This window comes from Manacus vitellinus, unplaced genomic scaffold (genome assembly GCF_001715985.3).
Source record: "Manacus vitellinus isolate BGI_N305 unplaced genomic scaffold, ASM171598v3 scaffold_7_pilon, whole genome shotgun sequence".
Lineage (NCBI taxonomy): Eukaryota > Metazoa > Chordata > Aves > Passeriformes > Pipridae > Manacus > Manacus vitellinus.
This window is the reverse complement of record NW_021940813.1, coordinates 28,617,696-28,761,874: the sequence shown is the minus strand read 5'-3', so window position 1 is coordinate 28,761,874 and position 144,179 is coordinate 28,617,696. Positions and strand designations below refer to the sequence as shown.

General features: G+C 39.7%; 1 protein-coding gene across 1 annotated transcript; it reads left to right on the top strand.

The window, feature by feature from the left end:
• The first annotated feature begins 22,581 nt into the window (after nucleotides 1-22,581).
• On the top strand, nucleotides 22,582-138,778 carry ATP10A (ATPase phospholipid transporting 10A (putative)). The gene is made up of 23 exons (XM_029964774.1): nucleotides 22,582-22,729; nucleotides 26,995-27,265; nucleotides 27,853-28,350; nucleotides 71,797-72,001; nucleotides 88,244-88,329; nucleotides 94,771-94,877; nucleotides 94,980-95,111; nucleotides 97,508-97,641; nucleotides 99,302-99,554; nucleotides 110,011-110,228; nucleotides 111,756-111,950; nucleotides 113,393-113,954; nucleotides 118,742-118,845; nucleotides 119,015-119,141; nucleotides 121,547-121,731; nucleotides 123,083-123,404; nucleotides 125,335-125,411; nucleotides 129,179-129,304; nucleotides 133,569-133,769; nucleotides 135,977-136,057; nucleotides 136,148-136,252; nucleotides 136,594-136,781; nucleotides 137,467-138,778. Exons 1-23 carry the CDS (start codon nucleotides 22,582-22,584, stop codon nucleotides 138,170-138,172), a joined length of 5,031 nt encoding a protein of 1,676 aa, XP_029820634.1. The 3' UTR covers nucleotides 138,173-138,778.
• The last annotated feature ends 5,401 nt before the right edge of the window (nucleotides 138,779-144,179 follow it).

Genomic DNA, 144,179 nt, shown 5'->3' with positions numbered 1-144,179 from the left:
CACATGAAAGTAGAAGGAGAGTTGCCGGAAGGCCCTCAGAGATTGCTTGAGTGACTATGCAGCCTTTCCTGAGAGAACAGGGAGAAACTAATGCAGAAAGATTTTCCCAGCAGATAACAAAGGAAATCTGGCCATAAAAAGGTCCGGTTCCTACACATTAAAAGCAGTTTACAATTGTAGGTAGTTTCACCAGACTTCCACAGATGCAAGAAGTTTCTCATGTACACGAACGTGTTCCGAATCAGAGCCCTACTCCTGCCCAAAAACCAAACCATAAGCCGGCTGGCATACACTTCTTTTGTCAGGGCTTGCAAGAATTTGGCCAGTACCAAGAAACACTTGGCAGAAAATTCACTTGTCTTCTGTGAATTGGGTCCCAGTTTCGCTTTAAGATTCTTCTTGCCTTTTTCATGCAGCACTGTTCTTAATTTAAGCAAAGAGCTTTTATAAGGAAAGAGAAGCTTTATCTGGAAATCTGAATAAAATCAGTGAAGAAGGGAAAGTGATGGGGCAGGAAGGTGGGGCAGGAAGGCAGGGCAGTTCCTCACTCCTGCAGAGGTGCAGTAGTGAGGTGCGGGGAGGATTGGGCAGTGCTACTTAAAAGATCTGTTGCTCCATCCACTTTTGCCATTCAGAATAAGACTTCTTCATTTCCATGAGTGACTGGGAGAAGCATTCTTCTGGGCAGGAACTCTGGGTCAAAATGCAAAATTCACCAAAAGACTGTTGTCAGTAGGAGATCTACCAGTGTTGCTCTGAAAGGGGCAAGACAAGAGAAACTGCTCAGCCACCACATTCACTCCTGAGCGCTCTCTGCTTCCCATTCGTGTTAAATGCAGGTCTCAGGCTGTTTCCATGCACTAAGGTGCACCATGGCAAAGCAGAGGGCACAGGCAAGCTGGAGTCTGCCAAGAGAGCTGAGGGCACCAGTTAGCACTGAAGCCGCACCGACCTACTGTAAAAAATAACAATAGCATCCCTTAGCAATGGTCCTGGATCTGGCTTCCCCAAAAAGCAAACCCCTGCTTGGCCAAGCCCTCCCTTATGCAGGGAATAAGGGAGCAGTAAGGAACCTTCTAGTAACTCTTCAACTTTTATTTTAATACAGGGAGGCTTTTCACATGTGCTTTTAAATTAAACGTCTATGGCTGTATATAAGCAATGTATTATCAGGTGCCTGGTAGGCCAGGACACCTCTTCTGTTGCTTTTTAAAAATATATTAAAAGCAGAAGCTCTAGTGAAGCTGATTATTGCAAATGCTCAGGCCCTAAAATTCTAACTAAACCACTTGACAATTAAGCAGTTCACACTGAATGATTCTATGGTCTAACTATTTTATTAGGGTTTTATTTCATTTCTACTGAAAATGTTCTTTGAACTATAAATAATTTTATCTAATCTGTTATTTACTGCAAATGCAATCTTTAGACATGGATAAAGTCAACATGACACTTATTACTGATTTCATTTGCACTTGTATATCAATATGTTGGGGACCCACTTGATTTTTTTTTTAATAGGATATTTGCACTGATACTGTTAAGCTTAAAGCTTAACAAGTGATTAAACAACCTGCCTTTTGAACAGTTCCCCTGGAATAAAGTTTTAAAGTCCTTAACAAGACTGTGACATGGTAAAAAGGTCGTAAAATAATCTATTCACAGGTTACAGATGGAGACTACTACCAAATCACAGTCTCTGTAATTAAAGCCAACAGCTGTGCCTTGTGTTTGCATACTGACTTAAGACAAATAAATATTTCTGTGGAGAATGACTCTTGTTCTATTTTCCTGTGCCACTCTTCCAGATGCCAGCTCCTTCTCTCTCCTTTCAGTCAGCCTTGCACTTCCCTTTCTTGCTCTCAGCTGGATGATTTTTCAAGCAGTCACCCAGAGTGAGGAAAGTCTTTGAACAACCACTGAAAAAGAGTAGGACTATGTGCTCTTTAGCCTTCAGAGAGGGGAACAGGACATTACTAAAACATAAAGACCAGACAACAGCTATGAGAGCTTATTCTCTCAGGAGGGGATTGGCTTCATCTAAATTTATCCTTTCAGAAGTTGCTGCCTTCTCTAAGAAGGCAGCTGGCATCCGTCTGCAGCCAACAGAGAGTAACAAGGCATAGCTGGTGAAGGACTCCTCCGCAATCAACGTCTAAGACTGGTGGGAAGATCCCCCACTCCCAAGTGTGTTTCTCTCTCCCCACTGATTTAGAAGCAGCCTTGTTTTAGAAAGCCCAGGATATGACTGGACACAAAGCTGGGAGCATTTTTATCATCATGCTGGGTGAGGTTCCCTTTCAGTTTCTCTGATGTATGAGGTTGTGGCACAGGTCCAACCATCCTTCTTAGAGGGTAGTAAAAGAATGGAGGCAGTAGGAAGGGTGGACATGGAACAGTAGGCAGCAGCACTGCACTTTGTACCCATGCAGATGGTGAAAATCACATTGCCTATAGTCTACTCCAAGACCTACTTCAAGGACGCCAATGAGCATGCAGCCATTCTGTTGTGGTCTTCTCATGCACCCCGTCTCCTGTAGAACAAGTGGAGGTCACCTGTCAGAGGTGATCACCTCCACCTCGCTCACTGGGGCGTGGGCCTGGCAACATTCTGTCAACACTACATTCTCTGCCCATGCGCTGGCGGACTGTCCAGCTGCAGCTCAGCCCCAAAACATTCCCTTAGCAAGGAACGTAGTCCCTCTGCTTGCTGGGCAACTGGCTGCAAGGCTCCCGCCAAAGCTGCCCCTACTTAACCCCACAGGCTAGACCCCAACAGCCTGAGGAGTGGACTGGCACACCCAGCAGGGTCTTCCCTGCCATTGAGAAATGTTATCAGCCCAATCCAGGTGTAAACAAACACAGGCCAGGCTGAGCACTGGGAAGGGAAGGCCATGGTTGCTGCCAGCATTTCTTCTGGAGCACTTTTAACAGGCTGGCAATCCTGGCAAAACCCCATGGCTGCACATGCCAGCAAGTGTTTTGGGCACTTCCTTAGTGGAGCACAAAACCCTTGTCTCAGTGTTCTGCTAACTGCCAGCAGAGCACACAGACGACTCAAGGTACAGGACATTTAAAGCCACCCTGAGCCATCCTTACCATGGTGCCTGATTGCTTCCGCAGCTCCTTCTCCAGAAGGACATCAGATGTTGTGCAGCTCTTTACATTAATACGGGCAGAAGAAAAAACCTGAAATTTCTCTACAAACTGCTCAAAGGCTGAAAAGGAGTTACACTTTGCCATCTAACCATTTGGGAGCTGGAAGGTTGGCAGGCAGAGATATCTCCTCCTATCCAGTTGTTGTCGTGGGGCTGCAGAGGAAGAGTGTTGTGCGACATCCTGACCTATTGTCCCACAAAAGCAAAGTTCTCCTCAAATTAACCCCCTGCTCCTCCATGAAAAGTCAGTGTCATCACTGTAAACAAAGAAGAAATGTGGTCTGATTTTCTCAGCATCAAGCTAACTTAGAAAATAACCTGAGAAAATACCAAGGCTTTTAATCAGTCATCCTGACAGGCCATCAAGATCAAAACAAGAGTGTAAAACATCTTCTCCATTGAAACTCTTCTGTGAAGGAGCTATTTATTCATAAGATGTTGCAGCTCATAAACATTTGAAGGAAGAAAAGATGTGGTGCCTAACAACCAAGTTGTTGTAAATGTTAAGGATCCCAGAGACCCAGGGACACCAATGATTTGAAAGGGAGGGTGAGTGCAAAAATAACCCCCGGTGACTAGGCCAAATCACAGCCTTCCTGCACGTCTATGGCATCATAACTGGTGCTTCATTTCCCAGGGAATTATTAAGACTTAAGGAGTTGCATTCTACTTTCCTGCACCAGCAGAGATGCTTTTTCCCAGTGAATTGCAGTGTGAATTTCCTCTCTTCCTCAGAAAGACTAGATATGCTCCAAGGGCTGCCTTTGTCCTCACCACAGAGCAAATCATCCAAGCGTAAGTAGTGCTTGGACTTATGCCTGCACTCCCAGAACAAGCCACAGTTTGGCCAAAATAAATGATGATACTTAGCTGCAGGTAAGTATGTGTGGATGGTGCTGCGGGCATACCAGGGACAGCTGGCAGTTCTGTGCATGCTTATGTTGCATGGCGAAGTTCAGCACAGAGATCCTTAGGCATAACACAGCCAGAGTGAAATGAGTAAGATTTTTGCATGGTGCTGTGCTATGTCAGAGAGATTTCACTTGGGGTAATCTTGGCTGCTCTTCTCCATGTGGCACTATACAGAGTGTACACTTGCTGTCAGGCATGCCTTCACATTTCTGCCTACCCCAGATGCTCACACTACAGGCTTGAACAGATTTTTTTTATACATTTCTAGGCTGTATAAAGCTCCTTCTCTCAGCTCTTTCACCACCCAGAATCCAAAGAGGCTGAAGAAACACAGAGGGTCATAAAGTAAAAATTCATATAATATCAGCTACAGTACTTACCCTACAGAACTGGTTTAGGAGACCACTGTGGAGACCATTTGCTGTTATGTTTTTTCAGGAGCAGAAAAATCAGAAAAATGCATGTGTTTTCCAGTATAACCAGTTCCTCAGTGCCCAGAGTGGACCATTGCTTCATGGAGACAGTGGAGTCTTCAGGGAGTGAAGCACCAGTTTTGGTCTTGAAGGGAGGGGTCTTAGTTCTGTCCTTGGTTTTATCAGCCTATGTAACACATAGGTCAAGTCAAGTGCTAGCTTCTCTCTGACTCAGTACCTTCTGTCAGTGAAACATGGATGGTCATGGTTTTTAGGAAAACTCTTACATACTTGTGAACAGCTTTCTCCAAGACCAAGATGTTAATGTGCTAGCTCCGTTCTGGGAGAGAGATCACTCTGGTGATCTCAAAAAAGTGTCTGTTTTTGGGGAAAGATTGCTGAGTTTGGGTTTTGTGTGCCCTGTGTAAGGCAGTACGCAGAGAAGAGCAGTGTTTCTTGAGATAGCTCAACCAGAACCACTTCCTCCTTTGGGGCAGTGCCACTGCAGCACTGAACAAAGATGATAGAGAGGGCTTCAGTCCACTGCAGTCTGCTGCTGCTGAATGATGAGTGATAGACAAGCTAGGACTGCTACCAGAAGTACCTGAACATAGAGGTGGAGAGAATGAAGACATCAGTTCCTTTTTTTCCCCTCCTCTCTCCTCATTCTGCCTGCCATTACTCTGTGCCTGGATGTTGAGGTTCTGAATCTGGTGGGATTTTATTTTTTTAAAGAAATCCAGTTTTTGGACTTCTGCCTCCTTGTTGGCTGATGAAGGCGGATGAAGAGGTTTGGGATTCTTTGCAGAACATCAGACAGTGCTGCAAGCCTTTGCTTGGACAGCTGTCACCTGAGGTTGACAATCTGGCAAAGACAGACTTGCATAAACTTACATATTGTGGTTAAGGCTGTGATGTATTAGAAAAGCTAGATGTTCTCATTTAGTTGGCTTCAGCTTTGCTTACATCCCTGAGATTACACAGATGGCTCTGGCTTGCAATCTGCTCCAGGCTGTATCTGTGAATGAACTCCCAAAGTGGTATCTGTAGAGCTCCCTGATGATTTTGGCATCTTTGATCACCAGGTGCCATCACCTGTCTACCTTCCCCTGAGCAGGGATGCCTTGCAAGGACAGTTGGGTTTGTTCCTTGGAGAACTCAAAAGGCCATGAGGGATACAACCAGATTTAAAATTTTAAGAGCTGACTAAGATGCTCAGCCAAGCAAACACCATTCATTTCAGCTGGGAGCTGCTATTAAATCCCCAGGTCACACTGAACTGTGAGGGCTTTTTAAGTAATGAATTAGTCAGAAATATACTTTAACTGACTAGGCTCCTAAAATGTGATGTAGCTGGGTTTTTTTACTATAACAGGTCCCTGCATCTTCACATAATTGTGTTGGAAGAAATACACAGAAAGAAATCCATACTTGCAGTGCTCAGGTTTTACTTCCACTCTTGGAAACTAACAGCTCTGTTTTAAATACACTAGTGTGCAAATGCAAACACACACAAACAAATAATACATAAATATGTATGTGTGTGTGTGTGTGCGCGTATACTGTGTAAAATTGGTTCACCCTCAATTGTAACCAACTATAAAATGCTGCACCATAGAAAAGCAATTGCCAAGCAGATAGAATATAGAAAAAAACCATACAGACACTTAGGGATCAGGTGGCACCAACATGCACAAGTTAAAACTTTATGTACTCTGCAGCATTAGGAGAATAGTGGGAATAAAAACACAAGTGACATCTGCAGTTTAAAGATAATGGCGTGTTATTCTTTGATTTTTAACAAAGCAAAGAAGCAATGCCCACATTGGCAAAATGGCAAACAGATGCACCAACTTTTTGTTTCAGAAATAATTGTTTTCTTAAATAGGGTTAAAGATGCAGATACATGAGTTCTGGTAATATATGTGTGTATGTATTAGTGGGCATTGTTTTTACCATGTGCATGATTAGAATTTCTATGGCAATTCTTGCCAAAACAAAAGAAAAAAATCCCAGTAATTTGGAGTGGGTTTGCTGTTTTGATACTTCTAAAGAGAAGGAAAAGAGCATGAATTGAAAGCTGGGGCTCAACACAGTTTAAACCATTCTGACCCTTTTCTCCAGAGCCCCACTGGGCAGCTCAGTAATCTCCCTCTAGGGCCCTGTGAAACAGCATTGGCTCTTTCACCCAGAAGTTGACACTTGAATCCTTGTAGGGATTCAAGAGAGCTGAAAAAAACCCAGAGAAGGAGCTGCTTATTGCCTGACTTTAAGAGGTACCTCATTTCATATGGTAGTTGTTTCAGTGCCCAAGATTCTGGCACACTTCTGTAGGGAACACACCTACCCAACACAAGGAAACAGCCCACATTACTTTGGCACTTTTCTGGATTCCCCTCTTCCCATGCAGTCACAGTAATAATTATCAGAGAGCCACATGTACCCAGTTTGTAGGAGCAGCGCTGCTACATGCCGTAAGTAACAAGCATCCTTTCCATTACTTTTTCAAAGATGTTCACATCTGCCACTGGAAGTATCTCACTCTGATCCCAGAGACTATGCTGTTGCCTTCAATTTCATATTTTCTTGATCACCTTTGCATATGAGACACAGGTCAGCCTTGCAATGATGTCTCAAACTTCAGGACTAGCAGAGAACTCAGAATTATTTAACTGAACTCAGAATTATTTAACTATCATAAAAAAAGAAGTGACTGAAACAGTAACAAAGTAGTTTCTACAGCTTGGCTTCCCACTGCAGACCAACTCAGCAGCAACATTTGTTTCTCATTAAGTTTCTGTGGTTTATTTTTCTTAGCTCAATGGATAAGCAGATGGAGGAGGGTACAGAAGGGAGCTATGGTCTCTGAATGAATCACAGTCTCAGATATCAAATTGTTATCCTATACTAAGTCTTCCGCTACCCAGACCTCTCTGTAACAAACTGAAGCCATTGTTTTCAATCTGCAATCCTCCACAGTTATTCCTGTGAAGATGTAATCCCATTTATAAATTTCCCAGATGGACTGCTGTAGAGTTGATATATTCATTTATTTTTCTTTGTAACCAGACCCCTAGGCAGTAAATCTACAAATAAGGACTGAGGTTTCTAAACTGTGAACCAGAACCAGGTGCTTCTGTGGCAGACAGAATACAACCTATAAGATGGAGAGAGACTATTTACAAGGCCATGTAGTGACAGGGCAAGGGGTAATGGTTTTTAACTGAAAGAGAGTAAGTTTAGATTAGATATTAGGAAAAACTTCTTTACTTTGAGGGTGGGGAGGCAGTGGAACAGGTTGCCCATAGAAGCTGTGAATGCCCCATCCCTGAAAGTGTTCAAGGCCAAGTTGGATGGGGCTCTGAGAAACCTGGTCTAGTGCACGGTGATCCTTGGCAGGGAGGTCAGAACTAGATGATGTCTAAGGTCCCTTGCAACCCAAACTATTCTATGATTCTGTGATATCAGAAACCACTCTAAGTCATGGAGACATGCCTTAAAGCAAGGCACAAACACAGTATTTTATCACCCCCAGCCAAAATGTCATTGACTGATTTGATTAAGCTCAGAGAATTTAAGATCAGAGTTGAAAATTATATTCTTTCTTCCAGGTTCTGTTCTGGCTAAAACAACATTCTATTAAAGCACTTAACATTCCCTTCCACACTGAAGGGAACCACCCTGTTCACTGCCTCCCTGTGTGGCTGCACTTCACGCTACACAAATTTTCTCTTCCTTGTTTGCTTTGGAAACTCGTTGGCAGGAAGCCATCTCCAACTGTACATGGCATCTGGAGCTTAGGCTTTGATTCAGTGCATTTGTCTCACACTACTCTGGATAAAAAGGGCAGTTCAGTCAAGCAGGTATTTTCTTCTTCAGTTGCCAGTACCATGACATCAGCCTCCTTCTTTTTTTGGTCAAAACATATGCTTTAAAGATGCACTTTCAGATTTCTATAAGGAACCCAAAGGGGAAGGCAATTAAACTCAGCTTCTTTATCAAACTTCAGAACAAACAACTTAATGCAAAACACTCAAATTTGATGACATGCAGCAGCTGCACATTTTTTAGGTGGTACTCTTAATTTTTCATTCAATCTTTAGTAACTGAAATAAAATGAACAAAAAAATGCCAAGAATCTAGAAATAATGTTCTTGCAGAGCTTGTTCCTATCTACTTTTTTCAGCCTGGTTTCTAACAGACAAAAAACTTTTGTGATCTTGTTGTATCAGAGTGTTTGGTCTTGTGTATCCCCTTGTTCTTTACCTATACCACTACCCACCCTCCCAGATTCTTGAACCATTTAGATATTTCAATCAAATTTGATATGACGATCAAAAATCAGTGATACTAAGACCCAATCTGTTTTTATGGGAGTAGCCTAACAAGTAAAGGGAGAGATTCTTAAAAATGTCCTAATCAAGGAGAGGCCCCTGGCACTAGCTCAACCCATCAATCACAGGAAATTGCACATGATAGGTATTATGAATAGCCCACGTGAGAGAAAAAAACTCAGATCACTGCTTCTACTTTATTAGACACCTGAGAATCCAGCCACGAGACACAAGTCCCTTGGCGAGGCAGGCTTTGCTGCTCCTTCTGCTGCTGAAGTTGCTGATTTGAAAACAAGTGTTAAGAAGATTTCTCAATTCTTTCATCCAACCATGTGACTTCTTTGATCTTGCTAAATTCCAGCATTTGCATCCTTCACTCTTTCAGGCTCATTTTTTTACCTGATGTCAGCTGATAATGGTTTGGCTGGTAGCAAACCAGATAAGGCTCATTTCTTTCCCTAGTGCTTACCACTCAATGAGGGGCAAACCAGCCAAAAAATGTTCAACATAATCTGTGTTCACAAATCCTGCACTCGGATATCCTATGTAAAGACAGTGTGCTAAATGTTTTTTAAGTGTAGATGAAGCCTTTCCCATTTAATGGATATTTTCTTTTTTTTTTTTTTTGCAAGACTTTTCCAAATGAGAACCCCTTTCTGAAGAAAATAACATAATTAGATGTTCAGGAAAATATTTCCTTTGTCTTTAACTTTTTCCCATACATTTTTCGTAATTTCTGAGTACCCTACCTCCTTTTCAGCTAAGACTTGTTTTGTTACCATCTTCTATTTTCTTGCACATTCTTTGGCTGCTTTTCATGCCTGTTATTTACCATCTTGACTTCAAACCAATGGATCTGTCCCACCCTTAATTCCTGGGAAACTCCAGTGCAACAGCTGAGCTTCCCATGCAAAGATTTAATTTCTGGGCAGCACCTTGCTCACTGGGCCTCAGGGGTGCACCCACCCTGGCAGTTCAGACTGAAAGTGTGCTTTGGAGCTGATCTCCTGGCCATCCCCACCAACCATGCTTTTCTTGTCATACCACTACAGCCTTTAATGGGCATCCAGACCACGGGACAAAGCTAGAACTAGTCCAAAGTAAAAATTCCCTGCAATGTGCCTTGTGTGGGTGTCATTTTCTCATGACCAACTGTTTTGCTCTACAAATGCATTTTAATCCAGTCTTTCACAGTGATAGTACATACCATTGAAAGCAAGAGTAGAAATTACCGTAGAATTTCTGGGGAGTGTTTCTATAATTTCAATGCATCAGTGTTTAACCCAAGTGCACCCTCAGCATATTTTCTCTTGTCATTTGAGTTGTTTGCTTACATGAGGGTGAGTTTGCTGCTGCCTGAGACCATTTTGCGACTAAACTACTCTCCAAGTTAAGTTCATTAATAACAGTCAGATTTAAGATTAATCCAGCTGAATGAGATGCAGTCAGGCTGGGAGGGTTAAAGCTATAGTGTCTCCAGGAAAATAAAAGGAAGAAAGCAAAATACAGAGAAAGTTTTCAAAAATGAGGTTAGCTCTGCAGTTTGAGAATATGAAAATGGCACCCTTGTTCTCTATCAAATTGACTTGCTGCAGAAAAGGTTGGACTGGGTTCTGTTGTCTACTTGATCTTGCGGCAACTTGGATGATCACACATACATCAAATTACACAAAATAATTAAAAAAGGGCTGTCAGAAGACCAAGTTATGATACCAGTACACTACTTTAGTGTTACACTTGTGATACATTGAGACTTAAATTTTCTTGACTTCACTATTACTGATTCTGACACTCATTGGATTATAGTGATAATTAAGTGAATAAAACCAATCTCAGTAATTTCTCTGGGTATTCTTGGTTTTGTTCTGTTTTTCATTTCTCAGTGCTGTGATACTTCTGTGTAATGATACTAATGAAGTTACAAGGCTGAAGACAAGATATGAAGAGACATCGGCATTCCTCACTGCTATAGCAGAGAAAAAAATCCAGCTAACTCCTAAAAGCACTTACTGTGGCTACTTCTCTGAGGTTTATTCTCTTTTATATGGAACTAGAGTCTGTAAATAACAATTCAGCATATCAAATTAATGACATCGAATGGAATTACAAAGGTATTTGAGTTACATAGTCATCCAACCACATATGAGTTCTCCTTAAATGGCAGTTTATGTTTTTGCAAATCGAATTAGACACAATCTCATAGTGTACATTAACAGGAATTAAATACTGAACTAGTTCCAGAGAAGCTACATCCACCACACGCTGCCCCTCAAACCATTTTATTGATGAGTATGAAACAGTTTATGTAGGTTCAACAATAGCCCATGCATCTTTATTGAGATGAGTGAATTTTACATGAGAAATGAAACACAATTATAGCAAACATGAATTCTCATCATTATCTGACCTCATCAGCCTGACCTCCTCGAGGGCTGATGAGGTTAGCTCCGGGTTGCCACTGATATTCACGTAATGTAAAAACTGGAAAGAGATTTTTATTCCTGGCTTCCATCACAACAGCATACAGCCAGGGAGAGAGCTGCAAGACAGAAACATACTCCAGAGGTCCTCCTCCCCAAAGCCCTGCATGGTCATTCTGGGGCTTATGGCAGCCTGGCACAGTGTTTCTATAGTTATCTTACACTAACTTGGAGTAGATTCTTTCCGTTGTATCTTTTTTTTTGGTTGATTGGTTGCTCTGGGGGTGCGTTTTTGTGTTCATTTGCTTGTTTTCCAGAAGCTATCCATGTAGTCCATGTTTACAATCCTTAACATCCACCAGGCAAGAAGCACGGAAGGACATGAAGAATACAGCAGCTAACCCCCACTCCTGCTTTCAACATCTATTCACATGCTCATGATAACCACACCCCAAAGGTTAAAAAACTAAAATTCAGTTTGATAAGACTCTGAATGAACTGAGGTGAGTGTCTGCCTCCCAGCAGATGACGGCTACAAAGAGAAGGGTAGTGAATTTTTCTATTCAGAAAGCCCTTTGGATATAACTAATGCCCCCTTATATTGAAGTTCACAGTGCCTCTATTCTGGTTTATTTGTTTTGTATCAGTCTGGATTGTGAACATGACCACTGCAAGGAAAAACTTATGCTGGAAAAAGAAAGAGCATAGGGAAGAGGCTGCTTCAGTCAAAATGTGCTAGTCAAGGTGTTAACTGAAGTGAACTGGAACTGGGAGGTAACAAGAAGCATCTGGCATTTAATGTAGCCATAGAAATTTTGTAATTATAGGAAAATAGTCCTGTGTTGTAAACATCAAGGCACTCTGGCCAACTAATTGTTCTAAATTGCAGACTATTGCCAAGCTGGCAAAGCTATATGATCTTTAATGATAACAAAATAGCTTGTGTCAGCATCCATTGACTTTGGTAGAGGTGTCTGACAGAAGTGAAGGTGTGGGCAGGAGGCATTACAGCATCGCAGAAGAAAAGACAAACATGGATTTCTTTGCTCTAGTCATCCCCTGTGGGACTATGAGAGCTTGAGGGCTTCCCAAGTGCAATGGTTTGTGCCTCAAATGGCACTTTTTCCTTCTAGTGTTTCAAGTGAAGACATAAAATATTTGAAGGAAGGGGGAATTCCAGTAAGGTCCAGTCAGATCTAGTTTAAAACTAATGTGGTCAATATTCTGTGGTTAATACCAATCTAAAGGAATTCAAATCAACACAAGGTTGTAAGTAGTTATTAGCTGTCTGACAGCTTTTCCTCCCAAGCCTCGTTGATGGGAATCTACTCCAAATGAGGCCATTCACGCTACGCTGCCTCTTACATGGACAGCTTTGAATTTTAAATGTTTTATTCTCCTTTGCATACTTCCACATTGCAGCCAACATCTTACATGAAACCAGCTATATTCCCTCATTATCAAAGAAGATCCTGGGTGATGTGTCATAGGAACTGTTAGCTTTGTCCACTCTTGCCAATGGATTAGATTCATATATACGTGTCTCCTGATGGTATTTCTCTATGAAAGTAGCTTTATGAATGTTTCTTTTCCCTATCTTTGGATCACCACTTCTGTATATTTCTCCATTCTCACAGTGCTGTTAGCTAAATCACCATGTCCATCACTACTAGTAGTGCACTACTAGTAGTACTACTAGTACTACTTTGAATCCAGTGGTCCATGCGCACCCAAGAGGTGTAAAATAGGAAAAAAAGCAAAACCTTCTTTTTGCCTGAAGTATTTGTGGTGGTTTCTCTGGATCATTGCATGAGTTGTGATTCTCTCTGGACTTCTAGGTTCTCATCCGGCTTCTGTACTGTCCTGTCTCTTTCCTCCTTTTGTTTACAGTTGACAAACCACTGGTTTGCGTGTGCCAGAAACCCTTTGTGCAACACTCATGTGCCCTTACACTCATCCACAGTGAGAGGTGGTCCCCATGCCATGCTACACCTAAGGAGTTAATAAGGAAACCAGATAAGTTGAGAACTAGGTGGAACAGGAAGATGACCCAGACCTGGTAGATCCTGTCACTAGTGACAGAGTAAGTACATACATCCTCAGAGTGATCCATGATGAAAACACGGAGAAATACTCCTATCAATTGTTCTACAAAACCTTGTTCACTGTGGTGTGTTGGCAGGATTAGGTTCAGAGCTTGAAAGGCAGAGTCCCTATTTGACCTACAGAGCAGGCACAGGTTAAAAGCAGACTTCTTGGAAACTTCCTTGACCAGAATAATACAACTATGATCCAGAACACTCCCTTTCTTGGTGAAGGCCATGCTATATCCTGCTGTCCTTGAGACAGGCAGCTAGCTTGCAAAGTTTGATCTTGAAACTGAGTCAGCCTATAAATTGAGCAGGGATTTAGGTTTTTTTTAATCCTGTATGCATCCAACTCACCTGGTCACTAAAATGATTTTTAAAAATCAGATGATGATGATTATTATTATTATTATCAGATCTGCCACACTGGATCCTAGAAAGATAAGGAAGCTGTACTGTCAATTCTTAGTCTAATGTCATTTGCTAATTCTATTCCAAATGCTATTTATGTTCACTTTTTGACGGAAAATTGGAGCAAAACTTTAAATATTCACTATACATTATTATTCTCTGCATTATTCATTTTCAAAATAATGTATGTTTGTAGGAATTTATTTCTAGCACCAAATTCAACTATAACTTAACAAATATGCATAAGCAGTCTTTCTAAAATAAGCATGTAGTATGCAAGAGCTAATCCTTAAAATCTTATCAAAAGTATGCTGAATTGTCCAAACTTGCCAACAATGGAGTATTAGTAGAAATGGAAACATTTTTTATTATTGAAATCTTTAAAAAGAACAGTCTGCCACAAGAGACACAGGCGATGAGGATGAATGAGCTATGTGGATGGACAGAGTGCACATCTATTCTGTATAGTTATTTTAAATGAAAAACAGACAATTTAGACTAATTTTTGCCTGATAAAAATCTATTAGCATTAATGGTGTTGTGAATACTTGTACCAAACTCAAATTTGGTATCCTTCAAAGACAGAACCATGTAACTGTGGACTTTAAGGCTGTAAGCTGCTTTAAGAAGAATAGGTGTATAAGTACAAGCTGTAAGGGTCTTTTTCTTCAGAAAAGGAGGAACAAAGTAAACTCACTGAGTGCAAGAAAAACAGGAATCGTGAGAAAGAAAAGGAGGCCAGATACTTGCAGCCTTCAGAGAGAAGCAAACTGCCTCATGGCTATGGTTGAATTGATGAGGTTGAATTGAGTGAAGTCACTGTGGTAGATGGTAAGTAAAACAAGGGAGATGGGAGGAACAAATGAAAGAGAAAAAAAGACTGCTTAGGGAAAGCTGGATGTGTTCAGAGCTAGTGGCCATGTCTGTAGCCCTTGGAGACCAGGATACCAGTGCATAAGAGATGGATATCTGGAGAACAGGGAAAGGCCTTCCACTTTGGACCAAAGCCAAGCAGTTCCTAGACCAGGCTGTGCTGGCTGAAATAGAGAAACAGGTCTGCAATTGGGCATATCCAAGGAAATTTCTCTATGGAACACAATAGGGAGAAAAAAAGTAAATTTAATACAAGCTCTTCCTTCCAAGAAGAGGAAGAAAAATCAACCCAAAGCCAGAAAACCAGTTACCAAATCTGAAACTTGCTAGGGCTGCAGAATTGGTGATGCTTTTGGGGTCCGTACCCGGTTTCCTAAGAGCAGAGTAGACTGAGGTAGGAGAACTCTCAGAAAGAGGAATGACAGTTTTGAATAAGTATCTTTCAGCTTGACAAGCCCTTCAAACTGTCATACTGTGGCTGGCTGGTTTGGATTCAGACATTTCTAGGACTTTCTCCTAAATTATCAGCAGCTTTGCCCAGGCCATCACAAAATTAAGAATTCAGATATGTAGCAAAAATATGTGTTAGTGTGGATGAATGTTTCATTTTTAATAAAGATAATAGAAGGCCTTCTGGAACAGCTCTGTTAACAGCCTCCTCAGCCACATGTTTGTTAGTGGGCAGTATTTCACAGAATCACAGAATGTTTGGGGTTGGAAGGGACTTCTGGAGATCATCTAGTCATTTGTTCCTTAGTAAAATGACTACAGGCTCTGTAGCAGTTCACTGGAGGCAACTATAAACTCTGATGTTTCTCTTTAATATTATGTGCCAATAATTCTGACAGATTTTCACAATTAACCAAAACCATTTCAGGAAATCCAGTGTTAAACTCCCATTTAGATAGCAGATTTCTTCCATCTGCACATTTTTCTAGTCTTCTGAGGAAATGATGTCTGGAATAAGATAAGTGCATTAACCGTTGCGCTACTTAGTGATTTTTCCTATGCGTTTTCCTATGTATGGCTTCTGTCACAGGTAGCACGACCAGCAATGAGACATTTCTATCACAGCACTTTTCCAAGGTAGTTTTTGGCTGCAGTTTTGCTTCCAGCCATTGTCATCTGCATTCAGACACCTCGCACTGTTTTGAAGCAGGCAAAGTGGTTCGAGACTGTGGAACTGGTAAATGGCAGTAGATAGGTATAAAGTATATTGTTTTTAAGCAGCTCATTGCTCAGGATGAAAAATTACACTGGCTATTCAAGTGTGAGCCAAAATAAATCCATTTTTAAATGGTGATGTCTCTCAATGAATAAAAATTGAAGGACCATACTCTGACAATGGAGAACAGCCACCTACTTATGGTATGTCAGGATAGCAATAAGTGACTCACTCGCCCACCTACACTCCAAGGACACCAGGGCCTGATGCCTCTATCACAAAGTTGTCACAACACTGAATTTAGACAAACAGTTTTTCCTACTGCCCACAGTCTGTACAGTACTCACTGCTTGTTCACTTTTCCAGGTCATCAATCCCTAAAATACCTCAAGGTGAAAATGAGTGGGAGTGACATTACACAAACACTTCCCTTTATTAGTGAGCCTGTACTAACATTTGCTTTAAAATCTGTTTGTTGATAAATGCTAATTAAATACCAGCTCAGTGGTTTATTTTGACCTTCTCTTGGGATCCTTTGGACTCCTTAATTTGCAGGGCAATCAACAAATCCCACCTAGTATTTTCTGTAAGGTGATTAAAACCATCACTGGGGAAAAAAAAAGAAGAGGATTTTATATAGCGGGAAGAAAGTGGAGAGAAACATCTGGAGTAGAGAGATTATGGGAGTTCCCGGCTGTGCCACAATTTGTTGATGATGTGAAAATAAAGCACAGCAGTGGCTTTTTCATGTGATGGTCAATGAGCTGGAAAGAATATTCCATCTGCAAAGAGATTCAAGAAATGGTTTGTCCAACAAGACATCAGCCAGTGCTTCCTGAACTTTCTATATTCTTTGAGGAGCAGGTATCTGCCAGGGGCTAGTGCACTACCTAATTCTGCTGTGTGTTGCATGGAGATGGGTATTAGGGTTAAGGTTGTCTGCAGGTTGCCTGAACAAAGAATAAATTTCTTTATTCACTGTGGGGACAAAGAAAACTAGTCAGGTGGAGAAGAGAATATAAATGGAAGGGATAAAATTCATGCATTAAACAGAAGTGTGAAAGGACAGAAATTCAGCCCCAGAGGCTACTTGGATAATAATAAAATATTCCAGGGCCCAATCTCTGCAGGTTATTCAGAAACTACTGTTGGAGAGCTAAGCTGTTTCCTTCATAACACCCTTCCAAATACCTGATACATATTATGCTCCAAACCACTGGTCAAACATTGCCTGAAAGATTGGTAGGCAGCTCAGATCAAAACAATATTTGAGACCAAAAGCTGAGCTAAAAATTAAGCTTTCCAGGTGATCGTATGCTGGTGCTTACTTTATTTCTGCTTTTTAAGCATGGAGGAGTCAAGGAAGAGACAGCTCTGCACCAAGGATTGCATCAGTCAAACTGAGTCACTTGATATTTACATAACACATTCTCATGTAAGTTCCCAGTCTCCCGGAAGAACCTCAAGGATTGTTGCAGCCCTTTTGAGGAAAAAAAAAAGGAGCGCTTTTGCTGATATGTCTCAATCCGCACTAGGGGTTTCTGCTGGCACAGCTATGCTGGTTGCAGATCACACTTCAGCACTCCCTTGATTGATGCACGTACCTTGCAACGCTTTGTCATACTGATCTGGCCAAAGTCTGTGTTAGGAAAAAGGGAGTTAGAGGAACAGACAAGGAGGGTCAGACAGCAGAAATGGTTTTGTATTGTAACCAAGCAGAGCGTGAATAATAGTGAAAAGAAAATCAACATATTAAGAATAAACAGAATAAACAGTACTCACCAGGGTTTACTAGTTGGAGCTCTAATTCCAGCCATATAAACTTGGAGATTTTTTAGTGTAAAAAAAAAAGTTTCTGTTTTTTATTGCTGTGTTAGCTATCTGGTGTTTTGTTGAAAGAGACTTATAAACTATATCCTTTCTTAATATGAAGATATATTAGCCTGTAAACTTGAAAGGCAGCCTGTGGTTGTTGAATGCATGGGTCTTTAAAAATCATGGGTTAGTCCTTCATTACAAGCAAAAATTGCTTTATTTTGATCAAAACATTGTGTTGCCATTGCAATTTTCCCCCACTCTTTAAATTTATTGTGCTGGCTGATCTTGATATTTCTTCTAACTACTGTTGATATGCCACTCTTTAACTGTCGTTCCTTCTGATTTCCCACATCTTATTTATTTAAAACATTAGTTATCTAAGGCCCAGTGCTTTTCTTGGAAGCAAGGCGTACAGGAGCTTGAGTTGCATTATGAAATTATAGCTGTAGCTTAATGAATGTAATTGATTTAACGGAGGCAAGCAATGGCCTACTGAAATCTCTCAGATTACAATATCATAACTACATACTGTAGAGTACTACATCTCTATACACTATGCAGAGATAGATCCAGTGTGTGTATGCACAGACTATGTGTATACACAAAATGGGTGCATGTATGTGTGGTTTTACTGTGTACATATGGTGGGTGCTGTATAGTATATTTAGGATGTTTATGGTCATGTAGGGATTAGTAGCGTTACCTGATAATATAAAAACACAGACAATAAAAACCTGTTTAAATTATGACCAGCAGGGACGAGTAAACGGAGGAAGGAAAAAAACATGGATCACTGACACTGCTGACAAAGCAGAAGCAGTAATTTCCCAAGTCAATATGCCAGCACAGCACCATGGAAGTACTATTTGTGAGGAACTGGCTGGAAGTTTCAGCTTCTAGACAACGGGAAGAAAGAAATATCCATTATTCCTACCCCTGAGAGTTACTTTCAGATCAGAGGAGAGCCAGCACTAAATTTCTGTTTTTCTAAACACAATAAAAGCTAGTTGATTATAAAAGGTCTCTCCCACTTTTACATACAGTCTTATATACAAGCCCTACACACTCTTAATGTACAAGCTTCTATTTACTGCCTTAGTGAATGCTGCATTAGAAGTTATCTTTCAGCTGTTTCTGTGATACACATTCCCCATAGGTACCTAGCTGTAACTGATGCTTATATACACTCCACTGCCATACAGCCTTGACTAGCTATTGCTTGCTACACAATAGAGAGGTCTACAGAGCAGTAAGATGAATTGCTATACCTGGAGGATTACACCAGGAAAAAAACAAACCAAACAAATACAAAAAACCCCAACAACAACAACAACCAAACAGACAAAACCCCCACCAAATAATGAGTGTTTCTGAATCTCTGTAGGTTTTTAAACTGTTGGGAAACTCTAGGGAATTTGTGAGACCTCTCAATCCACTTCACTACAAGTCAGATCAAATATATTTGGCATTGCAGAAATACTGGGTTAAATATTCGTTTTAAAAGCAGGTCTCCACTAAAGTTCATTAGCTTTCGCAGGCTGAAAGTATGACTTATTTCTTATGGTCAATGGCATACAATATAAACAGAGACAATAAGTTTGACATATAACAGTGTTCTTAAAGTATGTGGTCTTTTAGCAGCCTGTACTTGGGATTTTTAAGGGAGAAACAACCAGTTTGGATGTTTGGATCTTGGCATTCAGCACTGAACCTGGGCATGGGTATTAAAACCAGAAATATTCAGGAGCTTGTGTTGCTCTATTACAAGGATTTTTCTACTTTTGGTTATATTATTTTGTAGGTAGTCTGAATTGGTCCCGAAGCACTGCTTTACTTTAAATATTTTTCAGGCTGTGTGTTACTAAAATACTGCATTTGACAGTTTCTGTGTTGATATTAGTGGACTCATTAAGAAGCCTGCAAGCTGTCCAAGCAGTTAGAAGGGCCCCAGCTACCAGGGTTGTGTGCTGCAGAGTCAGGGATCCCAGACCTTAGGGCATCCCTTGCCACTGGGGCAAGAGGAAAAGCAGATAGGGCAAACGTCCTCATAAGTAGCATCACAAGTCTCCTGACAAACCCAGCAGGTACCACTGAAAATGCTGCCTTAATTTCAGCAAAAGCTCTTCAGGCTACTAGATTTCCAACAAAGCAGTCAAGCTGAATGAACCAGATTTTTTTCCAATCAGTTCTACTTACAGATGAGTTTCCCAAAGGCAAGAAAGTCACCCTTTCACTTTCCTGCTGTGGAGGTTTTTTCCTCCTTTTCTTTTCAAATCTCGTTGTTTACAGCCCATTTGCACCATTTTGTACTAAGCCTGGCCATTCTGAGTCAGCTCTAGGCGGGAGACAATCAATCAGTGTTGCCCTAGACCTACAGTAGACTGAAAGCAGCAGTTGCCTTCCCAGGAGTAAGAGCCTGCAGCCACCTCTTTTTGCTGCATGCCCAGCATCTGAGCTAAATAGGAGTCTTGTTTTTGCCCTGCAGAGTCACAAAATACAAATCTGACCATAGTGACTAGCCAGCAAGAAAACATTGGTTTGCACAGCTGTCTCTTCAAGAAGTCCTGACTAACAACCAAACAGCAGAAGAGCCCCAACTTCCTTTTGTTAATTCTCCATGAAGGCATAGCTCCTCTCTGACCAATTCCTGTAAAAACTCATTCAAGCATCTCTAATTAGCTTTTTTGCCAGTTTATAAGAAACATAGATATAGCAAAATATAAGTATGATATGTCATTAAATATCTCTTCATTTGAAGAGACACCCTGAATTGGAATTCAGGAACAATATCCTGAGACAGTATTTTCTTTTTAGGGAGGTGTGAAACAGGTTTTGACTCTATGCATGCAGGAATTCCTACAGCAGCTTCAATACAAATCAAATTTCCAAGTTCTTGGTGTTAAAAATTAATAAGATTAAAAAAACCTCACAGAATTACGTTAAAAATCACAGTGTTTCCAAAAACATTAAATTATATCTTTTCATATCCTCCTCTTTATTTTTTGATTCTGGGGTTCTCACTTTCGAGTTTTTTCCAACCATATTTTCTTGCCTTAGCAAGCTGAAATTGTTGCAAGTTCCCATTATACAAGGATATGCAGTTTTAAGAACAGCAACAAATACTGTGAGAATCGCCATGAAATAGCAAGAGTTGGCGCAGTAAGGATATTAACTTCCACGTCCTCCCTAACTGCAGTTTCTATAAATAGCATCTCTCTGCTTTTACTCCTGCAGTTAATTACACAGATTTTCCTGCATTTCCTCTTCTGCAGTGTCCCTGTGAATCAGTATGTTAGCTGGTGGACTAAAGCAATGCTTATAGATGCTAACCAGTAAACATCTTTGACATTAAAAATAAAAGTACTTCTGCAAGTGGGGAGGTTAACCAGGTAAGAAGCTGCCTTTTGATTTCCCACTGCACAAAGGGGGCAACTTGCCACTGTGTATTATCATTTTTGGCAGGTGTGCCAGGCACAACTGAGCGGCCACAGGATCCTGACAGGGTTAGGATTTCTCCTGCATGCATCTTGTACTGTGTGTGCCCCATCCAGTTTACTCTTGTCTTTGACAGCAGAGTGTTGGTTTTTCCGTGCTCTGGACTGGTTTGGGCAAGACATTAGAGGAAAATTTACTTCATCCAGTTTTGGACACCACCAGAGAAATATCTCCTCTGCACTAATCACTTCTGACTTCTACAGTCAGTGAAAAATGATGTGCTTTTGAGCATAGGCTTCACCTGACCTGTTTACCTACTGACCCACTTTAGGATGTTCTTGGTGTCCTAGAAGTGCCAGTCTCTCTCCACCAACTGTGGTGGCACTTTTTCAGTTATTTGAGATCATTAGAGGAAATTTCCAGATTTGAAAGCCAAAATGTTGATCAATGGCTCCTCATAGCTATTCCTTACAACTCAAATATTCATTAAGCATTTCCAAAATGTTTTTTTCCATAAGTATCATGCCTAGAAGCTAACTACAGCTACCTGAACGCTTTATTTCTTTATTTTTTCAGCTGTCCCACACCTTGACTAGTTTCTTATCTAGTTTATTATACAGTAGTACAGATTTCCAAATCTGCAGTCCCTGCAGCTCAATGGTTGGCCCATTTGCCAGGGGTGTGCACGCAAACAGGGTTATAGAGTGGACATGGCTCTTCAGGCTGTGGAGGAAGGCACCCCTCTGCTCTCTGGGCAGGCTTCTTTCCACACAAGACACTGATCAAAGGTACATACCCCACAGTGCTGTAGCCTCCTTCCCACTCCAGTCTCTTACACACAAAAGACAGCCTCTGTGAATCCCTCATCAGGCTGAACAGCTGAGTTGGGCTCATGGTGCGATGGAGCAGGAGATTCTGCAACACATAGCTGGCAGGATGCAAGATGCAGGTGCCCTTGGGGCACGGTAGATGGGAAAAACCTTTCAGTGAAATGCATGCAGACTGTGAGAGGCTTGCTAAGTCTCTGTAGCGTTGCTCTCACTTCCAAAAGGCAGAAGCTGTTCCTCAATAATGTCTTACAATTGCACCAAAAAGGTCTAGCAGGGCTACTTGGGCCCTGCACAAGATTCCCTTCCCATAATGCTGCAACACTGAATACTCCTCTCTTTTGCACATGGCTCCTGCTCACCTTGGGACCCAAATCTCCCCTCTCTGCCTGTTAAGAAACAAAGAAATGGGATTTCTCTGGATGCAGACAGAGAGCTATGGTCAATGGCTCTAGGTCCAGGTGGAGATCAGTGGTGAGTGGTGCCCCCCTAGGGCTCTGTCTTGTAACCAGTGCTCTTCAATATCTTCATCAATTACATGGATAGTGAGATTGAGTGCACTCTCAGCAAGATGACACAAAGCTTGAGCAGTGCAGTTGACACAACTGAAGGAAGGGATGCCATCCTGAGGGACCTGGAAAACCTTGAGAAGTGGGCCCATATGAATCCCATGAGGTTCAACAAGACCAAGTGCAAGGTGCTGCATGTGGGTCAGGGCAATCTCAGACATGAGCACAGACTGGGAGAAAGAACTCATTGAAAGCAGCCCTGCAGAGAAGTACTTAGGGGTTCTGGTGGATGAAAAACTGGACATGACCTATCAATGTGCACTTGCAGACCAGAAAGTCAACCACATTAAGGGCCGCACCAAAAGAGGTGTGGTCAGCAGGTCGAGGGAGGTGACATCCCTGCCCATGACAGTGGGATTGGAACTATATGATCTTTAAGGTTCCTTCCAACCCAAGCCATTCTATAATTCTATGATTTGCAGACTGCTTGTGGTGTGTATATATATATATATATATATATATGCATGCATGTGCATGTCTGTGTCTATCTACGTATCTCCTAGAGACTGGAAGGAAATGAGGAATAATGCCATTTTGGCTACTGTCTCTCCTCAGCAAATTCTGGCATTTTCAGCAGGCTGTTCACACTGAAAGCCTCTTGCCTTCTTTCTGCTAGTTCAAAACGTGTGTGCCTGTCTCCTTTACAGAGAGCCAGATGGAATACGTCTCATCTGCAAAGGGCAGAACAGATTTTGTCTGATGCGTGGTACCATGTCTTTACAGTTGTTTTTATAGTTCTTAAAGTCCCAGACTCTGACCGAGGCCTCAGGGTGATTCCATCATATTAAGGATGTTAATACTACAATAAGTCCAGATTCTTCATGAGAATCAGGACTAACTTGACAGATGTTTCTGGCAATATCCAAGATGCAAAATCTTTATTTTAGGATCATATAAATATTAAAAAAGTGACCTAGTAAATTAGACAATATGTTAAAATTAGATTTGCTTCATTTTCTTATGATAGGAAGAAGTTAATTGTTAAAATGGAATAAAAACCATGACAAGTCAAATCAGGAGTTTTTACATCAGTAACATATTTGGGATTTTTTTTCTTTGTCTATGGGGTCTTCATCCTTAGCATTCAGGTGGATGCCAATTTCAAACTGCTCCATGCAGCCATCAGGTTAAAGGCATTTTCTGATTGGTGTTATGATTCTTACATACTGACAAAACCTGAAACCATAGAAAATACTTCCAATATAATCAGAACTGATGACTCTGAGAAGAAGAATAAAAATGGATATCTGATCTCTAAGCAAGCATCTTGTTCACATAACAATTTGATAATGATTTCAAGCTGGAGGGTGTGTGGCATCTAAAAGGCCAAGTTAGCACAGTATCTTGGGCTGGACAATCCCATAGTTCCTACCACCCTTAAAGGCAGTGTCATACCTAAAGACTCAGCTTTTAGTGGCCTAAGATATCAAAGATGAGTTCATTAGGCATATTATCAGCATAATTCATGCTTAGAACCTCAACTTTAGTCCTTGATCTGAAGAAAATGTGCACAGTTGAAGAAAAGAGTCAGTCACTGGGAAAGGCTCAGGGGAAAGCTAGAAATTCAAGAGTTATTGGGCACCAAAGGCTGGATTCAGATTAATGACAGGAGAAATCAAAGAGCAGACATCCAGCAAAATGAGGGACATGAAGGACAGTCAGAAACAGTCATGTGACAACAAAGAAAGACACATCACTGAGTGGCAGAGAGCAATTGGAGCACAGAGCAATCCTCAGACACTGCCCATTTTTAACGCTTTGCTCCGATGACCCTGAAAAAAATAGTAAAGGGTCCAAATTTTAATTCAGGTTATGTAGTAAATCTAGTCTTTGGTTCTTGGCTCCTCAGGTTTTTCCAGTGAGCTCCTGTTTCTTGAGGGTGATACTTTGTAGGGCCTGTGCATCATCTGGACTGTTTCACCCCCTTTCCTTCAGAAGACCCCATTAACAGAAGATGCAGGTGTACTGCAGTTGACAACAAAAGCAACATACTTGTCATTTTGTAATCCAAAAGCTAGAGCCAGATATGTGAATGTGTATTTTGTACCAGTTAAAAGTTGAATTTACTGCCTGCCTGCCTCTAATTTGGAACCTCACATACTTGGACTGTGTGGGTAGGAAGAGCTCAGATATGAATTCAGATACAAATATTCATGCTTTCTCAAATCTTAAGTTCATGGTTTTACTTAGAAATGGAAAGGAAAGACTAAATTCCTGGGAGTGTCTACACTGCCAAATTTTTTGGCTAGAAAAGCCTGGCAAACACTAGATTTTACAGGCTTTTTAAAATAAGGTTAACTCTTGTTTTTATTTATCATGGATTACATGTCCTCAAGTTTTAGCATAAATATCCAGAATTTTGGATTCCGCATGTGACTGCACAGAAAGCAGAGGTGTACCACATCCTTTCCTCATTTCACTGCCTTGCAACACTCTAGCATGCCTGTATTAATAAAAAAGCAGTTTACTAGCAACAGAGAAAGTCCCAGTTAATAACTTGAGGAGAGCTTTTCAGCTTTTTACCAGTGGGCTGTGGCATACTTTCCACTTTTTTTTATAGGGAAGCTTTGCAAGAGTGGCCCTTAACTCTGGTATACTCAAATGCAAAGCTTTAAACTGCTTTGAAATAAACGATTTAGCAAACAAACACGGAAGTCTTCAGAGGCTCTCACCCAATTGTTTGCTATCTTTCTGCTGTTATATCTGCTTGTAAAACTCTGCTATGTGAGCTGAGGATTACATAAGAACTTTCAGCTTCTGTTTAATATCTTTAAACTAAGTTTCCCTCCTGTTACTCCATTGCAGAAAAAAGCCTGTTAAGGTGAACCCTGAGCACTCCAAAACTATGCAAGTAAAACAGGTTTTACAGTATAGCCCACTGACTTATGGACTATTTCTTATAACTATGGGGTTGTAACTGACAATTTTGGGATATCTGGTGTCACAGATTTGGCCAATATCCCTAAGTGTAAGTACAATTCATGCCAGGTTAGGCTCTCCAAACTTCCCAATACACAAGTGTTTTCCTTAAGCAGCTTAAGAGTTACATGAGAATTTATCTTTTCTTACCTTGCCTTGAGCACGGTGATTGAAAGTTTAATGTTACTAGATATCTAACCCTCAATTTACTTTCAGTTATCATTTGCTGAATCTGCAGTGCCAAACTTGATCTATACATCATTTCTTATGTGGCATCAGTATGTGGTGGACTCACCTGTTTCTCAGACACTGCGTAACTGGCTCCCTTCCCCTCCCGGCACAGGTTCACACTACGCCACAACATTGGTGTCTGCAGCATCTTTCTATTCAGATGTGCTGTACTAAAGCCACTCGTGAAACACCTGGCATTAATAAAGACAAAGTTTGCTCTAAGAGGGCCGTCTAGAGAAAAGATGAAGCCTGAACAGTGCTTGAGCTCCTGGGGGCCAGGGGTGAACCAGAGCTCCACACAGCAATGGATCGCAGAGGCCAGCAGGCAAGTGGCAAAAAGCCCAGCAACTCACTTTTTGAAGTATTCACTGCTACCTGAAAGGAGCCCTTGGATGGGTGAAGCTCAATTTGTGGGGATATTGTGGAGTGATAATGTGTCCTTCTCATCCTATTTCAGCATTTCTGAAGCACAGGAAAAGGATTTTTTTCATTCCAGCTCACTCTTGAAGTTAGCCCCAAGTGTAAGCAAAACAAAGAAAAAAATCAAACAAAAAATAAAGACAGAAAACTGAAATCAGAAGGGTCTTTTAATTTATCTCATTTTTTTCTGTTAATATTTTTGTACTTTTTCCCTTATCAACAAAGGAGCAGACTTAGCAAAGAAATCCAGGTCAATTCTCCCCTTTCCCCTTGCACTAAGTAAACCTTGTTGTTTCCATATTCCAAGAGCTGAGGAACCCAGGAAATCCCTACTAGGTTTGCAGTAGCATCAGAAGAGTTGACAGCAGGATTGGTAAAGGGTTTGTGACTTCACACAGCATCAATATCAGGTTATGTGCTGAACTAGCACTCACCTAGTGCCTCAGGGTCTGAAGGAGGTTCATAATTATCTGGACTTTAAAAAGCAAACTGCAAACATATTGCAAATGGGAGAAGGAAGGATGGAGACACAGCATGACTTCATATCAAGACCAGATGTGCATACTTCATGCCTTTTTTCTGTGATAACAAGAAACACACTGACAGGTATCAGGGGTTTGCTATTGTACTCAATATGAACCCACCTTAAGATATCACAGGATCAGGACCAAGGGTCACACCGCAAAATGCATCTGTGCTATCATTTAGACACATCCTGGAGTGACCTGGTGCAGCCTTTCATGCTATCTAAGGAATCCCTTATCTAAAGGGTCTGCTCTTAAATCCCAGCCTGAAGTGATGCTGCAAAGACTTATGTCACACCTGGTAGAAATAATTTCATTATTTTCATATATTATTTGTTCTTTAAACTTCTGCATTTATTTACTACGTTTATTTACTTGTGACTTTAGACTAAGTCTTTCAATCTGGATTATCCTCATCTGTATTTCTTGTCTATCCCTCATGCTTTCTGTCATCACCCGCAACTGCATCTCTCTCCAGAAAGTGTGGAGTGCAAACCTCAGAGTGAGAGGTTGGCATTTTCCACCCCTTACTGGAAAGACCTACCCTACTACAAGGGAATAGAAAACTCCGATAGAGGCGAACACGTGTTAGAGTACACCACTGCCTGGACGTGTGTGGGGCTGGCAGTGGTGTACTCTAACATTTTCGGTTCCCACCTTTGGGGTTGTCCCAGATCCACCACCAATGGAGATGACGTGAGCAGCGGGGAGATGTTGCACTGCATCTCCCAGACCAAGCACAGGGTTGGGTACAACCACGGCACACGGTCTCAGTCAGAAAGTGGAGTATTTTGACGTGAGTCAGATGGTAAAAACTCCCACCAGCTGCTGCTGCAGCACAGTGGATGAACGCCGGTGCGGAGCGCCGACGCTTCAGTAGGAACTTCTAATTTCCTCACTCAAACCCCCTCCTCCTGCTTTCCACACGTAACTAAAAGTCAAAAGCAGCCGACGAAAGTGTCCCACCCCGGGTCTGTGCCCCGGGGCGGCGCGGCGCTCGGGGCAGGCTGTTCGCGGAAGCGCCGCTCCCCATTCCCGGCGGGCGGCCCCCGCCGTTCCCCCGGCCTGCCGCGCCCCGACAGCGCCGCGCCGGGGCCACGGCACGGCAGCCCGCATCCCCCGCATCCCCCGCGCCGGACGGGGCGAGGCCCGCGGGAGGAGGGCTCGGCTCGCCGCTGCCCACGTCCCATCCCCGGCCCACAGGGAGGAGGGGAAAAGCGAGAGAGTCCCAGCAGAGCGGTTGGGAGCGGGTTCGAAAGAGCCCTCCTCCCCCCCGCCCGCGCCCGAAGGGAAGAGGAAAGGAGAGCCGTGGCGGGCGCGGAGGATGATAACTTAGGGCCGTGCCTGGCGGTGGGAGCTGCCCGCGCTGCCCCGGCGAGGACAACGGGCGGCAGCGATGTCTCAGGGCACGCAGGAGGGAGAGGAGCGCCCCAGGTGCTACCGAGGGGCAGGAGAGGCAGAGGAAGAGGAGGCGGAGGAAGAAGGAGAGTAAGACGCGCCTGGTGCGCTCCAGCCTGCTGTTACCTGAGGCCGAGACGGAGAAGCCCAAGAAGACGGTCCTGGCCTGCAACCGCCTCAAGACCACGAAGTACACGGCACTGTCCTTCTTGCCCAAGAACCTCTTTGAGCAATTCCACCGCCTGGCCAACGTCTACTTTGTATTTATCGCCCTCCTCAACTTCGTGCCAGCCGTCAATGCCTTCCAGCCGGAGCTGGCCTTGGCCCCCGTGCTCTTCATCTTGGCGGTCACCGCCATCAAGGACCTCTGGGAGGATTACAGCCGCTACCGCTCCGACCAGGAGATCAACCACATGGAGTGCCTGGTGTACAACAGGTGAGGCATGGAGGGTGAGTGCCGGGGACGGCAGTGCTGTGGTGGCAGCCAGCGTTGGGGTCCCGCCGGGCACGAGGACTCAGGCGAGTGGAGATGTGGAAGCAGGGCAGTGAGCAGGTCCGTTGTGGAGGGCTTGCATTTCCACTTCAAGTGCAAAGTAACTTCCAGTTGCCCCGGGAACTGGTATCTCCCAGCTCTTTGCTCACTACTGCGGGAGTTCATACAGTCCTGCAGGTGAAAGTGAAGCTTCTCTAACTGGTGGAGTCCTACAGTGAATCACTGATTTATGAGTAAGAAACATTTTTTATAGGTCTACACGTATGCTCTGGACTTGTGTTTTATACTTTAAAGGAAGGACACTGCATTGCAAAGTGCATGTAAGCATCACAGCAGTGTTTGATTTGCAAGCCTTTATGAAAACACTTCTCGATGTGAGCAGTAAACTACACTCGTGTATAGTTTTAGGCATGAATTTTGTTATAATAATATGAGACCTCACTCAATCTGCTATTAAATCTTCAATGAGTGAAGGACGGATAGAGGCTAGAGGCTCCTGAATTTCAGTTAGGTATGTGAGGTTTCATGACGTGAATTAGCAAGCCTAAACTTTGTTTCTCTTTCTAAAGAATGAGCCAGTCTTTCCATTGAACATTCACTTTCATTTATCGTCGCAAGTGTCATCATTCCCTGTGACTTTGCTATTTCCCAGTGCTTGTGATGGAGCATTAGGTCATTTATGTCCTTAAGAATTATTATTTTTTTAATGATCTGGGCAGTACATTTAGAGCACTGTGTTGGTATTTGTGAGTCAGACTGAAAGGACTTTTGCATCAACGTTTATGTGCTCAGAATCCAGCTTTACAGAATATTTGTTTTGCTTTTCTCTGAATGCTAGACTGTCATCTCCTAGTAGGCTAAGGCTACTGGGGAATGAGAGAAGAATATATTTTCCGAGAAAGCAGATTTTAGTTCTTTTTCTGATGCTTCTAAGTTGAACAGAAACAAAACACGTGCCAAGAAGCTTACACTCTAATTCCACAGTCTAGCTGGGAGTGGTCCTCTGTACTGACGTAAGCACTGAGACAGAGCAACTTTCCTATTGCAAGAAAGGCATGTGAAAAAATACACTGAAAAAAACTCGAAATAGGCTGGGTTTTCTGTGAAAAAAAATGCTGAAAAAGAACTCAGAACAGACTGCATTTTTTAAGATCAGCAGACTCAGGTTATTTCACAAACTAACATCACATAAGAAATCTCACCCAGAGATATTTCTTCATCAGCAGATATGCATGCATGAAAACACAAATAAAATGGACTTATTTCTGTACTAAACTGAAAGCAGCCTAGTCAAATCACACAAACAGGCATTGCTAACCTATGCCTTTTTCTAGTGCCTTTCTTGCCTGTAGTTGTCTTTAACTCTGACCTCTTCTGGTGTTGTGGGAGATGGGTGGCAAGAGGTCTTTTAAGGGTCTTCACGCAGTAAAGTAAAATAGTGCTAATTAAGATGCTCAGTCTAGCCTTTTCCAAACAAAATCAGTTTAGAAATAAGCTCTTGTGTCTCCTAGGTTGAAAAGAAATAAGTGCCTGCTGCAGAAGATGTTAAAAATATTAATGTATACTAGAATTGGGATGTTAATTCTGGAATGTTTTTCTCCCAGCAATTCTCCATATGCCAAAAAAAAGTAGACATGACTATGAGAAAAGGTGTACCTTTGGTGTTAATATTACTTGTGGTCTTTTGGGAATCCCAACTAAGTACACTGCCCTTTGTAACACTTGTGGTGTTGCAGAGTAAAAGTCAGAATTGTTCCTTTTACTGCATAGTTTAGATTGCTGCTGAGTGACACTTACACAAGATTAATTTGGGAGTGGTTTTCCTTTGCATTTGCATCAAAGGCACGTATCGGCCAAGCCCTTGTGGGGCAGCGAACCTGGAAGTTTAAGAGCTCCATCACCTATTCAGGCACAGCTTTCTGGATGGAAGCAGAGCTGAACAATGCACGCTTACAGCCCACTGCAGAAGCCTGGTTGCCAGTAGCAGCTCACCTGTTTTCAGCTTCCAGTAGTCCCTAGGAAAAGCTTCCCTCCCACAACTAAAAAATCCAATCAAAATATGTGGTTAAAATAATTTGCTTACATATTTTTAATCTGCCCATTTTTAAAGCTTCAGCAAGTCATCTTTTTGAACACCCTTCAGCCCCAGTGAGCAAGATGGAACTAGAAACTTGCTACTTTTGCAGATGAAAGCTAAGATTCTTGCTAACTTGAGTGACAGGGTACCAAGAGTGAGACATTTGTGTCAAGGTCATTGAAGTTGCTGGGCGTGAGTTCAGAAAAGCTGTTTTCTCAGAAAGGTGTCATGCCAGGAGAAACACAAGGGATTGATCGTGACTTTTACTTTGTTTCCTTAGTCTCTTTGTTTCTGGAAAAAAGTTGAAGTGCGTTGCATAAGGAAGTAATAAATGACAGTTTTTTCCTCACATCTGTTCAATGTTGATCCTTTATCAGTTTTACTACCTTTTAAGCAAGCTAGACTCTCTCTGTCTCTCCCTCCCCCTGCTTTGCCACTTCCTCTCTGTGAAGGCAGACTTTGATGCAAATGCTGTCCTCGATAGAGATGCTGCTGAAGGTAGGGCAGGTTAATGAAAGTGCTGCCCTAGGGCTGTCAGGGGGCAGTGACTCTGCTCTTGCTGGTCAGTACTTCCTAGCTTGTAAAGAGGCCTTCTACAAGACGGCATCTGAGTGCCAGGACTGTGCTGTGATGCACTCCCTCTCCTGCCAGCCTCCCACACAGCTGCAAGAGAGCCACCTCAAACATAGACTACAGCAAAACAACATTGAATTATAACAGTCAGCAAATGGAGACAGGGACTTTTGCTTCACAGTAGCAGAGAAAAGCCCTCCGTCTCATTTTATGTACTGTTTAGTGACCAAGGAAAGATTTGAGTTGGATACTGTGTGTTCTGTCATGTATACTTTTTATATATAATCCATACATGCTTTCCTGGCTGTTGAGGTACCTGTCCCCTGTTAGATACAAGCAGCAATTAATGATGCAAGATCTACAAGACAGAGAATGCAGCGATAGGCAGAGCCTACTGCTGCTCAGGGCAGCTCATCAAGAGGAGGTTCAACAGCACACAAGCAGAGTCTACTTTGAGGTCCTCTGGCACAGTAATTGATCTGGGGGAAAATGCTGTTCTCCTGCTATTCTGACTGCTTGACAGCTGGTACAATGACTAGACCTTCTTCCTCCTGCCTGCCCAGTGGTGTGGACTCAGATGACCCATTTTCATACAGCCACTGCTGAATCAATGACTCCATGGCTCATAGTTAGCAACACTTATGAGACAACAGAACAGCAAAGGATGATGCAGCTGTGGTGGGTTGACCTTGGCTGATTGCTAGGTGCCCACCCCGCTGCTCTATCACTCCCCTTCCCAGCCAGACAGGGGAGACAGTAAGGTGGAAAAACAACTCGTGGGTTGGGATAAGGCATTTTATTTAAAGTAAAAGCAAAGCAGAAGTTTGCATGCGCAAAAGCAAAGCAAAACAAAACGTAACACGGTTTGTTCTCTACTTCCCATGAGCAGCGGTGGTTGGCCACCTCTGAGAAGCAGGGCTTCAGCACAAATAGTGGTTTCTCAGCAGGCAGCCCTTGGAGACAATGAATGCCCACCTTCCTGTTCCTTGCCTTAGCTTTTATATCTGAGCTGATGTCACACAGTATGGAATATCCCTTTGGTCAGTTCGGGTCAGCTAGCCTGGCTGTGCCCCCTCCCAGGATCTTGCCCACAACTGATGCTGTGCTCAGCAGTAGCCAAAACACCGGTGTGTTATCAATGCAAAGCACAGCACTGTGAGGGCTACTATGGGAAAATGAACTCCAGCTCAGCCAGACCCAATACAGCAACCTAAAGTAAAACGTTGAAGAGAGTTGCAGCTTCTTTTCACAGAAAGAAGACAGCTTTCCTTTAGAAATTCTGAATGTTGTGGAGAGTCCTTCAGAAGATTATTGCTTTCTAGGGTCAGATGGTGGAAAGGGAAAAGATCTGATTCTTTGAATAAATTGAAATAAGCTGTTGAATTTGAATTGGCAGCATATGTTGAGGAATGAAACATGCAGAAGAATTGCAGTCTTGTATTGCTCTGTGATGGACTTTGCAGGTGTGCCTGTTAGAGCAGTCAAGGTCTTGACAGGCAAAGAGGGAAGATTTCTTAGCCAAAAGGAGTTAATAGGGCCTCTCTCCAGAGGCCTTTAAGGGCTCGTCTCTCATTTGGCAATACAGAGGAAATGAGGCACTTACTTTAGGAGGACAGTTTTACAGGTCACCTAGAATTTCAATTCTGTACAGGTGCTTATGCTCGGAATGCTGGATCACAGCCAAAACCCTTAGTTGATTTAAATGGAGGGAAGTTAAAAAGACATTAGAGCCCAGCCTGCAGAAAATTGGTTTTGCAAACCTGTGATGATCTTAGTCCCCTCTCTTTGTTCCTCTTCCTCATTTCCATCACCCAGGGATGGAGGTTGAAGGACGGAGATTACAGATTTTCAGTCTTAACAGTGAAGTCTTGTTTGGCTAGTTACTTTTCTGCGTTGTTATCTTGGACTTGGAGGATAGGATGGTGATTTTTTCTTTGCAGTTACTGTCCTCCAGTGCTCACTGGCTCTGGTTGCAGTTGTGGATCACACATGTAAAGGTTTGCTCCAAGTAATTCCAGGTTGCATGCTGCTGCTACTCTTAAATATTTTATAGAACTAGATTTGTCACTGGGGCAGAAGTGTTAAGACTCTTCTAAGCAGGGGCTTTGTTTTCATTGTGCTGTTACAAAGTATGGTATACATTTACATGGTATGTAAATAGAAGATGAATAGTGATAACTACAATCACAACAAACAATGGCACTTGTCCTTCAGGGAATTACATTTTATTACTGACTCAGTGCTATGTTGGTGAAATAAATTCCGCTAACATTTTTGTAGGAGCCATATGTTCAAAACCAAAGAGCTTTGCTTTTTAAATCTGCTCTCTAACTCTTGCTGTGTCCATCGAGGAGTATTGCTAAAGACTGTAATGGCCTCTGCATACTGATCAGAGACTGATAACTGCTTCTTGTGTCGACCTGTGACTTAGAAAATCCATGACAAATTGCAATTTACTACAGGATATTTGACTCCCCTGAGGTGTGGAAAATGTTTAATGAGGCATTCAGGCAGCTATCAAAGCAGACTGTTTTACATTAAATGTTAATTTATTTCTGCAAAACTGAAGAGGAGGAGAGAAGAGAGTTTGACATAGTCAACGTGTTTTCTATAATTTCCAAAATACTCTCTCTTCTTCCTCCCCTCTGTCAACCCGACAGTGAAAGCAATTCCAGCCTTGGAGAACAAGGTACAGCAGTGTTACCAAATCCTCACAAATGCACAGCAGATTCCACTCATGGCCTCTAAAATAGCCAGATGATGACTTGCCCTGTAATCACTTCGCTTCTTATGTGCTTTATTTTGCTGACAACACCAGTCTCTGAGGAGTACTATCCAAATAGTCCAGAGTAGCTTCTTGTCCCAAAACGTGCTGGCAGATAAGACATTTCTCACCAAAAGAAATACGCTCGTCTCATCTCTCCCAGAACACAAATGTCACTTGATGTGATTGAAAAGGAAACTACCTGGAATTACTCAGTTTCCTCTGTGAGTGAGTTTAGTGCACAGAAAGCTGACAGCAGAAAGTAGCAGTCTGAATCTGTTGGTGAAGTCAGTGTTCCCTCCTTGAATTTCAGAGAAAAAGTGCTCTGTTCATCTTACTTTGTCCTTTGCTTCAGTTTTAGCTGGCCTGACAGTGAGTAAACTCAGTGGGAGATGTAGTAGAGGCTTCTCCATTAGATTGATAGGGAGCAATTTTATTCTGCAGTACAGTTTATCCAAGTAGCAAGGAGTGTCTGTGCTAATCTTCTGAGATGTAGCCAGCTGCAATGCACAGGAGAACCCATCTCTCTCTCCAACTGTATGTATGCAGTTCATTTGCTAATCAGTGTAGGGCAAATTTTCTAAGTGCCTGAGCTTCTCTACTGGAAAAGAAAAATGCTTTCCTATTTTTACTAAGCTCTTTCATTTGTATAGGCTGTCATGAGAGCCGTTGTAGGCTGTCTCACATGCCTCTGGCTAACTGCCAAAGAAGATACTATTAATCTGCACTGAAAGACCTGTGATGTCCCCAAATTAATTTTTGCACTTACACATCCTGCTCCAGAGAGACACCATGATTACAGACCACAGCCCAGAATTATAGGTGGCCACCTTGTGTGCAGATCTACTTCCTGTCATGTGTCTTTATTATCTTGAGACCATGATTATTGTTAAAGGTGGCCAAAAGAATAACAGCTCTACTTGATTCTGTCAGAGGGCATTTCCAGAGAACCTATGCAGGAGAAAAGAATTGCATGTATTGTTCAACTCTGCCTGATACTAGATTCCAGATTCTACCTTTCAAGTGTCATTGAGTCAGCAGAACTGAAAACCAGAATTGAAACCCATGACAACCACGCAAAAATCAACATTTATGGAACTGCTTACTAGCTAGCATGGCATAACTTAGCCAGGACATTCCTCCCACTTGCAGACCAGTCCTCTAGAGAAATAGGAAGGGTCCCTGTCACTGGGTAGGAGTGAGCTTCCTCCAGGCTTACAGACCCTCCTCATTCCTGGATGGACAGGTTGCTTACATGGACACAGCAATAGGAGAAGTCTGAGTGACAAATCTCTCCTTGTCATGTAATCCAGCATACTCCCAATTTGCAGGGTAGTTACTTTGAGCAAGAGCAACTTTCCTTACAATACCAGGCCTTTTGGGTATGTGAGGCTTTGGTGTTGTGCTGGTTTAAAGGTAAACCGGCAGGGGAAATGAACCCAACTCAAAAGAGATTATAAGTCAGAATAACAATTTAATAAAAATAATACAATAAATACAATTGCACAGACAAAGAATTGGTTTTAAGCCACAAAACCGAGATGTATAACCCAGCACTCCAGGGCATGAACAGAGTGGTGTTCATTGGGCTCCCCTCCTTGTGCGGAGCTCTGTGTGGTCCCTCTGAGTCCAAAAAGTAAAAGGAGAGGGAAAACCTGTTGGTGAGAGTGCTGGTCGCAGTTCGGTCGAGGGTGGTGATCTCAGTCTGGTTGGGAGTGCTGTTGCAGTCTAGTTGAGAGTGGTAGTCACAGTTAGGTTGAGAGTGGTGGTCTCAGTCCAGTCCAAGTTCCGGTCCTTCTCTGGATCCCACGAGTGGTACAGAAGTCCCAAGACTCCCGAGATTATATATACTCAGGTTCAGGCAGGAATGCCCAGTACCTCCCTCAGGGTGGGGAGTTCCACACCTCCTATCTCACAGGCCTCTTAACACCCAGCTTATAGCCTGAGGGGTCAGGCATGCTCTGGGTGGCTGCTGTAAATGGTCTACTGATGGCATAGAATACACAGTTTTGGATTACACCCACACAGTGATGAACTGGTCCCAGGTGTTCTAACTAGGACAGGTGTATATACACAGTATAGTCAATGCAGCTGGCAAGCCAAATGCGTGGCTTCAGGGTTATGCTCAGTTTGCCGGATTTATGCTGTGTAGACTTGGTTTTAGCAATCACATATATTGAAAGCAATTAAGTACATGAAAAGCAGAACAATTTGTTTCACTTCATATAGTTGGGGAAGTGAACCAGTTTTCATGGCTTACCTTCAGCCTCAGTGTTTTCACCTGGGCATTGTCACCAATGCAGCTGTGTTAGTGGCCAGTCATGTTTTTACCCAGAAGAGATACACAGCAAAAACATTTTTTGTACCCTGCTGCCCATCAACACTGCCTCACCTTGTCTTGCCAGAATGTTGAAGCAAGACAGTGGGAGTCTGTGCAGTGAGCCAGGGAGAGCTTCACTGCAGTGAATGGCATAAACATAAAGTGAGGAGCCACCTTGATGCTAGAAGCCAGGACACTCCCCTCTTATGGGTAAATTTTTGTAGTTATGGGCAGCAACTTCCTCTGATGCATATCAAGGACAAGAGTTGACTCACACCCAGAATGCAGCCACAATGCATAAGTGTAAAAGATGTTAGCTAGCAGCTTTTCCTAAGTAGGTGCTAGTAGTGGTGCACAGGGGAGAGGACATGCAAAGGAGAAGCTTGAATAGCCCTAATATGGAGCTCAACTGAGGAAATGTACATTTACATGTGTATCTTTTCTTCTGAAAGATTAGATAAAGCAAACCTCAGATTTAGTTTTAAGAAGATCACCTATATATTTCTGAGTGAATTGGTTTCATCTTTGCTGTGTGTCCAGGAAGTGGCAATGAGTGGGGTTCAAACTCAGAGCTTACAGTGCCTGTAAGATATGAGCTGAGAGGAATGTCTTTGTCTTTTTTACTCTTTCTAGGTTATAGCTACACAACCTGTCCACAGAAAGCTGCTAGCCACCCAGCTAATAGAGTGTTCTGTCCTGTGAGCTGCTGGGGATATCCAGCCCTTTTGAGCTGGCAAACTACCATGTGGCTCTTTGCTCCGACAGGAGCAATGTTTTACTCTGTTTCTCAGAACTGTTGCGGGTGAACATCTCTGCAATGGTCAACCCACATCCTTCAGGCCATGTTGGTTAAAGGACAGTGTTGAACTGGCAAGGCATGCATTTTCAAGGGTGGGAAACATCTTCCTCTCCTCTGCTATTTTGTTATAATTTTATTCTTGTCTGACCACAATTTCTCTAGAGTGACAAGCAGACCACTCTCTTCAATGCTGTGGCCAACATTTGCATTATGCCCAGTCATTTCATAAACCCAGACTCTGCTGGAGATTTGTTATGACAGGCATGGAGGTCACTTGTTTTTATACTTCAAGGAAGAGTTTAAATGTTTGACTGACAACTGCACTCCAGTTCTTACATATCTGTGCTGATACATTAACACTGAGGGTGTCAACACTATTGTAGAATATTTGGTATTTCTGGAGTTTTGGTGGAGGTTTTAGCTTGGACTTTTTGGATAGAAAGTCCACTGTGAAGTGACAGCATTTGTAAACACAGGTCTTTTGCCTTTGTATATTCTCTTATGCTTCCTGGGCCTTTTCTGGGTTGCACAGCCATATACCTGTATGCTTGACCCTTGTCTGTTCACCTTTCTGCCTTCCAGTAGCAACCTGACTATGCCTATTTTGTCTATGTTAGCTGGTTTTATGTGTTCACTAACAAGTCATTGAGAAAGTTGTTGCGAAAACTCCCAAAATATTGAGGCCGACACAGGAAGGGCTGAACAGCAGTCACCTAAATACATCTGTGAGCATGTTCTCAAAATCTAAACATAGAGTAAGATGCCTCAGAAGAGATGACAGTGAACAAATTTAGCAGGCAAATTTAGCAGACAAACCCTTATAGACTCGGGAAGTTCAGTAAGTACATTAGAAAAGTGTAATGTATTTTGGGAAAAAATAGATTATAAGAAATCAAGTATAATTCACCTAAGTCTAATCTTTCAGTTGTAGTGCATTATTTTTGCATGGGCCTACACTTACATTTGGAGGTTCAGATGCTTTCTATATTTTCTTTTTCTCCCTTTTTAGGATTTCCATGTTCTAATTCAGCTAATGTCAGCTTCTCCTTGCTATACTTCCTTCTGATGTATACCTGCAGAGTTGTGAACCTAAAGCTGTTTATCAGAATAAAGATCTGTATGAATTTCTTTGCATGTTTGAGAGCATCTTGATATTCCTTCCTTCACTATCATAGGTTCCTGTTTTATCAGAGGAGCTTGGACTGTGCTGCCTGTCTCCTGACAGAGCCACTGATTTGCATATTGACCCTTCTGCATATGCCATTAGTTGTCTTCCCTGTAAACAGTAGTGAGCTGCTGATTGTAGCTCCCTGGCAAGAAGCCCTCTCAAGTGTTAATTAGGTTCTCTCTGACCTGACAAAGGTATTTCCTAACAGAATTTGTCATATTCTTTAGGTGAGATTTATTTCACGTGTCTGTTAGCTAAAAGTATATGTCCAGTCTGACCGAGTCATCTATGCTTGTGCCAAAATCAGTGGAGAGCACTGAGTGGTCTGGGGGAGCAGGGGGAAATCTTTCCAGCTTATTTGAGACGCCTTAGAAAGTTTGAATCAAGAGGTCCTTCTCTCTCCTATGATGATACAGGTGAAGCTGAACTAGCTGACTTGCTTATACAGCTAAGTTCAGGCAAGATGAATCCATCCCATCATTAATCTCAGAAGGGATAGATTTTAATTCCTGTTAATGCTCCGTATGATTTTTTGACTGTAGAAGAGTAAGTAGCCTGTCCTGCTCAATATACTTTACGATTTATTTAAGAACTAAGCTTGGAGAATCACAGATGCAAGTATGTTCACCTGTCAGGTGAAGGGGATAACCCAGTATCCTCTGCTTCATCTTCTGCCACATTCTGCCTTCAGCAATAGACATTACCTTATTGTTCATACTTGTGAAATGTATTTATATCATTTATCTCAGTGCTGAGAAACAATGAGTTCTTGTCAGATAATTTTCCTCTTTTAATGGCAGATTGCATTTGCATTTCTGTGGAGTTTTTCAGGCTGTCCTCATAATGGGAGGAATCTTTGTATTTTGGGATGTTATTTGCTCTTTAATTTCAGATGCAGCTTTTGGAGATGAGTGTTGCAACAAGGTAGGAGGTTCCTTGTTCTGCTTTCTTCTATTTGTCTGGATGTACCTAAATATTAGGTAACTAAAACCACTTTGTAAGCTGTGTCTGTAAAATGCAGAGGGCAGTTGTGTGCTTGACATAATTGTGGACATTACAAGTGTGAAAGTGGGACTTCACTGTCAGATGTCTCACAAATATCATGTAGGGCTACTGGGCTTCTGTTTTCCGTCCAGTAGGCTCAGATGTTCAGACCTGCAGATGGTACTGCTACGTGAATCAGAGAGGTCAATGGTGAAATTATTCTGCTTATTTTGATAATTACTGATTCATCTTTGGTTACCAATTTATGTGCTGGAATTTTAGTGCCTGTCCATATGGGAGCATAGGCTCATGCAGATATACCATGTAGCCATATAAGAGGTGCAGCATCATAAGATGTCATGCCACTGTTTGCTGTCTTAAAAGTTCTGAATCCTGTTAATCTAATTGCAGCATTTGACACTGGTCTTCCTGATCATTCAGGCTTAAATGTACTGTATCCTATCAGGTTTTGTCTTATAAATGTCTCTCACTTATTTTCAGTGCAGTTCCCTGTGTCTGTCTGCTTTTTGTGTTGGAATCATGGCTGTGTGTGGAAGTTCCTCTTTCTGTCAGATCCTGTGGGAGATTTCCAAAATGCAGGTTTAATAGAAAAACTGTACCGCAGCCCAGCCAACCATCAATCTAGTAGTGCTGATGGGTGCACCCATTTTTTGAGAGTCCAGTTTAAAGTCTGTAATAATCCTTGTCATGGACTGTACAATCCATGATATATCTTCAATTTGAGGAATACCACAGTGGACTGATATCTGCCAGCTCATGCCAGAAAGATGTGTGTAAGATCAGTAAGACCCATCTGCAAAGAACATTGCAGTATAGAATCCCCAGACTGACAGTGTATCTCTATATGTAGAACTAACAAAAGTAGTGCTGAAATGTAGTCTAGGAGGATTTTGTGTATTTGCAAAGTGTTTCATTTTTAATGTGTTTTTTATTTTGGTTGGGGGTTTTCTTGTTTGTTCGTTTTTGGTTTTTTTTTGTTTGAGTTTTTTGGTGAGTGTGGGGGTGGGTATGTGTGTGTTTGTTTTTTCTTCCAGTTAACAAAAAGGTAGTTAATACCTTATTTCAAAACTGTTAAAGAATTCATCTTATCTTTACCAATTTCTCTAAAGATAAAACTAAAGAGAAAACTTAAGTCCAAAACATTTATTTCTTTTTAAACAGACTTACTGAAGAAGAATCTACCATGATAAAGACAGTACTAGTGTCTTTGAAGAACATACAGTCTCTTTCAAAGACTTTGCACTTCATTTAAGTGTAAGATTTCTCTAAAATTCCCCATGGTTATTCTAAATTCAATCCTCCTTGGAATGCAGGGAGCAGAAGAGGAGGAGGAGAATTCCTGAGTTTATTTGCAGTGGCATTTGGTTTGGCATGGAGGATTTTTAAAATGCTAATTTGGTCCTCCCATATTAATTCATATTCTTCCTCTGCTGCTCTTAAATTGGAAACTTTCCATTTTACATCTGGCAGTCTTGTCCTCAGTTGTTTAACCTTTATGCTTTATCACTAGAAATAGCTGTTTTGTGCATGGAATCCAGCCTGTTAGTCATAATAGCATTCCCTTCAGCTGTCCTATCTGGCAACTTCTAGAAAGGTTTCGTGTTTGGGGTTTTGTTTGTTCGTTTGTTTTGTTTTTAACCAGTATCTGCAATTACAGAAAGCATGCCTGAGTTGATAGTGCTGCACACTACCAAAAAGTTTTAAGCAAAAAAATTACAAAACATTCTTTTCACCACTGGCAGAAAGTTTAGAAATGCAGTCAAATCTACAGAGAGAAGTGGTTAAGACCAATGATGCATTGACCCTCCTAGTTGAGCATTATTCAAACTAGATGCAAATTTGATTGCTGATTTTTTGGGGAGCAGAGTTCTTACTTTTCCATTGACTGAGTATATATCCAGATGTCCAAGACTTCTGTGGGATGTGTCTTCATTGATGTCTAACTCCTTTCTGATCTGCTTTTGTAACTCATTAGTTCCAGTTAGATTCCACAGCAGATTATTCCACCGAGATCATACACAATATGAAAACACCGTCTGTGCAAGAAGGGTCCCCAGTCAGTGTTTGCTGTAACTTTTATTATGGTGCTACACACCTGCACATATTTAGTGGGAGCTCTAAGGTGATATGCAGTGTGCACCAGGTATCTAGAAAGCTTAGTCTTTTCATCTTTTTGCCCAAGTCTAAATCAAATAAGAGACAAAGCTCAGAAAAAGAGAGATTTTTTTTTCTTATGACTTCCTGTGCAGTTGGTTACATGGATGCCAGTCCTTAAAACTCCCAGCTGTAAAAGGTGTGTTTATACAGCACACATTCATACCCAGCTGGTATGTCGAAACACCTTCAGAGCACCATGCAGAGGTGCTTGTTCCTGTGGACACAGTATGGGCCATTACTGCTGTGCTGTCTTGTAAGAGAATTTGTCAGCTCAAACATGGCCAAGTTCACATGACTAACAGTTTTCTGTGTGTGGATGGGGCGCAGCTGGTGGGAGTACAGGACCCTGCACCCTGCTCTAATGTACTGTTCTTAGACTGAAAAAAGACAGTAAGAATGTTCAGTAAATGCATTTACAAGTTGCATGACTGTGCTTAATTTTGTGGGGTTATTTCAGCTTAATTGAAATGCATAGTAAGCCATCATTCTCAATACTGGCAGTTAATGCAGCATTGTTTCCTTAATGACTTTGGATCAGAAAGTATATTGTAAGAAATAGAACCCTATCAAAACACTCCTTTGTTTTTTTCAGACACGTGGATAACAGGTGTGATCTACCACATCAGCACAGGTCACATTATCAGGAGACTCATGATGCAGGGTTGAAAAGGAAATGAAGCAAGTTGGATATAGGCTTAAGATATTCAAGTGAAGTAGAAGTAAACAAGTGCTTCTGCAAGTTGCTATCCTTCTGCCATATTTCTGCCGAGTCCATTTTTGCTGAGAACTTAAATTAAGTGAAAAAGCTGCCTTTAAATTTTTAGGAAGGGAGTACAATATTTTTAGGAGTTTTATGAAGCTTCAGAAAAGTAGCCTATTTGTGCCACAGCAGTGTAGGCAGTTCATGTTCCAGAGTAATGTTTACCCTGAAAGAAGTCTACAGGAGAACACTTTGAACCATGAGTTTTCACCTGGCTTTCAAAAATAAGACACGTCTTGCAAGTCAGCCCTTCCTTTGGTCAATATAATGCCCTCCTTATGATTTTTGGGATCACCTCCCATGGCCTTAAACATCACTGGCTTTCATACTTGACGTCTGTCTGCATCTCTCTCTGTTGTAAGGGCAGTATGGGGTAATTTGTATGCGGAACTAAAAGACACATTTATTCCACCGTGCAAGTAGGTCTGTATCAGCAGTGCAGCAGGCTGCTGTGTTGGTGTGGCAAACCCAGCGCAGAATGACTCAGGTTTATGTCTCTGAGCTGTTCAGTAAGGCTGGTAAGGTAGCCTGCATGAGGCACGTAACATTTTGTTACAGTCACACTGCTTTAGGAGGAAAGCTGACTGTACAGCAGTTGGTTCAGAAGTGTCCAACTTGAATTTCAAGATTATTTTCCACCTCAGAAGACTCTGTGAGCCTGGTTGACATACACATTCTAATCAAGAAGAAATACTGAGGTTACAATGTTTACAGCTGTAGAATTGACCATTAACTGATCAATTCTTGGACTGAGAAAGTTAAAAATATGATTGGGAGTTTAATAAGTCTTAAAATGGATATGAGTGGAGTCATGGCTGTTTCTTTGTGAGGAAGCAGAGGGCATTTTGTAAACATCAATTGGGCGCTTTGCAGTTGAGGAGTTATAGGAGAAAATGGCCAGGGTGACAGTTTTGCTGTCTTAGCAGTTTGTACGCTGGGACAGCTCTCTGTTTGCATAGCTGTGCTGTTTATCAAGAAACCTCTGAGCAATAGACAGCAAACAGCCACTGAATGGGTAGCCATTACAAAATAGCAGAGGTAGGTCTTTGTCTGCAGGCCTTCAAAGAGTCCAGGAACTGATGGCCGAAAAAACCAGGTTTTTTATGGTCCCGGGAACAGGCAGTGCACAACAGCCAAGAAATTGGAAATCCAATATTTTCATCATGTCCTGGGATTATGCTTTGGCCAGCTCAAACTTTTGGTCCTGGGCTTACATTTCCAGGAGCGGTGCTTTACTTCTGAAGTTGTGCTTTGAACTCTCTTGGCACATGGTTGACAGAGGGCCGATGGTTGACAAAGAGATCAGTCTGCAAGGGTGGTACAAGCAGTCTTTAATTCAGCCTGCTAAGAGAAGGAAGAACAGAGCCACACTTCACACATGAATAGCACTGACTCGGTCTCCTGTTTCAAATTATTAAAATAACACTTCAGTGTTTTTTTAAAAGACATTTTCCTAAATAGTCTCTAATACCCATAACAATTTCAGATGCTGGGAAGTAAATATTTTTCTTCTACCACTGTGTTTTGGGTTTTTTTCCCCACTTGGCAAGCACTGGTATTTGGGGGTTTTGTATTTTATTTATTCTTCTACAATATTTAGGATGAAGTAGAGATTAGCTTTCCTACCAACACCTTGCAGATACACACACACAAAATACTTAAACTTGCCAAAACAAGTTATTTTTTACATCAGCATTCTTGAGTTATTTTCTGCTTGCATGTTTTTAGAAACAGAGTGTTTCTTACCAACCTCTGTGAACAAAACATTGTGTTTGCAAGATAGAAAAAACCAATGACTTTTTAGTTAGTACTGTAGAGATCAGCTAGGGAAGAGACAGAGAAAAATATACAAAATCTGATTATTAGAATGTCTCTTAAGATAAGACCAATGTTAAGATAAATTAAAAAATAAGGAAAAAGACAAATGTAGTTGTGTTCTTTAATGTCAGAAAAATGAACTCTTAGTGCTTTATAACTGGGCCTTGAAATGAGCCCTGGGAGAAAACTAGGGCTCTGTGATGGTTTTGCTTTACATCCAACCCTTGATTTCTTTTTTGATCGACACTTTGTTATATCATGACAGACTAATGTTACTTCACAAGCACACGAACTCTCCCTGTAGCACGATGGGAACATCACCTGTGTGAGAAAATCAACAGTCCCAAGGCAAGCTATATCCTCCCCAAGTCAGGGCTTCAGGGGCATTGGTAAAGGAAGATGTGCTTACTGTTCCCTTCCTGTTGATCCAGAACACTGTTAAATATCCCATCTATGCTAGAGTCATGTTCCCTCCTGCCCCCTTTTATCTTTTGTTGTTTGATCTAAGTGTCTTACTGAATTGCTCAAAGGCCTTGGCAATCATTTTGGGAAAGAGGACAGTATTGAATCTTAAGGGCACGTACAGGGAATCAGCAGGTCTCCACTAGGGTCTTCAAAAGGATCTTGAGCAAGCTGCATAACCCTTTCTGTTGTCAAAGTCATGGTCTTCAAAATGGGAAAATCATGGTTTATCTCAGAGGTTTTGCAGTTTGAACCGCAAGTTTTAAAAGAGGTCTTTGTTGTGATTTGATTCCCCTTAAAACCAAATGGAAGTTCAGTGTCTTGATTTTCTCATTCCAGGGATATTCAAATCAGCTATCTTATGTGGAAAAGCTTGATTTTTAATTTTTTTCTTGGATTTTTGCATTATTAGAGACCTGATTTCACAATCTCTTTAAATGAAGTTGCAAATAGATTATGGAAAAACTACTGTTATAGGTTATGGAGAGACTATGTAGTTTCAGTTATAAAGAAATCTGTATCTACCATCTGTAAGGGCCTGATTAGTCCCAACACTACTGTGGTAAATGGATTATAATTACTGTACTTCTTCCACAATTCCCAGGGAAACTGTGAAATAAAAAAGATTTTTAAAGAGCATTGTCAGGTACCCCAGAAAAAAAAAAAGGTTGGCTAGTTAAGACAAAACAAAACATTTGGAAGTGCCATATGCAGAAATAACCACTTCAGAAATGCCTGTTTACTGAAAAAATGTCACTGCACAATAACAGTTGCCAGCTGGTAGAGGTGTAACACTTTAGAAGTAAAGGCGCAGTACAAAATAAAAACGTATGTGCTGTAACAAATTATGGACAGAATCACAGAATATGCCAAGTAGGAAGGGACCCACAAGGATCATCGAGTCCAACTACTGGCCCTGCACAGGACCATCCCCAAGAGTCACACCATGTGCCTCAGAGTATTGTCCAAATGCTTCTTGCACTCTGTCAGGCTTGGTGCTGTGACCACTTCTCTGGGGAACCTGTTCCAGTGCTCAACCACCCTCTGGGTGAAGAACCTCTTTCTAATATCCAACCGAAACCTCCCCTGACACAACTTCAGGCCATTCCCTCTGGTTCTGTCACTGGTCACCACAGAGAAGAGATCAGTACCTGCCCCTCCTCTTCCCCTCACAGGGAAGTTGTAGACTGGGATGAGGTCTCCCCTCAGTCTCCTCTTATCCAGGCTGAACAGACCAAGTGACCTCAGCCACTCCTTATACAGCTTCCCCTCGAGGCCCTTCACCATCTTTGTTGCCCTCTGTTGGAGGCTCTCTAATAGCTTAACATCTTTCTTATATTGCAGTGACCAAAACTGCACACAATAAGAGAGAATATTTCAAGTTCATCATATTCCTTAGCTACAAATAATCTTGTGAAATATCTGTTCCAAAGGTCAAATAAAGACTTCAAAGCAAAAAGGTTAATACTGAAACTGTCTCTAGCATGTTTATTCTGAAAATATTTCAGAAGATTACAAACCTTTCTCATGCAACAGTCTTACAGGTTTTAGCTGTAGGTAATGAGGAGTTCTGCAAACGCCTGGCCATGAGGATTAATAAATTTATGTCATCAAACTGAAAACAAGGGGAGTGTTTTTGGAAAACTTGTTTGGAGGAAGTGCTGTTAAGTGAGGGAAACATGAAGCCAAATTCAGTGTTCACTTACCTTCTCTAGAACTGGACTATGCAACAGTTTTAAACTCAGATATTTAGATTGCACATTAAGAAGAAACTCTTTATTTTGAGGGTGATGAGGCACTGGAACAGGTTGCCCAGGGAAGCTGTGGATGCCCCATCCCTGGAAGTGTTCAAGGTCAGTTTGAGTGCAACTTTGAGCAGCCTGGTTGAGTTGAAGGCCTCCCTGTCCATAGTTGAGACATTGGACTAGATAGTCTTTGAAGATCCCTTCCAGTCTAAACCATTCTGTGATTCTATCCAGCAAAATAAAAGACATGTCTTTTGCTTAAAAGGAAAGTTGGAGTTCTCGGAAGGGGTGAGAGTAAGGCATAAATTAGCCTCTGTATCCACCAGCCAAATTTCCTTTAAGCTGCTGAAGTTGTTTGGTGTTCTCTGAAACCATCTAGATCAGCATGAGATTTCTCTTACATGTCTTCAGCTATTTGGAAATTAGGCATTCAGTCCCACTAAACTCTTGTTCCTACACATTAGCCTGTGCAAAAAGATGGGCATCTCCAGATAGCTCTTGATCCTATCCATCTTCTGCTAGGAAGAATCACCCACCATAGGTGTCCTCACCCCTTTTGCCATCTGCTGTGGAGACATCTAAGCAAGTAGAGGAGATAAGATCCCTCATTTCCGGACAGCTCAAATAAGGTGAAATGAAAACCTTGTCTCACCAGGAGGGTGGATGTGGATGTGCATAAAGATGGTCTTAACGGGACAGTATTTTACCTTTACACTGATGATAAAAAAATTGAGTCATACTAACAGACCCCTCCTCCGTTTGACTTTGTTGTAAATATCAAACTTTGTTACCAGTTTTAACCTAAACGTAACTGAGTTTTAGGCCTAATTACTGTGGTTCTATTGCTTTATACAGGCCAGGATGTGCTCTCTCTGAAGCAGCTCTTCTCATCATGCTGCCTGTATGTCTAAGCTGCTTATTAGCATCAAATCCCATGCTCCATTATATGCCCAATTTTGTCAAAACTCCTGTAATTTTGTTAGTACACCTGCTGTTTTTCCCGCAATTGTCATGGTTCATTTCTCACTGGAGAGACTTTTCCTATCAAGTGTGATTGAAGCTAGCAAACCCAGCAGCAAGTCCAGACCCAGGCCACCCCCAGCCCCGCATCAGCATGGTGCCGAGGGAGCCCTCCAAAGTCAACCTCGTCTTACTGGTGAATGGAGCCTTTCTGCCAATGTACCTCTGTCACCACTCACCCAAGAAACACAGGCTTTCCAAAGCTGTGAGCGTATCTAAGTTCACTCAGATCTACTGCCAAAGGAAAAATGTTAGGTTAACCCTTTGTAGTATCCTTCTAGAAAATTACTTTGGTGACCTTCTTACATTTCCTGAATATCTCAGGTTTTCTTATAAAAAATGGGATACTAAAATGCTATTCATGGTCATTTAAAATTAAGTGCTAAAAGCTTTGATGATGCTACAGGAAGCATTCCCCTCTCAGATATATACAGGCATTTTAAATGCATTTTCATTTTCAATAGCATTGACATCTCTGCAGAACGGTATCCTCCATAAAAGGAGGGAAAATGTCACATACCTCAAAGAGTCTCCTGATGTGCCCCTGATGTCTTCTGTACCTCTATAATAATTTTGTAAACATTAGGCCATTTGGACCAATACTAATGTTCTGCTTTATGTAGAAGGGAAAGAGACATTGTAAAAGAGCTGATAGAGATAAATTGTTCTGTGAAGAAACACGTAACAGAAAAATTTAAATCAAATGTGACTTTCTCTACATTTTTTTGGTCATAGGGGCACATCTTTCTGCTTCTTTCCAAGACTTCTGTTTTGATCTTCACAGGGCAGGAAGGAGAGGGAAAAGAAGGGCAAGTTTTTAAATAAGACGGGAAAAGAAGGAGCAATTTTATTTTTCAAAACAGAATATGCATCCCGAAAAGCACATGTACAAGATCTAAACTTTGGAAATGAAAGACATCTTTCCTACCAGGCCCATAGAAGGGCTTTGGACTATAGCAGTTCAGGTACAGAATTACTTCAGTGCTGGAACTCAGCAGTGTTAAAGTCTGTTCCTGTCCCCAACTCTGACAATCTGCCTATGTGCTCTTGGACATCTCCTGAAATGCACCCAGCAGTAATTTTCCACCTGCATCTACAAATGCCAGGAGATGCGGGAGGCATTACGCGTTGGTTCCGTGAAAGATAAAAACAAGCTTATTGTCAGTAGGCTTAAAATGCTGGATCTGTACTTCACTAGAAAAATGCTTGCGCATAAAAAAGTAAGAAAAATCACAAAACCCTCTGCTATCGCTTAGGCAAGTAAAATGGTAAATTTTCTGCTGTCGTGTTTTTGGGGCTGAAACTGCTTCCAGTTTTGGGACTGAACACTACAAAGACTACAAGACGGTCTGCTTATTTGAACCTATTTGGTTCAGCTATTTTGGTCCATCTCAGCTAAGTTGTTGTCCCAGTACCCTTTTGCGCAATTTTGGAACATTACAAATATAACAAAGGGATAAAATCTAATTTAGTATATTCTACTGCAAAAAAACCCCCCAAACCTGTACCCAGTCATTCTGCTATCACACTTACTGCTGTCATGCCATTGTTTATTTCAAGACAGTGATATTGAACAAAAGAGGTTTTTGGTGTTTCTATGAGATGAGAAGCTGTAAGTTTATTCTATAAATACAACCTGAACAAACTTGTAGGAAGGGCTGAGGTGCACATTTTCTCTGAGGAGGGCTGTGAGGCATGCTTTAAACAGAGAGATCCTTACTCGACAGGTAAGGATGATGAGTTAAGTCTCTTTCCTCCAGAGAGTACTTAATTGCTTTTTCTTGGGAAAAAAAAAATATGCCAGACAAATAAACAAAAAATGGAAGTGTTCCAACTATCTGTAAAAGTTTTGTTTTCACACTGTGCTTCAATCTCATTACAGCTTTTGCGGAGTAACAGTGGTAGTCAGACTTTTGTCAGATGGGAAGTGATTAGGGTGCGAATTGCTGTAGAAAAGCACTATTTCCAGTAGTAACACGGCAGGTGTTTTGAAATAAAGCTGTTTTAACCTTTCAGATTGCAAAGGCATCCGAGTAATTCTAAGAATCACAATCTACAAATGCCTAATTTTACTACTGTTTTCCTAATTAAGAGGGGAAAATGGTGTGAGGAAGCTGAATTTTGAAAAGTGTTCTCCTACAAATTAGCAGCTTCCTATTTCTGATCTGTCACTAGGAATAAAGTCATTTAAAAGTAGTTTCAAGACCTCCATGCTGGAGCATAGCATGTTGATGGGCACTTCAGGTACAAAAACTTATGTTTTGATCAAAGCCTAAAAAATGTAAAGGCAATGCACCAGGGAAAACAGATTACAGTTCGTGATACCAAGATAATTGTCTGATAACTATGTTTTCTTCATGACATGGGATGTAACTTTTTTAAAAGATTTCTGCATCATTTGCTGTTTGATGCAGAAAATCTTGTCTTAAAGATTTTATCTGAATGCAAATCCACCACATCCCTTTTGGAATCATCCTGATGTAGTACAATGAAAAACTTGTGCATTGTTTTCCATCTGAACTTTGTTTATATTTAGGTCTTAACGAGTGAATCTTATTCTTTCCTTGCCTCATTACCTCCTTCAGAAAGCCTTGCTCTGTTAACAAATTTTGATCAGGTCATTTCTCATCCTTTCTTAATTAGTTAAATTGATCCATGGGTTAGAAACTTAGTATTATCCCCATCATTCACAAGGTCACGATTTAGTTAGATTTTCCTCCTACATAGCCTCACATTATCTATTCATATTACAAAGCAAAGTTCTTCATTTAACTGTTAATCTACTCTTGACAACCCAAATTATAAATAGTACCAAAATCTAGAGGCTTCTCCTGCTTGGACTAAATAGCACAAGTCCCAGTATTTCTAATGGATCTGGAATTAATTTCCTCTTTTTGTATGGTAAAAGTATAAGCATCAGAAGTAATGTGAACTGTTAAAGTAAATAAAATTTACTTAATCTATTTATCATATTTTAAGACCATAAATTACATGTTATTTTATCACTTTAGCACAGTATTCTGTTTTTCACTATTTACTGAAGACTGTATTTTGCCCAATAACAAATCAGCTATTAATACAGGGGGAAATTTGCAGTGTCAAACATTGTGCACAATATTCTGAGCACAGTGAGATCAAACCCATTCCCACCCATCGTAGCACAGGAATGTAGGGGTTGGTTCAGAGCCTTTTGCTTGACAGAAATCTGAACATAGCTGACCTGCTCCAAAGCACAATGGAAAAAACACTGCAAAAAACCTCAGTAACTTCAGTGAGTTTGGGATAAAGCACTGGGACTTTCCTGAAAGGAAAATAAATGGCAAATATTTCTAATTGTAAGTAATTTTAAAGCAGACCACTTTGTTCTCCAGAATTACTTTTAAGGAGCTGCTAGAGACCAAAAACATGTATAATTTGATTAGTTTGATGTCTAGGATATTTTTTTCCTGCTTATTCTTTTTAGTTGATGGAGAAAAAAAAAGGTATTCTCTTAAAAGCTTACCGCAGATTGATCACAGATAAATTAAAGAGCTTTGATGTGGCCAGCAAAGCATACTTACTAATAATACTTGATCTAATAACAAATACAAATGTTTTTGGAAAAAAGCTCTTGGGCGTATACTGAAATTACATGTTTGTTTTTCTCCCCTCTTTTGAATAATAAAAAAATTAAACTTTTTTTTTAGGAATGTTTCATCAAGCTGATTGTTCTGCTTCAGCTATGCACACACTATGGTAGAAAGGAAAAACAAGTACAGCTTTGTATTTGGTTCAGAACAAGAGACCCTACATTGAAAACTCTCTTCATAAAAACCACTGAGAGCTTAACCTGACTTAGGTTGCTGTTGCTTGGCTTTTCTTGCATGAAAGGCTTAGTGATACCAGGCCTCTGTGCTCTTACAGTTCCCAGTTTTAGGGAAGAATATATAGAGATGAGAAAATTCTCTTCTTTGTCCTAAAATTCAAAGGTAAATGTTCAAATTTCCATTCCTCAGGTTTTTGTTAGCCTTTCTTCTTTAGAGGGAGGAGCTGTGAATTGCAGCAAAGCCTGGTGATAAGCTCCTATGTGCTCTTTTTGCTGACCATTTTGCAACTGATGTAGGTTTCAATGCCTTACTGAGCTCAGTGGGGACAGAAACTTGTCTGCCAGCAGAAGCCTAGGGCTGCCTAGGGTTCACTATAGTGTCAGGGTCTTTATTTTCAGAAAATGCGTTACTGTGTGGCTGAGGCAGAACTGTCTCATGATGCCCTGTCCCTGCTACCTGTGTGCCTCCTTCATGTGTGCACCACACTCTGCCTTAAAGTGCCTGCACTACTTGCACAGACTACTGCTCTGAGAAGGGTGCCCTACTGTGCTTTTCTCTGGTCCTTAAAAATCCCGTTCTTTGCAGCCTCCATTTTTTCATGGACAATTTTATACCTACTTGGTCTTGTCCAGGGATTTACCCCCTCGTGGTTAAGTATCCATTCTCTTCCTCTCAAGTTTGCTCTCCTGGAAGTAATTGAGCCACTCTCTTGGCTTTGTTTTGTTCACCATGAAAACCAAGCATAGTTAGTTGAAAATAAATGTTTCTTTGATTTACTTTTAGATCATTCTAAAAGCTCAAAATGGATCCAAAAGTTTTTTCATGAACACAAAATGATCACTGAAAACTTTGAAACTGTTCTTCATTCTGGATAAAGGCCAGGTTCATTCAAGGCCAGGTTGGATGGTGCCCTGAGCAACCTGATCTAATGAGTGACATCCCTCCCCATGGCAGGGGGGTTGTAACAATGATCTTCAAGGTTCCTTCCAACCCAAACCATTCTATGATTCTATGATGAACTAAAATCATTAGTTAGGGAACAGCAATTTGAAACAAAAATTCTTGTAAACCAGAAAAGCATCTAACTTCTGAAAATTACGGTCTGTCTGCCATCAGGCATCTTTAAGATTCAGTGTGCTGTGGAATAGCCTTCCCTTTAATTTTTCATTCTCAAGTAATCCCTGTTGAATTTCTCTAGTAGTTCTCTGGGCTCTGTCCTGAGCCCAGGTGACATGCCACCCTGCCATACAGCAGGGCCTTGTGCCCTTGAAACAGTGACTTTGACACAACTGTCTTTTAGAGCCCTGGGCCTTGGAAGGATAAGACCTCTCTAATATTCAATTTGTAATAAATTATCAGCTGTTTTTGAAAATGCAAACTCCTGTCTTCCAATGTTAAAGTTCCATTTGGAGATTCTTGGGTTTAGTTTGTTCCAGCTGTCATTTTTGTTGGGGAAAAAGCTTACCTTAAAATGTGTGCTGCCTAGCTGCTGAATTAACAGGGGCTGTTTTATTGAAAACTAGAAACCAAGTGGGTTGTTTTGTTATTTTGGTGTTCCTTTTTTTTAATCCCCAGAATTTATCTAGTAGATTTCTGTCATGGCTGACTCCAGAACTAATAAAAACCAGAACAGAACAAAATTGTTGGGAGACACATAAACCTAATATTAGTTTGGAAGGAGTAAATATTTATCCAGGCAGAAGGAGATGACTTATTTAAAGACTGACCTAATTTATTATTTAGGAAAACCACCTTTCTGTATCCACCCTGCAGCCAAGAATTGTCCTCTTTTTTTTTTCCTAGGGAATATTTTAGTTTAAGAAATGAACCACACAACCCAGAATATACTGGCAGGGCAGTCTCCCAGAATGGAACTACTCATTAAACTCATTTATCCTCCTAACAGAGCATTCTGAGCATGTTGTAATGTTGCAGTGCACTAGGGACAAAGCTGAATCACTGAAAGGTCACAGCTCTCAGACAGTGGCTGTAGAGGAAGGCTCTCTGGTCAGGTTTGGGTTTGTACTAGAAGTTTTCAGAGATGCTTGTCCATGACAGACATCCTCACTCAGCAGTTCTGTTTAATACCTCATTTTTAAGCTACGTGTCAAGTAACCCCCCCAGAAAAACAAGTCTTGGAGAGCATGAAGGGGTCAGGGAGGATGTTTTTGTTTTCTTCATGTCATACTCGGTTAAGGTAAAATGCTAGATGAGGCAGGGGATCATAAACATGGTGGAGTTTCTTATTTGAGGTTGATTGGTTGGTTTGGGTTTTTTTTAAATCCTGTGCAGACTAGTAACAATAAGGAACATTCCATATTTTCTGGTAGCAATTGAGGTGTTGGATAGTTTGTGGTCTTAGGTTAGTGGGCAGTGGACAGGCCACCACAGTTATGGAAACTGTGATGCTTTCTCAGCTGAGAGGATTTGAAAAGGCTCAAAGAAAGAATTGCTTTCCTCCAGCAGAAACACCCTCTCTGACATAAAGCGGGGCAGCATTGTGGTTACACAACCTGTTCTAGTTGAAGCTGAGCCTTGCAGATCTGGTTATCCCCAGGACCCCCTTCCACTCCCTCCGCTGCTCAGTTTAGCTGCTTTTAAGGTCTCTTCCTAGCTTTGTTCAGTCAAAATGATCCAGATGAACTCCAGCACTTCTCATAGTGGGATTCTGTATTTTCCTAACTGTCCTGACCTAAGAAGCAGCTACACCAGCAGTTGTGTCAGCAATTGGTGTGATGATCAGTCACATCTTACAGGAAGGCAGTGGTGAGCAGTCTGTGGTGAACTGCACAGGGTAACCACTCAACTTGACCCAGTTGTGTTCAGAACATGCAAAGCCCTATCTTCCTAGAGCCCTATTTTCCTAGGGAAAACATGAAGTTCCACTGCCCCTTTTGTGCTAGTGTTTGGGATGAGCTATGGGGCTATCCAGCCTTTCCCTTCCGCAAGTGTGAATAAAATAAGTTTCTGTCAACATGTGTGGATGTTGTGCTACTTGAGCACAATAGTCTAGTAGCCCCCAATCTAATAGTTTATGTTAGTGTATTTACTGTTCAGATGTAAAACACCTGATGGATTTTCATTCTTTCGCTCTGTATGTGCCCCTTTGTATCACACTTAATATGCTTTCCCTCTTTCACAGAACAGCTCCCAGTATTTGTAAGGTTATCACACCTCAGCAGATTATTTGAATGTGCTGTGCAACATACTTAGTTATTTTTATATTTCCTTATTAAGATGTTTGCATGTTTGTGTTCTTTGAACTCTGCCCAGATTCTCATCCCTTTCATTCCAGGGACTGCTGAGGTCCCTGCAGAGCAGTCAGAGGAGTACAAATCCCTGCTAAATGATCGAATAATCTCTGTGTTTAGCTACAAATTGTGCTGACCTTCAACTGTTGTGTTTCAAGATAGCATTGCCATCCACACCCTCATCTAGTGTGAGTGGGACTCATGTCTTTTGGTGTGTTCTCACGTCCTAATCTCTATGTCATCTTGACCTGTGACATGGTGGGCAGATACCACAGCCCTCTTCCATCCATGGACTACAAACCCAGGCTTATGTGTTGTATTTAGTAACTCACTTCATTTCTTTTTCATACACATAATTTTCAGAGAGTTTTCAGGAGAGGGGTTCTTCAGAGCTGATTACAGTGATAACAAATCTTATACTTAACCTGAGTATCCTGCGTCTTTCTACAAGCACTGAATTAAGACTCTGAAATGAGGAGCTGTCTTAAAACCTGACTGAATACAGCCTCATGCTAATAAACCCATCAGTTTAATTTAACATGGCTGTGCAATAAAGCAGATAGACGATAACTTACCTCACTAGGTCCTGTATTCTGTGTATTTGATGGGTCTAGTTTACTGTGATGCACACCACTGCCTACAGACCATTAGCTTTGATGGTGACTAAAACTGGAGTAATCAAGCACTCCTCTGTGACTCTCTCTATTGCATATGCTGTCATTTATTATTAACCTGTGTCAACAGCCCTTCTAGTAATTTATAAGCCATGTTACACTGCTCTTTACACTTGATGCTATTAAAAGTAACATTTCCAGAAACCTTTTGTGAAATACTATATTGATGGCAGCACTTACAGTCAGTTTTCTGTGTGCTCTCTTTTTTTCTTTTACTTTTAAGCTTTTGGAAATGCAATCACATTTAGAATTACGTCCTTGTAGGTGTTTTTCTGCAGCTGTTTATTGCCAGAGAAGCCAGCCAAAAATCTGCAATTGTCGTAAGTGAGAATTCTGACATGTAACTCTTTGAGAGGTCTGTGATTCTTTTGACATTGTTATTCATTCTGGCACTTAATGATTTCTTCATGTGTTATACCATCACCCTAAAAATATGATTGTAAGTTTTGAAACTCATAGTACCTAAATCTCTTAAAGATAAAAAAACCCCACCCAAACCCAAAATCAAAAAAGTGGGGATTTAGAGTGGATCTGTATACCGTGTTACAACTGGTGACAAAATCCAGACTCACATGGCTCATCATGTCACTTCAATTAATACACAGCACTTCAACCACCATAATAGTCCACACTTTTACATAAACTCCAGAATTTCTCAGAGACTGCAACAGAATATTTTTTTTAGGTAAAGATTGGCTAAATACTATCAAATCATGATCAGTACAATGCAACCAGTAGTTTTATTTGCAGGGAGTTATTCACCCATAAAAAGACATAAATGGTGACCTTGCTAAGTCATCTATTTTAGGCATAGAGTTGAATAAGGCGCATTAATAGTTAAAATAGTCGCAGTCTGCAGACAATTATATCTTTTCTCATTTTTCCACTACGCTATTTTAGGGAAAAAAATCAAAACAAATACCAAAACATACAATTCTTCTTGAAGGGAGAATTGCTTGTCTTTGTATAAAAAAGAGCCATAGGTTTTTAGTGTAAAGGAATTAGAGAATTTACCTCCACAGATAGTAGACATTATTATTGAACTTAGGTTAATTTCTTAGATTTGCTCAAATTGATTAACCTCAGAGGAACACCTTTTTGTATTTTCTGATCTATGGGCAATAGGTTTTGTTAGACCAGGAATAATAGATTTAGTGATACTTAGAGATGGTATTCCATCTTCTGTTGGAGTACAGACATTGTGTCTATCCTAAGACCTTAAGAAAAGCTTCCATTGAAAGCAAAATGACAGCAATGCCATTAAAATGTCCCATTTTTTTTAGGGCCCATATTTAAAACCTTTCATTTTGAAGCTGTTACTGTGCATGCTAGCTCAAATAAATAATCACTTGTTCCAACAAACAGGACTTCAGACAGGTTTTGAAGTCCAGTCTGGACTTGTGTGGTTCGAAATGTCTTGTAATGTTTTGCTGGGGAAATACTGAGTCCAACCTGAGTTCCAAGCACCTGAGTCCAGCTAAATACTGGGTAACTTTAGGGATAGCTGTCAGCAGATAGAGCTCTGCTGAGCTGAGCATTGAAGTTTAAGGTGGTCAAACTGAGTACAGAATATTAATTCCACTGTAAGGCTAAATCATTTGAAGCTTTTTGACTCAAAGATAGCTATCAGTATTTGCATATGAAAAGATAAAGTATTTTCACTGAAAATTTGGATCCTGTTGGATTTCCACTTTCCTATCTACTGCCATACTTTACTTACCTCTCTGTTTAGGGTTTAAGGGGCACAGAGCTACTGTATCAAGGTAGACCAGCTAGAATGATACATTCTATTATCAGTTTTGATTGTAGTATTTCTTTGCATAAAATTCACTCTAATAAGAAATAGAGTCTATTGATAAACTGTATTAATCATAAAATCCCAATCTATGGATTATATCATTATGCCTCTGTCCTTTGGGAAGACTTTTCAGTGTCACTATCCTCAGTTTCCAGATTTATTAAAAAAATAAATTCAAATTAATTCTAAATCAAAGCATGAAAACTGGATCTATGCTGTTTCTGTAATGTTTCACAAATGAACTCGTGGAAGTAAAGTGTGATTGATAACAAAGTGTAGTAGGATGTATTGTACATATTGCACATACACAAATATTCCTGTTTCCTTTAGTTTTGTATGTCATTAAATGTACAGAACTCAACATGCTTTACCAAATGAACTAAAACTGGCTGTGAAAGACAAATAAAGAAATTTGTTTTCCCTCACTACATTTCTTGGGAGTAACTGAGCAAGTCTTGCTGCTCAGAGGTGGATCTTTGCAACACTGACAATTTTTCTGTAACCTCTCTCTTAAAACTAGTATGCCCTGTGTATGAAAATGAATGTAAATAGTCCACAGATTATTTTTAATGTCTCCTGTCTACTTTCTTGGAAGTCACTTCAGGAGTGCAGCCCTCAATATATATTCAGCATGTGAATTTGACAGATTCATTTGACAGTCTCCAGAGACTAAATATGCCTGTGTATATGTATGTGACAAATACTTTAACTTTTGCAGAACTCAGTGGTTTCCTTTTACTTTTAGAATTTATCAGGTTGGATTTTTTGAAGGCATGCTCTGTAGGACAGGAAGATTTTGGAGCTGCCTACAGATTAAGATGATATCACTGTTTCTGCTGTGTCTTGTTTGAAAAGATGAAGGAAAATGATACTCTCTATGCAGAGTTCTCAAACAAGGTTTTGGGCCAATAGCAATTTATTTTCTCATCTTAAACAAAAAATGACTAGAGATGCTTTCCAGTGCTCCATAAAACATTTTGCTTATTTTTATGTAGAATAAATGAATATAAGTCTAAAAATGTCAAGGAAACATATTTGTTTGGATTAAGCAAAAAAAAAATTACAATAGCTTAACTCTGAAGAATTTATGCAACCTTCTCACACCACACTCTTGGTCTAATATCACAGCTTATATGTAAGTCAGAGAGTTCTGAAAGTGCAGTGATGTATGGCTGTTGTCTCTATAGACAAACAGAGCTTTAGGCAGCACGCACGCCAGTAGCACGCTGGTGCGGTGACAAGTGTATGTTGGAAGGTGTCTAGAATGAATTTCTGTCCTGATGACATGAGTAATTCTTGATGTATGTTTACACAAGAAATGGATTGTGTTGAGGATAGTTGGGAAAGCATTTTCAGAATTTGTACTGTGCATTTACAAAGAGGCTTGGTCTAAATTCATGCCTGCAGATAAGAGATTATTTTCTTTGATGAGTAAGCCCCATATCAGAGGGAGATTGCAACCATGACTTTCAGTTTTAGGAGTTTTACATACTGGGGTGTCTTCCTTACAAAGACTTCTCCATAGTTAACTTCACAGATAAGAACTAAATGCAATCCACTTAATGTCTGGAATGATCAAGCATGAGGTGCTAACAGGAAAGATCAATGCTTACAGAGGTACAGCAAAGACTAGGTAAGGAGGTGGAAGGTGTTTTGTAGAGGATTTAGCTTTCAACTGGATGCAGCAAAGAGCCATTGTGTTCAAAGCCACTAATTGCTGAGGATAAAGAAGGAATGTGATTGTAGCAAAACAACTGGGGAAAAAGGATGGAGGCAAGACTGGAAATGAGTGTCTTGATAAGAGTTTGCATTAGGGAGGGAACGAAAGGCACGCATTTAAGATATGTTTTTTATGATGGGGAGAGGAGTGAAAAATAACCCTTGGTTACTGCTTTGAGTAATAGAGATGAAAATGGTGATGTATGAGCTCTAAAAAGCTGGGATTCAAATATTTTAATTTCTTTTTAATTTCTTACAGACTTGGGAGGAAGGACTAAGGGGAAAATTTTCTTTCATTAGGTCCACAACTTTTGTCTGCAGGACTAGATTGGTTTCATTTGGAACAGCATATTGAGAGATCAGATTGAAGTTCAGTTTCAAAACTAATATTCTTGTCTTTCTAAGTTAGCTTCCGCATAGAGGTTGTGGCATAAACATTTTGGTCTGTGTATGCCAGGCTGCTGAGTGCTGTTTTTCTCTTCCCACAACCAGGATAGCTGCCACCTGCTAAGGTGTTTCAGATCTCACAAGCTCTTTTAGGCTGTTTGTTTCCCCTCTGTGTTTCAAACCCTTTCAGTAAGTAGTCTCTTTGAAATGGCTTGCTCTGCACTCAGTTTCTGGGCTTTTCAAAAGCCAGTCACTTTCTTCTTTTGGCTGCAATAAAGGCCTTGAAATTTATTTTTTCTAGGGTATTGAATTTCGATGTTTTATCATTTTTCCCCCAAGGAAGGTATGAATGTGAACTACAGAGAATTTTTCTTTCTGAAGTTTGGCCAGAAAGAATGCTTTGCTGCCTGAGTTTAGACATCTGTTTAGATACATTACTGAATTTGGGCCAAGATTTGTAGCTTGGTTTTGGAGTTCAGTGAACAATAAGTGAAAATCATGCATGAACTTTTTTTTCTAATTGTGGGAACAATATTTGCAAATAATTTATTTAGTAATTTCCAAGGAAGATTGAACTTGGTGAGGTAACCCTTTTATGAAAAAAGAATCAAAGCACAATATAGATTCCTGTTAGTTGACCTGCTTAGATTTTAAAATCTTCAAAATTAATTAAAAAAAGAGGTTAGGTGAAACAGTGTTAACAAATAATGCTATTTCTTTATAATAGGGCAATAGTTAAGAAGAGTTTATATTTGTAAGTTTTTTGTTTAAATATGTAGAAATATGTACACATCTGACAACTAAAAAGCTCTTGAAAATAATCATGTTATAATCTCAATGTTTTTTTAGAAGTGTGGATAATTATTATGGGAATTATTATGGGAATATATACTTCATTGTGAAAATGTATTGTCTGGTAAACTGATGGAAACAGGCTATCAAAATTTGTACTGATGGTGTGTTGTTCTTTATAAATTAACCTTTTTATTGATGATAGTTCAGTAGCTGTGGTCAAGTGGCAAAGGTGCTTCCCTGCAGAGCTCTGTAATTACAAGGTCATTAACAGGATGAGATGTACTGTCTGCATTAGGGGACTGTAACTCATAATTCCATTGGGCTCACTATAATTCATAGTCATTTTGATTGTAAATCAGTGGGACAGGAAAGGGCTGTATTTCTCTCTGTGAAAACATTATTGTGAAAAGTATTATTCTAGCTTAGTATTTCGTATTCAACTACACTCATTGACTGGCTTCAGTAAGTTTGGAATATTAATGAGATGAAGACCAACATCTTTAATTCAAGGGAAGCAACAGATAGTATGTAAACATAGTCAAGTTGACACTGATAGCATTAAATGAATTCTTATCCTGAGTTTTTTATATGTAGGTACCTACAGTAGTCAAGTTGTTGAATCTGAACTACCCAAATGTTACTAAAGGCATCCTACGTTTCCTTTAAATAGTAGAATTTTGCATTTTCTGTTTCTCACTTCTTCAATATGGATCTCTATTATTTACTTTCACCAAGAATTTTGAATATAAAATTTGCATGTCTAAGCATAATTGTTTTGACTCAAACCTTCAAAGATTCATATCACTGCATATGATTTGCATGGAGCTTGGTCTCCTAATTCTTCTCTGATGGAAGGCAGGAACATTTTTATATTCTGTGAATTTCTGTGAAACAGCCTTATATAAGGCTGAATTCAAAGTGTTTTAGGACCTAGAGCGTAGCAAATTGAGGCTTACACGCATCCTGGTTTCAATCTAATGCAGAATCTAACCCAGTCTGTGTACTTGGGCATGAATACTGGGAAGTGCTCCCACATCCCAGTTTAGATGGGGCTTTAATGATTTTCATTAAGAAAGCATTCTTGGGAAACACCTTGTTATTATTTTATAGCAGAATTTTAGAGATTTTCAGATTTTTCAATTTTGTTTTGAGAACAATATGGTAATTTAAACGTCTGTTATTACTAAGATACAGCCTGAAGGCTGTTTGCTTTTCCTGGCATTTGTATTCTTGTCTTGCTGGGGCAAGCAGTGATCCAGAAACATAAAGACAGGCTCTATAACCTATGAGAGCAGCTAAATATAGAAGAATTGGCTAGATATAGCCTAAGAGAAGTCACTAGGTGTCAAACTTCAGCTTTGCATTTCAGATCAGCCCAAAGAACAAGTTAAGGCCTATTCTTTGCCAGCTACATGGAAATATTAGGATTCTTCTGAGTTGTAGTTCCTTTTACTGCTCCTTCCCTCTTGAGAGTGTACTGATGCTGGAGGTGGATGTTATGCTTGAATTCAGGGAGCCACTCAGGGATTTATCATAGAATTACCGTGTCATTTAGGTTGGAAAAAAATGCTAAGATCATCGAGTCCAACAGTTAATCCAGCACTGCCAAGTCCACCACTAAACCACTTCCTAAGTGCCACATCTACACATCCTAAATACCTCCAGGGATGGTGTCTCAGCCCCTTCCCTGGGCATCCTGTTCCAATGCCTAACTATCCTTTTGGGGAAGAAATTTTTCCTGATATCTAATCTAAACCTCCTGTGGCACAGCTTGGGGCCATTTCCTCTTGTGCTGTCACTTATTGTGTGGAAGAAGAGACCAACCCCCACCTCACTACAACCTCCTTTCAGGTAGCTGTAGAGAGTGATAAGGTCACCTCTGAGACTCCTTTTCTCCAGTCTAAACAACTCCAGCTCCCTCAGCTGCTCCTCATAAGACTTGTGCCCTAGACCCTTCACCAGCTCCATTGCCCTCTGGACATGCTCCAGCACCCCAGTGTCTTTCTTCTCACTGAAAAGATGTGGAGATAGACCCAAATTTTATCTAGGATAGCACCATAAATCTCCCTCTGTACCTCTTGCTGTCAACAGAGGTGTGCCTGAGTGTGCCTGAGTTTGAGGTTTTCCTGTTTATCTCCATTGAATGCATGTCCTCATACAATGAGAAAGGAATTTCTTAGAAACTCTACAGTTAAATATAATTCATAAGATTACAAACAAGTGCACCAATGCATCCTTCCAATATCCTTGCAAGTCAGTAACCCACATATTATACAGTCTCACACCTTAGTTTAGAGTAGAAAAAACTTTTCTGCAAATATACAGTAGCATCCAAATTTGTTTTCCTCTGCAAGATTGTTCCAATAATATTACAGCTAAGAGGTTTTTTCTAAATTTTTTTTTTCTTTTAATCATCACCAGTTCTGTAAGCAGTTTAGTTTTGTGTGGCACTGGAGTAACAAAGTCCAGTGTATAGGCTAAAGCTAATTTCTGGAATTGCAACCAGAAGAAATTTAGAGGCAACAACATGAAAAACATAACCTCAGTTGTTCTGAATGTGACCACTGCACCCTGGGACCCACTGAGATCTCAGCTGGTATTCAGTATTTTTCCTGTCCTCAACCTGTGCTTTAGATTGTCCAGATGAGAACAGATAAGAACATCCAAATGAGATGGATGTCATGGATGAATGTTACCCAGACAAGAATAGAACTGGAAGGAAAATGTAAAACTTAATGATTGCAGGGGGAATTGGAGAAAGTTGAACACTTATATTCAGTCTGAGACATTGATTTTGCCTGTTAAATGTGAAAATGATGAATTACAAATGTTCTTTTCACTAATTCTCTTGTTAACATTAAATAGCCAAACTATGTTAACTTCTAGAGTGCTTTACTGCAGTGGTTAGGTAACATGTGCCCTTTAGAATTTTAAAGGATATGTGCAGTTATGTGCAGAAAAGTAGTTTACCCAACTGAGTATCAGTGAACAACTCCATCAGGACCATGTATGTAATTAGCAGTAAGTACCTTTTCTGATAAAAAATCTTTCAGCTGTCTCATGTTAATCTGAAAAACTGTTGCACTTCTTCAGAAGTACATTTCTTTAGAAATTCTGTACAAATGGCTTTTTGTGTATATGTAGTGAATATACTGATGCATTGTTATGTCGTGGGTCAGGTTGTCCTGAGATCAAATGAGGCAGATGTGTAGAACAACAGGAATGAGAAGGAATAAAATTTCCATTGAAATGCCTGAATCTGTTAAAGAATGGTATTTTCCTCAGTAACTGTGCAGAGCCATGCTGAATTTACCTTTTAGGATGTACCATTAAGATACGAAGAAATCCCTTGGAATGGTCACTGCCTTAAAATGCAGTGGGAGAGCACCAAATGGAGGAGTTGGTCCACTGGAGGATTTAGTTCCCCGGATTTGTTCGTCCAGCTAGCACCTGAATGTTAGGCACTTGGATGGTATTCTCAAGTGCCCTCATACTATTAATTATTGGTTTAGGGGACAAGGACCCTGGAAGGCTTCTACATAGAGCTCATGTCTTACCAAAATTTGGCACCTAGGATCGCTGTAGGAAGAGTCCCTGCTTTTCTTTGATTGTTTAGGAAGATGCAGGAGATTTGTGTCGTGTATCTACTATTTGAGTGGCTTCCCTTCAGGCAGGGAATTGTTTCTTCTTCCATGTTTTCAGAGCACCAAGCTCTGCTGAATCTTTTTGCAGTGGCTTGGAGCAGCACTGTAATGTAAACATTCAGTGTTAATATCTGTGATGGCTCTGGTAATCAGGGTGAGAATCTTACCTGGCTGTGAGCATGGTCACATCCAGGCCGTTCTTCCACTTCTCCACCTCCTTGTGTGATATCCTTTTAGAAAGCCTCAACACTAAATGTTACCTGTCTGTCCTGCTATATATAAAGCAACTGATAGTCATCTCTCCCAGTATATCTCTTTACTGGAAGAGTGATAGGACTTTATTAGCATTTTTGCCAGTAGACATAAGAGTGTTGAGAATCATACCACTTACAGAGATCCTAATACTAGATGTCTCTCTGGAACAGCATTAGTTTTACAATCAAGTTCTAAAAGGCAGCTTTTCCTTTCTTCAGTTTGTATAAAGTTTCATTACATGTTCTGCTTTTATGTTTTATGTTGTTATTGCAACAACAAGTTTCTTGGCTGAAAAATCATTTATTCCGGGTAGCAAATATTTCATTATAGTTAACAATAGTGAGGTTTCTTTCAACACGAGGTATAATAATGGAGATAACACTGCCAAGAGAAGTTAAATTATTACTTCCACATTATAAGCCTGAATCATTGCGGTTTCCTGAGTGCTTTTTATTTCATAGCAAATTTGACTAGTAGCAGAAAAATTAACAATTTTCAGAAAGCGTAAATTTAATAAAAAGTACCTTTATGCCTCATCATTGCTATACATGCATATTTGCTCCTTGCAACTGTAAAATACATTAGCACATGCTAATCCTCCAAAAAAAGAAAAAAATTATATTTGAAGTATTTGAAGTCAATGAAAATATGTTTTAAGTGCCATTAAAATAATGTGAAGATTGCGGAGTGTATTTAGAAACTTCAGTCATGGAGAGATTTCATTCTCTTCAATGTTTCTCCAAAACACACACTATTAATCTGTTTTGTCTGATTAATATCAGATTCAGAGTCTCTTCATGATTTATTTTCATAGAAACAGATGTTATCATGTGTGGTGAAATGGAGACATATTCTGGGCACTATGTAACCTCCTTTGGCATTAACTTACGCTACATGTTTTTCCTTCATTTTGCCACAACACTGTACTTGTACACAAATGGTTCTCAGCATGTTTCCATAGATACTTGACATGTTCAGACTTTGTGCAGTGTATGCCTTGGTCTCACAGATAGCTTGTTTTTAAACTCCGAGAACTGCTACACCCGTAGTTTTCAAATCATAATTGGTACTGGTTATAAATTACAGCAGTTTTGTTCACATATTTTGGTGCTGTCCACCAGCTCTGCTGTTGTAGGCTGTGATGAGTTCATGCAAATCTCTGCTTGCCACTGAAGTGTTTATAGAGTGCTATGAACTCAATTAGTGTGAACCCTCTTCACACGTACAGGAGTGTGGGAAGTGGAGAGGTGGGGGATTGAAGGTGAAGGCTCCAACCCAGGCAAGGGAAAGAACAGACAATTTGGGAGAACTGTATGAGCATGAAGTACCTGTTGACAAACAGCTGGATGCTGGAGCCTCTCTAAAGATAGTTTGGGCTGATATGACACTTCTGTATTTGTGTTACAGTTTGAGGTTCTCCTTCAGAAGTTGCTGTTCTACTGGGATCCTGCTAATTAGCTTCAAGTGTTTTTTAATTAGCTTGCTTCTAACCAGAAGACTTGTCACGGCACTTGTAGCCAACTAATTTGAACATATTTTAAGTCACTGAGAGCAGAGATGTACCTGAAACGTATTTTGTGCTACCCCAGTTTATTTCTACCTCCTGAGATGAAGGACCTGGCTGACATCAAGAATCAGTCCAAAGTATGCCTTGTACATGCCGAACAACTCTTTCACCTGTCTTTTGTGGAGGGCTTTTCCTCTTCCACAGACTTAATTTCTTGCTGTGTTTCTTTAAAATCCTACTGGTTCAATGGCCGGCCTCAGCTGGCAGGAAAGGCAAAGGAGTCAGATTTCTTTTGAAGTGAAGAGATTGTTACTTCAAAAGCTGGTCAGCGGATGGGCTTGGACTGGGAAACAAGATTTCACTTGGATGTTTTGAGAGGCTTGAAAATCTCTGGGTTGCAGCCACAACATATGTAAGAGTTATGCTGTGTAAGCCAGATAGAACAGGCTGAACACCTCAAAAGGTACAAGAGAATATCTTCTAATCTTCTCGTAAATGTATTCTACAAAACCTGCTAAGATGAATATGGGAGCTTAGTTGGGACTAAGCTAGGGCAGAGTTACATAGAAGCACAGATGCCCCAGTCACTCACTGGATTTGATGGAGAAAATCTGCATCAGCCATCCCACTCATTAACTGTAATTTTTGTCATTGGAAAAGTACAGGAAATGAAGAACAAAGAATGATTACCCAGTAGTCCCCATCCTCTCAATTTAATGTATAAAATTTCTAGTATGCTGGCCTCGCTCAAGTGGAACAGATTACAGCTGCATAGCCTTCATATTTCTTTACTGTGCATTACTTATGATAATTTTCCCAAACTTAAAAAAAAAAAAAAAAGAGGCAAGATGTTTAGTTTTGTTATCTTAAGTAATTTTTAATAATTCCTTATTGTGCCAAAACAGTAAAAAGACATTCAAAAGAAGTAAACAATTATTTTTGTAATATTTGAATGGAGATGGTTTGAAAATCTTCAGCCTTGTGTAGATATAAACTGGTATCTACATGTCCAGAGACCAAAATTATGGGCATGATCTTTATCAGCTCACATTGCAAAGGAGACCAGAAGAGGGAAAAGCATAGTTAATAGGAAAAGAAAATGTAATTTATGAGTTTCTGTGTTTCCAAATTATAAACTGACATTCGAAGAAAAAAGTCATCAATATTTTTTGATTTGTTCAGTTTTTGCTGAACAAAGTAGCAGTTTTGCTGCTAACCAAAGCCAATCTCAAATCTGGCACAAACCTGTAGGCTGTTCTATTTTAAAACAGAGCATAGGTCAAATATGTGCAGTAGGTAGACTAATACAAATTTTTAATAGCAATAACATATTTTTCTCTGTGTTCATACACTTGAAAGGATCTTTCAGAGTTTCCTTTTAATGTTCAAAAGCAGATATGCTTTATCATGGCAAAATAACATTAACCTCTAGAGGAGTTTGACTCCTGCCTGGGCGACATTTGTTGTCGGCTAACAAGTGTTGATGTCAATGCAGCTGTACCAGCTGACTTTTTAGCTATTTATCTTTACATTTCAGTCAATGTTTACCTGCAACGATATGCTCAGAAAAGTGAAAGCACTGGCAAGTTCTGCTTCCAATTGTGGCAGAGAGAAGCATGAAGATTTACATGACCGTGGTTTTAAACCACAGATGACAGATAAATTCTTTGCATGCAAATGTATTGATAAAGATTAGGTTGTGTGCAGGAGGATGCACATTTTTAATATGTGAGCTCAACACAACACATTATAGTAGCTGGGCATAGCTGGTCTAAAATTAATAGTTCGTCAAGGTGATTTAACTAGCAAGTAACAAAAATATCCATTCCTTTTGCAGAATGTCAGTAGTTCATGGCAGCATATTGATTTGCAGGACTTTTATGTAACTCTCCAGGTTTGAAAGATTTAGTATCTCTGACTTCTTCTTGTGGTTCATCGTGGTTTGCAGCATTTGTTTCTTGTAGCATCAGCCTATTATAGGTAATAAAATGTATCTTCAGGCTTGTGATAAATGAAGGCAGGTAGAACTAGAGTTGTGGGCTGTTAGCTTCTGGGCTAAATATCCATGTCATGGTTTTATGCAACCACTGAAGGGAACTGGATTCACTGAGATGGTGCCTCCTATTCCTTGTTCCTGCCAGAATTCTTCAAGCCTTTCAGCAAAATATTTCAGGAGGCTTGATGATGTTTACTTAAACTTGCCGAAAGCTTTTGTTAAAAAGGCCCTTGCAAACAGTGCCTGCAGCTGCCACAAATGAGTGGTTTAGTCCACTTTAATAGTCACCATCAAAGGTATTAGCAAAAGCAGGGTTTAATGTAAATTTGTGAAAGTGTGACTTAACAGAGTTTGATGGCAAGGTTCATTCTATTACTATGTTGATGACGCATTCAAGGAAAATAGAATCAATTTTGTGTGATTTACAAAGGGGTCAGGGATGCAAAAGGGTAAGGTCGCACGGGGTAATGGAGATTTCTCTGTTGAGTCATGAGGTTTGGAGTGGACCCTCTTGCTTTCTAAACTTCTCATGGAACCTAGGTGCAGCTCAATCCAAACTTAGTCTCAGACTTGGTCAACAGGATATCTAAGGGATTTAATAGGGAAATCCTGCTGTTGGGTCACAAGATTCAGAATAGATCCCCTTGCTTTCTAAAGTCCTGATGGAGCCTAGGTGTGGCTGAGTCCAGTCTTAGCCTCAGACCTGGGCAAGAGTTTATGTCTGGAGGATTTAGCAGAAGTCAATTATCGACTTAATTTAGTGATTCAGTAAGATTAACTATAATCACAAGAGTAACTCAGTTTATCTGTAGGGTGTTTAAATCAATTCACACATGCACACACACAGACACAAAGATGTTACGTGTATATATATATATGCACAAAGGTACCTGTTAAAAATTCCACTTGAGTGTCAGTGAAATACTCATTTGGAATTTCTCAATGGGAGAAGCTTGAACCTCAAGGAGTGGGGGATATCAGCCCAGGACCAGTCATCAGCTTTTGGTGACAGTCCTCGGAGTATTGCAGCTTGAGAGCTTGCGAGCTCTGAGAGGCATCCCACTCTGATGCTGATGCAGCCTGCTGTGGTTCAGGAGAGCTCAAAGGGCCTCACTTAGGACCTCTCTTTATAGGGTCGTAAAATGATTGGCTTCAGTCATTAATCAGCTTCCATCCTGACCATAACCCAAGTCGATAATTCCTGAAATTATTCAAAAGTCCAGTAACAATGGGGTACCATTCCACTGGAGTTATGATACAGGTGAGTAATGTTCTAAGGCTATTAGGGGATGACTGATTATTTCTCGTTCCTCTCCTTGGTCAGGCAACAGGTGTTCCTGATATAAACAGTGTCACTCTGCCTTAGCCACATAAGAGTTCCTGGTATGGTCAAGGGACACTTCATCGCCCAAGTCATTACACAAAGGCTAAGGACTAACAAGAATTACTGAGATTGTAGAACAGACTTGATGAGGTAGAGCAGAGGGGTGGGGGATGCACCACCACAGAAGCCCTGTCCTGAGACTGCAGAGGACTGTCATCATTTTGGGCTCCTTCTCGTATGTAAAGTCCATCATTCCTAACTCTCTATATCATAAAACTTTACTGGTGCAGTATAACAGCAAGAATAAACATTTAGTAGGTGATATAAAACTTGGACAACAAAGTCCTGTCTCTGCAGAATCAATGGCAAAAATTTAACTTTATCTCTGGGGTCACTTGTGCTTGCACTGGCTAGAGGTATGATGGTTGTCTCGAGGTGAGCAAACCTGCGTGTTCAGAAGATTAGGCTGATCACGTTAAAGGAATGCTCTTTAAGGACTGATGTATTCATAGTTCAGCTAGTGTGACCCACCCCATCTGAAAACAGTGTTATGCCATACTCTGCAGAGAACACTTGCTGTGACTATTCATTGGCTGCAATGAGACAAGTTCAAAGCTGTGCTACAGGCCATAGAGCAACCCTGTTTGAAGAGGATTAGAAAGCAATTTTCCATGAAGACAGCAATTTTCCATCCACTACCTGACCCTTGTTAGAGCTGATCGAGTGGAATACTGAGCCAAATTGTTCCTGTGTGTCTGATGAAGGCAGTTGTGCTCTCGGGCCCTGGTGCATGTGCAGGAGATCTTGCATTCGTGGATTCATTGAATCACAGAATGGTTTGACTTGGGAGGGGCCTTTAAAGATCATAGCACAATAGCCCTGCCAGAGGCAGGGCCACACTTCATTATTATATCAGGTTGCTCAAAGCTCCATTTTGAACACTTCCAGGGATGAGGCATTGACAGCTACACTGGGCAAGGAGTTCTAGGTCCCGCCAGCCTCATCATAAGAAATTTCTCCCTTATGTTTCATCTAAACCTACCCTCTTTCAGGTAATACCATTACCTCTTGTCCTATGACTACAGACCCTGGTAAAAATTCTCCGTCTTTCTTACAAGCCCCCTTTATATATTGAAAGGCCACGATAAGGTCTCCCTGCAGCTTTCTCTTCTCCAGGCTGAACAACTTCATTTATTCCAGCAGAGCCATTTGGCCTTGTGTTGCTCGATATCCACCCTTCCTGCTACAGTGCATACAGTTGTGGCAGTTGCTAAGCATGTCAGGGATGAGGAAATGCTAAAATAGCAATGCTTTTCAAACAATAGAAATTAAATAAAAAATAGTAGTGCTTATAGCATAGTATGGGACTACTTGCTGTTTTTAGCCTGATCATGCTTTTGTACTGCTGCTCATTGTACATGCATTTGTACATCAGCCAGTTGCACAGTTAAATTAAAAAGAATGAAAAACAACAGAACATGTAAAGGGATTCAGAGTTACCGATTGCAGAGCTAACAAACCCTTCAGATCTGCAGTGCGGTAATTTGTACTGTTATGGTGCAGTGGGTTTCAAAGCAATTCATACTCACTAGCAAGACAAGTTAAATGTTTGTTTCAGCCTGATTGTGAAGAAAATGGGTAATTTCAGCACTTAGTATGTGCATTACCTGCCTTTGTTAGATTATAATGTTTTACACTTGGCTCTTACTAATCCTTTTCAGGCTTTATCAAGATGGAAATCACAGCCATAATTTTCATTCTTCCCCTTATAAATTGGAAGTAATGAAAAGACAATGAAAAAATTCTGGGAGGTAAAACCTGATCTGATACATCCTTGTTATGCTACCTGACCCTTTATTGTTCAGGATTTGGGCTAAATATGTGAATAAATGGCAATTAAGTTACTAATTCCTGTAACACCAGCGAAGGCATGACTATCAGTACCTCCAAACAACATTGTTAGGACTTCCTTGTTTCCACTTGGTTACAAATCTATTCATATTACTACTGAAAGTGATGTATTTTAAAATAATATACTTTAAAAAACAAAATAGCTGCCACCACTCCTAACCCTCCCTCGGAAACCCATTCTGCCAGTTAAAATCACAGAATCATAGAATCAACTGGGTTGGAAAAGACCAACCCTTGATCCAACACTGTTGTGGTTGCTAGACCATGGCACTAAGTGCTACATCCAGTCTCATCTTAAAAACCTCTAGGGACAGTGAATCCACCACCTCCCTGGGCAGCCCATGACAATGTCTGATTACTCTCTCTGTACAAAATTCCTTCCTAATATCCAACCTAAACCTCCCCTGGCACAGCTTAAGACCATGCCCTTTTGTCCTACTGCTGGTTGCCTGGGAGAAGAGACCAACGCCCACCTGGCTACAACCTCCTTTCAGGTAGTTGTAGGGAGTGATGAGATCTCCCCTGAAAGTGCTATCCCAGGAGATCATCTCTGGTGACAGTGGCAGTGACAACCATCTTGGTGCTCACACGGCCAAAGGCCTTCTGAGAGCTTAAAAAAGTGTTAGAATAGCAGCTTCCCATTTTCGGGAGGTGTTTTGCCAAGTCAGTATTGTGGCTGTTTTGAAATTAATTTCTTTCAAAAGCACAACAGAATAAAGCAATTTCCACAAATGCCAAGAAAACAGGTGAGTCTGTGCGTGCCATAAAACTAAAACCTGAAATTTTAGCTAAAATTAATTAAGCAATCACCTGTTCCTTTTTCCCCTGGCTCTCAAGAAAAAGTTAAAAAATAAAAGAAGCAGCAAACTAGCATGACCTTTAAAACTAGAGAGGTTTAGTGGTTCTTTTCCAAAATGAAAGGTTCAGGGTAACTAAGCAAAAATTAGTTATGTAACAGACAGCATTAAGGCTAGAATGGAAATACAGCAGAAATACTTTAAAGAAATGACAGTGTCCTTTCTCAAAAGAGCAACTGGGACTGCATTTTCACACATGACATGTCCTTGTAATTCTACATTTAGTGATGAACAGTGCAAATTTCTCTCAGTTAGGAACTTTGTCCAGATATCATGTGCAGCACTATACAGAGTTTGTCCCTGTTGTAAGAGGGAATAAGTGGAAACTGTCTGAGGGTGCATCAGAGGGTGGCACATGATGGAGGACATTCAGTAGTCAAGCAGGTGTTCTGCACCCAGACCTGTTCTCATATCCCCCCCTTGCCATAAAAGTGACTCCACACATTATGGACAATGGCTCCCTCCCCTTTACGGGATCAGATGGGTGACTCAGAGCATGGAGGGAGGGAAAGGAGAATATGTGAAGCTCCTGTTTATCCTGCTTAGTCAAGTCTAACCTCAGCATGTCCTCTGGGTCTTAAAAGAGTGTCTTGGTAACTCAGACCTGGTTCTGAGTCATTGGGAAGTGACCTCCTGGCACTCTGCATTGGCTTTTCCCAGAGTGATTGGAGAGTTCCTGAGAATCTTCCAAAGGCGCTGTACTCCTGATACAAATCAAACCAGATCTATCAGAAGCATCTCAGTCTGTGCATTTTTTTTTGATTTATGTGTCCTGTAAATGTCCTCTTTTTTTTCAGAAATGAGAAGAAATATATAAGCAGATACTGGAAAGAAGTGAAAGTCGGAGACTTTGTACAGCTTCGCTGTAATGAAATTATACCTGCTGACATATTGCTGCTCTCCTCGAGTGATCCCGATGGGCTGTGCCATATAGAAACAGCTAACCTGGATGGTGAAACTAACTTAAAACAAAGACAGGTGGTGAGGAGGTTCTTAGAGCTGGTAAGTCATCATTTAGGATAAGAATTGGTAAACAGTAAGTAGCTGTTTACCAATACACTCCACACCAGCTAAATCTGATTGTTCTAGTAGTGCTAATGAATTACTGTTATGGTTGTCATTAAAATGAGAGCACTTGCCAACAACTGACCTCATCATAGTATCAGAAGTTTTACCATAATTTTTCCCTGAATCTGAATAAGAATTATTTGGGGCAATTGTGTGTGGTTGGAAAATGTTGGGGGTTTTTGATGGCTTCTATTGTAGCTTGATTCTTGAAAACACATTTTAACTGCCCAAGGAGAAGATACTTAAATATAAATAAACACTTTTCCTGCCTGTAAACCAGATCAGTTTCAATTAGGAATTTGCCTGAAACTGTGTTGCAGAATATCCCTCCAGCACTTGGAGCATTAAAGCTTGCAAGATTTAAAGGGACAGCGAGCATGCATTCTGGAGTTGTCTGTGTTCAAAAACTGTTTTACTGCTCTCTCACTGTGCTTATCTCTGCCCAACAGTACTATTTTGAAACAAAACATAATCCAGGTCAGTTACTGTCAGCAGAATTAGAGGAAATTACCTGAAGTTTTACTTGCTTTAATGGTGTTACTGAAATACTATTTATTTGTGTGCACTCCTCTCCCGTCATTCTTACCAACTAACTCCAGTTTCCTGTATTTGTCAGAAAAAAAAAATATTTTTTAGAATTCCACTACATCTTTTTCCTAGTAGCTCTTCTCATTTGAGAGATTTTGTACTGAGGTAGATCAGCATTAATGAAGTTAAAATCCAACCAAGAGAAAAAAAGTCAGTGTGCCTTCCAAATAATTCTTTATGGTAGGTAGATCCTTTCTCTGAATAGCTTGTAAAAACATGAGATAAAGACTTGTTTAATCTTCAGTGATTTCCACATAGAATTTAGACATGACATGACAGCTACCAACATGGCAAGAAGCTTAATCAGCTGCAAGCCAAATGTTTCAAAAACTCTGATTGTTTCAAAGAAGTTAATTGAATTGCTTCTCAAACATCCCATCCTGTTCCCGCTGAGAGGAAATTTCTCCCAGTGGATAGGGCATCAGGGAGGTGCTCAAAGATGTATCACGGTTTTGTGCCAATATAGAGTTCCTTTGTGACTTCAGGTACATTACGTAGAACAAAATCTGTAGATTTTATCTAGGTTACTGAACACAGGCATGTTTTGCATTTGTAGGTACAGTTATAAGGTAAGGACACGTCCCAGCTCTGTCTCACAATGACCCAGGAAGGCACCAGGTCCTCCACTCATCCACAGCAGATGGTTGGATTTCTGTAATCCAAGACCACTGGACACGTAGCAGTAGGTGTTGGTAAACATGGTGAAAGGAATTAATGTGTCCAAGTACAAATCATCAGAAGATTAGCTTTCAAGACTCTTGCTGCCCAAAGGAGTCCCTTATGCTGTCTTGGGATCCCAGGCCTCCTGGCAGTATGTAGTGACTCAGCTCTATTCCTGGAAGCTGGCAGGCTGAGAGGACACCTGCCAACCCTACAGACTCCCCTGCTCCTGTGAGCTGTGGAGCCTAGATGTGTGCCTGAACCATCAGTTGTGGAGACACTTCTTTGTCTTCAGCCAGTGATTACATGCATACATTGACACAGTAGGAAAAACCAGGAGGGACTACCCCTGCAATCTCATCTTTGGCATATGTGATGAGGTTTTGTACAGTTTGACTGGACCTGTAACCATTGGACTGTTGTGTGGAAGTGAATGATTTTCTCCTCAAACAGGTTAAAGGTTATCAAAGATTGAATTGGGTCCTGTTGGGGAAGAAGGCTGAGGAGACAGTTCTTGCCTAGGGAAGCATAGCTAACTTTATGTGCCAAGCACATCAGGGTATACGTGGCGTGGCTTGCTCAGCATACCCTGCTTTACTGAGGAAATCTGTTATCATAGAGATACTTAGAGTCAGCTTTGTAGACACCTGGCACACTTTGGATTTCTGGCTCATCCTCCTTCCATATCTTAGTTCTCTCTATTATAAGATGATTATGGAACTTTTCTATCTCAGAAGTGTGCTCCGCAAAATGGGGATAAATAATTTTTTAAATAAATTTCAGATTACAAGATGCCATGCTACAATAGCAGTGAGGTCCACAGTAAATTTTCAGGGATTAAACTGGGGGCACTGACAGAATGCTCATTCATTCCAATGAAAACAGGACTGGTCCTCAAGGAGTCAAGTATTGAAAGAGAGCCTGTAAAAAAACCACATGTGACTACCTCCACTCTCTTAAAATAGCTGAGAAAGCAGGAAATATCCAAGCCTGGGTTCCTGCATCAGCTAAGTTGTAGCAAAGTGCACCCTTGAAAGTACTAAGTCTTCAGCAGCTGCAGCATCACAGAACCTCTCTGTAACAGCACCCCATAAGTTATCCAGGAGAATACTTGCCATCCTCATTAAAGTCCTGGCCAAAACCTGTCTATGCAAACTGTTAATTCATGCAGCAGCATTAGCTTTCACACTCCATACTAGTGGGGATAGACTCATACTCGTTCTTGAAAATACTGCCCTGCTGAGAGACCAGTGAAATTGAGGGAGCTGCTTGGGAAATGTTGGATGAATAGTAGGACCATGGCCAAGTAGCATGGATGGTGATGCCTATCTGTTGGATTGAAGTGTAGTTCCTGTTTGGATATGTCTTAAGTTGTGACAACTAGAGAGAACTTATTGTTAGATCTCATAAAATTTTCTTGCACCTAGTGCTAACCATCCTTTTGCCAAACCTCAGAGAAGCTCATTCCCAAATGTCTTACAGGATCCGCATCCCAACCTGTTCATGTATTGTCCAAGAATGCTTTTACATTTTTTATTAATACTGTGCTCAGCAGAACAACTCTCCATCATGTTCATAGCTGTTTTGTTCTGTGTCATTCTGCAACCCTGTTGTTCAAGCAGGAAAACAAACAAATAGATTATGTAGTCCTGGCCCTCTCTTTCCCACACTGCTAAACACTTTCCCTACCTCCCTTACAGAATGACGTGTCTTGTCATGTGGCTTATCACAGGACAAGAAATAGATTTTTTTGGAAGCTTCTTCTTAAAACATCAACTGTCAATAGCTGTCTTTGAATACTGTCTCTGTAGCAGTATCTTAAGTATTTAAAAGAAACTTTTACAAAGCTTGGCCTGTCTGTGCTTTGTATATGAGCTAACTGATAACTTCTGAACACATGCCAGTGAAGCAGGTCAACAAAGGATAGCTATTTCTATACCAGTAATTCTGCTGGGCATGGGAATGGAGTGGGGGTGGGAGTAGGAACCGTTGTTTTAAGCTACTTGTATGCTTTTCTGATTCTGTTCCTGCCCTGTGTGCACTCATGCAATTTACAGTCACACAGGTCTGCACCGAGCTCTCATAGAGAGCCTGGTAGCCAATTTGGGGTCCCTGAAATGGGGTGTGCTCTGCACGGTTTTCTTGCAACCACAGCATTTTCTCTAAATGCCCTCTCCAAAGGCCAGCAAGCCCAGTGCTGTTATGTTGGGTACAGCTGCCCTCTGGAAGGGCCACTGTTCTGCCAGCATCCTCTGAAGAATCTGTGTGTCTCTTTTCAGAATCAACAGCATATAAGGTCCATAGTCTCAGAGAGTAAACGGTTTTACGGCTTCTCCCTTCCAAATCTGTGTTCACAAAAGTACAGTTCTGCTATCTTTTTAGCCTGACTCTTGAAGAAGCAATAAGCAATTATAGAAGCTTTTCTGTATCCTCGTCTCCAATGCTTTGGAGGCATTATTTTACTTTAAACATATGCTCAGAAGATCCAAGATCAGCATTTGTGGGCTTGTGAATTCCAAGAAACTGCTTTCCTTTATAGTGCAAGTGACCAGAAATATTGTTTATTTTAGTACTGCTTTGAATTGTCTGAGTAATTTATGGTAGACTGGGAACACACTGCTTGTTAGCTTTGTATGTTTGTTAACGAATGGGATATGTCTGACATAAATCTGTATTTTCTGTACATGATTCTATACTGTATCAGTACACAAGCAGTGAGAAGACTGCTTGATATATTCCTCTGTGGCTTCCATGCCTGAAGACACCAGTTTGAATCTATACCTTGTTGTTGTACACTCAAAATAGTCAGTCAAGAAAAAAGAAAATCACTCAGTGAGTAGGTTAAAAAAGAAAAAAGTAAACAGGAGAGTTTTCAAAGACCTTGGCATTTTTTCCTCCAAGGCTTTAAATACTGTGTTCTTGTTATTCTGCTACTACAGCAACAGGATGTGTTAGAAATGTTTAAAATAGTCAGAAACATATTTCTGAATGCTATGTCTTTAAAACCAAAAGGATAGTGCACCGTCTTCACCCTGAAGTACAAATCAGGTCCATGTGTGCAGCATGACACATTGGCAAGTGCAGCTAAGGAAAAGCACTGTACTAAATCTCACCATGAGTGATCTAACAGTGCTAGCAGTGACCAGTAAACATCTCTTGGAAAAAGAAAAACAAAACAACTGTTTCTTGGTATTCTACCAGTTTCCTTCTAATTTCAAACCCAGTCTCACTGCTACCGAGTCCCAGCAGCCATTTCTGGTGTGCTGGATCTAATAGGAGACACAGTAGGCAGGAGGAATCAATGTGTTTTCTGTGCTACTCGGCAAGCTGCTGTGCCACCACACCCTCCACATTGCTTATGGAATGTTTTCCAGCCATCTGAGACGTCATGTCAGCCACTCTTCAGAGAGTGGATAAGCAGATACTTTGGGCTGTGAGAGCTCAAAACTCCCTTTCAGATTTCATAAACTTGATTTAGGATATTTTGATAGTATGAATCTAGACTCATGAAAAACATTTACATTTCCTTGCTCCACTGTTTTTACTCACTATGCCTTTAACAAAATCCACAAAAACTCACTGTGGATTCTGGAGCAGCTTATGGTTTATTAACCAGTGCCTGTGTCCTGGATGTTTATGTGGAAAGCTTCAGTTCAGCTGAAAGCTAAGCTAAATGTAGCAGCTGCCATCCCCTGTGAGGAGGTGCATGTATCTCTCTCAGAAGTGGTGAAGATAGGGGATGCATTTTTTTTTCCCTCTCATTTTTTCCCAAGAGTAGAACTTAGTTTAAAACAAGCTTATAGTAGCATGATTAAACAGGTTTAGATAGGCCTTGCAAATGACTCTGTGACTGCTTATTTACTTTGTCTAAAAAGCACATCTGAATTTGTTGTCTGCCTGTTTGGGAGGTTCATTTGCATGCAGACTAGCACCAAAATAACTCATGAGTCTCATTTCCTCTCAAGTCAGTTTGTGAACCCTTTTGGAATATGTATAAACGCAGAGCCTATGCTTACTGCAGGCATATTTGCTCATCTGTCCCAGCCTGGAAGTTGGGCTAAATTGACAGATCCAGCTTTTATTCCAGCCCTACATGTTCCTGCGCTGTGCTGGAAATACACTGGGTACAGCTGAACTTAGAGAAAACAGTCCCACAGCTCCCTGTTCTAAGCATTAGGCCATTTATACCATTTATTTCTTTCCCTATGAGTCCTAGGCAGAAGCTGACCCAGAAGAGAAGCAAAGATTGCTTTCTAGAAGGGCTGCCTTGTAAGCCTGACTGTTGGTGGCTCCAGGTTGCTCTGTGCTTTGGCAAGGGCAATTCATGCTAATTGCATGTAAACAACTCACAGGACAGCCTTGGTATCTCAGTGTAGATATTGCTTTTGCATTCAGTTTTTACTCACTTAAAGAAAAATTAAAATAAAAAAGAAAAGAAAATAAAGTGATTTTCAAATTTTGGTTTAGTCTAAACTGATCTAAGATTTTCTTGTGCATCAGTCTGCATTGACTAAACTAGCCCAGTTTGAGAGAACAGCTGAAGTTAAACCAGCTCAACTTCCAGGCAGGCTAGTTTTCGACTTACCTGTTGATATGAGCTTGTTATCTCAAAGAGTGTGATTGGATCTTTTAAAGCAAGACAAGAGCAGATATAGCTATACTCTCACTGTTGCTTCCTGTCCTACGAGTACCCTCAGGCTATCATCTCCCTGCAATTTACTGGGAATAGTACACTATTATAATCAAGTAGATGTGAACTAATCAGTGTTGTTTGACTCAGTGTTGTTTTGACTGTAAGTACTTTAACAGGGAAGAATCAGGCCACAAGAACAACCACTGTCTCTCTTTTGGGGGTTATTCCTTGTGCCTTTCTTTTTTGCAGTATTTTGAGAAGGTTCATAAGGTGATGAAAAGTGGCTTGAAAATTCCAGATATGCACATGTTAAAATAGCAGATTAGTGCTCCATCCCACACATGTTGCCAAAATTAGATTTCCCTAAGGGAAAAGACAGTTTAAAAAAAAAAAAAAACCAACAAGCAAAAATAAACAATGATTTTCCCTATACTCTGCCAGGATATAAAATTAAAACTTTTTTTTCTTTAGTTTTACACTTTAGCTGAAGATAAACCTTGTAAAAACGTGTGTTTCTCAGTGCAAAATGCAAGCATATCACACCCTATGAAGGTCTTTTGTTTGAGGTCATACCTTGAACATTTGTTTCTTTGATGAGGGGTGAATTCCTATGAAAATCTCTACACCTATATTGTTATATCTTTTATTGGATAGTATTGTGTTCAGAGATGACTTGTGTGGAAACCATGGGCATGTCTAGTTAAAGAGGAAGTAATACTGCCTCTTTAACAGAGAAACAAATGCATAACAGATACATGCAGAACAACCTGATGCAGAGTAGGACCGAAATCAGTGCTGTGGCAAACTTTTTGTGAACTAAAAGTCCTAAAGGAAGGCTGAGAACAGTTTTTCACTCCATGCCATTTAGTCAGTAGTCTCGCACTGGAAGGGATGGGGAAATAAAAACTCAAGAATGATGGTTCACTTCCTCTTTGGTCAGCCTTGAGCAAGGTTAACATCTCTTTCTAGTTTCCATTGTGCAGGTGTCCAGGCCACAAGTTTGAGTTTCGAGAGAGCACCATTAGAGGGACAAAGAATTTGAATAACTGTAAGCGAAAATTTTGGATAGAATAATCTAAGCATTGGGGGAAGAGGGGGAGGGCAGAGAGAGAGTCCAGTTCTGAAGAGTGCTAGAGTACTTCTACCATTGCCATTGGTCGTTTAGTTTTGTGTTTAAATATAGGTTAAAGGGGCAAAATTGATGAATCTAAGTTTGAGTGTCATGGTTGTGAAGGACCTCTCATCCCTAGAGTAATCCTTCCAGCACTGGTGGAACAGTGGTAAATCCATGTAAGGAAATGCATTATGCCAGTGCTTATGCTGCATCTGACCTCTAGAGAGGCAGGATATTTCATTCTGTATATCAATAGCTCAGCATTTCTTCATTCTGCTGTTTCTTTGAAAAAGCATTAGAAAACAAGAGAGCATTTCAGGTCCATAGAGAGTATAAAATGCTATATGGCTTTCCTGTTATAGAAAAGTAAACATCTACATTTAAAGCAAGTTAAGAAGAAATTTTCCAATTTTTTTTTGTCTTGACTTTTCTGATGTAGCCTAATTCAGTTTTACTGAACAAAAGCTTATTTCTAGAACTGTTTATTCCTTAGCCATACATATGCCTGAGAATAGGAAATATTTGGAATATGTTCTTGGAAATGAGATTTTCTAATATGACACTGAGAACTCCCTGATTTTAGGACCGGGATTTTGAGCTGGAAATACATCATATTACACTTCCCTCTGATACCACCATCCCAGGTGACAGTATCAGTAGTTAGAAAAGGATGGAAAGACCTTTTTTTCCAGAGCAGAAGGGTTCACAGTATTAAACCACATGTAACTCCAGCTATAATAGTATGGTCTCACTTTCCTTTGAAAGTACTGAGGTGGAGAAGGGGTCTGCTTTTCTGCCAGAAAAGGCAGAGCAATGATATGAGGAACTCCTCTATTTATTTCAGCATCAACAATATGAACCCTCATCCCACTTCTCTTTTCTCCACCTGCTGCTACCCTCCAAGTCTTTTACACAGTTTAGTACTGATAAGACCACAGAGGTCAGTACAAATTTGCATTAAAATTACATGGGAAGTGGCTGGCTGTATGTCTCAAAACTTATTTCAATAAAACATGAAAATTTGCATTCATTGGTTATACTTGGGTTCATACTTTCAAGCTCTGCTATGACTCTGTGATGGTCAGATACTTCACATTATGTGTATGTGCTCATGAAAGAGCGAACTGTGGTTATCCTGTACGTGCATGACTGGACACTGGACTGTTCTCCACACAGAACTGTAGTGGTTATGCTTCTTTTTTCGTAGGAGAAGTGTTCCAGCCCTCATATCATTTTTGTGGCCCTCCTCTGGATCCACTCTTACCAGTTACATGTCTTACTTATAGCAGAGCTGGATACAGTACTCCAGGTGGGGTCTCACAAGAGTGGAGTAGAGGGGCAGAATCACCTCCCTCAACCTCCTGGCCACGCTTTTTTTGATGCAACCCAGGATACAGCTGGTTTTCTGGGTTGCCAGCACACATTGTCAGCTCATGTTCAGTTTTTCATCCATTAGTATCCCCAATCCTAATCCCCAGGGCTGCTGTCAATCCATTCATCCCCCGGCCTGTATTGATACTGGAAGTTGCCTTGACCCACGTGCTGGACCTTCCCCATAGCCTTGTTGAACTTCATGAGGTTTGCACAGGCCCACCTTTCAAGCCTGTCAAGGTCTCTCTGGGTGGCATCGCTTCCCTCCAGTGTGCCAAACACACCACATAGCTTGGTGTCATCTGCAAGCTTGCTGGGAATGCATTCAGTCCCACTGTCTATGTCACTGATGGCCGGTGGTCCCCAGTACAAACCCTTGACGGACACCACTCACTGGTTTCCTCTTGGACATCAAAGCATTGACTACACCTCATTGGACAGGGCCATCCAGCAAATTCCTTATCCATCTATGAGACCATCCATTAAACCTGTGTCTCTCAGATTTAGTGGCAAGAATGTTGTGGAGGAACATATCAAAATCCTTGCAGAAGTCCCAAGTAGATGACATATACCCAGAGAATAATTTGTGAGGAAAACCTGAACAAGAATAATAGACTCCTTTGTTCTGCTGTGCTCTGATTGAACAGGTCATATTCATGTATGTCTTACGTCCACACTTACCTGAACAAAGCATATAGACTACTGAAGGCAAGACTATGCAGGAACTTTGTAACCATTGTGTGTGCCTGAAATGTGAGGCTGACTAGAGTGCTGAACTGGGAAGTGAACCTCACCTCTACCACAGTGATACATTTTCATTCCCCTCAGCTCATTTCCCAGTTTTGGAACTGGCAAGGCCATTGTGAATTTCTCTTCATAAAATACATGCAATCAGCTGGTATCTGAAAAAAAGTCACTCTTGAATTCCTTGAAAAGGTGTACTCCACTTTGCTACCCATGACTTTAGCATGTTGATTGAAAAGGAACTTGTTCAGTAGAATAGATAGAAGATGAAAATAGTTCAGAGGGGAAGCTTTTAGCCAAAGTATTCTGCAGACATCCCAACTTCCCCCATGTACTGTACATGGCAACCACAGCCCTGTTGCCTTCAGACTGACTTAATCTTCACACTGCACTTAATCTTTCTCCACTCTCTCCACAGGGCTAAGAGGACAGAACAGAAACAGCTGGGATTAAGTGGAGAAGGTGCACTCTTCTTGCCGTGTTTGCAGTAGGGCAGGCATGTGATGGTGAATGTTGAAACAAAATACAAATCCAAGTGAAGACATCATGCCAGTGTCCAGCTTGGGGAGTTTTGACTTGGTTATAACGCCTTCTCAACTGGAAATGCCTGTGGAAAGGCTGAAAAAACTGTGATAGTGCCGATATAAATGCTGCCTTGTAGTATGTGGAATAAAAGGTGTCTTTTCATTAGGACTGCTTCTTTCCCTCTGCGCTCCCCTGCCATTGCCAGGGCCTGAAGTCTCTCAGTTCCTTAGGCAATTGCTGTATGTTACAGGTTTCCTTCACATCCTAGAGATGTTTCTTAAACATAATAACTTGCAAGGTAAAGATGCTTTCATCTAGATATCCTGTCTTCAGGTTGAGGTGGGCTCATCAAGCTTTGGTCTGTTTAACTGCATCCTGACACTACAGCTGCTACTTTTAGATTTTACCATTCATAAGGAAACCCCTGCATTACCAAACAATCTCTCTCCTTTCAGGACTCTGATGTTTTGGGTTTGATTTGTAGAATGATGTAAGAGCAGTGCTTAACATTTCCTCTTCTGGTTGAAGAGTCTTAGTCCTTCCCACCGCCATTTCTTCTGGCAGAACTTCATCCCACAAGAAATCAGACTGGCCAGCAGCCTGGACCAGAGCAGGAGTAGGGCAAGGTATATTCAGAAGCTGATCTGAGCTGTTGTCCTTCTCCTTTAAAATGAGTCTGCAATGCTTTTGCTACTAATCAAGTGACGTTTTCATCCAGCAGTTACAAAATGCAGCAGAAAGACTGCTGGAAATCTCTCCAGAAAGGGGGAAGAACTGAAGAGTTGGAACAGTTACATCTGTCTGTAACCATGAAGCGAACAACCTCTGCAGGAGCAGTGTGGGTTGTACACAGAGTTTTGTGAGCCCTTGAGAGGCTTCGTTTGTGGTTTAGTTGAAGCGCTGAGCTAATGCTGAGGTTGGCTCTTACAAGATGTGAGCCCATTCATTTATTTCAGTGACTGGCTTTTGGAACAGGCAGATACCACTTTCTTAATTGTCCAGATCTGGGTCTGTATTTCAGCCTTGACAAACACTGTTCTCTTACCACTCTCCAACACTACTAAGGTCCATGAATGAATTCATTCACACCCCTGTAATTTTTGGTGTGTTGCTAAGGGTGGCCATCATCCCAAGAGACATTAGAACTTGCATGTGTGTATTTTCAGCATTGTTGACATTTTTTTTTTGATACTTTTGTCCCATGATTGAGTAACAGCAGTTTCTTCAGCTGGCTGTCATAGAATTATTGAGGTCTTTCTAGGCCTTGCAAGCAACACTTGCAGCATTTTCTCTCCTGCAGGCTGGATATTGCATTATTCCTTCATATTATTTTCTACAAAGGGGAAAACTTAGGTCAGCCAGAGGAAGATCAGCCCCCTAATATGTATTTGACTTGCTCAGGTGTTCCAGTGCTTACTGAACATGAATTCTAATATTCCAATGAATACTGAACATGAGTTACTTTTAAACAAACAATACTAAAAAAAAAAAGAAATCCAATTATAGTAGTAGCTGTCAGTGTGGAAAACAAAACTATTAAATTCTGTTGTACAGATGGATATTCTTAGTTCCTAAACAGCATAGATCAAACTGTTTCTTCCTTTGCTTGTGAATTAGTGGCACAGATAAATTGTACCAGAGAGACTAATGCAGTTTAGACATTTAAAACATTTCACTCTTTTAGTATATAAACAGTCTGTATGCTTTGGATACATAACATCAGTATGTAATCCCAGTTGCACATTAATAAAAGGTCAGATTAATTTTATATGGTAAATGCAGGGTACTGCTATATAAAGCAGTAATAGGATGAACCAATGCATTAGGAGCATGAGTTCTTAGTGCACTTAAAAGCTTTTAAGCTGGAAAAGCTATTTTTCTGGCTGAGGCAGATTTCTGTCTATTAAATATTTTCTTTGAGTTGTCTCCATGACTCCATTTCTCCCTTTTTGTTTCCTCCAGGCATACATGCCAAAACAAATCCCAAAGCCCTCATCAGCAATTGTACTGCAGGGAGAAGTCTGGATAAGATACCCAGCATAGCCAGGAAACAGAATGGGATAAGTGGGTAACTGTCACTGTCACCCAAGGGCGTCCTGGGTATTTACTCATTGCTGTCCTATTGGAAGGAAGGACCGAACATCAGGTTTTTGCAGAAGTAAAGTAGGGCAGATGCATAAAGGAAAACATGTTAATAACTATGCATTATTAATATCACTAGCAGACTATTAAATCACTCATACAACAGGCATTTAATGAAGGGAAATATGTTGTTTGAACATTGTGTAATTGTCAAACTCATCTGGCAGAGCAGCATGCTTTGCTCCTTGAGCTATGACAGTTTCGTGAGGTTGCCAGCAGAATCGAAAAGGTTGGCATTTCACTGTAGAGATTCAGAATGATTTTACGGCTGAAGCTACAAAGTCATGCTGGAGAGAGCTAAATTCAGTCTGCTTTTTCTGTGACAAATCTTTATAGTCTCTTCATCTGTCTACCTGTTGATTCCCTGCTCTGTAGAAGCATTGTAACATTTTCTTCTCCTCAACACTTTGCCTTTTTAGGATCTATGACACAGCTCAAGATACTGTTTTAAATGGAACTCTTCATCAGATTTAATAGCTGGAGCATTCTTAAAAGCCTAGCCACAAAATCCTTTGCATCTGCAATTTAACTTTAATTTGAAATTCAGTTTTGAAGGAATCGATATTTAGCAGGTTTTTGCTTTTGACTAAGTCTGCTTATGTAAGGAAAATAAGCTTTTCCATTATTCCACTTAGACTGAAAATGAGTTTCCCTAAGTTTTAAGTAGAAGAAGTAGGATTTATGGATAGGATGTTAAATGTTTTCCTTGCAAGAGGCATCCTGAAGAAATGAAATACATTCTACAGAATCCCTGAGTACATAAAATACTCAATGTTTGAATCTCTCCCAGGTTTGTATCAACCAGAAAGTAAGTTGTTCAGATCAGTGGTGTACAAGGCACAAGTTTGGGACACCTGCTGAGGTACCAAATAATAAATATGACACCTACTTTCAGAAAATAAAAAAAATGCCTTCAGCTGCTTTTTGTGAATGACCTGGCCTTGTTAGTGTGCACAGGGAGACAATGAGAATAGCACATAAGTCAAGATTTCAGGGAAATTAGGCACTGGAAAGCCTCATTTCAGATTGCAGTCTATCTAGGCATGGAGCTTTTCATCCCTCTTGAGACTGAAATGGCTTTAATGCCCAGTAGTTCTCTAAGTGGGAAGTAAGATAAGGAAAATAAGGCATACCAGATAAGTAGTACACAAAGATCTGGAGAAGTTCAATGTTTGACCATATTTTGATCTTGTTTTTTGTGTCTTAACAGTGATGCAGAAATTCAGCGTAAGAGAAAAATTAAAAGCAGTGGGGGATAATTTCTTTTCATGGACTTTTACAAAGAAAATAGCACAAATAGTGATTTGTGCACTGTGAAAAAACACTTTTGGCTTTAACTTCTATGTTATGAGAGAGAACATCATTACAGTTTATGTTTCAATTGCTGCCAAAGTGTAGGTAGCAGCATAAAAAGGAACATAACCTTGATCGTTGTGAAATCTTGCATTAACTTTGTGCTTCTTTCTAGCCACTAAAAGCAGTCACATACAGGCTGTATTTAACATATTTGTTCTTTCATATACCAAAAAGCATTTTCACATCAAAACAGTGTCATCAGCTGTAATATACAGTGTAGATCTACCCTTCTGTTTCACAGGGAAGAGATGGAGAGATGGAGTGATTTATTAATAAACCAAAGAGCTTTTGCCATAAATCAGAATTCTTCAGCTTTGTTTCCTTATGTAAACTACTATTCTAATTAGATTTTCTTTCCTCCCAGATATTGTCTGGTTAAAGTCCATAATCACGTATGTCAAGTTAAGTGTAACATAATACAAATATACAGACAGTTAGATTTAGTGATAAAGTACTTTTAGTTCCAAAGCTGAGTAATAAATTAAAAGAATTCAACAAAGGAGGGAGAAAGACAATATATTCCATAGTAGTGATGGGTAAGTTGGGTACGCTTAGTCCTCTCTGATCTTTACAAGATCTTTCTTTTTTTGTGAAGACTTTAGAAGCCTCTAGATTTTAAGTACCTTTTTTTTTTTTTGTTAAATAACTGGCCTTGCTGGCAAGTTTTCTTAGCAGAAAGGGAATCCAGTCTGCAAGCTTCCAGTTACTCTAGAAGTTAATGTGTCTGTACTGCACTGAAAACATGCTCTCTCTGCTGAGTTCAGCAGCCATACAAAGCCTGCATTTGATTACATTACGTTTTATTATTAGGTGTCTAGGATTCCCTCAGGGCATTCATCAAAGATGTTAAAATTTCTTTCTTTTCTTTTTTTAAGACCACTGAATGAAATTTTGTGCTAAATTAAATGTAATATATATAGTATGTTATAATAAAAAGACAAGAAATTATTCCTATTCCAGTCTTTTCCCTCCAACTTACAAATGCAGTTTAAGCTACAGTGGTGAATAGTTGTAGGTTATTTTGTTCTGTACCATTTTTTTTTCTGCCAAGGAACATATTGGAGCAAGGAAGGAAAAGATAGTCTTCTGGAAGAGCAGAGCAGGCCTTATGTAGAGAAAACAGGCTTTCCCAGCACAGCAAGCTTTGATGTGACTTGGGAAAACTTCACCTTCTCCAACAAGCTCAGGCAAAGCCAGCTGCCAGATAACCCTGGCTGCTAGTATAGTGTCTCTGTAACATGAACCTGTGACTGCTGGAGTGTGTAAAGTTAGGAGCTGTAGTAGCAGATTTCAGATGTCAAAGCCTGAAAGCTCTGTGATGTCCGTTCTAAGCAGTGGTTGCTTCCTTGTGACTGCTGGTGTCTGTGCCTGTCTGAAGTGAGCAGGTAAGGAACAAGGGTCAAAAGAGGTGTGAATGTGTGGCTTTACAATACATGCCCCGTTCTACAGCCTAGTTATGTCTTAGGTATCTCTATAGAACTAGGTACTTCCAAGCATTCTTAGCATCAAACTTCAGTCACCTAGAGAAGTTTAAGGCTGACCAGGAGATACAGCTAATGAGCTGAAATACCAATAGTATTTAGTTCTGAGAAGATCATCTGGATTTCTTGCAATGGCTCAGGTACTTGGCTGTCAGCCTTGACATAATTTGGGGAGTCTGATTCTCAGCATAGCAGTCTTTGCTCAAAGCTGTCTTTTGGTTTTACTCCTTTTTTTTTTCTTCCTTGTTTACAAGCAGAATTCTGCATGTAAAAGTTTTTCTTTCCTCCTTTGGGCTGTAGCTGTCTCTAAGTGACAACCCATCTTCACAGTTCTCTTTATCATCTTTTGTTTCTTGAAAATACAGAAAAGATTTTCAAAAGTGTCAGGCGTGGGTGGTTCGAATTGTCTCCTGTATACTGTAAGTCTGTCGTTCTTCCAGGTGTAACTGGTAGGAAAATGAAGGAGGGTGCCAGTGGTTATTCTGACATATCCTTTAGTTTCTTTTATCTCTAATTTAAAATCTGGTTTCTTTCACCTCTTCTGAGTAGAGTCAATATCAAAAAACCAGACACCTGTGTGTTTCAGAGAAGCTGGCAATAAGATTGTGTTTGTCCTTTGGTTAGTGATTCTCAGTCTCATAAGTGTGCTCTAAAAAGTAGTGGTTGGGATCTACAGCTGCTCAGAAAAACCATTATGAAACGTAAGATATGAAGTGCTAGCACTGTTGAGAGCTTAGTAATATGACAATATACAATTGGTTCTTTTATCTAATTGTGATGCAAAGCAGCTTTATAAAGGTAGTCCTTGTTGATGGAGACAGCCTTCTCCACAGCACCAGGATCAGATATCTCTGCTTTCACTGCATAGTTTGTTTGATCTGGCAAAGAAAGGAGAACCTTGATTTTTATTTTACAAAATAAAGTAATTATGCTCTGATATGATGTTTTTCCTCAAACACAACAAGGTGCTAACTACAGGTAAACTTATATAGTCAGCAAAAATACCAGCATCAGAATAATGAGCTAGACAATCAAGAATGTTTTTAAGTGATAATTAAGAAAGAGGTATTCTGCTATATGTGTGTAATTTACTGTAGTAGATTCATTTATCTCTGTTGGCATAAAGCAATTAAGAAGTCTTGCTAATATTTCAAAAGCTCATATTAGCGTTGCCGTAATTGGCAGTATATTGACTTATTTGTCCTAGATTTTCAGTAGCTTCACTGAACATGAAGTATAATGATGCTATTGAATTTTGAGCTTTCCCAGGTAAATTTCATTTTCCTACTCCAGACCAAATTCATTTGATTGCTGGGCTCAGCGTCTTTTATCTAATGCTTATAGAAACTCACATCTTCCAGTTGCAGAACAAAAAAGTCATCCTTGTAAGGGATATTTTCTCAGGTCCCTTTGGTTTTCAGCGCCAGTCATCAATGTCTTTGCTTTGATTGCCTTTGGAAAAAAACTGGACTTTAACATATTACAAAAGCTAGAAAAGAAAGAGATTTTGGATATAATTTGCAAGTATTTGCTCTAAGTAATTAACATTTTTATTATTCCAGGACTCAGAGTTTGACCCTTTGAAGTTCACCAGTGTCATTGAATGTGAGAAGCCAAACAATGACTTAAGTAGGTTTCGAGGTTACATGTGAGTATTTCATATAATATCCTTCAGTATACACTTTTTTTCTCTAATATGGAATAAAATAAATGCTGTTTTGTTTTGCACTGACTTATGTAAGTTGCATCATCATCGCATCTAAATAGAGCTGCATATTTAAAGCCCTTGTAGAGGATCCCTACTTTAAGGTGAGATGGGAGCCTCACGTTTCCATTCCTTAGGATGGATTTAGTTGTTATCTTCAATCAGTTTACACTCTAGAAATGAAGGCATAAACCCACTGCAGTTATAGACACTCTTCTCCCTTCCCTCCATGCATCAAAAAACGCCCATCTGGAAATGGGAGGAAATAGAAAACCAGTCCAAGAGAGGCAACAAACAAACACAATTCATTGGGCACTGCTTTTATGAAGATGGAGCTGTTGCATGTTTCTTTTAATATATGTGTCATTGAGGAAAATCATATATTTCTCCGGCTATGACATTATTCTTTTCTTCTCATTCAGACAAAAAAAAATTATTGGCTCACATGATGGATGTGCTTGTACATTATTACCACATCGCCTATGCCTACTTGACTTAATTCTAAACAAACAGAATTGCATTAACTGGGTGCTCATATCTGGCCAATCAGTCCTTCTCCAAAAGAAATGTTTTAGGATGTGCAAAGTCCTTTGCTTGTAACATAGCTGATTGTGGTGACTTAGGAGATGGATTCTTGCAAACTTATTTTTCTATACAGTTACCACATGGAGAGAGCCCAGATTTGCCTGAAGAGAGTTAAGCACAAAATAATTGTGTTTCAAATACAATGGTTTCCCACCCATATTGATTAGAAGTGATAAACAGTATTAAATTCTGTAAATGTCACAAGGTAAATTGCTGGAACTTGGGAAGTTTTTTGTAGTGGTACCATTTACCACCTCAGTTACTACTCTCAGATGTCACAGATTGTGTAGGATGTACTGTCAACTGGTGTAAATCGGGACAGTTTCTTTGAAACTACAGCAAGTTGTAGTGTGGGAAAACGTGTTCCTTTATTTAGCAGCACAAAGCCCTACAGTTCATGTAAAGATAAAAGTTTAGTATTAGACATTACTGCATGAGGGTGTGTAACTGTCTCCATTAATAGAAAGCCTGCTGTACTGCAGAAATGCGATTTCCAGATATGGAAATGGAAAGTGTGGCAGCTTTTCTAGCACACTCTGTGTGAATCTTAGTCCCCAAAATATTGAGCAGAGGTTGAAAACCATAGAAAATATGCGTAAATTTGTTTTTCATTATATTTTTACTTATTTACTCCATATGGAAAAGGCCTGTGGCATGTAAGTTACAGAACCATTTATGTAGCAGAAAACATGGTGTTATCTTTTGGATGGCTATTATTCAATATTGGTTATATTTAATCTTCTTCATATTTTATTGTTTCACAAATGATGTGAATATATTTTGACACAGCAAAAAAGACACAAATTCTGAATATGGCAGAAAGCAACAGGTAATTTCCAACTCTCATCAGCTATGCTGCAAGAGATTTACAGCTGAAGGACCATGGGCCATTTGAAGTAAATAGTGGAGACCAACCCCTTGGCAAATAAATTCTCAGTCTCCTAATTTATCACAGATAAAGGCTTCCCCCCCCCTTTTTAGATTTCCTTCATTAGTATAATGAAATCATGAATCTATTTCAAATCATACAGTAGCAACATATAGCATTGAAACATATCATTTCTATGTTAAACTCAGATCTTAATTCTTGTTCAAAGTCTTACCAATGGTTGCTGCTTGAAAGAATGGTTCAGATAGCTTCCAGCCAATAATAGCTCAACTGAAAAGAAATAATACTGAGATATTTAAATAGGAGTGCCATGAAATAATAGACTGTCAAGAAATCCATATGTAAAAGCTGTGCTGAGACATTACTACCAAAGTTTGCTTGAAGTTTTGACCACTTAGTAAGTTTCTACTTTTGACTAAGACTTTTTTTTTTCTGTTTGAAATATGAAATGCTCTTTGGTTCTAATGTCTGTGCTGACAAATCTTTTGGGGAACAGAAATGTTTTTGTATGTGTGCTCTAAACATGTAAAAACCTCTGTTCCCCACAATTTTTCTGAAACACGATCACTATAGGTAACCAATGTAGCACAGGCAGGCAAGAATAAAAGGAGACACAATATTAAAAAAAAAAATTTAAAAATACTGCAAAATGCACTGAGATGGGCTTGGCCCTCCCCTTTATCTGCAAAAGCGTAGCAAGCACATTACTACATATGACTTCTTCAGCTGTATTGCCACGGTCTGCATTGAACACAGTTGGGGTGTGCAGACACACAGACAGAGTAGCAGTTTTGCTCAGGTGTTTACTTAAATACTGCTTTGCAGTTTCTGTACCTTCAGATATCCCAAGCATATTCCCTCACTTTTATTTCCCCTATAAGAAGTATTCTGTGTAAAAAGAACAGAATAAAACCTAGCATGCCCCCTACCTGTATGGGTCTAGCCAGTATGCATGGCAAAAATTCAAAATCCTGTGCCAGCTTCCAAAAATAGCAAAACTGGCCTTAAAGTCATGTTTTTACCTTTTTGTGTGTATATGGGCAAGGGAAAAAGAAAAGTCATAGTTGGCATTCTGACTTTTCAGCTTTACTCTGAAAATAAAAAAAGTATTATTAGACAAGGACATAAAACTTTACCTAATCATACCTAAATAGGTATAGCATGGAATTGTAACAATAATGATAATAATTATGATATTAATAATAACATGAAGATGAAGATGAATCATATGGATACATGTGTGTATTTCTATTTCAAAGCTTGTCATATCAAAACCAAATTGATATAAAATCATGTTATAGTTTTTTTAAGGAAAAACAATTTTATATATATATATATATATATATATATACAGTGATGTCTCTAGTGTGCTACAGTAATGCCACCTTTTCTGGAAAAAAAACCACAAAACAACCTAGACTAAGTTTCATCACACTTTAGAGTCAGGAAGTTTCTGACTGATCACTGAAACTATGTTTAATATTGTTGAATATTTTCTTTGGGAGTGTCAAGCCTTGGAAAGTAATACCAGCTCTATCGTTTGCTTTGTAAGATGAGAAAACAAAAAGTGAAAGAAAATACTCTCATTTGAACATAGGTTGGATACATTTCCTTGTTATTTAATGCTGGTAAACGCATAACAAGGAAAAACATAATAGAAGGCTGAAGTGAGCTACCATTGGACTTATTTTTGTGTTGCTGTATTAAACCCAAACTCTTACTTCTATACAAACACTTTCAGGGTACTGTAGCGTAGTAGTAGCTAACTGCATCTGATCTGCCCATTTCTCCTACTTCGTGGTGCATTTGTATTTTAGATGCTTAGATACTACACATTGCAGTGTCATCCATGTGAGAAATTGTAGAGAAAAAGAGCGTTGCACCTGCACTTGCCAGCACGTTTCCTCACAGCTTAGCCTTTGCATTCCAGGCATCTGAGAGGCTTCAGCTGGACACTGTTTTAAATAATGACCTAGAAAATTTTCCTTCTTTGCCTATAACTTATACTAGCCTGAATCCAGATAGGGGAAAACAGACCATTCAACTTTTGTAATAAGCTTAAAGTTTATAACTCTGCAGGGCTAGAAATGGGATCTAGGCCATCTCTGAACCCAGACATAAAGTTGTAGAATTGACAGGTTTGTTATCAAAATGAGCAGTTTTATCTAGCTCTAGTTTTCATTATTATTTTAATCCAGATCTTTATGTGTATAATTTTTTCTTCCTTTTAGCATCAATGCCCAACTGTCTTATATGTATATTCTGTTAGTGAGTCATTGGGCGTGATTGTAGACAAGAGGGAAACAAGAGTTTCCTCCAGCCTCTGCCAGCTTCTTTCTCCTAGATTTTGATTTCACCCATATTTTCTAAAGATCTGATGAGCAACAGTTAAGTTATCTGACTTCATTTGGATATGGAAAAGTAAAAAGCAGCACCAAGTGCATGTAAGGATGAGATGTGGTCAGAAGGCTTAGCCTGTGGGTCAGGGCAGTAGATTGGGGTATTGACACCTACAGGTTCATTTCAGATGTTGTACCATTGCTTTGGGGGAGTCTTGTAAAATGAGATAATAAGAACAAATAAGCAAGTAATTATATATAAAGTTTGCCATGTGCAATATACCTGGCACAGTCCACTGTTACTGTGAAGTGTAAAAACTTGATGAAGGCTATAAAATTATAAGCCAGAGCAATTACTACTTAAGTAGGTTTATCTTTTAAAAGTCCCATTTATTAACAGGAATCATAACAATCATTTGGAGACTTTATTGGGAATTCAAATATCCTCATGATTTATGAGAAAGGCTAATGTAAATTCAGCTTTTAAGGGCAGTGGAATATCAGAATCTTGGTAGCAATGTAATTTTGACAATATAAAATCATTAAGAAATTATTTTGCATAGTTTAGGCCCAGACGAGTTGACACCTATTGGCATACTGTAAGAGGGATGCTGGGCAGCCCCCAGTTTTTGAAGTTTCTTTGGCAAAAGGTGAGGCAGTGGGTTAAGGAGGTTTGCTGAAGAGAACAGAAGTAAAACCTCTGTTCTTGTATCTGAGGCTGGCAGGGAAGATGGGCTGAGCAGGGGAAATTCTCTCCTGATGAAAAAGTCACCTTTCGTTTTTGTGTTAGAATTGCAAACTTGATATTATCTACTTCTTCCTTCTCCATTTCTGGTCATTTCTAGTCTTATCACTAGTGCAGCTACCTCAGCTGTCAAACCTAATACTTTTTCTCCATCTCTGAAGTGAAAAGCTGAGCACACTTGTCGAAACACCAATGCTTTTAATATATATATTTTTTTGAGTAGAGGGTGGGTATAATATATTGCACTGAACTAAAAAAGACTTTATATGCATGTATGTATATTTATAAACTTATTTATAAATGTGTGTATATATTACAGATATATTCTGCTCACTAAAAGCATTGACCACTGAGGTTACATAGCATAATCAGCGTTACAGAATAATCTGGAAGTAGTCCTACTAGATTGGAAACAAGTACAAAGAATTTACCAATGTGAACCTTTTCTTCTTACATATCACAGGATATTTGATATAGTTCTTAGGCCTGAGATCCTAGCAGTATGTACTAAAGTTAGAGTTTTGGTCCTCATTTACAAAAAGAGTCTAACAGAAAAAAATATAAATATGTAACCCAGGTGTGAAGGCTTAGAAAATTGGAAGCAAATAAAAAGAACTCCATCTTTATAAAAAAAGCACAATTTTAAACCAGTTTGCGGATTTCAGAGGACACACAATTTTAAGTGCTCAAATCCAGGTAGACATAAAATTCAGTGTTGCAGCAGCACAGTGTTAATTTTAGGATAGCACATGTGCTTTTCAGGATTTCTCTTGGACTCCCAGCTTTTGCTAGTTTTTTATAGCAGTCCATTTTTTAGACTTTGAAAGTGTGATGGTTTTGACGCCTGAAAGTGAGGTCAGAACATTTAAACATTTCAGACTTTGCTTTAATATTCTCTGAGGTATTGGGATACTGCACTTGATTACATGAAATTTTATTCATTTAAAAATGGTTTGAAATTATTATTTGGTTTGTCTTTTTTACCTTAAAAATATTCTAATACCCTTTTTTGATTGTTATTATTGTTTAGCATTTCCCTATTAAGTCTCGTAAGGCTGTTTTCTGTGTTTCTCTGTCAGTTCATACACAGTAGTTAATAAGTTGTAGTGGAAATGTTACTTTTTACATTTTTTTCATGTGTTTTGGTGTTGATCAACAAGAATCACCAGGGTGCAGGCGATTTTGGTTTTTCTTAGATAGTTGGTGAGACAGTTCTGAAAGGAATTTCTGTTGTCCGTGCTGATGAATACATGGAATATTTTTCCTTTTAACTGAACTAATACATATTATCCCTGGCACATCTTTCTTAGTATTGCTGCTTCTGAAGTAGCCCTTTCATAATTTCACCGTATTTCTTTCTAGGATTTCTTTGGTAAGAACATGTGAATAGTGGGTTAATCATATATCCACTGCACAGCTGCTTTTAGGTGGACTGGATTAACTGTAATTGCTCAGCCAGTTTGCACATGCACAGGAAGTCCAGTGCATTTTCAAAGCATTAGCTAGGCTGCACACATGCTGTCGATTTGGCCTGCATATCTCTAGTGAGCATTTGTCCAGTACATTTGTATATCTAACAGCAACTGGTGCTGCTCCAGCTGGGCGGCTGCGTGTCAGGGATCCTTCGGTAAGTATTCTCAGTTTTCAAAATCTGACAGAGAATCTTCCCAGGAGGAAGATCTAAGGAAATATTTTGTCATCAGATAGAAAAAGACTTCTTAAATTTGAAGATGTTTCCTGGGCTTGCTATATTACAGAGCAGTATGATTTAACAAGCTTAATGTTTTGATATTCTGTGTTTTGTTCTGTTTTTAAACTTTCTGTAGTATACACAAAAGTGGAAAAAAGGATGGACTGTTCAAAGATAATCTTTTGTTACGTGGATGTACCATTAGAAATACAGAAGAAGTTGCAGGAATAGTAATCTATGCAGGTAAAAGCTGTTTTTCTGTCTTAAGAGATTCTGCCCTTTTAAAGTTTCCTTAAAATAATAACAAAATTCCGTATGACACATTTGATGCAATTCCTTCTGCAGGGCATGAGACAAAAGCTTTGTTAAATAATAATGGACCACGTTACAAACGCAGTAAGCTTGAAAGACAGATGAATGCTGATGTCCTTTGGTGTGTCCTCATACTTCTAATCATGTGTCTGTTCTCTGCCATTGGTAAGTGCTCTTTACAAATAGGAATTTAAGTGTCACACTGTCTTGGGATTCATGCACTTAGCTTTATTGAAAACATATGTATCTGCCAAAACATGAAATCCATAAAGCTACCTCCATGCTAATTTTTGTTGTGTTTTCTTCTTTGAAATCAAAATGTGTCGATACATAAGCTGATCTAAATAGCTTCTTAGTGTCAATTGAATATATGCTATTAGCACAGAGATCTGAAGGCTTAGATTCTACTACCCATTCAAGAATACCAAGTCCAAAAAAACCCACTTTATATGTACTCCCATCAAAATTGCAGGTGGTGGAGTGTAACATGCCATTAATCAGTCAACAATGTAATTTATGAGCAGAAAATCACCATAATTAGCACAGTACTATTACCCAGTACTATTTATTAAATCCAGAGCACAGTGTACAACATGGAAAAGCTATCCCTAAGGCTACAGCTTTAACATAGAAGATATAAGTAAAAGTGTAAGTCTGCATAAATTAGAAGTAGAATACTCTCTAGACTTCTTGGAGTGCTTAAAGGAACTGCTGGAGTTCAGGTTAATGCTCTTCAGACCTTTTTTTTTCTATTCATTTGCAAGGAGGAATTGAGTTTTACATTTGACACCCAAAATTACTCTATATGTATGGCATATGAATTCCATGTCCTTAATATTTGTGTGTTCTGTAATGTTTGTATGTGAGTCATATGGCATAAACACCAGAATGTTTCCTAACAACCATGGTGTAGTTTAATAACAATCTTATGCCATTTAAATATATCTCTGTGTGCCTTTTTCCAGGTATTGTTAAATACTGTTTAAAGATGAGTATTTCCAGCTGTGAATCACCCAGCATATTTGTTTCCACTGAGTTCATGACACACTTTTGTAGTGTCTCAGTGCCGGGCAGCCAGTCTGCAAGGCTGAAGTATCGTGGTTAGGTTCCAATTGCAGGGAGCCGCTGCCTGCAGCTATCCCCTCTGCCACTGCATCCGAGGTGTTGCCCCCAGGGCAGCAGCAGTGGGGTGTGCCCTGAGAGCGGCTTCAGTTCGTCTGAAACTCCTGAGAGGCGAGAATGTGAAGGGAAGGAGTTGGCGCACGGTAGGTGACAGGGGTGCCTTCCCTTGTGTCCCGTCTGCTACAAGGCTGGAAGCCACCAGCAGAGGGCCAAAGAAAACTGCTGGAGGTGGTAACAACCACAGACAGCTGGAAAGACATTTACTCGAGCCCTTGGAAACCAGAGATGCCTGGTGCTTCAAGACGTTAAAAGCTGTGTTCTGTAGAAGTCAGGCAATTTTTGTAGCTTCTGTTGAGAAACTGTAAGTGGAGGTACAACACTTAATTCTTTTGAAAATCTAAGGATATTTATAAAACAAGTCTTTATGTAGGTCATTCTCAGTGTGGAGCTTTTGATTTTTGCTCTCAAGACTAAAAATATACACGTCAATAAAGACATGATGGCAATCCATTCATACTGGTCGTATAAGGACAAAATAATGTGCTCACTTGGCAGATTTATTTTTCAAGAGTTCAATGCTGGGTTTCTGTATCAAGATGTAAGGGATCTTGTCAAAGGTGGCTTACAAAAGATTACTTTTTAAGTAGACCTTTGTCCTTTTTTTCTAATTTCTGACAAATCGTGAAAATAGTTTGAATGCGTCTTATTGAGGCAGAATTCTTCCTTTTTTAACCTTAAAAGCGTCAGGCATACCATTTTAGAATTTTTAGTGCTGTACTGGAAAAGGCAACGTTCTGTCCCTTTAGCAAGAACGTAATTTTCCTGAAATAATAACAATCTTATCTTTATTTAGTTATCAGCACAATCAATTGAAAAAATGTTTTGAGCACAGCTCAGTATTTTTCTGTTTTTCATTCCTCAGCTTCCATGCTATTGATTCTGCTGATACTGTTATTTCATTAGTTCTGTACAGGTGGTGGACAAGATTCACACAGTAAAATTAAAGTCTCTTCTGACTTTATCCATCAGAAACTAGTTTAGTGATAGCTGACTAGTGATAGACCTAGTGCAGTCAGTGGAGTTCTTTTATTTAAACACAGAATATCACTGAAATTAATCACTTTCTGAAGAAATGTAGTTTTCTTTGGTGATTACAGAAATTGTCTAAACTACTAAATCAGACTAGCCAGCTCACTTTGTTTGGATAAAGTTATGTGAAATGAGTCTTGCATGCTGTCCTTAAGGCCAGACAAACACCTTTCTCAAACCCCAAATCCCAAGGCAGAAAAAGACATGGGTTTGGGGCATTTTGCAGAAGTCATGCAGAATAGTAGAAAACAAACACCAATTTCCCACATAGCTCTAAGAAGAAATTCATACAATAAGCACTTTTCCTTGGAGTCAATTTGCTTTTTTTCTCTCTTTCAATTCTTCTGCAGGTCATGGTCTATGGGTATGGCAATATGGTGAAAAGAAGAAACCAATTTTTGATGTTCCAGGGCCTGATGGCAAATATTTATCGCCTGTTTTAGCTTCATTATATTTATTTCTGACAGTGATCATAGTTTTCCAGGTAATCAAGTTGTACGTGCTGTCACCTCTGTTCATAGCTTGTGGTAATAGAGCTACATATGTGCAGTATGTGTAGTATCCCTTTTACCACTAAGGCATGTAAGAAGTAAATCAAGGACTAAAAAGAAATCCACTGAGAACTGGCTGAACAGCAGATCCCAGAGGGTCGTAATCGGTGGCACAGGGTCTAGTTGAATGCCTGTCACTAGTGGTATCCCCCCCAGGTTCAATACTGGGCTCAGTATTGTTTAACTTAGTCATCAATGATTTGGATGAAGGGGCAGAGGCCGCCTCAACAAGTTCACCGATGACACAAAGCTGGCAGGAGTGGCCAATACCCCAGAGGGCTGTGCAGCCTTTCAGAAGGACCTTGACAGGCTGGAGAGAGAGGCAGAGAAGAACTGTCTGAAATACAACAAAGGCAAGTGCAGGGTCCTGCACAAGGGGAGGAACAACCTCAGGCACCAGAGCAGGCTGGGGGCCAAGCTGCTGGAAAGCAGCTCTGAAGAGGGGGTCCTGCTGGACAACAAAGCTATCTGTGAGCCAGCAATGTGTCCTTGGAGCTAAGGCAAATGGTATCCTGGAGTGCCTTAGGAAAAGCATTGCCAGCATTTTTTAACATCTTTCCAAATATACTGCTCTTAGCAAATCCATATCACAGCCAGATAGCAAACTCTGTTAAAAGTTTTAGGTCCTGATAAGAAGTATCTTGAATGGTAAAGATGGCAGTAAGTTAAGAGAGGTAGTAGAATCTCATGTCACTGGGATATAGGGAAGTTTGCCTAGTGGGACACTCGAAGAGGTTGCTTTACTGGAGGCAGCAACTCCTTTATAAAAGGGAGTGAAAAAGGATGTTAAAGTACTTTTTACTCTGAAGGATTGGTTTATGATATTGGTTAAGAAAATTCACAACAGAATTCTTTAAACATCTACCTTTCACTGTAGTTTCTGTTTAAGTGAACACATTTGCCACCTACACACATGCTATAATTTATCCCTCATATCTAATTCAGCAAACTGAGTAAGGTATGCACTCAGGAACTTCTGTACTGAAAAAACATCTGCAGAGGAAAACTCAGGTACAAATTAAATTATTTCATTTGACGGTCCTCAAGAAACAGTTGAAAATTTTTCACCTCTCTTTCTGCAGCAATTATGAGATGTGATCTTCATTCAAATAATTTGCAGGCCAAAGAAATTGTTCCTATGGAGAGATTAGCACTTCTCATTTAGTTTCTCCTATTCCTGCCAAGTGAATCTGTAAACAGTCTATTATTTATGCAGAACAAATTTATTCAGTCCCTTTACATTTGCAGTATTCTGACTGTATTTTCTGTTTTGGCTTGAGGTTTTTATTTTTCTTTTCCTTTCCCAGCTAGTTTCAAGCTCAGCTTATTAGCCTCAAAAAGATTTGGTTCTGTCCAAGTGTTGATAATCAACCTTCTAGACATAATAATGCATTCCAGCTCTGCAACTCACCACAGATTTTCTTCATCTAACACTGTAAATAAACTCTTTCAAACATGATAGTAACTTTACAGTAGATGCTTAAAGTACATAGCCTCTTTATGTTCTAGTTTAGTACGAAGTTAACAAGCTTTAATAATTTATTGTATCCTTGCTTCTCTTTTCTCCTAATTCTTTCCTTTTGTGTATTCTAGGTTTTGATTCCAATTTCTTTGTATGTATCCATTGAAATAGTTAAAATCTGCCAAGTATACTTTATTCATCAAGATAAAGATTTATATGATGAAGAAACAGACTCTCAACTGCAGTGCCGAGCTTTAAATATCACAGAAGACTTAGGGCAGGTGCAGTTTATCTTTTCTGACAAGACTGGGACACTTACTGAAAACAAGATGGTTTTCCGAAGATGCACTGTTTCTGGAACAGAGTATTCCCATGATGATAACGGTGAGCTCATGGTCTTGTTTTCTATCTAACAGTTGTACCTTGGGCAATCTGAAGTAGTTATAAAAGTTGCTGTAATCTTAAATCAAAAAGAAAAACAAAAGAAGTTGCACATGTGCACACTCAGCAAACTCCATAACAACTGTTTTCAGATTAGAGTAATTTGATGGCTGTGTTCAGCTAGCAATGACAATTTTATCAGAGAATTCTGTAATACCTAGTACGAGTATGTTGTCAAGACAGTTAAAGCTTCTGGCTTTAGCTCTTGATGTAATAAAGCACTTGAGCACATGGCTAATTTAAGCAAATCAAATAGTGCTACTGGTATCACAGTCGTTTGCTGTGTTTGAAGTATACAGTGTAAAATAACAGCTTTAAGCATACAGCCAGATTAGTGTCTGATTGAAACATGGAATCTTTTTGTACTGCAAAATAAATGTAAACAAAACTGCAAGTTTACATACTAACAAGAAACATAATCTGATCAAACAGCATATTTTATGTTACCTTTGTCAGATTCTTTTCAGTGCTCCTGTGTGACAGGTGTCTGTCTCAAGGTATCTTCACTGCTGTGTGAACACTGCAGTTGAGAGAATATCTATAAGTATCAGGTTCTTGAAACAGTAAAAAGTCACTGTTTGTCACAAGGAAATGTTAGGATTGTTACCCCTGTCAACCCTGTTACCTCATCACCTTTTAAAATTCTGAACTAATTTCCAATTTTGTGATTTGTTTGTGATTTGTGGATTTTTTTCTCTAACATTTTTTGTTATAATTTTTGAAATAATCAATCTTAACTCTTCAAATCACAGTCTGTATTCAGGAATATATTGACAGCTACAATATTGCATTCCCGTTTGCAAAAAATAAGTTTCTTATTCTACGCAACATATAAAGATCACTTATTAGAAAGTTTTCTCAAAGACCACTACAGAATTTCAGTTTACAAATAAGATACAGAATAAGAGAGATAGTAAAAATAGACTGGGAAACCTAAAACACGCTTTAGAAAGATGATAAGATTTCAAATTGGAACAAGATATTTTGAAGTTTCGGATTATGCAAGGATTGTTCTTTTTTATTCCTACTTTAAAGTAGTACTGAGACCTTACAGTTAAGGCACTCTTTTTTAAGAAACTGGATGTTTGGCTAGTGTTACTATCCCAGTGTTACAGAAAAGAATTAAGCAGGGAGAAGCTGTGACTTCCTACTTCTGCACAGTAGGTAAGAAAGAGAGAAGAATTAGAACCAGGAGTATGTTGCTGTACTCCTGATACTGCTTGTGACACTCTGATTATTAATTCTTTTTTACTTCTTCCTTGCCATTGATCATTTGCTTGTTCATGCTAATTTCCGAGTGTACTTTGTTCCCTGTGGGAATGATGGTATTGCCAACTGAAATAGTGCAGAAAGATGGTATTTCTGACTGAAACACTGCATTTTTAAGAGCTTGGTATCATCAGCTAATATGTAGACTGAACTGAGGCTCCTGAATCTGTGTTGAGTTTTCAGATCTTTTTTCTTCAAATGTAATGTATTTAACAGAAGTCTTAGTTTGTGCATGCTTTCCTCTTATGATTTCAGATTGCAATATAAATGTTAGTGAAAGATGAGTGAATTTCATACAAACAGAGGTGTCAAATAAATACATAAACTAATTCTTTTTTCAGTCATTCTTTTCACCTTTGGCTGTGTTTGGGCTTTCTTGTAACTCCAGTCACTATAAAACTTCTTACAAATGCAATTTTTAAATCGACACAGCATTTATACACAGTACCTTTACACAGTATTTTATTCTTTTTTTCTCCTCTACAGAAAGTAGATCTTTCTCTATAATTCTCTATATAAATGGTGATAATTTCTATTGATTATGTTTTCTATAATCAGGGTTAATAACACAATGAAAACTATTCTTCCATCAAGTATTTTGTTAGCTCAGTTCTGCAGTTCTGATTTTATAACCATAAGTTATTTTTTCTGCTGATGAAACCTTCTTGTTTAGATAGAAAATGTCTATCTATCACAGCTCTTTCTAGTTTTATGGTGTGCATTAACAACATATCATTGCCGTGTGCTTACCTGCAAATGATTTGTCAGCTGCTTTTCTGTGTCTTTTACCAGAGTTATCTGAATTTTCCTCATATGTATAGGGGCATATGTTATAACTGACACCATCCTGCTCTGCACCTGAGGTTTTGTTAAAGATTTCAAGAATTAGAAAATTCTAAAATCTTTCACTTAGCAAGAGACCTAAGGCTGCCATATATGCAAGAAAACCAAGTCAAATGCCTCTGTCTTTTCTTATCTATTTCAAAGACGATCTTGTGTCTTTCTTCGCTTATATGAGTATTTTTTTCAGGAATGGTGGTTTGTTACTTGGAATGAAACTTTGAGCAGTGCTTTAGATTAAGAAATTAGTTTAAAATTATTGTACATCAATCACAATTCAAAAGCTGAAGATAACAGATCATTTTCTACTGTAAAAATAGATAGCTCTGGATGGAAATATCCTTGTTCTGAGCTCCTTGGCCTAAGTTTGTTATTCTGCTATGGCTGGGTAGCAGTGCCTCTTACTCCAGTTGCTTGGCTCTGCTCATGATAAGATCCTGTTTTCAGTTATGGATAGCTTTACTAAACTTTTAACTGTTTGGTTCAAGTTTTCCATGCCAGATGTTTGCCTCAGGCATAAATTCTGGGAGAGAAATTTCAGTTATAACAGCACCATTCAGCCATATCAAACAACAAGGGTAAGATGTAGCACACCTTTTTTCCCCACAGTAAGACTTTCTGGCGAATTTTTCTCTGAAGTCATTTGGAGGCCCTATATTCTGGGGCTGAGCCATGCACACACACAGGGGGGGACAGTTATATCTACACTGGCAGATTGAGCTCTGAAATTTCTTCACTTTGGAACTTTTCTTTTGAAGCATTTTTTTCAGCATAATCTAGGACTACTGCATGTCTATTAATTACTCAACCAACAGATTGTGCATAACCTTCATAAATTTTCTCTAATGCTGCATTATAAGCTTTTCTCCCTAAAATTTATTCACAGTTATGAAAAATTATCCCATTCTTTTATGTCCTAGGGATTGTTATTATACTGTAGTTAACATCAGCATATCTCTGTTCCATCCACTAGTGCATTAAGCGAGGCACGTGACTTCCCTTAAATGTAGCTTGGTCCTTCCCCTTCTTCCTCTGCCTGTGTGTGCAGTGCAGTTTTTTGGGTTTGGGAGCTACTTAGAAGGTATACGCTCTGCTGTATTAGGTTTGGCATGTTTGAGGTGGCATGTCTTTTTCTTGAGTGGTCTTTGGAAATTTGTACCACAAAGCTGTATAAATTCCCCATGTGAAAGGTGAGCTTTATGATTGTGAAGGAGAGTTCTGTTTTGCATCAGACACGGACATGTTAATCATGGTTTTCATCACAGAGGCTTATGCAGACCTTATGCAGGGTTGAAGCAATTGCATTCTTCTAAAATAAAAACTGAAACCCTGAGCGAGACTTAATATTTTATTTTAAGTATGGGAAACAAGGGGCAGTTTCATGAATTTGCTGAAGAAAATATTTTCCTACAGAATTCTCTATTAGCTCTAAGTTTCTTATGAGGCTGATTGTGGTATGCGCAGGAGTATTGCATTGTTTTAGTCTAGACAAGAGGTGACAAAAACATGAATAATAGAGGACAATAAATTGCACTATTGTGGGACAGAATCTCTTGGCCAACTGGAGGTAGTACAAAGTATTACTCATGGGTACTGCTATGTGAGAGCTTAGTGCTGAAGAGGAATCCAGGAATGCTTGTGAAGGCTGTAGGAGAAAGTTTGAGCATACTCACCGACAGTTCCATGATGCAAGCGCTATAAAATATTCATCACTGTTGAAGTCACAGTATTTTGGTGGCGGATTATGCACGTATTTGGATCAAAATATGGGAATTCATGCTGCATGTTTGGGTCCGGGGGAGGCTATGTTGATAGGGATGGGATTCTACTGACCTATTTGTAGTTATTTGCATGGAAGATAGTCATCCAATAACCTTACAGGTAGTGGAGAAAATTAAGCATTTGTGGGATGTAATTTATCAGGCTTGTTGTTGTTCATCTGTGATGGTTCTCCAATACATGTCTATATCTCTGTGGTTTGGAATTCTCAATACAGATGAAGAGAATTCTCACCTCATGTCTGTGTGACCTGAGTTCTTAATTCTGCTCTGTGGTCTCTTCCAAAGGTTATTCTTGATTTGCAGTGTTAATTCAGGAGCAAGATATGTCATGGGCCTCTCCAGTTAAAGAATGATCGTCCCATTCATAAATGTCCTGGGTATTTATGCAATGCCCATTGGCACTGTACTCTGGTCAAATCCCAGAATTATTCTTCCAATTAGTACTACCTTCTAGCCCAAATGAATGTTAACACCAAAAAAACTGCACAACAGCAATAATAACAACAACCACAAAAAATCCACAAAAAACCCGAAGGAGTTGTTTCCCCATATGGCAAATTGCATGGCCATTCCATTAGCTCTTCCATTCAGGCTAGTAGACAGCTTCTAACAATTCTTGGAACTGGCCATGCCCCAAGTCTGTGTGCTAATTCCAGAGACAGTAAGTCCAAAAACTGACGGTGCTTCTGAAAGTTGTTACGTGATTTAGCTACAACCAGATGGTCCTGGCCTGACATTTGTCCTAGTTGTTTTCCAGATGCTGAATTAATCACACTCTTGCCTATGGGATGTGATCTCTGTTTTTATAGTTTTAGCTACCCTTTGTATGAAACTGTTGACAAAACATGAGTTGAATCTCCATGAATACAACCACACAAATCTGAAAAATCAGAATTTGTCAGTCTTTGAATTCCTCCCCCTTCCTTTCAATGACTATGAAAAAAAACTCTAGACAACATAATAATAAGAGAAGTTTATAGGAATGAAGGCAGATGATGAAAACCTCGGTGATTTTCTCTTGCCTAGCAAAGTTTCTTAATCACTAAATCTAAGAAAGAGTTTCTGCTTTCCACCTTTTCTTGATAAAGGTTGGCTAGCAAGTAATTTTCATAGGAAAGTGCATTATGTTAAAAAAATCTCTTTCTTAGTTTGGGGGCCTGTTTTGTAGTGGAGCTTTCTTACTCTTTTTGTGTGTAGTCAAGAGAACATAGACTGCATATTCCAGCCATGCTGGAGAATTTGATTTTTTTTTCTTTTAAAGGCATAAAAATCGAAAAAGCCTTTTCCATAAATGCAGCTGTTGCTTCCAAGGGGACTTACCTGCCACCTTTACAATTTGACAATCTTCAGAAACCAGAATAGTCCATTTAGGACTTCCCCAGAAAGCTCAAAACCTTTAGCAGAACTGGGTGCTTCAGGCACTCTGTATAACTTATTTGTAGTTTCTCTTTACATTTTTTATTGCTTTTTGAAAAATTTTCATTGATAACTAAGGAGAGAATCAGTGTGAGCAGATGTAGAACACATTGGGAGTACCCCATTTTAAATCCTATAAAACCCAGAATAACTCATATTTAGAGACAAGGAATACTTTTCTCTAAGCATATACCTACAGTGACAATTTTTCTGAAAAATTTCAAGAAAAGAAGGAATTGTCTCTATTTCTAAATGGAGTAAAGAGTTCTTAATGAAGGACTTAAGTTTATTAATGCCAAGAGGTGAGAGGAAGGGAAATCTTGGTGTTTTCTGATCTCAAGACTTGTCCTTACAGGGAAGTTCTTGAAAAGTGAATTAAGATTATGTTAGCACACTTGTACAAATTTATAGCATGCTAGCTGCTTGACTGAATCTTTATGTAGACACTAGAGTGCACTTCAAAGTGAAATAAGCTTGCACTTACAAAATAATTAGGAAATAAAGTGGTGCGGTGGTGTGAGTAAGTGCTGCACATCTAGATTTACTTCATGATAGTTTAGTAACAGTTCAAGAGTTTGAGGCAAAATGGAATTTTCCCATAGTGAAATAGGGCCCACACACTGACAGCTGAATTATTCTGGTTTAGGAGGTCTGCCATTTTATTCTGCTTGAAGGAAAGTTCTTTACAGCTTCCTGATCCTATGTTTCTAGATAGTGGAACATCTGGCTGTGTGGCAACTGTTGCCTAAAAGATTCAGGGAGAAAAAAAACTCCAGGGCAATTTAAGGAGGAGGTAAGATAAGGGAAGGTTTTAATGAAGCCGCTCAGGCTCAGGCACCTGCCCCCTGACCCAGGTGTTACAATTTTTCTAATTATGTCCATCCGATCCCTGTCCGTCCACCCCCCGGCCTTTGCCTCGTTCCGCCCCCCAACCCTCCCCTCGGGAATTGAGTCTGGGGGTGTTTTAGGACCCTCTCTTCCTTATCTTCATCTTCTTCAGCCTTGGAGGCTTTCCAAAGTTCTGGGTTTGAAGGTTGCTTTGGCTGGGTAATATCTTGTTGTCCAGGCCAGGGGGCAGATGTTCTTAAACAGAATGAAGACCTGCCTTGAAAAAGAGACTAAATATGCTGCTGGAATTTAGGGGGAATTGATATAGAGTGGGGTAGTAGAGTTGGATATGTGTAACTACTATGCTAAAGGGTAAGGGATGTAATACAGCTACGTCTTAAACCTACATTCACTAAATTACTATTTCTAAAACCAATAAAAATTAAAAATCAAAAATTCCAAGGCAACAGATCCCCCCTGTATCTGTCATAGATGCCTTGTCATAGAACATAGGCATGGAAGATAAAACAGAAAAAAGCAAAGTCAAAATGAAATTAAAGAAATGGGTTTTTAAAATAAAAGAATGTATCTTCAAATACTTAGCAACTATTACAGAAGTGTTATTTATAGCTTCCTGTTGTCTTCAGAAAGATGGAAGAGAGTTAATGGAATAAGTATTAATTATTGTTTCTTCTTTATGCCATAAATATAAAATTAACTGGAGCATAGTAAAATTTGACTTTCATGAATTACATTGCTGTGTTTTCAAAGTTGTTTGTGTCTTTGCCCTTAATAAGAAACTCTATTGAAGGACATCAATTTTCAGTGCTGAAACTGAAAAGCATCCCACAACAATGTCTTTCAGGTTATCATGTTCACAGGAAAAGGTTCTGAATTGGAGAGGGCTGAGTGGGTGGAGAGAGCAGCATGTTCCCAAAGAAGCACTCTATGCACAGCTGAAGCAATATGAACCCTAACCGTAGCATAATGATTGAACCAGGTTTCATTATTTCTTCAAACTTCTTAATTCTTGCTGCATAATATGTAAGACAGCACTTGAGAAAATGTCGAAAGGTGCTCAGGCCTGGTTTTTGTTGTCAAGCTTACTTTGGTATAAACTGAAATAACACCATTTGTATCAAAAGAATTACATTTGACTTGGTTAAATGAGGTTCTAGTCTAGTTCATACTACCCCTTTTCCTCCTTTTTCTAAATGGCAGGAACAATTAAATCAATGTGCTACAATGAAAACCTATATAGAGAGCAAGAGATAGGTATTATTACATAGACTAAAAAGGACTATGCTGTTGATATAATGCTAATAAATAAGATGAGTGCTGCATTAGGAAACAGCAGCTGTGTTGTATAAACAAAATATTTTTAGATGTAATGCAAGAAAGAAGAAAGAGCAATGAGGAATCAAGAGATACGGTATGCAAGCATAACAATGTATTGTACATGAAATGCATTCTCTGCTTAACCATGGAGTTTTTATACATGGAATAAAATGATTCAGTTCAGGGTCTTTGAGGTCTTATATTTCAATACGTATTTTCAGAGCAGAAGCTTAAATTAGGTATGATTATTTAAGAAAATATATCCTTTTTTAAAAAACTCTGTTCAGAAAGAAGTTGGACCAACTGGCTAGCACATTTTGCAAAGCTGAAGTAAGTAATTGTAGCCAGTCCTTTCCCAGGGAATATTACCTGTTATGAGATGCAGCAGCACAACATTCTATCAGTGTACCATTCAAATGTCTAGCATCTACAGGGAAAAGATTATCCCTAAGGCAAATACAAACCTTTTTTATGCTTTTCCTCACAGTAGCCATGTCCACACATCGTGCTGACTCTGCTCAAGACTGATTTTGCTGCTGAGAGCCCTAGTAAAAATGAGGCACAAAAATGTTTTTTTCCTATGATTTATTTAAATCTTAAATCTTGGTAAAGTGCAGAAAACATTAGAGATGTGTCATCTTGAGCAATGTTTTTTCAGCCTGGAGTTTGCAGCATGTAACTGGGAGCCTGCAGAAGATAATGAAGGCAGAGCTTGCACTGTCGGACTGGGCACTGCCCTCACACAAGCCTCATCCCAGGATGTACACCCCATCATATCTCCCCAGATGTGCACTCCATTATACCTCCCCAGTGCAGAGAAGGACAAAAGCCCTTCAATGTTCTGCTGCATTCTGGTTTTTGAGGCATCATCCTAAAGAAACACACTGTGATGTCCACATGGCTCCCTCCTTCCTTTCTTCCTTGAATGCCTGGGTTTTCTTTGGAAGGAACCTGTGATACTGGGGGGAGCAGTGAGCAGTCTGGCTCTCATCTTGATCGAGGGCCTGGATCTGTGCTTAGTATATGCTGCAGATCACTTTGGGTCCTTGGTGCAGATTCCTTCTTATACAGACAAACCTATAATCAGTTGAATTAAATTCACAATATAGGGATCTTCATTTCCACTGGGAAAATGAATAGAGGCTTACAGAGCAGAACAAAGTGGAAAGTAGTGGGCAGGAGTCCTAGGACAGCTTAGAACTGTGCTAGCCCAAAGTATGTGCAAGAAGTTGCAGCAGCCTGTGCAGGTAGAATGAACTATGTCTATGGCTCTTTCTACCTCCATTGTCTGAATTTTCTGCCATTAGGAGCCAGAGTGCAATGGAAGATGTTGCATACCTGGGCATTCAGTTAGAGCAACGACCAGGTGTGCTTTCATGTCCAGCACTGGGAAACTCTCCCGTTTCCCATATTTCAGACAAAGCCTAACATATTCCAAATGGAGCTGGAAAAAACTCTGATTTACGATTCTGTACTGATGAAACTATCACCGTGTACTGTGTGTGGTCTGGTTTCAACTCCTCCAACTGCTGTCTGACAGCTAAAACGTGTTTGGAAATTGTAGCGCATGGTGAGGATGGGTTTTTCTTTGATCGTAAAGCTAGCTAAGTTAAAAGTGATCCTGTGCCAAACTCACCCTATGTAATGCAAGATTTTTCTCAGGAAGTATTTTGAAAGCATTTTTTTCTTTTATTTTTTTAAATGCCTTAATAATTAACCTACATTCTAGTGATTTATCATTTGTTATTAACCAAATCTAATTTGTTACACTAGAGAGGGAAAACAAAGCTGAGCCACAAGTATGTAACTTGTACTGTATATCTGGATAGTGTGGATTATTTTGAAAGTATAATGAAGAGCCTTTCAATTAATACATAATGAAGGAATAAATAGATACTCGTTAAAGTGGCATTTGTCTGCCTAATGAATAACCCAGATTATTAAATTCCCATGGTCTTTAGGAATGAAAAAATATGTTTTCTGTCAGTTAGAGCTAAACAGAGCTTGTCATTAGATGGGCAGGATTCCACATCTGTTTCACACCTCTTCTTTCTGTTTTCTTTTTGATTTCTATATAACAAACTGCCAGAATTGGTTTGTTAACATTGTTTTAGTTGGATTCTTGACTGAGGAAGCATTCATCTAAGATACATCATTTGAAAAAACTCTTTTATTCCGTGTAAGCCATTGCAGCAAATGGCGATAGAAACAAGTGTTGCAGCAGGTGAGGGTACCCTCATTTTCCTACTACGTGCTGCATTGTCCTGCCTGTCATGCAGAGAGAAAGGGACAGACTCCCAGGTAGTTTTAACACTAGGCTAGGATTCAAGAACCTGTGTTCATGTCTCCACTCTGCAACAGATTGCCCTGACCTTGAACAAGGCTTTTTACACTGTTTGTAGCTCATCTCTGTATATAAAATAAAGGCAGTAGTGCTCTGTAGATGTGTTGTTCCGAAGACATTTCAGATGTCAGTTAACTGGTTCTTGGTAGATGTGACATTTTTGCTGGAAAATACTTTCTGTGAAATTTCTGTATTCTGTTGGAAAGGACAGGAAAATTTTCTGGATTGTTTATTTCCTACTCATACTGCAAGTGAAGGCTAAATTAGTTGGTTGATTTCATCAGGCAGAGCTGTGGAATAGTCTGTAGGAATGCAGTGAATTACTGCAAAGCCTAACTGCCTTTCAGAGTGTGATGATAAGGGAGACACTGTATTGTGTTACATTTCTAATTATGTTATCTGTATCCTCCATTAGATACTACCATTCAATTAAGACTACACTTTGTTATCTCCTGATAACAGAATCATTCATTATTACTGTGAAAGCACAGTATAATATTAAAACCGGATCAGTTGAACAAAGTCATGATGTCCCTCTCCCTCCTTCTAAGCCACATTTGTTCCTCTTTATTTTTACTGATAGCCAAGCGCTTAGCAATGTACCAAGAACCTGATTCTGAGGAAGATGAGGCAGCCCCAAAAGGAGGAACTGTATCCCAGCGCGATAGTATCTGCAGCCATCAGAGCATCAAAGTAATACACAGGAGCCAGAGCACCAAAACCCACCGGCGCACAGGTAGCAGGGCTGAAGCAAAAAGAGCAAGCATACTCTCAAAGCACACTGCATTCAGTAGCCCAATGGTAAGTCATGAGAACTAAATGCACAATGTCCTGAATCTTTTAATAGAACTCTGTTCTAAAAAAAAAAAAGGTAAAGAAATCTGTAACACATTATGTACTTCTTATAGACTTCATTTTGGTGTTTTTGCTTCTGCAGTCACAGCTGTTTGTACAAAAACAATCAAACGTTGGCATAGATCTTATCTAAATACCTTTCCTGTGGGAACAAGCTGAAGGTAAAGACAATCTGAAACCTTTGGGTTTAGTTACACCTTGATTTTGGAAAGAAAATTTATGCCTTGCTTTTATCTACAGAAGCTGAAAGTTGCGTAAGGTTTGAGGTCAAGGGCTCTAATTGTTCTGCATATGCCTCTTTTCTCTTTTGTCTGAGGATTTTAAAACTAGCAAGTGCTGGGGTGGACACTATGTATTTCAATTCTCAGACACTGTTGACATACACCATAACATAATTTTTACTGTGTTTCAGTGGTTATCAAACGTTTGCATGTGTTGTATTTTAAAAGGTAAAAATCTTTACATTTCAAAATGATGGTGAGTTAATGTCCTTGCAACTTCGTTTTGTTTATTTTATACTATTGTAATTCTGTAGGAGTTTTACATGAGCTGAATGGTAATAAGAGAGGAGGGAAGCCAAATCTTGTCTATCTAGGGGGTTTGCATTGTTGCACTGTTAACACAAATTCACCCTTAAAGCAAATTACAAATATGGACAATTGAAAGATGCTGTTTGCACTACTGGAACTTCTTGATTTCAGTCAGGAGTAAGCTCTTTTGATAAAATTCCAAGCTGCAGTTTTTACACATGGGGTTCTGTGGTTACTCATATTCATCAACTGCTGAGCATCAGGAGATAAAATTCTACTGAGAAAAGAGGCTTAGATCAGTTTATCTTTTAATCTTTTGTATCTTTGCCTCTGCCTGTGTTAAGAAGTACTGGAGCTTGCTCTCACAAGAAATATATTAAATAAGTGGAAAGTACTGATGAAATAAAGTTGAAAGTGCTCTGTGTTTCAATGTAAAAAACCCACGTGAATTAACTTCAAATGTGTGGATGGTTGTTGTTCTCTAACAAATAATCGAAGATGGTTTCATTTTATTGTTCTGATGTAAGGCCAAGCTTTAAATGTCATTGCTGTCTATTTTTTCCACACTTTTGGTCTCTGTAGTGTACCACTCTTTAGTAATAGATAATATATGTCTTGAATTAGACAGGAGAGAGGGAGGAAAATTAGTATGTAACTCTTCTCCTATCCACTCCCTCCAAAGTAGATAAATATTGCTGTTATAATTATCTGTAGTGAAAAAGTTAGTAACACATTACTCACATTTCCATTTCTACCAGTAGGCTCACTGTTAACTGTTTATTGTCTAGAATGGGTGTCTTACAGTTCTTCTCACCTCTGCTCTGTGGTGTAAAGCCACTACAAAATTCTTGAGATTGACACTGCTTTGGATGTTTTAATTTCTTGTTGCTGCTTTGGAAATTTGCAGAATCACAGAATATTAAACACTGCTATTTATTCTTAGGAAAAGGACATTACACCTGACCCAAGGTTGTTAGAAAAGGTGAATGAATGTGCAAAGCATCTGGAGGTCATGAGGAGCCATGAACAGCCATTATCCCATCTGAGTCCAGAACTATGTGACGTTTTTGACTTCTTCATAGCTTTGACTATATGTAATACAGTTGTGGTTACTGCACCGAATCAGCCCCGACAGAAGGTGGGTTAAAGAAACAGAAAAAGAGAGTTTGAGCTTCTTTTGTCTTGATACTAATTTATCTTGTAAGCTAGGGAAACTAAAACCTCCTGTTCTAGTGAGGGACAACTAAAACTAGTTGCGAGAAGACTTGTAGAACCACTGTGTGACTCAAAGGGTTTAGTGAAGCATTAGCTGAATAGAGTATGTCAGCTATTTCACTTACATCCATGGTAAGATATGCTTTCATCAACAGTTTCAAGGTACTTCTGAAACTTCCCTGATTTCTTGTACTGTAACGTATTTATTTAATAAGCATAAATATGTCTGTGTGTATGGAAACTGATTTGTAAATGTTCAAGACTTACCAGAAAAGGACATAGGCTGTCAGTGAATATTTCATATGTATGGATTAAATTAAGAAAAGGCTGACACATTTTTTAAAACTTTTAAAAAGAGAATATACTTGAAAAACATCACTTAAAACTTTCAAATTATATAAGATGCATCTTAAGCTCATTATGAGAAATAGTGATCATTACTGCTTAAATTGGCCTAAACCAGTGTCATTGATGAATGAGAATTTCAAGAATGCAATCCCAAGATGATCTGTAACACAGAACTATAATGGAATGTAATATTAATGCTTGCCAGCAGCTGGAATTTCCATTCTGGAGAAAATTCTACAATTTGCTTCTGTTCCAGATTGGAGTAAGAAGTGAACTAGTCTGCAAAATGATGTGGTTTTGTGCCAAGGAAACATTTGGAGAATGCTCAATTCTGCTGTTTCAGGAATGCTACACTGTTATACAATAATATAATGTATGTTGCTATGAATATGCTATTACTGTTAATACTATAGTATCTGTAGAACAGAATTATGTAAACTGACATGAATGATAAAACTGAAGGAAAATGCTTTGATGCTGAAAGGTAAGACAGGGGAATTATTTATCTCAACATGTGTCTATTGAGAATGTTGTCAAGATTGGCATATTTTCGTAAAACTTTCCTGATACCACACTTCTCATTAGAAAAATCTTGCATGAACTTTTATTTTTTTAATACCTTCACTGAATATGCACAAAGAATGACTATGTTTCATATTAATGGTAGCTTTTAGTATACACTACTGATGGTGTTGGTGGTGCGACATTGATAGACTATCCATCAGTCATAGCTGAGGAGGTGAAAGAAGAAAAAACAGTTTTAATAGAAGCATGTGCTTTCACACACAGGTACAATTCTGAAGTTCTAGTAAGTCTGGGGTTTTATTTGTGTTGAGTCAGTTTTGTCCATTTACTTTCCTTTCTCAAAATACAAATACCATTACTTTTTGCTCTCAAAGAAATTCTGCTCTTTAGCTGGAGATGGTTAGACTGAATATCCATGTCAGAATTCTTCTATAGCTTTTCTTTGGGGTTTGTTCATTGTTGGTTTTCATTTTTCTTTTTTAACTTCTCAAGGTTAGAGACCGATTTGAACTAAAATCTCCAGTAAAAACCATTGAAGACTTCATACGAAGATTCACTCCAAGTCGCTTGACCTCTGGATCTAACAGCAGCAGTTCATCTAGTCTAGCTACAAGCAAATCAATGCACAGATTTGGGTTAAGTGTGCTTTCATCTACATCTACAGAGAGCACTTTAATAAAACTGGACGAGAAGCTGGCATACTCTGTGCAGATAAATAACAATGGCTACAGCTCCCAGCAAGGCAGGACAGCTGTGAGGAGTGCACCTGAGGAAGGAGAACTCCGTTATGAAGCAGAGAGTCCAGATGAAGCTGCTCTTGTCTATGCAGCAAGGGCATATAACTGTTCTCTGGTTGGAAGGCTGTCTGACCAGGTATCAGTGGAGCTACCTCACCTGGGAACCTTAAGCTTTGAAGTATTACATACATTGGGCTTTGATTCCGTCAGGAAGAGGATGTCAGTAGTGGTCAGGCATCCTCTCACAGATGAAATAAATGTTTACACTAAAGGAGCAGATTCAGTTATTATGGATCTTCTTCTACCCTGCTCTTCAGGTACACTTCTTACTTACCTTTGGAGTGGGGCTGGGGGCGTGAGGCAGTTCTCTTTAACTGCTGAAGATGTCATCATATCTTATTGCCTTCTCTAGCAAGTAGACCTGCCTGCTTTTGTTGTGAATGTAGTGAATGGTAGAATGGCAGCTGTCTCTATTCTTTTATAATATTTTGCTATTATAGTAAATTTTCTGCAACAAATTGAGGGTTCCTTACCTCACAAGAATAAGTCAAAATAATTTCTGTAGAAGACCTTCTACTAGCAAATTTTATTTTGAGAGAATTTATTGAAACTTTCCAAAGTATTTTGCATTTGTCAGGAAAACCTGACTGCCGGTGCTTGGACAGTTAAGTATTTTATATGAAACCCAAGCACTTCCTATTGCAGATTCCCTCTGTTTCATTTGTGAATCTTTACATTCTTTTGTTGCAATGTGTTGCATAAATAAGCACATTTATATGTGTTTGACTATGCTGCTAAAGGACTACTGAATCAATCAGCCATCAAAACAAAAAGATTGTGGCAAAAGAAGGAGAGATGCTGTTCAGACAAGAAATCTTGGCTTCAAATACATAGTTGACTAGCAGTAGATGTGAACCCAAAACTTCCCTAAAGAACGGAGAATTCTCCAGCACCCGGATGTCATATGAAACAGGGACAACTTTAAATAGCTACTAATTGTAATCAGTTGGATTCCAGAAGAACTCTGTAAGCTTTCAGAGACACACTGGTTTCAGTTTGCATTAATCAGTTTGCATTAATCAGTTTGCATCTAACTTACTGTATTTTCAACCCTGAATTTCATCCAGTGTTTAAAGATTACCCCAGTATGTATGGACAGAGCCCAAAAGTGCTAGAGGTACTTCCCATGTTTGACTAACACATTGACTTTGTGGTTACTTTGACATTAATTGGAGTAAACAATTGTGAAAGACTTACACTGTGTAATTTTAGTTCAGTGAAATACAGAAAAGTTTGGCATTAGTGTTCTGTTTACAACCATATTAATCAAAGCTGAGCCAGAAAAATTAAGAACAACTTGTCCTTAACTAAAAACAAAGTATTCATGAATAATTTTCTAGCAAAGATCTGATATCACAGAAGGCACATAGAGCATCTGTGGAAACTTGTTTCCCTCCAAAGTACTAATACTAATGCAGAATTTGTAGCACTGAGAATTTCTAATAATATACCTAGAAAATAATGTTTGGAAATGAGTTCTCAGAATGGGAACTGAATTTTAAAAGGAAAAGAAGAAATTATTTTATGCCAAATCTTAAATATTTTATCACCATATAACAGACTACATTTGAAGCTTCAGTGTCCATTAACAGTAGATTCAATGGATCAAGGAATTTTCAGAGAAATTTCAAGCAGGTCTAGGACCCACCTGGGTAAGAACAGTAAAACCAGTCAGAAAAGCAAACAACAACGTTATCAAAGGTGGTATACTTCAGAGAGGGGGAAGCAGAGTTCCTGAAGGTCAGTGTGGGAATGAGCAATTTCTGTAGCTGGGCAAATACAAATTCCACCATCATTACAGGCAATCAAATTCAAGGTGGCTGTGAAACTGTGCGAGTGTTTTTGTTTGATTTTGGTTTTTTGGAGGTTTTTTGTTTGGTTTTTTTTTTCATTTTTAACCCAAACTGAACTATAAGTTTTAGTATACTTTGCTTTTGCAAACAATGTAAAGTGCGGCCACTAGAACATGATAAGCAGTTACCCTTGCTTTCTAGTCCTCTTAAGCCACTGCTGGCTTCAGTAATTCTGTATGTTTCAGCAGATCTGTCTGAAAAACTTTTGACATTTGTCTTGAGCAGCTTTCACTCCTGGAACTGAATTCGCAGTCTCTGCCTTCAGTATCCTAATGTCAGTGGATGTGTTGTTTGTTCCCTCGAGTATGGCATCTTTTTCCCCTTACAGAGAGATCTTTTCCAGGTAAAGGGAGCCTCAGATGATTTATGCTGTGGCTATTATCTATATTGTAGGATGTGTCACTGGTTTCATCCGTGTTCTCTGGTGACAGTGAAACATGAGTGTGAGAGGAGATGTAATGCTACGAGAATTCAGGCATTTATCATTTCAAGGAAATTCCGATAAGTGAATTGACATGACAATCCCACAGCTTGCTCTTTGCTCTTAGTGCTTCAGGGACATGTGAACTCTACACCAGTCAAACCTGTATCTTCAGACTTCGGAGTATTTGTGCCCTTCGACTGAAGGACCGAGGCAACACTGTTTCCATAATCTCCCAGCTCAAACACCACATGGCATGACTGGGTCCTGTTAGATACAGAAGTGCCTGTTTGGGAGGAAGAGTATTTTAAAATATGACATGAGGAAGAGCCCAAAATCAGAAGTATTATGTTTTAGCTTCATTTGTGTCTTACAGAAAAGTGTAAATCACTATGAACTTCAGAACTTAGAATGTTTATGAATTGACTCCATTTGCTCTGCCTGTATATCTAGTTAAGACTGTGAACCTGATGTATTCTGATAGCGTACAAATATTTCCAAAAGCCTTGAAATTATTCCCAAGAGTGTATTATTTTTACTTTATCTCAACAGACACTGTGTTCATAAATAAGAAAGTTACTGTTTGAGTCAATACCCAGCTCGCACAGGAACTGTGAACATAAGCCATTGAGAAAACAATGACTGGGCTGGCTTTCTGCAGCTTGAGATTATGGAAGGAAATGAAGCAAGCAGAAGGCCACCAGTGCTCCATCATTTTTCTTGAGAAGATTTACTTGCTGCTTTTCACTGACAGGGTGCATGTGGTCACACTGCTCAGCATAGACACTGCATCCCAGATAAAAAGGATCTCCACAGCTGGGTTTTGTCTGCAAGAGATTCCTTCCCCCCTAACTTCTAACTTCAGAGCACAAGATAAATCTCAGGGTAGGACTGATGAGGCACACGAGCAGCTAGAAGGGGGTTTAGCTGTCATTGGTTTGCTGGTGAAGGAGGGAGATGCAACCTTCCACACTGGAATTGAGAATTCGCACAGAAAATGGTGTGCACATCTCTACTTGTAGAGAATTACTGTCTTTGTTCATTGAAGGAGGTATAAGCATTTGACATTATGATCAATGCATGCATTAGCACCCATGGTATTCAGATGGATCTGAAGTGATTAACACCACGTAACCTTAAAGGGAAAGAAACAACTTTTGATGTGTTTAAGCACCTATTGAAGTTTTCATCATTTAGAATCAGTGAGCCACTGAAATAAGCCACTCCCATATGGGATGTGCAAAAAATATGGCATTTTTCTCTAGAATGGTAAGGTATCACAATAAATTAGGAAGAATGTTTGCCTGCTTTATTGTTCTAAAGTTAAAAAAGATAACTCACTAATACAGGAAGTCTTGAAGAAGGTTTGCTGCAGTACTTCTTCCAGAAAAAAAAGTTTCTTATATTACACAGCAAAGTCACATATGCCAAAAAGATTATCATGCACAAGTAGAAAAGAAGCTAAATGAAACTGTGTTAGGCTGCTAGTTCTGTATATGCATATTCCACTTTCTGTTGCAGCAGAATCTAGTTGTGAGCTGTTTTAATAGCTTATGAAGTAAGCTGGTGGTGTGTGTTGGAGCTGAAAGCTATAGTGTAAGAAAAGACTTTCCAGTTGCAAATAATATTTGTAGGGAAGTTCTTCTGTAATAGAATATCTATATTGTCCCTTTGAGAAAATCAACAGTGATAGCATAGGTGGCATTAATAGATAGGTTGACAGGCCCATGAGAATATTCCTTTCAGTATTCACCACATGACCTTAATCAGAGATGGAACTGAAATGAAGGTATGCAGAAAATAACACAATCTTCACAGAGTCCCTTAGGAACAACTAGTATGTACACTCCCAGCTTTACAGGTCTGGAGAGGATAGGATAGTCCTTAAAGGTGAGGAAATAGCTATACAGTGAGTGAAATGTTTAGATACGTGGTTGATATAAATGGAACAAAAACCAGAATATTGGGATTCCAAGCTCCCAGTTTGGAATACACATATGTGTTTGTGCTGGAGCACATTGAACCAATCCCAGCTAAAGAGAGAAAATAAACAGATGCTCAGTCCTGGTTTTGAGTTCTTACAAATGACTTTAAATGAAGAGTAAAGGTAAGTGGAAGTTGTGCTGATGTATGCAAGGTAGAAACTATCTCTGAGCTCTCTGCATGTAAATTCTCTTCTAAAAATCATAGTCATACCCAGAACTTCTTGCGATGATTCAGGCTGATAGGTAGTATTAATACAGCACTAATGGACAGAAGGACCTTCATGCACTTACATATACAAAACAGAGCACTGCACAAAACAGAGCACTGTTTCCTCTTCTTTTGAAATATTAACCTTGGTGAAAAAGTAAGTGCTATTTTTAACTGTCATTTTTCTGCACATTAGGAGCTGTGGAAAAGTGTTTACTAGTAGTGTATGTGAAATCATACTTCTATTTCTAACATTATTGTTTGCTGTGAACATTATCATGATTTCTTAAAATATTCAAGCCAAAGAAATACTTAAGGAGTAATAAAAAGAAGGTCTTTCTCACATACATTCACAGTGACTTTTTTGAAGAGGGAAGACAGAAAAGATAGAACAAAAGGATTATTTTTTTTTCAAATGGAATGTTTTACTTGAGTTTCCCAGGAAACATCAACAGCTCTTTAAAAGTATCAGTCATAAAATGCTGGTACAATGAGTACTGTATACAAGTTTTTATTCTCTGAGGCCATTCAACTGCTGTTATTTTTCAATCTAATTTATTTTTTTCTTCTTATCTAGATGACCCTCAGGGCAAACATCAAAAAAAAATCCGAAGCAAAACTCAGAATTACCTTAATCTGTATGCTGTAGATGGGCTGCGGACTCTCTGTATCGCAAAAAGAGTAAGTAAATGAAGCCTTTTAGTTTGCTTTTAAGGAGAGTCTTGACAAAGATTACTGAAGGCACTTATTAATTTATTGTTCTTGATTCATAACTTCTCTTTCATTTTATTCAGTAAAGTATGAATGCCTCTGCATCACATTGACTGTGCCCTCACATACTCTTAAATAGGTTCTCAGCAAAGAAGAGTATGCCTGTTGGTTAAAAACTCATTTAGAAGCAGAATCCTCTATTGAAAATCGCGAAGAGCTTCTGTTTCAGTCTGCACTGCGGATAGAGAAGAATCTGCATCTCTTAGGTAATGAAATGAGAGCTGGACATGAAATTAAAATGTGATAAAATTTCTGGAAGCTTGGCTATGAAATCTGTTCTTTCCCTTAAATTGTTTCTGACAGTACAGAAATTGGCTTCTTTGGGACTTTATCGTGGCTGTCATGTGAAGCATCACATGAAGGATGGGATATAATTAACATAGGAATGGGATAACAAAGGAATGGGATATAATTAACATAGCAGACATACCCTGTATTCCTTGCTCCTGCCGTCATTTTATCACTAGTGAAATGAGTGGAGTATACCAGGGATGAATTTGACATAATATCATAAATGGGAACTGCTGCTCTAAACAAGAGGAGGACTTGGCCCAAACTGTCTACAGAATTTCATTAGCTTAGTGCCGCTTCAACATGTCAGAGACTTCCATGACTCCAGGGACACCAGAGACATGCATAAAGCAAGGCTCATAAACTGCATTTGTGAGAGGCATCAACTCTCATACACATCATTCTCAGCACATGCACTCAGGGCCTGTGTGTTCTGTGGCAAGGGTTTGCAGTTAAAATCAGTGTATGTAAAAAGTATTGCTCATACTTTTCTGAGCTGAGATGTTGAAAGATTCTAAAATGTATGTATAGTCACTATTACTCCATGCATCCAGCTGCTTTGTCTGGCGAAGAAACTGGGACAGCCACAACACTGTCAAAGAAAACAACCTTCACTAATTGCCAACATACCTGTCTCTGGGAGACAGATCCACCTCACCCAACTTTTGATCTCTCTAATACAGATCTCTAAGGCTCGACATACAGCCAATGGAGAGACAAAAAAAGAAAGTGCAGTTCATTTGATCTGTCTTAGATATCCACTTTAGGGTTAGATGAATCGTGCCTTGAAGTGTCTGGTACTCTCTCCTGACTTAAAGGGGGGCATGAGTTGCCTAATTTGGACCACAGTAATCAATGCCAATCAGGCATTGGAATGGGCTGCTCAGGCTTTGGAATGGGCTGCCCAGGGAAGTGGTTAGTCCCTGGAGGTTTTTAAGATAAGACTGGATGTGGCACTTAGTGCCATGGTCTAGCAACCACGGCGGTAGTGGATCAAGGGTTGGACTTGACGATCTCGGAGGTCCCTTCCAACCCAGATGATTCTATGATTCTATGAAAAACATTCCACCATGGTTGTACCTGTTGGTGCTGGCTGCACTCTAGGGTGAAAAAAAAAAAGTGAAATTGAGCTGCCAGAAAAACAAGTGAGCTCTAGCCAGTAGTAAACTATCAGCTCAGTCATTCCCCAAGAACCTCATACTGTGGGTTGTATCTTGCAATGATCAGTTATGATTAGGTTGTGGGAATAAGAAGTGAGACTGGAAAAGGAATATATTTTCCTCAGTTTGGATAATAATAGCTTTCCCAACATTGCCCTAAGAATGTGTTTTCACATAAATGACTGGTGGACTTCTATTGTTAATTGGTTTTTTTTCAAGGAACAACCATAGGAATAATAAATAGCTGAGAAAAGTTTATTTTGGTTTTCCTGTTGTTCCAGGTAGTTTGCATGTCTGTCACCTCCTCACTCTCTAGTAGCTAGGCTTGCATTTCCTCACATTGAAATCTCTCTGACACTCAGTGGAGCACTGATGTATCAGTGGTTACACTGAGCTTGGTCCTGAGTGGCTTTTTACCGCTTTTCATATATATGAAAATCTTGTCTCTGTCAATTGATTTATGTAAGCATAAAAAAGAGACCCAACCTCTTATAAACAGGTGAAAAGATACAGTGAAAGCATGAAAAAGACACATTTTACTTTCTCATCATGGCCAACAGATTTATGATTTATTTTCTGCTATATCTCATTTGGCCACTAGTGTCTTTCTGCAAGAGCAATGAGCAGCAACAAGGCAGGAGAAGGTTTATGTCTGCAGCCTAATGTGCTGTTGCCAAGGTGCAGTCCTGCTGTCATTCCCCTTCAAAAAGGAGAAATCTCTAGTGACGCAGCCTCTTCTCACTGAGAAAAGGGTCTTAAGGACCCTTAAGAACTGAAATATCTCTGAGAACCAATGCCTTCTCTAGCAACATCCAGAAGAAATGATGAAGATAGCACAGAGCATAGAGACAATAAGCCTTGTGAACCTCTGGGACTAGAAGTGGCAACAAGTTGCTTTTGAAGTTTTGAATTCTAGATTTGCTGACTCTTGATGCAAGGGTTTACCCCTGCTACTTTCCTCTCCTCTTTCTCAATAGCCCCAAAAAGCTGCCCAAATCTTGCAACCATTGGTAATTTAGCTGTTTCCCAGTAAAAATGACTGCTGGTTGTTTTGGTTTTGTTTTGTTTTTTTTTAAAATTCAAGCTTACAATTTCAGGGGAACTGGGGAACCCTAAGTGTTCATTTAATAGAGAATATTTCACTTTCTTTATATGCTTAGGTGCCACTGGCATTGAAGACCGTTTACAGGATGGTGTTCCAGAAACCATTGCAAACTTGCGCAAAGCTGGGTTGCAGATTTGGGTTCTTACTGGAGACAAGCAAGAAACAGCTGTTAATATCGCATATGCCTGCAAGCTACTAGATCACGATGAAGAAATCATCACTTTGAATGCTGAATCACCAGTAAGCAGATCCAATATACAAGTTTACCAATGAACTAGTTTTGCCTTATTTTCAATTTGTACAACTAAAAATTTGATGGCTTTTTTTCCTTTCCCTCTTTTTTTTTTTCTTCTTTTCCTGCTTCGTCCATAATTTTCAGGTAGGACACGTCTTTGAATACTTTTCAGTGAATCGTACTTCTAAATCATAGTCTCATGTATCATAAATTTACTGAAGATATGTAACTTTGTATAGTGAATTCCACCATGAGTGAAAATATGCCATAGCAGCATAAATGCCTGTCTTTGGTATGCATTCTCAAAACATTTCTAGTTTTGTTTATTGGTACTAATGGGTCTAAAAGGCCTGTTATTAAACACATGTTGAGGAAAAAAGCAGTTGATAACCTCTTGAGAATTTGTGCTTTATTTTTTGCCACTGATATGTAGTATTTAGATAACTCAGTCATTCATGTTTTCTCAGGTGGCTTTTTCTCTGGAGATAGAAGCAATACTTAAATCTCGATGCTAACACTGAGAGGCAGAAAACCACATCTACAGTAATGCCTTGCTTCCTAATATACCTTTTCTAATCCTTCTGAATTACTGATCTTTTCTGTGCTCAACTCCTTGCAAGCAGACAGTCACAAATTGGTTACTGATACAGTCTAACATACAAGGAACCAGACTGATAGTGCTATAGTCCTTAAATGAGGTGATAAAGTTGGACTACAGATCAGCAGAGGAGAGGTAGGCCATCAGTATCCAGCTCCAATTTCTTTCAAAAAGGAAGAAAAGATAACAGCATTTTCGGTTCTTGAGTTATCAACTGAACTGGTAAATTAATTTTCCATGTTTTTTTCTTGTAAGTCATACTTTGCTGTAAGACAAATAGCATTTCTTTTAAATGTTCATATATTCTCAATAACATCTTTTAGTTAAGTATGGCTAGGAGAGAGAATTAAGCTCTTAAATAACCTTTAATTGGCCTTTAACTATGCATAACACTTTGATCTGAGTTGTGGGCGTATACATAATGGTGTTCATCACCATACTTAACTTAGTACCAATTATATATCATTTCCCAGCACTGTTATTCTGAGAAGGAGCTAAAAGAAATAAGTTTAGCATACAATACTGCATGTTAAAGAAGAATTAGATTTTAAGCCTTTCTACTCCTTATTGTTGTCATAACTTCTGCAAGAATTGTGTTTGGAGCAAATAGAAAAGAAAATTTTTAGAAATTATAACTTCAGCAGTGCAGCAAATAGAACACATTCCCCATATTCATTATGCCTAATCATGCAGCAAACAGAAGCCTTTGAATACATGTTCCTTTCTCTCAAGCATGTTTATTTTGAATTTTTTTTCAGGAGACATGTGCTGTCTTGCTGGAACAGTGTCTGCAATGCGTAGAGTCTAAATTTTCAAACAACACAATAGATGAAGCTACTGGAAACATGACTGTTGGGTTCACCCCTCTCTATCCACCCTCTGCCTCTGTGCTTTCCAGCTTGGGCCTAGTGATTGATGGAAGGACTCTAGCTTATGCCCTGGAACCTACGCTAGAAGATAAATTTCTTGCACTAGCCAAGCGATGCCGTTCAGTACTGTGTTGTCGCTCTACCCCACTCCAAAAGAGCATGGTAGTGAAACTAGTCAGAGACAAACTCAAAGCAATGACCTTGGCAATAGGTAAATACCTCAGTTTAAACTAGCCTGTCTTGAGAGTTTTGATTTTTTTGACTTCCAGTAGGACCCTTCCAGCTTCCTCACAACTGAAACAGCCTTCCAGTTTTGTCTGAAAACATGTTAGACAGCTCTAACATATTTATTCTAACTTATTTAATGAAAACCAAGATAGAACTCTGAAGTAGTATTTGGGATTTCATCCTACAGAAGTTAGGTAATCAGAACCCAGGTATGCTATGAGATTTTGACATGTCTGAACACAGTTGTGAAGACCTGGGTTAGCTGATGCTGTGCAAAGCACCATTTTGCAATCACTGTATTGCACAGAAAAAATGCTATGCTCAGTACTGTTTCGTCCAATCATGCTTAAACTCAAGGTTCTGTGTTTTTTGTCACAGATCAGCCATACAGCACAGGGTATGACTTGGCCTCGTTAGTACAGAGAGTGGATTTACGACTGACATCATGCCAACACCTACCCTTCTTCCCAGCTAATCACTCAATTGGCGAAGGGTCAGTCAGCCTGTCTTAAATTTGACATGGTCTTCCATGTTTCCATGATTTTTACACAAGAAAAGTCAACCAGCTCTTCTTTCCCTATCTGAAATTTAGGCTCTTGTTGCATTAGACAATATGATTGCAGCATATTTTGTCACAAACACACTTGCTTTCATCTACCTGTATTGGTTAGTCATAGCAGGAACACATGTGGGTTGGACCAGCCCATGAGTAACCCTAAGTACATATAATAATTGCCAGACTCGTGTCACACCCTCATCACCAAACATGTGCTGATTATCATAATCCTCATGCTTAATGTATTATATCTTGCTCAATTATGCCTCCCTCCTACTGAATTTATATCTGTGGCTGACTGACTGTGGACATAACCATTTGCATATGTTGTAAAAAACGTCTGGCTCCTTTACTTGAATTATCCAGAATGCTTAAAAACACTAGTTTTAGGAGACTGGGTAGCCGGTATTTTCATTCTTTCTGAACATCTTGAGCCTAGGAATTGAGCACAAGCTCCTGTTCTGGCTTAAAAGCCTAGCTGTATGCATCTTTCCTTTTGACCAACATGAGCTAACTCGGGGCTATGTCACACAGTCACAAAGACATCAGGCGATCGGATATCGCTCTTATGTGTGCCAACAACAGGGAAACTGTGGGGAGAAGTGATGTACACCTCAGCCACTGAAGTTTAAAACCAAGTGTCTTCTCATCAGCTAATAGGGTCTCATTTTCCACTAGTACATCATTTGTAAATTTAAGAGGTTCAGAATAGATACGTCTCATTCTGGTATCCTTTCTATGGCACCTATCACTTGTGGTATCATGAGTGGAAGCAGAGCAAGGAGTGGTAACTGTGCAACCATTCCAATTAAATCTACCAGTTATAGTAGATTTAATGGTAGATCTTGGACTGTAAACCCTAGTCTCTTGACTTTTTCTTTCATTCATCTACTTTTAAAATTTTTTTTTTGGACTGTGTACACATCCTCATTGGCTTTAGGCCTCCTTGCACATATAATTCTTAGTCATACCTGATTGTAGGCAGACAGTTAATCAGGAAGCAAAAGTACTGAGAAGCTCATTCTCAGCCTTCCACTGTTTTACTATTGGTGCAGTTCAGGCCCAATACTTGAACTAAAAAGAGATAGATTCGGTTTATTTTTACTTTTCTATGATAAAAAGGTCTACAAAGATCACAATGTCTTGGAAACTTTGCCCTTTGAACTTTATATTCCAAAGATATATCCTTTTCTACCCCACATCTCCCTTAATAAAGCCACCAACACTTAGTACACACTCCCCTTACTCTACTCAACCATGAGTAACAACTCAGTAACAACTGTTTTTCCTTTGCTTTGTTGCTGCTAAGTGTTCCTGGTCTACTAGTGACAACAAAACTGTATTTTGTCATCTTTAGGTGATGGTGCTAATGATGTCAGCATGATTCAAGTGGCAGATGTTGGTGTGGGGATCTCTGGTCAAGAAGGCATGCAGGTAATGTTGCTCATTCAGTGGAAGGCACTCCTATGAAGGGGTGAAACAGGCACTTCCCACAGGTCAGATTGATCAAGCTGCCTCTGGGATTGTCAGCACAAATAAAGGAGAAGGAGGAAGTTGTGCTGAGGAGTGCCAGTTGTGTTTCATAAGGGTGCTTTCAGCTTAAATTTGAGCTTGTGCTTGTTCTCAGATCTGTGGTGAGTTTGAACACACTATCTCAGAAAATTCAACTTACCCGATCCCTCTAAGCAAAATGATTAAAGAAATAATTAGCTAAATACTGGTTTAAAGGAGGAAAAAAGCTCAGCTATGCATTATTTAGGAAATAAAGGTTCATCTTATTCTGGCTTTTATTCTCCTCTCTCCTATATTGCTTGGATATACTTCTTCTGTGGAGTGGCTGCACACAACAATACAACTCCTGCAGCTTATTTGCATGTGTAGTGGTGGCCCTTAGCCCAGCCACTCACACATCTCACTCACTCAGCCTATTCAGACAGCAAAACAGTGAAGAAAGAGGAAATTGCAGCCCTTTGCAGAACCACTGCTCCCTATACATTATACCAAGAGTTGGTTTTCTCCACGTCTCCTGTCACAGGGAACAGCAGGATAAGGGGACTTGCGTTGTAGTCTTCTGGATGCGTTCTGCCCCTGATTAATGTATTTACCACTGAATAAGAGGCACTTCTCTCATCCCCAGAAGAGAGGATATGTATGTATGGAATGTATTATCTATTACCTCCACCTCCTCTACTGCTAGTGCAGTTCAGTTGCCACATTAGTACCAGACATGGCAGTAAGATGCAGAGAATGAGGAAGATACCTCATTTCCACAACCTACCCTGTATTTGGGCAGACTGACTGCATGAGAAAATAGAGTAGTTGAGTTTATGTCAAAAGAGCTCTTCAGAGAAAGTGGGAAGTGTTTCCATCCTGAGGACCTGAGCAGATGAGCATGCTCCTTAACTTAGTTACCAGTGGGTGGTTCTCTGACCCACATTGCATTTTTTGCAATGTTGACTGGATGTTTTGCTCCAAAGAGAAGAGAGGCCTCCTTCCCACAGTGCACACGTTGGCTATGGAATTTTATTCCATGGGACTGCGTTAATGCTATAATTTATTTATTTGGCTCAACACACAAACTTATGAAACAAAAATTTAAGTGAGCTATGAACTTGAGTGTCAACTTATGCATTTTCTGTCGTGCAGATCACCAGAAGCTAGGACAGTACACTGGAGAAAAGTCAGTAGAGATTTTTCTTATTTATTCATGCTCTCTTTCAATGTGTATGAATCCTTGAATCCTCTCTTGGCCATTCTTGAATCCTGGATACTAGGGAAGACAGGCTTCAGCCTGACCCAGCAGAGCACTTACACTTGTTCTTCTTCTGATCATCCAGTGAGTTCAATCAAAGTAATCTCCAGGGCGAATAAAAGGCCATCAGTGCACTTCAAACAGACAGTTTTCAGGGCTGTAATCTGTTAAGAATGGTTCTCCAAACATGTTAGCAGCTGTAAATTAGACTCAAAAAAACCCTACTGTAAAAATATTCACTCGTGCCTATGGCATCCCAGCCATAGACCTTGTGAGTCTGACTTTGGTGGCTGGAGAGAGCAGGAGAAAAGGAATTCTTGGACTAAGCTGATGCCAAGTGTATTTGTTGTTCCTCAGCCTTCATCAGGTTCTGAGAGTTCTGCATGACTTCTGCAGTACAAATTCCAGAGAGCCCAGAGAAGACTGGTTTTGTGGGGCCCCGCCAAGCCTATCAGTTAAAAAAAGTCTCCCCCAAACTGCTTGGTCTTATCATCTCTTAAGAACTTACCAGCTCTTGCCACCTATGTATTCAGATCATTTTTTTTTTTTTGCTAATGCAAACATATAGTGCTTGTAGCATTTTTTTGACTCCTCTCCCCTTTATGCCACTTTCAGTTGAGCTCATGCACTTACAACAACCAGTCCTCAAATGCCCCTGGCCTTTGCAGTTATTCAGATCTGAAAGCTATTTTCTCATTAACTCATTAAACTATCTGTTTTTTTCTAAATGAAAGTTCAACAGAGTGGAAGATGTTTATAGATCCCTTCCTTTTCTGCCAGGTTCTAAGGAATCATGCAGAACTCTCTGCTATAAACAACTGTCAGATTCGTACACACACAGGTACTCAGAAGGCGTTGAGCATTGAGATGTCCAAAACAGTAATACTGTCTGATTCATTTTCCTTCCACATTCTATGGAAGCATGTGGAGCATGATTCACTTTTTCCTGTGAAAAAACTGGAAGAAAAAAATAAAACGTGAAAATCGAGGGGATATTTTGAGACTAAGTAAACATGCAAATGTAATTGGATAACACTATCTTCCTTACTGTGTTCCTCACTGCAATAAAAATGGAATAAAAAAAGAAAAAGATCCTGACACTTCTCACAGTGTGCTGTGAAGTACTATGTTAGAAGTACAAATGAAGCCAACGGGTTTGTTTTGACATTGGAATAGGCTGAGATGGTGTGGAGGACAAGGGAGCAGACATAGCATAGCTCTGTTCTCCTCAAACTGCAAGATAGCTGTATGTCTGCAAGACAAATCAGACTTCTGTGCTGGGTGGTTATAACAAGTGTGTCTCAGTACCTGAGAAATCCTAGAATGTGTCAACATATTAAAAAATGTCTCAGTGCTTATATACATCTACTTCTTAAATTGCAATGCATTCCTATGCCTTCTATTGCATACTGTTTTAAAGTTTATTTTAATAGCTTATACAAGCACTTACTTGGGAAAACGGAGCCCTTATGATGATTTACCAAGAAAGGGAATTACGAAAACTTAAAAGGAAAGATGTCTCATTTAAAAATACAGTCAAAATATACCCAGCAGAGTGTGATATTGCCCCTTTGGAGGTTTTCACCTTTCTTCATGTTTTTGCCAAATTGTGAAAAGAAAGATGATACCAAAATAGGAAATGAAATGTAAAACAATATTAAATGAAATCTTAGTGTGATCCTAGGGCTAAGGAAAATCATGAAATAGCTGTGATAACACAAGAAGGTCTCATCTAGATGTACAGTACCCTGAAATTTAGTCAGAATTAGAGAGAAACTGGGTGATTAATTTTGTCAGTGTGATCTGACAGTCTGCACAGTCCCCTGGTAGTCTCATCTAGTGTATTTTTTTTCATTTACAGTTATAGAAAATGTGCAATTTTAAAAATCCCTCAAAATCCTGATATCTCAGGACAGCCCAGTAAACTTCATAAACCAGCATAGCAAATGTAATTAAAACTAATCTTTTTACTGTTTTGTCTTTTAATGTCCAGTAATTATGATGCAACCACTTAATTGTACTTTTCCATTTTATTCTTTGGAAATTCATTTTGCCCTGTAAGCATACTGTAGTTTTCACAGAGAAAGATGTTACAGCCACCAAGATGTTCACACACAGACCCTGAGCCTTCATGCTCAGGCAACTGCCATTGCCAGCCTTTCTCCCACCTCTCGCCTTTTGCTGTTGCTTTTCACCATCTGGAATGTAGACTGTAATCTCCTTTGGGCGACGACCAGGTCGCATCGCGTGTTCTGCCAAGCTGCTGGGTTTGCTCACGGGTATTTCAAATCAAAGGAGCAATAGCTGCCTTTCATGTGCGCTGTAATGGATTTCATTCCTCATGAGTACAGTTTCTATTGACTGTATGAGTCGAGAAGATGACTAAATTCATTGTTGTTGTTGAAAGTGACGCTTTACATTAAGGATTCCAACTTTTCTTTCATTTAAGGCGGTGATGGCAAGTGACTTTGCAATCCCAAGGTTCAGGCATTTGGAGAAGCTTTTGCTTGTTCATGGCCACTGGTGTTATTCTCGACTCGCCAACATGGTGCTGTATTTCTTCTACAAAAATGCAGTAAGTGTTTGACTTGGAACCTTTGTAGCACCACATGTTTCCAGGGTTTATTTTGTGCTAAGTGAGCATTAGGTCAGCCTTAAAATGGTTTATTTGCAAAGAAATTTGCAGAGTTGAAAGACAGCTGGCTGCCATTTGCAGAAATACAGGACCCACTCCATAACAGCTACAGTGTGCTGCTGAATGTGCAAATTAGGTAACAGAAATAACAAGCACTGCTTCAGAGAAGTTTCTTTATAAAGTAGTTTTGCAGAATTTAGTTGGATAGATACAGGAGTCTGTAATGCCAAAGCCACCAGCATTGGTCCAAAGTAGTGGTTGAATGTGTTTTCTCTTTCTGACCATATCTCATCATTGCTTATGAATCGCTGCACATATTCCCTAGTGACTTGAGATAATTTGAGTCCTTTCTGTGTCTCAGATGCAGAAACCAGGAAGTTGTTTTCCTGATTTATCTTACACCCAACTAAGCAAAAGAGTGCATTAGCAAGGAAGCACACCATGGTAAAGAACAGACAAGGGGTCTGTGTTTCCTCCCTGGTGTATGAAACAGGAGTGAATCCAGTACTGGGCATTGAGCCACTGGCAACTCAACTCCTTCGCCTCAACAAAGGCCCTTTGCATTGATCTTGAAGTACAAAGATGATTGATTGAAAGCTGCCTAACAAGACAACTAAGAACTCCACCAGCTGGGTGGCAGTCACTGACAGGCACATAGATTTGCTCACTTGCAACAGCTGCAAATCACCTTGGGAGCAAGGCATATGAAGAAGCAGGAAAAAAGAGAAGAACTAGACCACTCACACCTCTGTTTGCTCCAGAGGGCAATATATGAATTGTGTGCAGGAGGCTGGATTTTATCCTCAGTATCAGAAAAAAAAAAAAGTAGCTTTCAGTTTTGTAAAAGTTGCTTTCCAATTTTAATCTAATCCTCAGTTTTTATCAGGAGAAAACTATAATTTGCTCAAAATTTTGAACATCACAGGAGTACCTCAGGGTGTTAAAGAATTAATAAAGCATCTTTGTGTTAAAACAAGCATGTTAGAATGCCTTCTGTGGTCAGATCAGAAACTGCATGCAAATGTCCTTCCAGACACAGAAGAAAGAAGGGACTTTGCGGTCTGAGGTGCTGCCTGAGTCAGAACTAGCAAGTAGATTGAAGTCATGCTGCACTGAGTGGAGAGACACCAGTTGAAGGACAGCAGTGAAATATGTGCCGGTGTTCAAAGGCCTGAATTTTAAGGCTTGATCCTGAATGATGCCAAACATCTGTACTCCCACCCGCAGTGCTGGATATTTCAAGATACCAATTGACGGTATCAAGTCTGAACTTCCAAGAAGTGTATGCATAGCCATCTTATATCAAAATAATAGCTAAAAAAAACCAGAAGTAAAAAACATAAGACATTCCAGCAATAAGCAGTCAGAGATGCCATTTATACATCTACATTTTTGTTCAGTTTTTTAAAATCTTCCATTTTCTTTGGTACAACTCCCCTTGATTACAAGTATTATTTTTTATGCCAGTTTTAGTAAGACATTTTCAGACGCTCCCGCCTCAAGGCTAGAAAATAACTGAGGAAATCTCTTTGTGTTGGCTCTGTTTTGACACCCTTTAGAGCTTTCTGAGAAATACTTGTTGCTGCTGACTCTAAAGCTGTAATTGGGTATCCAGCATATAGACATGAATATGTCTGACACAGTGCCTGCCCTGAAGGAAAGATTATTATAAAAGGAAATGCAGGAACACCTGATCGTTTTGCAAGGAGACTATTCTGGATGATTCTCCACAGAGACTTGAGATAGCTACACTGCAAATGTTCTGCAAGTTTTCTGGTTTTTCAAGTGTGTTTTTCGCCATTTGCTCATACTATGAAACTCTCCGTTCTCCACTAGAACCTGCTTAACTCAAAGTTTAAACTCCACATTGCTGCAAAAGCCATTTGGAAACTTCAATGACTTATACAAAAAGGTGTTTGGCTTGGTGGAGACGATAAAAATACAAGTAAAATATAAACTAAAATATAGAATTACTAGAAATATATGAGCTTGATGAAAAGGGATTTCATGTAAACAAAATTCTACTTCCACAAGCATGCACATCTTCCTCTTTAGACATTATGTCTGCAAGACAGCACTGAACATTTTTTGACATCCTGTTCATTCACTGAGAGATTCTGTCTGGGACCACATTTCGTAAAACAGTCTCATCTGGCAGGGAAAGAAAGGAAACCTTTTTTATTTAAAATCTTTATCTAAATTTGTTTTATCTTATTCAGGGGGGTAATGCACAGAAGCAAAAGAGAACATGTTATCTGAAATTGAATTAAACACTTATTTAATACAAAATAAAATTTCAGGGGAAAAAAGTCTGATTTAAGCTTGGCTGCTGAAATTTCATTTGTTTGTACAGCTTTCTTCAACAGTACTGCTGAGACCCATACTAGAGGTGCTAGTAAAATTTTCAGCTGACTGTATTTTAATCAGACTACCCATTTTTGTCAGAACCAAACTGTTTCCAAGAGAGGTTGCTATTAGCAAGGCTCTAGAGAGAAAATTTCTTAGTTCCTGGATTAGCTGCATTTTCTTTTATTTTAAATGAGTGAGAGAAAGGTATCTAAATTTATGTATTTATTGCAATTTCTTTTTGAGAAATAACGCAAGGAATTTTGTTTGGTTTTGGGTGTGGAAAGGAAATAATTTTCTAAATATGTTCAATTTTGGAATGAAATTGCCATGTCCCACCCAACTGTACTGAAGCTTTGGTAACTCAGTTTGGGCCAGAGGAAGATATTTTTCTTGAAAGGTATTTACAGAAACATTTCTGGAGATGATCCTTAAAAAAATACTACTATTTTACTTTTAATAGGTTAATTTATAGTATGAGCTCACAGACAGTGAGATGTATGTTGCCTCTGATATACAAGCCACTTCAATGTAGTATGCAAACATTACCTGAGCATATGTCTACTATGTATATACACAAATATATATATATACATTTATGTACTGCAGGACTGACCTTCTTACAGTGTGGCAATTTCACTTCACAAGATAGGCTTACTTTCTTTACAGCAGCTTTCACTGACTAAGCAGACCATAGACAGTTTTTCCTCCTGTGTTTAAATTTCAACCACATTTTTGCGCACAGATAGAACAGATCTATATTTTCCTCTGTATGTCTAAAATTCGTGAAGGGTTAATGTTCTTCAGCTGGTTGAAAACTTTTTGAGAACAGAATGCAAAATGAGGAGGAAGTGAAAGGAAAGGTCATGTCATTTCCCTTCTTCATGGTTAAAATGAGGAAAACCCTTGAGGAACAGTTTCCAACATTTTTCTAGTTGCCTTTTGTTTAGTGTTAATCCCTTTACAGAGAATAATAAAAATTGTAGTTTTAGGAGAACCAAGCCTGGGAGTTTATTTCCTTTTCTTGGAAGCTTCCTGTCTTTTCCTAGGCCTCAAATCCTCCATCAACAGGTGAGGTTAGCACCTCTCCTGAGCCCTAAAACCCTCAAGATTCTTCATGCCGAAGAGAGTGTAGAAGAAATCAGTTGTGTGGTTTGTTTCTTTTTGAGTGATTCCAGCCCAACCACACGAACCATCCCCCTGCAGCTGTGTATGCAGCTGATTTCTTTATAGAGCTGAAGAGTAAGGGAGACTGAGAAATCTTTACAGCACTGCTAATTTGCTGAATGTCAAAATACAGAGATAGAATAGTTAAGACAACTTTTCTAGACCTTACAGTTTAGTCTTCCTTGCTGCTGCTGGTCTCATGTTGGCCTTGCTAAAAAGCTTTTCATTTATCTATTGTAGACCAGAAAAGCCTCCCAAAACATCTCAAGCCAGCAGAGGATATTATTATGGAAATGTTTGTTCTTATAATAGTCATATGAGTGCTATGACATCAGTATTCATATACCTAGAGGTCAGTGGTGGTTGGGAGAGCTTTTTACAGTTAGTTAAATTGCACCTCAGCATTTCACTTGAACCGAAAGTTAATTTTATGTGAAGTCATCCCTGATGCCTGAGATCTGAGGTTTCAGCAGCACAAAGGCTTGCAGGCATGCCAAATGTTTGCAGCTTAGCTAAGAGGTCCATACGTCAGGAAGTGAGTTAGACTAGGTATCCTCAGAAGGATTGTTCATAAGTTTAGCATTCATAGATAAGTCCTTGCAGAAACTGAAATTGGAATCGTTTCAGAACACAATGGGATGATGGTACTCCTTATCTTGTTGTATTTACAGCATTATTCATTTTGTTTCAGATGTTTGTGGCCCTTCTCTTCTGGTACCAGTTCTACTGTGGATTCTCTGGCTCATCAATGATTGACCAGTGGTATCTCATCTTCTTTAATTTACTCTTCTCTTCTCTTCCACAACTCATCACTGGTGTTCTGGATAAGGATGTGCCCGCTGAAGTGTTAATTGCTGTACCTCAGCTTTATAAAAGTGGACAGAATATGGAGGTAAAAACTTCTTGCTTATTGTAATTTCTTTACTAAACATCTTTAGTTTCAACTGAAAACCAACCCAGGTCCCAAAGGCTAGATGACTGATAAAAACAGTCTGAGAAGTCAGTATTATTATTTTGTGATATTTCTTATCTGAGTCAAAATGTCAAAAGTACACTTAAACAAAAAATGAAACCAAAACATAAACAAAACCACCCCCCTTCCAACAAATGAACAAAAAAACCCCAAACAGCTATATTTTTAATATGTGACAAGAGAGAAGGCTGGATGCTTTAAGTCAGTCTAAGCTGAACACCTCCCAGGCTCACAATTAACCATAAAGGTAAAACAGATTGCACCTTGCAGCTTAGTGCTTTCACAGAATAACCTCAAAGTACTTACTCAAAACTTCAGGCCCCAGCCCTTTACAAACAGTCTGAAGAGAAAGATGGCTTTGGGAGTAAGCATGGTTGATAGACTTAGTCTCTGAGGGAGGTAGTCACCAGCAGATGACAGATTCAGCTGAAATATCTGTTGAAAACACCTCATCCTCACCTGCTTGAATTGTACAATGAAAACAGAAGGAATTCCAGGAGGGATTCAAGCCAAACCATTTCTGGTAATTACAGGTACAGTGTACTGTGGGAAATCTTGCTGCTTGGCAAAACTATCCATACAGAGACATTCCTTCCAAGGAAAAGCCTTCTTAAAAGTGTCTGACATTGTGTCTTCTGAGAGGAGACAGTGAGTGTTTTTTACCTCAAAGTGTACACCTGCATTTGGTACCCCACACATGTAGTGGCATTGTAGACATCGTCCTGGAAACATGAAAAGAGCATTTTAGTGTAACTTATTTTTAGTCTGTTAGTCCAAGTTCTGTCTTTTTCATCTGTTGTTTTCCATTTTCTATATTTCTTCTGTTCCAGTGCATTGCACTTTAAAAATCTGTAATATTAATACCTTCCTTTCTTGCATATTTTTAAGGTGATAGAAATCTTGTAATGGCTTAAGCTTGTTGGAGGTTGTGTCTATCTTCAGCTGGCAAACTGAGAACTCTCCCAGGTTCACAGTACAATTATTTCTCATAGACAAGCCCAGAGATCAATCTAAGTTTTTTTTGGAATCTATTGGTCATATTCTTCACATAATTACCTAAAAAGGCATTTTAAAAACTTAAAAATCCTGCTTCAGGTAGGATCTCTTTCAAAAAAATATCACCAATTCGAAGCCTATAGAATTACAGAATAATTTAAATGGCTCTGGAGGCCATCTGATCCAGACCCCTGGTCAAAACAGCTTCAAACCTAAATGAAGTTTCTCAGGTCTTTAACTAGTCTAGTTTTGAATGTCTCCAACAGTGGTAATTCCATAGTCCCTCTGAACAACCTGATGCAGTAATTAACTACGTGTTAGTTCAGTAAGCCAAATATCACCATAATTTTTTCCAAGCATCTTTTAATTCCCATTTTTAGGCTGCACTGATATTCTCCATAAAGGGAAGGAGCCCTGATGAACCTAGTGGTTTGAGATGTAGACTATATCCCAAAATTAAATAAAACTTTTGCCATTTACAAACTATTTTTTCTTACATCTGGGTACTTTAAATGACCATCCATACCTCTGCAACTGTATAGTTCTTTAAACCAAAATGTTAGTTTAATATTGTTTTTAGCAATCAATTTTCTGCACATGCATAAAGATATATGTATGTATGTTTTATGTACATATTTGTAACATATCATATATTGATGCATGAATTACCACTAAAGCTTGACGTTGTGGATCTTCTTCTCTAAGTATATGTGAATTTTCTGGTTTCTCTTTTGTGAATAAATACTCTGTGCTTGTGTGTATGTGATGTAGAAGCCATTTATTCATGTTCTTAAAACTCTCAGAGCTCCTCCTGAAATCAGCAGTCTAACTGTAGTGCATAAAGTTGGGCACATTCATAAATGTTTCCTGGCCTGAGCATCAATTTATACCCTCTGCCAGGAAAAAAAATAAAGAAAAGAGGCAAATGACTTTTATCCCAGAACAGAGTGACTTGCAGGTAGACTCTTCAGGCTTCATCCCCCAGCTTAGCTGAGTGATTGGCGAAGTTATGAAGGTATTTGCCCAAGCCCTTAAAACTGCCCATTGAAATATACCCCTCAAAATAACTATCCTGGCAAATAGCATTTTCGTTATGATCTGATTTTCTTTTTTTTTTTTTAATGGCACAGGAGTACCAACCACACATGTTTTGGATGAACATGATTGATGCTATGTACCAAAGTCTGGTTTGCTTCTTCATACCCTATTTTGTAAGTGTTTGGTTTAAGCCTTTCTATTTTAAGCATTTTGAGGAGAACTGGCAATACAGCTTAGGCTAAGTTCTGTCTCCTTTCTTACAGACTTACTATGATTCAGAGGTGGACATCTTCTCCTGGGGAACTCCCATCACCACAATAGCTCTTTTCACCATCATACTGCATTTGGCTATCGAAACCAAAACTTGGGTAAGGTACCCACAGCCTACACTGAAACTCACTGGCATGTACATAATTCTTCCCTTAGGACTATCTTTAAAAAACAGAAGATTGTTGTTTCTTTCCCTCAGCATATTCTATTTTTAGTAAGCATTTTAAACAAACATGAAAAAGGTTTTAAACTGTGATCTGCAAACAGCTTTGTAGAGTTTTATCTATAATAAGAATTTTTAAGTATACAAGGTTCTAAACTCTTTGCTGTGCATGGATTTGACTCCAGAAATTAAGTTTTAATTAAGAGTCACAGCAAATTTCTCAGAATATAAAGATTCATTATACTTTTGTTGTTGTTTTTTTTTGTTTTGGTATAGACTTTTCTCCACTGGTCATCTTGCATCTTTAGTATCATTTTATTTTTCTTTGTGGCTCTGGTTTACAATGCTTCCTGCCCAGTCTGCCATCCTCCATCCAATCCCTACTGGACTATGGAAAGGCTGATGGGAGACCCTATATTCTATTTCACTTGCATTATATCACCAGTCGTTGCATTGCTGCCCAGGTATTGTATCTTCTCTCATATCTTTTCTCATATATGAAGGCACTTTATGCATGTGATTGGGAGGGCAAGAAGCATTTCTTTTTCCACTCCCTCTCTTTCATTTTGCCTTACCAGCCAAATCAGTTTTTTTCAGCAGCTGATTTTATGAAGTCAGGTTGTCTAACCTATTCTGTGCTCCTGACCACAAGAAAAGACCACAGCTCATGGCCATAGACCACAGGATCAGGATAATTATAGACTGTTGGTTGAAATTCCTGGCCATGCAGAGATTTGCTACCCTGTGAGGTTTTCTGTGATGCTTCCGGATTCAATCCATCCTCACATAAAGTGCACAGTACAGAATTTCTGATAGTATGTTGTAGACCTACTTGGCTATTTGTGGATGTAGGAGGCTGATCCCCATTGCCTTTGATTCCTCACCAGGAAGGATGAAAGACTGCGTGTAATCACAAGGTGGATCACTGGCTAAAGACATAGATTTATTACTCTGCTTGTTATTAATCAAAATATTAGCATAGCACTCAGAGCTTTCCATCTGCAAGCTTGCTTGTGTCAAGCATAAGAAAAACATATAGAACATTCTTATTTTTCTGTGTTGTACTTTTGTCTTGAATATTTTCTCTTAATAACATATTGGGTATTTCCTTCTTTCATTTCTTTTCACATGCACATTCTCCTCTTGCAGATTCCTGTACAGAACCCTTCAGGGAACACTATTCCCAACCCAACTTCAGCTTGGACGCCAGTTGAGTAAACTGGCCCCAGAGATTCGCACCCAACTTCTGACCAAGTTGAATGTAAAGGAGACGATACGTCAGACACAACCCTTTGCAGACAGTTTCTCACCAAGCCTTGGCTCAAATGCTAGTGATTGTTATAAGGCTAATAACCAAAGCACACCTTTGCCAACATCTCCTCAAACAAGTGAGTCACTTTTCCAAGAGCAAACAAAGGCAGAACATAAAACAGATCAGACTGTGGCTGTCTCTCCCCACGGTGCTGTATTGTATGGGGAAAACAAGCTCCCCTCATCAGCAAGTAGTCTGGAAAGGTCCATGGGATTTCATGAAGTTAGATGCGGCACTTCAGAGGTGGAGACGTTGCCTGTGGCAACAACATTCCCATGGAGCTCAGCAGTCGACCAAGCAGACTTCAGTTTGTTGAAGTGGATCACATCAACTCCACTGTTCAGTCACATTGGGACTGTTTTACAGGCGTCATCAAGCAGTTTACAAAATGAAACACAGGACAGTATGTGTGTGCTTGGCTCTTCTCTTCATGTGGACTTCAAAGGCTTAAAAGAACAGAGCTCAAATAACTTGCAGGACAAAATGAAAGGAACCCCAACTGATCACTGTAAAAATGACAATTCCGAGACCACCTTTTTATGATGTGGGCCGTAAATATATTTATATATTTTCTATTTGCACACATTTATAGTGAGATTACTCTATTTGTTTCCAAAGGTGAAACAGAAGATCAAAGGTACAGAATGATTATTTAAGAATGTTTAAATACAGTATATTGAAATAAGAGCTTTAAATATGAAAAGAAACACTTGAAAGTTCCATATATTGTTTTATTTTTTCATCTCATTTTGTAAGGAAATGCCATCTCCTTATTTTTCAGATGCTTCTCTTTTATTCTGACACATACTGTAAAAGCAAAGGATCTATCTACCATATTCAAAAGGATTAGATTCAGCAACAATTATTGATATCATTATAGGCCATTTAGTAATTAAGGAGGAAAATCATGATAATAAAGAGTTACTGTATTCCACCCATCATTTGCTTGCCAGGGTGTTTTGTCACTGAAGCAACCCATTAAGCAAAGCTATGGAATTATTATACACCTCTCTGTAAATGTTAACAGTATCTTTCCAACGCATTAATAATACTGGTATTTTATAAATGACACCATGTTCTGATATTGCAGCCATAGTATTTTATGTGTCATGATAAAACAATAAATAAATAAGCATCCATATTGCAAAATGACTTCCCAGTCTGGCGTTAATTGTAAGTCAGCCCTTCACTTGGAGTAGGTAGCATTTGGCTGGGCATAGCCTTGCATCAGGCTGTTCAACTTCCAACAAAAAGCTGCTGCTTATTTATGAGGGAGGATTTGGTGGCAAAGAACTGGTATATTGTGTCTGCTGTAGCATTTGAGGTGGGAAACCTGTGATCTGTGCTGGAGCACTACCATGAATAGGCTGCTGTTGCTTAAGAGGTCTGTCCTGCTTGCTGCTGGGGTGGAGGACCGGCAGGGTGGAATTTTGCTGTTGTTTCAGCCAGGTTAAATCGAGTCCTTGGGGATGGTGAAGGGGAATGACCAGCTGCAAGGGTGCAGTGCTGTGCAGAGTATTTGAGCCTGGTCTAAAGCAGGCTAGCTCCAGTCCCAAAAGCAGGGAGCTGCTTTCTGAGTTTACGCCTGAGCCATTGCTTGTGAATCACAAACTGCCACTGGTACGTGGGTGTGCAGCTGCACTGTGCCAGCCCTGTGGATCCTGGGGGGTTTAGCCTTGGAAAGCTGGTTGGTTCTTTCATACCTGGTCACCATGACTGCGTATGAAGCAGCTGCTGCACTTCTTTTCCTCATCACAAGTTTTTGGATGGCCTTTGCCTTGCTCACCATCAGTTGTGTAAGGCCAGAACTTGTTCATGACATACTCTGTGCCTGGCAACCTGCCTCCCATGTGGATTGCCTCAGCATGGTAAGACACGGTGCCTACCATCTGTCACTTGCTAATCTACTCAGGATCTTTTTTTTTCTAAAGATTTATACACTGGCCTCTTTCCCAAAGGCTGAATTGATAATATGATCCTGTAAAATGCCAATGAAAGGGAGAGATGAAAGCAATGTAAATAAGAGCAGTCAGTCTGTAAATGTGTTACCCTGATGAAACATGACACATCCACACGTAGCTAAACTGCATTTTGGGATTAGAATTGACTAGAGACAGGGCAAAGACACTAAGGGACTCACTATTGCAGTCTCCTGTGAATAGCTTTTAGCACATGATTTGAGTTGAAAAAAATGAATGTGAAGCAGAACCTCTTCCTTTTACCCTTGAGTTAAAGAGGAACATGGTTTATGTGTGTAGATTTTAGCGGAGGAAGGCACACCCTTCAACTAATTTGTTACTGACTGAAAACTCTTGACGTTGCTCTGCTTTATATTAATTGTGATAAAAATGGTACAGTTAGTGGGCACATGGTTTCCACAAAGGTAGGTGGGCAGATGCCAACACAAGCCAGGAGCCTCTGGGGTGTCGGTGTTGACACACACCCTCCAGTCACTGGGAAGGGAGCCTGCAGGACTCATCTCAGCTGTAGACCGCCTTTGCAAAGGTCTCTAGTCAGGTGAGGTAGGCCCAGACATCTCTACTTGCTCTACCAGCCTTCTCAGTCTTGATAGAAACTCTGTTGGGATGACTTTGTAGGTAATTTTTTGCAAGGTCAGCTGGCTGTATTTAACACAGACTGTGCAAAGATTGCCATTGTAAATAACTTATCTGTGTGGAGCTTCAGTGTCTTTTAATGTCAAAGGGGAAATTGAATGCCACTTTGAAATGTGTAAATATTGCCATCTGGTTAGAAACCTTCATCTGCTTGTAAAACAGGATATCACAGAAGGACACAGTATCCAATATGACGTGGGCAGAATTCATAGGTTTGCAGGGCGTTAAATTCAGTCATAGCAGGAGCTTACCAGGGATGTCACATGTGTGTGCCCTCTATCAGTTACTGCAGCAGCCCCAACAGCCTAGTGAGGCTCTCTCGAGCTTTTTGACTCCTCTGCATCTTTCCGCAAGCAGGATTGGTGTCCCACAGGCCTTCATGGGACTTGCCTCATGCTGGCAGCAGAAAGGCCTGGAGCATCACTGGGCTTTCGCTCAGAGCTCTATGTCATTATATTCTTTTCAAAAAGAACTGAAATTCCTCTCTGGTCATGTCTTTGTGATACAAAATTCAGTTTAGTTGTTGTGCTTTCAGTGTTTCAAAGACTATTTGTGTAGGTAAGGCGTAAAAGGGTTCCTTTGGGACTGCAAGGTGTTCCTGCATTGCCGGATAGATCTGTTTAGTTGCCACTGTGAGTATAAAAGTTGTACATCTGCATCATATATTTAGGGAAACTGTGGATCTAGAACCTCAGCTGCTACAACCACCATAGCCCCTCTAATGTCTGCAAGCTGACTTACCCCAGCTGGGAATCAGGCCTCAATAATTGGTCTATTTTGTTGCAAAATAATAAAAAAATTTCCTTAAAAGTATATTTTGAAATGCCTAAGGTGTAAATATTCCCTTCATACTAAAAGATAAAATATCTTTATTATGGTAGCAATCCTTAAAAAATGTATGAATTTAATCTTAAATAAACTAAGTAATCCTGCTGACCTTAATGGAGAAGTGGCCTCAGCAGGGTTGCTTGTGTGCCTACAGATAAATAGGAAAATTTGCCACCCTGAGGCCAACATGTGCCAAATCTAAACAGTGAGTTACCTAGAGGCACAGAACTAAGTCAGTAGGATGTCAGGAAGCAAGTTGAATCCATTTTCTTTTGGGAGACACATTGTAAAATCATATATTTATATATATGTAATTTAAACCACAATTTTGAGGGGGAAAAAACCAAACAGATTTCACATTTTGAAAGAAAATATTAGGCAAACTAATTATTTACATTTTAAATCAGTTCTCTCTGCAGCTGCCAGAAGACAAACACATCAAAGCATGTTACTTGCTGGGCTTTAGTGCTTGTCAACATTTTGAAGCTGCGATTAATATTTGAAACATTTTAGCTAAATAAATACTAATTGCCTTTTGAAGCTGTATACATTGATTTTAATAAAATAGCAGTAAACTTTTAAAGTTATTCCTGTTGGTGCAGTTGAGCAGTTGTTATATCAGGCAAAACAAAGCTTTAAATTTGTGAGGCCAATCCACAAAAAGTATGCAGCTACTTATTAAAAGATTCCACAAGGCAATTAAAACAATACCTGTGCTTGGTCTTTTACCAACAACAGCCCCCTGCACACTGTTTCAAATATTTGCAGTGAACTCAGCAAGGACTTCTACATCTGCTCGCCATTGCTGGCTGAAGTAGTCCAGATGAAATTGATGACTGAGAAGAAGCGACTTGTGAATTAAGCATCACAGTGTTCCATATTTCTTTCTCTTATTTATGTGAACCAACTTCTTGGCGATTTAACCATTTTAAAATTTCTTCTGGATATGTTTTACAAACAGCCAGAACTCTTCTATCAGGTTGGGACTCTAATCTCAGAAATCATATCTCCCACATATACCAGGGCACTAGAACAGGGCACATAAATGTCAAAACAGGAGCAAAACAATGCACCAATATGTTTCTCAAGATTTTCCAGCTATACATCACTGCTCTGGGTGCCCAGACAGTCATGAACCTGCTTGCCACTCTCCTGCACAGGCTGGGGAACCACAGCCCTACTCCCTGATTAAAATTTCCTCAGACTCTTTCAAATTATTCAAAGAGAGACAGCTCTTGCTTCTATTATATAACTTCCTCAACTACCTTGCACAGAAGCTTGACTTGTCCTTTATTCACACCCAATTCACTGCCAAGGGCAGCAGTCCATGCTTGCTCCCAGTACATCTCCTGAAGGCTGTACCCACTTAATCAGCAAGTACTGCTTTGTTATGCCTTGAGCCACCTTTCTAGTGTCATGATCACTTTTTGCTCTACTCCAGGCTTATACATTCTAAACATTATAGGCTGACCACCTGATCCACATACAGCAGATAGGTAGGATTTGAGGTTTATCCATTAAAATTGCTTTATGAAAGGGTTTTGCACAAATACTGATTTCAGTATGTGGAGATGTTCAACTTAAACTCTGTCAGAAGTGTGTGTGGTTGAATCATCTGGGATTGACAATTCATAAAACAAATATAAAATCTGCATCAAAATTTGAACTAAATAAATGAATTTTTAAAAGCCTCATGTTTTTGCAGCAGTTAGTTCTTGATTCAGACTGATCTGTGTCTTGGGCATTGTTCAGTCCAGCATTAAATTCAGCACTGTGCTTTTGTAACAGTGCAAGTGGCAGTTCCAGAAAATGATTCTGATACAAGCCATGAGCTGTGATGGAGCAGTAGCAAGTATATGCCAAAGACACTGCAGAACCTTCTAGAGAAAGGGTCACGCAGATGTAGCAAAGTGGAGAAGGAAAGGCACTGTTGGATGCTATTCATAAGTCCCAAGGCTGTTGGAGAGATGAGGGGATCTTCAGAGTTTTCCAGCCACATTGTGTTTGCCTTTGCGAAGGTTCTGCACATCTTCCTTTCTGCCTGCTGGTGGACTTTACTCCATGGGGCTTAAATTTCACTAGAGCTGCACCACAAGCGAATTCGACATGTTACTTGCAGCTGAGAATGGATAATGGGATTGGATGCCAAACTAATGATGACTCGGATGGAGGTAGTTTGGCACTTGCTTTGCAAACAGGAACATGCTGGCTGTACCCTGGTCAGGAGCTTTCCCAAACCAGGGACCAGGGCAGGTCCCAGTACTAGTTCCAGTGTTCCTCCCTGTGTCAAAAACCAGGGTGGGAGCCAGAGCAGCGGGGACCCCAGTGCCCGCCCATGCACGCAGGATGCAAGCAGCCCTCCACTGCTCACTAGGCTGAGACCACAAATGTGCTTGCAGTGTCCAGGACAACTTTGGGCTGCTAGTGACTGGGAAGAGAAGCAGCAGATAACATGGCAGGGAAACTATCTGCTCCATGAGGAATCTCCTGTATATTGCATAAATGACTCTTTGTTTCTCTCCCATGCTAATATAAATCCTGAGCATTGGAAAGCCCCTGGGATGGCTGCACTTCTGGCAGTTAAAGACACTATGGGGAGTCCTCTGCTGCCATCTGAAGGGGCCCCTTGAAGCACATATACATGATGTTGCTGCACTGTAGGTACAGGCACCTTTTCCATTAGCAATAGCTCCAGTGGTCATCTCATGTGCCTCTCATGAGGGTTCTTCATGCTGAAGGAGACTGCATGATCACAGCCCACGTATCTTCAGTTGAAAAAAAACCAGCATAATATTTTGCCCTGGCTTAAGAGGTTCAACAGGGAAAGATGTAGAAGTGTCTCTAGGTCTGGAAAACCGTATCAAATTGAGTGTTTTCCAGCTGTCCTGGGCTGCGAAACCCTGTAGTGTATCACACATTCAGAGGGATCACTGGTACTTAGTGTGTTTCAAAATTTCCTGGAGTTTTCTGTGGGAGTGGCCACCCCTAAATCTCAAAATATAGAATTAGAAGCAGTTGTTGAAAATGGTAACAGTGTCATGAAGAGTGTACTTAATTTACATGGGAAAAGAGCAGTTAAAAGAAAGGACTAACTTTTAAGGAAGTTT

What these genes read in the sequence shown, in the direction of transcription:
- ATP10A (XM_029964774.1), top strand. Translation starts at nt 22,582, where the DNA reads ATGAGCACAGACTGGGAGAAAGAACTCATTGAAAGCAGCCCTGCAGAG. An exon ending in CAGTGATCATAGTTTTCCAG is followed by an intron (nt 97,642 to 99,301) that starts GTAATCAAGTTG and finishes TGTGTATTCTAG; the next exon opens with GTTTTGATTCCAATTTCTTT. An exon ending in GTATTCCCATGATGATAACG is followed by an intron (nt 99,555 to 110,010) that starts GTGAGCTCATGG and finishes TTTTACTGATAG; the next exon opens with CCAAGCGCTTAGCAATGTAC.